This window comes from Pelmatolapia mariae, linkage group LG5, assembly GCF_036321145.2.
Source record: "Pelmatolapia mariae isolate MD_Pm_ZW linkage group LG5, Pm_UMD_F_2, whole genome shotgun sequence".
Lineage (NCBI taxonomy): Eukaryota > Metazoa > Chordata > Actinopteri > Cichliformes > Cichlidae > Pelmatolapia > Pelmatolapia mariae.
Window position 1 is genome coordinate 7,347,269 of NC_086231.1, and position 144,179 is coordinate 7,491,447.

Here is a 144,179-nt window from a genome sequence, read left to right on the forward strand (position 1 = left end):
TTCTAAATTGCAGTATGGTGCCCTAGGACCAGATTTTTAGAAAAATGTACCACTGCTTGTAATGCATCAAGTCCTCCAAAGGTTAATGTTATTTAGTGGAGGCTGCCGCAGCAGGTGGGTTACAATCTGCTGCTGAAGGTGGCCTGCTGCACCTCGACCACTGAATGCTCTCGAAATCCCTGACAAATACTGCCCCCATGTGGCAAAAACACCCCAGCTGTTCCGGGTGAAGGATGAGCCATCTGACTCTCAGCCAGCAAAAAAGCAACCCTAAATGTTTTCATGGATATATGAATGAAGTCCTGTTGTTCTCCAATGTATCTGTTAAACATGATTCCAAAAAACAGAGTCATAAAAACAAAGCGACGGATCAGTTCTTTCACAGAGCCGGGTTAGGTAAAAGTATTAAAGACACTCGCTGCTGTGCTGAGAGCATGTTGTTCTTTTTATCTTGATCAGTTGGTTCAGCTTTGTTAGACAAGAGAATTGAATATAAAATGATAAAATGAAGTGCAGATTATGTAAGACAGGAGGTATGAAGACATACCTCTAGTAGTGCTGAAGTTCTTTTTGTAATTTATTCAAAATGAAAGAAAGAGAAACTTTAGAATTTCAATATGATTTTGGCTGAAATTTGTCTTGAAAGCATTGAAATGGACAAGAATGTCTTACAACAGGAGATCAGCGTGAAATGCCAACCTTTAAATCTGTGAATAAGGTACCCTGAAACACAGGCTTCTAACCCTTTCAGTTCCCAGTTCCTGTACATTTTCTGCATGAATACGTAGTGAAAATGTAACTTAGTGAAGAATAAAAAATCTGCCAATTTTTTTTTATTGCTTTTAAAAGTATAATGCCCAACTTACTTCATCTCCCTGCTAAGTCAGCATTTATATAGGCATCATTTCCCCTTCTGCACTTTTTTTTATCTTTATTTAGCTTTTAGAGTGTTTCAGTTCTGTCTCGGTGGGCGGGGGTGTTTGGGGATTTTGGGGGAATTAGCCTTTTAAATGTCATCTGTTCATATCATATATTTTTATTTATTAGCACTAATAACTTAGATCACCCTTTCTTTATCATTTTCAAAACTTTCTGCTAATTCAGCACATTCCACAAATAGAATAGAATACCCATTATTGTCATTGTACATGTGCAACTAAATTTTGGGTGCTCCACACAGACTTTGCCAGAATAAAATATAAATAGTAGACGGTAGGAATAAATAGCAAACAAGAAAAAAAATATATATACAAAAATATAAGAAAGACACACTAAATAGTTCTCAGAGTGAACAAAAAGTGCTCAGAGGTAGTGCTAAGAAAAATAAAATAAAGGGTTTTGGGTTTTTTTAGGAATCCTGGATCTCCATTACAGACTTCAGCCCCCTGTGACCTTAAAAAAGGGAAGGAGTTAAAGAAAGTGGATGGATGGATATATCTCAGTTATTACCGAGGCTGAGTGAAACCAGAGCGATAGCAGACACATATGGGTAATAACTTTTAGTATTCATGGCTCAATTACAGCACTGACAAATGTTATGTGGGCCAGCTGTTACCCAGAAGGCAGGGTTGTCCTAAGAACTGCTGGTAAAATAGCACTAACACTTGGAAGTATAGTGGCTCAAATTTAATTGGTTTCTGGAATTTTAGACATATTTTGCCCGTGGTTTATACCCTGCGTGTAGCAGGGATAGTTATGTTTACCACAAACAATGCAGTGATTGTATGAACTAATAATCCACATTCTTATTTTGGCAGTAAAGACTTTGTGCTGAAGGAAGAAGCCACACTTGGATAGACATTCCTCTTTCTTCCTCTCTCATTTATTGCTATTGGAGAGGACAGCTGTGTGTGTTCTGCCTGATATCGACACATATGAATGAAATTTGCTGTTTACATGGTTTAAATTAATGATGCCTAACCTGAGCAATAATGGTTAACCATTCATTCAGTTTTAAAAAAGTGAATAAATGGTTTTATAGGTAGCTAAAAGTATGGCAGTTGAAACCACAGGCTAAATGTGCATTTATTTACCGTCTGTGTCTGAAGTGGTTCACATCTGGTACTACTGACAAACTGGTCAAACTGCAAGTTAGCATACAACTGGCTAGCTATAACTGAGACTGAAATGAGACTGACAAAAAAGGGCTAAACCTGCATTTTCTCCAGTGGCCACTTGAGGCTGGTTCCAAAAGTGTTTAAGCCTCCATAGACTCCCATATTAAAATGTCCATCTTTAGAGCATTTTAGTAAGCTTTACAGTCTGTTATAAAAATGCTCTTGGACTCTGGGGATCGTTTCCCTCTCCATGGCAACTCTGCTGGAGGTGCATTAGGGGTGTGGCCACTGGGTATCTGAAAAAGGCAAAAATACAGATATATTTTTAAAAACAAGCATTTTCCCACATTCATTCACGCTAAATTTTGTGCTGAAGTCGACTCGTGAATACAGAGATGTCAAGCACGGTCAAAATATACTGTCTGTCATAAATGTTAGAAGCCTAAAAACAATAAGTTGGTCCAGTTGGGTGATAAAGGTGTACACCTTTGAGGCAGCAAGACGTCATTTTCATTTTCCTTGTCTGAAGTACACATTTTAAAATATCTGAGTTTCTGAAAAACTTCACCCTGGCTGGATCGCACACAGCAGGGTAATAAAAATAATGGGTTAAATAAGTATTCTTCCAGGAATGCTGGGGTGCAGGCAAATGTGTTCTTTACTGATTTCTTTGGAATATGATAATGGCCGTGAATTTAATATAGTCATGTACTTTTTAAGTGTGCTGCCAGTGGGTAACCTGATTTTACAGACTTTGGTCACAAGGTGGCAAAAGTGTGGAAGAAAGCAGTTATTCCACCATGTGCTTCTTGATCTGTTTTATGTTTTTAAGTTGGGCTTGTGGTTGCTTTTGTACCAGGCTGGAGATGCATGAAGGACAGTGATGGTAGTCCTGTGTAAAGTAGTTGCTGTTGGTGTTAATGACCAGTATTTGCTGAGCAGGCTAGAAAATTTTTTGTGGCTTTGGTGCATTTTTTATGTAATTATCTGACAAATATTATGTCTTGCTGTGTGGTTCAAGGTCCAAGAAGTCTGGGCTTTAATTTTGGTCGATGCCATTCTAGTATTTTATTTGTCTGTTACTTAGCACTAAGTAGCAGTTATCTGTGTCAGTGGGTTGCACCCATACAGTCTATTTAACTCAGTTTTATTTATATAGTGTAATATCACAAGAGCAGTCACATTATGGAACCTTATATTGTAAGATAAAGACCCTATGAATGCAGCATGTTAACTTTAGCTGATCCCTTAGCACTCCAACCTTTCACCTAAATAGGTTCACTTCCGGCTCCAAAACCCCCAACGTGAACGATGCCAAGATTCTAGCACTTTGACTTTAAAAAGCCGAATTCAAAATCAGGTTTCTTTATAGTGGCTACTACATCTTTCTTTTATATACAGTTTATGTATGTTGAAAATAGTCTAGAGATAAAATACAAATGAATATATCTGAACATACAGGGTTTACATCTGATAGAGAAATCTAAAGCTGTAAGCCCACTGGCCTAAATATTCCAGAAACTGCAGCACACTGAACCAATGATCATCACATGCTCATGGTGCCGCATACTGACAACTTTATGAAGAAGTTAATGAGTCATAACAAGTAGTGTGACATACAATTTTGTAATCCTAAGATAGCACACACACCAGCACACACCCTTATCAAAACACATTTGAAATATAATTTATTGCACATTTAAAGATCAACATAAAGTGGCACAATACCTATTTCAATCTTGTTACATTGGAACAAAAAAGAAAGAAAGACAAGAGAAGTCCTTACAAAATGCTCACACCTTCTGTTTATGATCATAGTTTGTTTTTAGAACAAAATGGCCATAAAGTTGCAGGAATTTCAGACTGAAACTGCATAGATTTATAAAAAAAAAGAAAAAAAAGAAAAAAAAAAAAAAGACTGAGACACTTATTAAATATAGCACAGAAAATCCAATCCAACCTTGGCATTACTCATACTTATCATGGGCCCACTGACATTGTCCCAATGACTTGCAGGCAGTTCAGAGTGTCAAAACAAATTGGGATTTACCCTTTCTAAAAGAGGAACATACTATTAATATGTTCATGGAAAGATATACATATATATCTCAAACCCAATTCTGAATTGTCTTTTGCAGAAACAGAGGCTTCAAATAGAACATGGCTAAAAATAAAAAAGAAGAAACATTCCTTAAGCCCCATGTACAGTAGCATCTTATTAATATTTTGGGAGCAGGCGTGTCACTGTAAAAACCTCAGCATGGAGGTGCAATGAAAGAAACTATACAAAAACAAATTACATGATAGTCACAGTCATTTGTTTAAGATACTATTTACATCTTTGACCTCATTTATCATGTCAAACCATCACATCACAACCCAACTTCGCTTTTATTGTGGTTTCAGAATATTAGTCATAATCATTAACTGTCACTGGATCATATTTTCATGATATTCATGGATGTGGACTACCATCTCTTTTATTGCTGTATGCCTCCTAGTTTGATAAGCGGCATTGTTGTTTTTGTTGGCAACAACCTCCAACTTTACACTTGCTGTTCTATTGGCTACTTTATGAAACAAATCACTGCAAAATGTGTGACATCCAACATAACCATGCCATTTAGTGGCATACATGGTACAGCTACAGTATGTACAATATGACAGTGAGAACTGGCTGCAGTGGTTGAGATGTAAAAAAAGAAAAAAAGTTTCAGAAGTCTGTATATGATCTCCGGGCCTGACCTGAACATGAAGTAAACAGACACATGTTGATGTACAGTACAGCATAAATACAAACCCAGCCAATTTTCAAGAGAAGAATGGCACAAAAAAAAACAAAACATGCTAACTGGCTTCATAAATCAACTTTTATATTTAAGTCATAAACACAGTTTTATTGGGGTTACCTGATCAGACTTTTACAGTTTCATTAGGGCTGCCTGGTTGCATATTTCATAGGGACACATGTGAGGTAAATGAAAACCTGTCTTGTTGAGCAGTTTGTCTTTACTTGCTAGCATGGAGTTTACTGGGGAGTTTTAATTTCAGAAAAATCATAGTATGTAAAAACAAAACAAAAAAACAACAACAAAACCCAAGGAAGCCCCATTGATAATAAAACAGTATATACATGGATAGCAGTAAAGAAATGTGATTTGTTTGGCACAGGCCTAAAGAGGCTTTTCCCATCCTGACTTGGATATTTACCAGTAGTAGCATCATCAACCTCTTAGTAGTTCACATAAATGATGGAACCTTTTCCCTCACTTATGGTTCAGAGATATTCACTGAAGGTGGCCTTTAGTGCCACAGTGCTTATTTCAATGCAACTTTCCAGTTAAATCAAGTCAATCAAAACAAGCATTCAGACACTATCTGCATCAAAGACATTTTTAATCAAGGTTGGTTCCAGCAGGCTGTTCATTATGCATGTCAAGAAATACAGCTAGAAAAGGACAGGATGATGATTAAAGGATGATTAAACAAGAGAGAGCCCTCAATTGTTAATTTAAGTTACCTAATTTAAGTGTTACAGAACCTGCCTGTTGAGTACATTTACCCTGGCACTACCATTATGGCTATTTTAATAGCCTGCCTATTGAAAGTCACAGAAAAATCCACAAAATAAAGTGTTGTCAGATACCTTTGTCTGCCACAAAAACAAAACCTTAAACCACAGGACAAGTACTATCCAAGTAAACATAAAAATAAAGACGCAAAGTTGAGTTCCAGAGCTGAGTTATTTGGAGACACTTTGAAGAAGCAGCACTTGAGAAAACTGGAGAGAAATGCTGAAAGTCAGACAGAAATAGAGGAAGAGGGGAAGAAATGAGATAAAGGATTTCAAGAGAGAGACTTTCCTTTGGCACCTGAGCCACAGGGGCAGTGCTCTTCTGTGGGCGGAAAAGGTACCAGACGATGGTGTAGAGACGCAACAAAAGAGGGAAAGAGGGAGGTTTCACTAAACAGCTCATGCCTGATTGAAATATCCTCCCTCTTACTCTCTTCGACAGGAGGTTTATTCTTTTCTCCTCTTGCCCTTTCTGTAGATCCTGATTTGATTCCTCCCACATCGGTCGCATCTCTCCAAAACATTTACCCGCAAGTTTAGTCAATTGATTCAATTAGAGCCACAGTCAGTCCAGCAAGAGTTTGCCTTCTACAGCTCAACCTCTTTACTGCAAGAGAACTTAGGTAAACAGTGAGTGCTTGCAGAAAGGAGGTTCTTCAGGTTCTTCTGTAGAAGTTCCGCTATGGCACATGAGGGGACTTCTGTCGGTTTCTATTTCGGTTTTACTTCCACAGATGAATCTCAAGTTCCTCACACTGAGTTTCACAGGCTCAGATCCTTAAACAGGAGCTCCTCTGAGGTCGGTTAGTGCAGATCATTCTGTGCTGAGGCCCTTTCCCTCCTCACCAGGTTCAAGTCGATATACGGTTCTATAGGTTCTCCCCAGGCTGATACTGGGGTTCTGTGGAGGTGAAGTAGTCCTCTAGGAAGCCCTGCAGGTACTCAAATGTAGGCCTCTCTTCTGGATCCTTCCTCCAGCAGGAAAGCATGAGCTCATGCAAGGAGCTTGGGCACTCTGCTGGACAAGGCATCCTGTAGCCACGCTCCACTTGGTCAAGCACTTCTCGGTTAACCATACCTGTCAAGAAAAACTGTAAGTTAGATTTTTGGACAGAAATCCTTTTGTGGTATGGCTCTGATCTAGGACCTTTCCAGCCTGCAAGGGTGGGAAGCTGGTTCAGGCTGGGATGGCAGCACAAACATCCTGATCAGTGAGCAGAGCAGATATCAATAACAACAGCTGATCAAGTCAGATGTAGCAAGAAAAGGAGAAGATTTGCAGATGTGCAGCAATTGTGGGTATGCTAAAACACCTTATATCATGCAACTTATGTGATTTGCCCATTGGATGTGTAGAAAGGTATCAGCTAGTATTGGTCAATTCTGTCTCACAGTGCAAGATGTTTATCAAATATTGAATTATTTTAATCATACAACGCGATTTATTTTTCTTATTTGAATAAGAAACTGAAATTATTATGTGGGTTTATCCTGTCAGGTGGAGCTTTTACCTGGATAGGGAACTCTGCCTTTAGTTGCCAGCTCTGTGAGCAGCACACCAAAGGACCAGACATCTGACTTAATGGTGAAACGACCATACAGAGCTGCCTCCGGTGCTGTCCATTTGATTGGGAACTTGGCTCCTAAGAAAACATTATGAAACTCAGTGTGGCATGTTATAGAATAAAATAAACACTTTAGGACATCTTATCCTTATAAGTCACTTTTTCTTCTGTAACCAAACTTGAACTTCTTCTCCCTCTCTGATTTGAGAGTAAATATTTTTAGTAGGAAGAGGAGACTTACCCTGTCTTGCAGTGTACTCATTGTCTTCAATGAGTCTTGCCAGACCAAAGTCAGCCACCTTGCACACGAGGCTGTCTCCTACCAGGATGTTTGCAGCACGCAGGTCTCTGTGGACATAGTTCATCCTCTCCACGTAGGCCATGCCTGCTGCAATCTGGAAGGAGAGAGGACGAGAAATTTAAATTTCCATGTAGTACACCTTTTAGTATTGAATTCTTGGTGGTTAGATGATGCACTTAAGCACATTGAATCTTTTGTAGTTTTACCTGAGCGGCCATGTCTACCAGCTGAGGCAGACGAAGCAGCTTTCCTGCTTCCCCTTTAAGAAAGTCCAGTAAGCTGCCTGTGAACACAAACCCAATATTATTTAATTTACAAAAACCTAAGCTGATAATATGTCAAGAGGATTATGAAGTTGTCCGAGTATCAAGCAGGTTTGAGAACCATCTCTTGACACAGTCTGCTGTCATGCGCTACCTTGGCTCATATACTCGGTTACAATATAAATGGGCTCCTCAGACACAACGGCGTACAGCTGGACCAGCTTTTCGTGCCGCAGCTTCTTCATGACCTGTGCTTCTTGAAGGAAGGCCTCTGGAGACATGGTACCGGGCTTTAGAGTCTTAATAGCTACTCGTGTTGTACCGTTCCACGTACCTGTCAGAAGCCAGACAAAAAGACATTGCTTCTACAGTAAACTGCTGTCGTAACTCCTCTTAGTCCACCTACTCTCCAAATATAAAAGGTTTCCTAGTTTTAACAAGAAAGAATAAATGATGCTCATGTTGCATCATAAAAGTTTAACCCATCTGCTAAGGTATGTTAGGGATTCTTACCCATCCAGACTTCTCCAAAGCAGCCCTGTCCCAGTTTGACGTCGAGGCGGAGAGACTCTCTGGGGATCTCCCAGGCATCCCTAGCCAGTCCCTGCGTCTGAGGTTTGGTCACTGGACAAACATCTGTTAGAGCGTGGCACAGTCCATCAGAGTGCTCTGAATGAGGAAAGGTTAAGAGTTACCATCAGTGCAGTTGACATTTCCTAACTTTTGGTGACTACATGCACCCGAGTACTTACTGCGATAGTGGAAGACTAGCTGCTGTAGGCTGGTGAACTGGGTGCGTGAAGTGATGTAGAAACCTCCGCTATCCAGTTTCCTGATTTTGTAATGTTTAACATTAGCGCCTTTGGTGTTATCATAATCCAGCACTGACAGGCAATACGCCCCTGTGAGCAAGACAAAAACAGACAGAGACAGGTTAGAACAATAAAACCACATTGCTCCTGGCCTGTCTGGCAGCTGCTCTCTGGAGTTCCCTAGCAGCTGTGCTTTGGCTATTTAAGACCCTGCTGGTTGGATTAATGGCCAAATAACTAAGCCTTTATGTCCTTATCCACTGCCCACCACTACAGAAAGTTTCATTAACCTTGTTTTGTCCAACAGTTTTTCACAAAACTACATTTCACAAGAATAATAATGACAAAATAGCCGATTAGGTAAAAACAAACAAAATGCAAATATCTTAGAAATATCACAGGACTCAAACTTGATGCGATTTAAAAAAGGACTGAACTCACTTAGCAAACCCAAGCTTTACAGTGAGACATGAAAGAAAATGAAAAAATCAATTGTGTTCGATCTGGAGTTTCACTGACTGACCTATTCTCTCATTAGAAAGAAACTCAAGAGCAGGAAAGACAGACTTCCCCAAGTGTATCAAGCAAATGTACCAAATCATTATCACCACTATAGTACTACTCAAGTACCTTCACTTCCAGATTTAAAACTAAACATGTAAAACTGAATTATCCTTTATTCATATTTCTGAAAGCTAAAGAGCCTTCACACTATTTATGAATACAACTACTACAGCATTTAGCCACTTCACACCATTTCTTCTTAGGTATGTGAGATGAGAGAGACAAAAACCTGTCAAGAGCTCAGAGGAAAGGTTTCTTTAACAGGGTCACAATGCGAGTGCTTGTAGCCTGAACCTTGAATGATAGATTAATCTTTTTCAACATGCAAGAGGCATGCTCATGCTCATCCCTGTCTCACTGCGAGCCTCACATTTGATATCTTATACAGAACACACCCAGAGGCCATGGCATCTTCTGCCAACAGCTCCTCCTATTCTCCCAAATCCTCCCCTTTTTTCTACAAGTGTTCACAGTTCTCCCCTCTTCTCAGTGTGTGTGTGTGTATGGTGGGAGAACATAGACCTATAGCCGGGGGAAAATCCAGCACCCTTCTAAGATGACCTAGTTCTGGCAGAGTGATTCACCCCTATCCATTCACAAGCCCAACCCATTCCAATCTTTTCCTTTTCCCCTTACTTCCTCCAAAACAGCCCCCTAAAGAGTCAGTTTACGTCACAGGGACCAGATCTGAGTGCAGACTTTCAGTGAAAGATGCAAAACTCTGCCACAAGCGCAGAGAACAAAGACACAGCGCCGCAGGCCAGTGTGAAAGTTAACAAATGACTTAATTAGCAGGTTCTACCTCTTTCAAATTGAGTCCCTGAAGATCTACTTATTTCAAAGCACATCTGCTACTCTGTGTAAGCCTCCAGGGAGGCAGAAAGTGTCATCGCTTCATTTTTTTTTTCCCCACCTCACACATTTTTAACGTGTGAAAATTAAAAAATCTTGGGTTTTTATTAAACATGTTTTACAGAGACAGTTTTACTAGATAATCATGGAGTGTAAGGAAACAACTGAAAAACTGATCATTTCACAATTTCATTACGCCAACAACTAATTCTTGTTTTAATTATCAACTTATCAGCAGTTTTTGCCACCTCAACTAATTGTTTAGTGTGTGAAATGTTTAAAGGGGGGAAAACATGAGCCCATACATTTATTGTGCTTGCACTGTCCCACACCAAAATGAAAACAGCAAATTAAAGCATTTAAAAAGCTGAAAAAAGAGAGCATCTGCATTTTACTTAAACAATGAAACCACTTTAGCATAAAAATATAGTTTTCAGTGGAAATCTCTTTAATGTCTTTGAATCCCTGCTGTCAAAATGTCAAATCTCATAGTGCATGTATGATATAATTTTTATTTATTCATACTTGGGAGGCCACAGTTTAAAATAATACATTTTAGAAGAATCATGTTGATCCACTTTTTGCATGTCATCAGCCTGAAAAAACAAAAATACACCTGCCAAAGGCCTGTTGGTCAAATAAAGAAATGCCACTTTGTGCAGGTCGAACACTGCTGCTAGATAGTTTTAATGTGAGAAAAAAAGCACTCAGGCTGATTTAATGCATCATTACGCGACTGCAGACAGGCAGAAGAGCTAATTGTTCTTGATAATGGTTCATGATAATGACTGTAGTCTCTGAAGTGATGCAAATGTCTGCTCTCTCACCTTTAGTAGTCTCGCTCTCCCTCACCAAGAAAGTTCCTCGTCTGTTCTGAGGGTTGAGAAGGAGCCTCTCCGAGTCACGTCGAGTGATCTTCCCAAAATACCACCTGCCAAAGTGGGCCACAGAGAGCGAGATCAGTGACGAGCTACTACTGAGCAGCTGGAGCAGGAATGCAGAGCTACGTTTGGATTATATGTATGAACAGTATGTCAGTACTCTTTATTTGTAAACATGGCCTTATCATGCATGGATCATTAAAATGCGTGCAGAGCACAACTACATGCAGGTTCTGCACTGAAAACCAGCTTTAGATGTAAATAAACTGCAGGGTAAATCGCATGAGGAGAACAAAGAGTGGATAATGTACTCTTCTGCTTGGATGGAGTCGGATGGAGCCACATAGTTGCTGGGGATATAACCGCTCTCTCCAGTTGTCAGGGAGCGAGCGAGCCACCAATCCCCTTCTCTGTGAGGGAAAGAGAGAGACAAAGAGATGAAGAGAGAGTGAGAGTCAATCATGAACAAAACTGAACAAGGCAATTAGAGATATTTAAAGTTTATTCAAAATCAGCACCATATTTCATTGATGAGGAACAACTTCTACCTTGTCTTTTGCTCAAAGACCCAAGAATATAAGAGGCTAAAAAATTTGATTTAATGATGTAAACTGAGGGAAACTGCACATGTATTGGGGACCAGTTTGAGCTTTAGTTTTGTAGGAAAGACCGTGCATTCATTTGTCAATGGTTTTGGACTTATGGGATTTGTTGCCAATGAGAAAAAAACTGAACATTACTGGATTTATCCCTGAAATATTCCAGTAACTTTGAAACTGTGCCCTCTGATATGATCCATCCAGTTAAACTCCCACATCATTTGACTGAAAACCATAGTGCCATTTACACTGCAAAAGTGAAACTTAAAAAAACCTCATCCCGCAAAGTTGATAGGATGGAGTTAAGAAAAGAAATTGGTAAGATGGAAAATAAAGGCAGGCAACCTTTTATTCCACGTGTAGTCCCATCTTAGATTCAACTTTAGCTCTATGTAGAAACATGCAATATGTTTTATACAGGAGATATAGAATTAGTCTGTCTCTATTTACCACTTCACGATGAAGCAAATGCAAGGATCGAAGGGACTGTGAAGAAAAGGTTGCATGAGGTTTTTTTTTTTTTTTTTTATTGCATTAAATATTACTGACCTGAAGCTGTACTTTTTCCTAGGAGAAACCATGAAGCATGAGAAAGAAAGAGAGAGGGAGAGATAACAGACACAGCAGACACATCAAAATGCGGCAAGGAGACACAGCAAGGCACGCAGCACGGCACAGACAGATAGCACAGGAGCTGCATAAGCTGTGGGATTACACAGTGGGGCTGATTTAACTTTGATTTTCCATATCAATGTGGGATTTTAATACTATAGGAGAGTATAAAAATATTTTATTTATCTTCCATAAATGTCCACTTTAGGCCTTAGAAATACAGTCTGGCTAAATCCATCTAACTACTAAGCACTGCTTTGTAATACTTCATTATGTATTTATTCTACTTTTCAGCCCAATTATGTAGCGCCAGGCTCTCAATAAATACCAGCAGAGCAGACTTATAGCAGGAAGTTATAGAAAGAGCTCATAGGAAAACAAAACAAAACACTATTGTTCTGATTGTAAACACCTGCAAGAGAATTATGTTCCAGATGTTTAGCTTAGAAACAGCAGCTTGAAAAAACCCGCAAAAATTCCCCCCCCCAAAAAAAAACAAAAAACAAAAACGTAATTTCACTTAAACATCTGTTTTGTTTTGTCCTGTTTCTATCTATCTATATCTTGGTACAAAATGCTCCCTCTGAAGTCTCTTAAAAGATTATGATGATCACGGTTGCCCATGAGGAACAGAATGCATTAGCGCAGAGCTGTTCTGCTCACTTTTAGTAAACAGATGGGATGGATCCACAGTTACCAGCTCTGACTATCACTGCGTGTTCATTCATGTACACATATGTGCGTCACAGATCATGTGTGCACCAAGAAATCTGTTCATTCACATCTCTGTGACTGTGTGGCATCACTACTAGAGTGGGATGACTCTTGATTCTTACGTGTTGTTGACAATCTGCAGCCGGTCCCCTTTCCTAAAGGTCAGATCAGATGCTGTTCGTGACTCATAATCATACAAAGCCACAAATGTAGTGACGCCTCCTGAAAGAGACCACAGAGAAACAGAAACATTCATTTGGGGAACAATACAGACACTGAAATAAAGACATTTAGCACACAAAAGGGTATTTCCACTTAAGATCAATGACACTGGTTTAACAGGGCTGGGAAATTTATTTTATTTTTAGGTACAATTTGGTTTCCCAGGATCTAAAAACAGGGTAAACTTAAAAGCACACCGCTGTTCTGCATTTAATTTAGCAAAGATTCCCTCATTTTGTCTCAAGCCCAAACCCTCTCAGGCTGTCGCCAGTCAGTTTTTCAATTAAATTTGAAGAAGAAGAAGAAAATCATCAGTTAAAAACCAGTGGAATAATAAAAATATTCCCAAAGTTGATATATAATGAATAACGTGTGTGATTTTTAGCACTGTGACCTAGCCCTTGAATTTTCAGCTTTTCAGGGTTGGATGTTAAGTTATTCTACTGCTGCTCTGAAAATGTATCTGAGGCCTAATGAAAAATATTGACATTCAGACAGCATCTGCCTGACTGCCCTTGAAGGACAAAGGTATGATATTAATGGGGTTCTATGTAGCTTTATTTAATGAACCTGAGACCTAAACTGGGGAATTCTTCAGCCGATCATTGATTGGCTCATTAGGTGCACAGCAGTAGGTTGCAACCAGCAGAACTGTTCTTCATATACCAGCAGGCCTTTGCTCTCTGGATGGAGCAACATTAACCCAGCCATCTGGCTGGTTTAGGCACATTACAGTTTAAATATATCCAGTAAATAAAATATGGACAGCGTGACATGTGGCGCTTCAAAGTCGAAAAGAAGTTTTTAAGTCTGGCTCTTAGATAGTGGGGAAAAAAAAAAAGATGCTTTTAAATATTTTTCTGTGTAAATGTGACTCATTATGAATCAGATTTTGCATTTTTTTTCCATCCACTTTGGGACTTTCGTGATCTCAAACTGAAAGCAAGTCCGTAGGCTGACAAAGAGACATCAAAGTTCTCGTCAGACTTATTGAATCCGTTTCACAACCACATTCACACTGGCAGTTAGCTCGTGTTGGCACAAAGACTGGAACCAAGAGAAACAACAAAATCGGCCTTTAAAAGCACTTCTAAAAGCTCACTAATTATACAGGAGGTTACTGTTTGTTCCCACTCAGTTCTTTCATATCAGGGTACGATGTGTTTCTGTTTCCTGCTGCATTTACTTTATTTAAATGTGGGACTACTGCTTCACAGTAGTTTTACTTTTCACTTTCCAGATTCATCTTTCTAATTCTACTCTAATGTTTTATGTTTATACAATCAAAAAAAGGTGACTTTATACATTTCTTATGTGGTCTTTTTAAAATCTTGTCTTTTCATGGCTTGTTGTTAAGAGGCGCTACATGAATAAACTTGTCCACTTTGGCCTAACTAACCCATTATCATAATGTTTTTCCTACCTGACAGAGGTCCTCTATGAGGTGATGTGACAGTTCCCGTGTGGTCCACTCCTCCGAAGAGAGCCAGCTCGGGAGTATTTGTTGGGGCGTGCTGGTGCTGCCCTTGATGCCCCCGCCTGCCTGTTCCGACAGCAGGGCTCCTGTTGGGTGTTTGGGTCTGCTGGGCGGGTCCCAGGTGGTGGAAGTGCCCGCTGTCGGAGCCTGTGCCTATGGTACCATCCAGGCTCATGGAGCGCTGGCCCGGCTCCTTGGGCTTGCTCTTGCCCGCCCCCATGTGCAGACCTGGGACCAGAGCCAATGATGAGTAAGCAGCACTTTAAGGCCCGAAGTGGCTTTGCTACTGCTTCTGTTAATCAATAAAAGTCAAATACATGCCATCACTGTATACTGTACACCATGTACACTGCTATAAACAAAAAACTACCTAATCCCAATTCAGTAAGTGTTTATTTAGTATTTTTTTGCATTTTCAATTTATACCAACATCTCTCCCATCATATCTGCCGGTCCTAGCAGCATAATGTGACTCAGAGGCAGGCATATGAATGAGGATATTCTTATTAATATTTAAATGCAGTTTGACCCACAAGCATCCTAATGCAAGCCACCATGAAAAAAAACCTTAATTATTGATGACATTTAAGTAGACATTTAATACAGTGTTATTTTTAATACAGTGTTCATTTTCTTAATTGTTTACTAAATCTGACCATTTCAGTGTGACTGTACAAATGTACATTTTAAAGATGACGATTAAAAGAAAAATGAAGTTCACTCAGGAAAAGGAAGCGACCCCATTTCAGTTTCTAGCCATTCACTCTCCTAAAAGAAAAACTCCTCTTGCTGCTAGCATCGCATTCATTTTAGCTCTCCCGGTCTGCTGTTGAGTATCCTTGGAGCTGCTCCAGGTTCAGTTAAAACCGTTTAGCATGCAAATACTCCAAGAAGAGGGCACATAAAAACACGCATAGATTCAAGGTCGTTCCTGTCTGATTCAATCTGTTTTGAATCAATAAGCATTTACGTGGAAAACAAAGCTTCAAACAAAGGAGCTGTGGGCCGTACTGAAGCCGTGTGTTAATGCTGCTGAGTTGACAAGGACACAAACAGTTTCATCTCCAACAGGTAATTATACTGCTGCTTTTCCTTCACATCCTCATGTCGAATACATTTATTACAGCCCGATAAATGCAACAAGTCAAGAGTGCACCTTCATCCCGAGTGCAGACAAAGACAAACATGCTCAGACAGTCAAGTGCACCCACAGAAAGTTAGAGTGCCTTGTTCACACATAAAGACCAATCCTCCCCTCCAAGCATAGCGGCGTGACTCACTGCGAGACCGACTATTTCAAGCCAGCTGAAACAGAGACAGTCACACACACATGAAACAGTCTTGTTCCTTTGGAACCGAGACAGAGTGTGTGCGTGTGCGTTTCTGTGCATTAGCAGCTGTTCCTTGGTCTCTGGGAAACTAAGCTCAGTCGCACACTAACACCCAAACACAGTTGTGTCTCACATCCTTTTTCCAGCAACCCGTGTATCCTTATGAATGTTTCCAACACACTTGTGTTAGTCTGACAGACAGGACAGAGAGTGTTATTAACAGGGAAAGAGGAAGGAACCGGCAGCGGCTGTAAAAAGAACGCGTAGGTGGTTGTTGTATACTGCAACGCGGACAGCTGAGGCTTAGTGGGTGTTTTAAGTGTGATGTGTGACTATAACTTAATTACACAGGTACGGGAATCCTCAAAGACATCCAAGGCTCCCACTGTGAAGCTGTGTTGGCGTGTAAGCTACCATGCGTGTGTGAACGTACAAGAGCGATTTCAAACACGAGCGCAGTCGTGCAAGCTTTGCTTCAGCCACTGCCAGGATGTAATTTGGTGCAGTGGAGGGGTTAATGTATCCCATGGTGCAACACTGAGTCATACTGAGACAAGCTCATAGGGCTTCAGACAAAGATGGACAGGGAAGTGGGAATTGTGTTAACAAACCACTCAATTTAAAGAGCTAGTTTAGACATTAGCAATCAACATTATGGCCAGTTGCACTGACCGCCGCTAATGATCAACATCCTCCTCAATGTAAAAAAAAAGAAAGAAAATAAAGGTAAAGATAAGATACATGTAAAGTGGGCCCTTACCACTAATCACAGTCATTGCAGGTAATAGTTGAGTCACTTGTGCAAAAGATCCACAGTACAGTCAGTCAAGGTACAAGAGAAGTGAAGGAATTGAAATCTGTATCAGCAACTGCAGAATTACTTAAAACTGCCTTAAAAGTATAGTTCTTTTAAAAAAAAAAAAATTGATTAAAGCATCCAATTAACTTTACATTTGGTCCTACCTTGGTTAAACATATTTTGGTTGGAAAAAACAAAATAATTCAATAATGAGTCAAAAAAAATCTCAAAATGTCATCCTTTAAAATGTGACACAAATGCAAGTAATCCTTTCTACACACCTCATTCACCCATTAACACTTTTTATTCTATGCCTAAGCATTTTTATAGACACACACGGGGAAACTTTTCATTTTGTCCTCTGTTACTTTGATATGCTACTAGAGGATTGAGCCATCAACTTCCCAACTGGTGAATGACCCGCTCTGCCTCCTTAGACACAGCTGCCCCTAGTCAGACTGCAGTTTTTGTCTACATCTGTGTGACTGGAAATTTATGAAAACTTCATAACATCCATTTTGTTATGTACACCTGTTCATCAACGCAAATATCAGCCAGTCACATGCTAGCAACTCATTATGCATTTAGCCATGTAGGCATGGTCAAGACAACATGTTCAAACTGATCATCAGAATGGAAAATAGCATGGTTGTTTGTGTCACATGGACTGATCTCAGTATTTCAGAAACTGATAATCTACTGAGATTTTCTCATACAGCCATCTCTACGGTTGGTATGGCACAGTATGGTTAATGGTCTGAAAGAGAGAAACTATGCAGTGAGTGGAAATTCTCTGCTGAAAGTGCTTAGTTGATTTCAAATGCCAGTGGATAATGGCCCGGCTGGTTTGAGCTAATTGGTAGGCAACAGTAACTCAAATAATGACTCGTGACAAAGGTATTTGGAAGAACCTCTCTGAATGCACAGGATGTCAAATCTTGAAGCAGATGGGCTATAGCAGCAGAAGACCACACTGCGAGCACCTCCTTTCAGTTAAGAGCAGAAAGCTGAGGCTACAATTCGCACAGGCTCACCAAAATTCCAAAAATGGTCTGATGAGCCTCCGTTTCTGCCGTGACATTCGGCTGGTAGGGTCAGAATTTGTCATCATCTCGAAAGCAGGGCTCCACTCTGCCGTCTATCATAGTACACCTTTGAGACAGGATGTTATCCTGTTTTTCTTGTCCCTCACTCTGATTTTAAATCCAGAGGTGACTGTGCTTTTAAGGTTGTTGCACCCAAAGTGTGGGACAGCCTTCTTCAGTCAATCAGGTCAGCTGATTCTGTAATTTCTTTTAAACAAATGCCGTTAATCTTGCCCCCTTTATTTTTGACAGTTGTTTGCAATTACGTCTGTATATGTTTATGTTGGAATGAATGTCTGACTTAAATATTTGAGCATGTATACTCACCTTCAGTGTGTGACTTCTATTAATACTGTGAAGCACTTTTCAAAGCACAGAGTTACAAAGTGATACTATGATACTAGCGTTGATGAAAGTTGATGGTATATCCACAATAATGTTGATCAATGTCAGGTCTAAAATCTAATTACTGTGACCTTTCAAAACCATTAATGCAGTCTTATTTTTATCATTTTGATGAATCCCAGTTATTGTGGTCTATGGCTGATTCCACAGAGGAAAGACATTTTGATCCAAAGAAAATCAGTAATGCCATATGACATGTACCCATGTGTGTCACACATGCCAAATTTACATTTCACCACTTCAACTTTATTAGTATATGGACCACAGTGAATTTGGAGACTGCACAGATATCTCCCTTGTGGTAAATTCAGCAGGGTAAGCACTTGGCAGAGGAGTTCAATCCAACTCTGATTCGCTCATTCTGGCTTTGATAGTCTCAAATTGATTTGGAAGACGTACTAATCATTAGGATCAATCTCAGACTGATGAGGAGAAGTAATGATTCTCACACACAGGCTTAATGTGAGCTGCAGTGTCCAGCACTTAGTTTAGTACGTCGCAGAGCAGCGCACAAACCACAGCGCCCTCGGAAGCCTCAAAGCCGGCGTGTTTGTGTAAACAACAGAAGTAGCTCTGTAGCAGAGCCTTGTGCCTTTTCCTAATATGGTGTTGCAACGGCCTAATATCAAGTGGTAACATGTGACCACATTAGCATAGGGGTATAAAATGAAAGACTATGGATTGGTGACAAGGGAATTAGACATTGTAGAGTCTTGCAAAAGAAAAGAGTAAGTAAGATCTGGAAAATATGTGAGAGATGAGGTGAAGTTGAGTTGGGAGTTTTAGATGAAGCAGCAGTACAGAGGAATGTGAGAAGCAGACTGCACTACACACCTCGACTGCAACAAGAACAGGCACCTGAGCAGCAGGAGGGCAGGGTGGGAGGAAGGAATAGAGGAGAGAGATCGGGGAGGAAGATGGAGCAGGGGAGCTCCATTTTCATGGTTTTCCAGGACTAGAGATGCACAGACTGAAAGTTTCTTGGACTATTTCCCAACTTGCAGATCAATGGAAAAACAAGGAAATGGCTGATGCTACACTAGCAGATTACTGACCCCAGTGTTAGCTTTATTAGGACGCTGGATACAATTACAGACCATTACATATTGCACTTTGTCTCATGGAAGATAATATCTTGTAGTGGATCAGTTGACGTGACCTACTTCACAGACAGGAGTGTAACAATTATCAAGGTTTACTCTATATACCTCTACTTTTGGACCAAACATTCAGTTCATACCTCAGTTTTTCTCTTTGACAAGATGAACAACAAAAAACAATAAAAAAATAAATAAATACCACAGTCATACCCTCCATTATTCTGATATAATTCAGTCATTATCTGACTGAGCTTTAAGCCTCGCATTAAACTTGCCAGTACAGGAAGATGGAAGTGCAGCATGATATTGTGAACGTTTTTGTCATGAATCTTGGTTTCTGCGGTTAACACTGTCAACAGAAAGAAGATCCTGGGCCTTTCTGTGTGGACTCTGCATGTTCTTCCTGTTTCCATGTGAGTTCTCTATGGAGACATGCATGGAGTTTGATTAACTGATGAATCTAGGTGTGAGTATGAATGGTTTCCGGTCTCTCTGTTAACCCTGCAACAGATTGGTGACCCGTCCGGGGTGTACCTCTCCTTATGCCCCTGGCCCCATCACAACTGGTGTTAATTACATTTTTAGACAAGTTCATGACAGGCTCAGCAGACTGGCACAGAAGTGAAGATGTGCAAACCTGATCTGTGGGTTATCGGTCATGACCGAATCAGAAGAAAAGCGGTCAATCTAGCAAGAAGGCAAAACAGAATCTCTTTCAAACAGAAACTCATGTTGCTTTGCACCAAATAATCATAATAATAATATTAAAAATACTTTTCTTTAATTATTAACTCTTCCAAGTTGGCTTCGAGCATGAATGGATAGTGTCTTCTCAAATTTGCAAACTTTTTAAAGCTGAGGTAAGCAGCTGGGATTTTTGTGGCACTCTTTCAGTATTTTTTTTTTTAAAAAAAGGTTCCACATTTGTTACATAATATGTGGTTTAAATGTCAAGAGATAGACACAGAGTAAAGACATGCTGTAAGGTAAGCTCTGGATTGTTAGGTTTCTCTATATTATATATAGGCCATATATAACCTCTTTAGCTCTCATTGTAAAGTCCACTGAGATACGTGTTGTTCTAAATAGAGACTATATAAATAAAGTTAAACTGAATTAACCGGTTCTTGATTTGCCTTGCATGGAGAGTGATTCTAAGGATTTGATACCCTATGAATCTAAACTTTCTGCTCATCAACAGGGAGCAAAAGCTGTGGAGAAAGCAGAAAAAAAGTAAAGGAATAATAGCCAGCTGCCTAAATGGAATGCAGGATATAAAGTAGACAAGTCCTAACACCTTTCATGCTCTGCAACTGCATCACATCAGGCCAATATTTGTTTCAATTTACATGTGCCCCAATCTGACTTTTTATCATTTTCATATCCGTCTTGAAAGACTACCGAATGATTCTGTGCATACTGAAAGACTTTATGGTGCACCCTGTCCATACTGATTCCAGTGTAAGTGACGAGGTGGTCAAAGTCCACAGTTATACACAATGCCAGTCATACCTGACATTTCCTTGTGTGCACAGCAGGTCAAAGCTGGCCTTTATCAGTAAATATGTTGAGCTCTTCGATAATTTTGTAAGGGATAAACATCTGTTTTCCCCAAAGAATGACTTGGTGGAATCCCAACTTCAACCTCATCCCTTCAGAGCTGACATTTGCTGCAGTCAACTGTGTTGCAGCTTTGCTTCCTCACCGCTGTTGGGGTAGATTGCCATTGACATTGCTGCTGTGGATTAGCTTTTAATGAGAAAACACACCACTTTTGTTTGTCTCCAGGTAGCATCCATCTGTTAAACCTTTAAACTTGTTAATCCTACTGAAATTCTGCATTGTAATTCATTGTCTCACTGACATCTTAATCTACACACACTCAACAAAGCAGACTTCTGTGCTGTTTTTCTGCAATTATTTTCAAGCTGAATCCCTGATTAATGCAGCCTTTACAATCATTGTAGCCCACTTTCCCCCCCGTTTTTTACCGTCCTTTGCCCGCATCTCAACAAGGAACCATTGTTTGAGAAAACAATGACAAAATTTAGTCTGAAAAAGACTGTGGAAGATATCCACTTCACCAGAATAATAATGCAGAAGCTGTAGATGAGCTTCAGGTAATCTTCATGCATTCTTGCACAGAATAAAAACTGCAGACGTTGTCTTTTACATCAACTCAAACTGAAATATTAACATAACCATTAAATCTTTGATCATCCAATGACAATATTCTCTGGTGTACAGCATCTTTACTTTGGTCCCTTTACCTATCCTATCTCTTCAATAGACACAATCAAGTCCCTAAATGTTAAATAGCATAATTAGCCATAATGCAAAGGACCCATCCTAAGAATTTCTGACAAAATGACTGCTTTAAAGCACTACTTACAGTTGAGGAGTGTTTTAGTGCAAACATTCTCATTTTTGTCATTCTTATTTTGCATAGGTTGCCAAAAAAACCAACCAAAAAAACGTTTGGAGTTCCATATTAACCTTCGTAATCCTTCATCTAAGGCTGAGCTCACAAGCTCAACTTTTCTGGTCAGGCACATTAGCACATTTGGCCACAACAAACCTCACTGAGTCACAACAGACGGTAACAGTTGCCACTGTGCTGCAGAGAGGAAAGAGAGCTCCAGCCAATGTTTCAGCTGAATGGGAAAATTACGGTTTGCCCTTGGGAGGGGAGAGGAGGGGAGGCGAGGGGGTGGTGGTGGCGGGGGCGTAGTAATGATGGTTCCTCAAGATTAAAACGAGAGGAAATATGCACATTAGTGTCGCTGTCTTATTCCCATATAGATGTTGCATGATGAACAACGCAGTCCACAGATACATGCGTAACATACAGATCATCTATATATAGCAAGGGTCAGAGAGAGAAAAAGAGAGCGAGCGAGGATAGTTGAAAAGACAATGCAGTCGCATAACTATCGAGCCTTCTCCAATTTTAGTCCTGTAACTCCCCAAATCAGATTTTCTGTTTTTTCCTCCCATTTCTTTTTATGATTAAATCCCACAGACTTTGGAAAGTGAAAGTCTCTGTCTAGCTGTCTCAATTCATCTTCCCTCTTCCTTAGAAGCCAACACACTCAGCAAAGGCGAGGAAAGAAAGCAGTGGAGGAAGATAAGTGGAGAGGAGAGGGGCACTGTGGCACTCAGCTGATAAAACCCACTTCCGCCCATCTTTAACTGGTGGCTCTGGCAGCGAGCGATCCGGACTACAAGGAACAGCTGCTGCAGCCTGATTAATTTTACAGGACATCAGTCATTCAGTCTACAAATTTATATATCTTATTAATGGCGCTGTGTCATTCTAGGTCATTTACACACAGCCTATTTTTATTATTTACAGGATTTTAAAATAAAGTCGGGGTCTGCTTTTTGAATCCGTTCTCTTGAAAAAGTCATGTTACACACATACTGTTTCACAACAGCCTGTCTGATTGTTAACTGGCAGTCAGTTAATCACTTTTAATGAACAACTAAACATTAAAGAAGCTTTCACTTCTGTCATTTATTTCTGGTTTTCTTTGTTATGAGAGTAAATTGAGGTTTTGGACTGTTGACTGGACAAAACAAATGGTATTAAGACGATATCTAGGGTTGTTGCAACTTGTAAAAAAGTAGACCTACATCATTAAAAAAAAATCTTTTTGCAGGCCTATATCAAATATCAATCTTTCACATCCACATGAGGGGATTATGATGCATTTTCACCCACTTCCTGCACTCTTTTTGCTTGCAATGTACTTGTAAGAATTCAACAAGGTATTTAAATGTTCTTCCATGATTTGCTAACATAATGCTTGCATCTTCATCCAGTGATAACATCCAATACTGAGCATTCCCATGATTCAAGGCAAAAACCTGAATCCCCCGCCGTAAGGAAATAAGCTGGAGCTCGTCCAGAGCCCCCAAACCAACTCTAAATAGATTAACCACATAATTAAAACTCTATTTCCACGGGATTAAACGCCAGTTGTTGTGAGCAAAGCTGCTTTCAAAGAAACACGGGGTGGGGTAGTAGCTGCCTACAGGATCAGCAGCTGTCAAAAATGATAATTTCTTTGCTATTAGAAAGAATCGTAAAATGAAATCAAAATCACTGTTCGTGTTTGCCAAACAGATGCCCACAAGGCTCGTAAACAGTGATTTGTGAATGGGAACCGGGACAAAAATAATAATAATGAAAAAGGGACAATGCTCCAGTGAGTGTCGTAGGCTTTGGCTCACATACAGCGCATATGCGGCCTGATGAACCAAAACAGGTGCTGTTACAGCTCCATTTTGAATTTCGATGGATTGTTGGCTTTATTTTCTGTGCGCAGCCGATTTGCTGCGTCTTCCCGAGTGTTCGTGATGATCGCCAAGACAAAAATGAGAGATTTGCACAAACGCTTTGCATTTTGCGGGGCGTAGTAAATCGTCAACAACCTAGCCCTGGCACAGACTGAGTGGCACTGGCCAAATGTGCGAGTGAATGGCCTGTGCAACAATGAAAATACAAGTCAGTGAAGAAGGGGGTAGCTTATCAATCCCTGTGTGAAACATCCGTGAGAGAAAAATGCGCAGCACAAATTGTTTTTAAAAGAAAAAAAAAAAGAAAAGCCGACATTGAATGCCGAAATAAATCTGCATTATCCCACTAAACTGCTACGAGCTCTAATTAACTTACCTTTGAAGCGTCTTGAGATTTAGCCCAAAAATCAGAGACGCGCAGCGACGAACCGTGTTAGATCCGTACGGCTGTCCTCATTAGAAAAATAATGGAATCGGATGGCCAGTTGCTGTGGAAACCCCGGGCCAGCCACGAATCCCATTTAGCGAATTTCGGCAAAATCACAGGAGGAGGAGGAGGAGGTCATGACGGGGACTGCCTTCAGGAGCTGGGGGCACAGCTGCCGAGCGGCTGCGGTGGGCCGGGCAAACCTGTTCAGCTGGGAAGGGTCGGCGGCGCGGTAAATTGGTGCGACGAAGCAGGAGTGGTGTAGTGTGGAAAAGACATGCCTCGTGGGGGGGAAGGCACTGGATAATGCATCACCAACGAAACACGAGAGCGCAAATATGGGGAGGCTGGATTTTACGCAGTAACGTCGGGAGCATTCACCACGTCGCCTTGCGTAACTCGACGCCGGCTGTTAAATTCGCCGAGGCGTTGACACAAAAACACCCCCCCCCCCCTTCCGTTTGGATTTTCCTAATATCTTTTTATTAGTCACGACTGAAAAACATTCTTGTAATAAAGGTAATAAGACACGACGCGCGTGCCCGGTACGTTTACGTCTCTTGTTTGCTGAAAAGCTCCAGTAAGCTTCATTCAGCCGACTGGGAAAATTGGTTGCTAAGCGACACACACTTCCCTAATGGTAAGTTTTTGCTGGTGCAGTGATACCGGAACGCGGTCGGCGTTCAGCGGTGTTTATCATCCATCAGCTGATATCCTCTCCCACACTCCCGCATCAAGTTTCCAGTAGTTGAAGCGGAGAACTGAAACTACTTCAAGGAGACTACTTGGTGTACTTAAAATAAAGCGTACAATCCCAGTACTTTTTTCAATGACACAGTCAACTACCTTGACAAATAAGATATATTCAAGCAGAGGCATTATAATGTAGGCCCATGTCGCTCATAGAACCCTCGGAACTTTGCAATAGCTGATAGTGGAAGTAGAATTCCCAAAAGCTTTTTAATTTCACTGGTAACTCTATACGTGCAATTCTTATGTCCCAGTAACCTTTGAAATGAAAATTAATTTAAAAATAACTGCCCAGATGCACATCAAGATGGCCAAAATTTGTCTGGAATACCTGGATTAAAATCAAGACTTTATACAAGACAGTTCATGTAAAATATGTGCAATACTACCGCTTTAATAAAATGCTAAATGGATCTAAACGAGGTAATAAACATCCCAACCAAATAGCTTTCTGAGGGCATCAATGATTAGCAAAAATCTGATCATTGTTTATCTCTGAATTTTGAATACATTTAAACATACAGTCGTTGTATTAAAAATTTAGAGTGAAAACACAACCTAGTTACTGGTACTTTTGGACAATGTGAGACTTTGGCATATCATCTATGGCATCATGATTTACTACCACAAACCACAGCTTTATAAGGTAAGTGTTTTGTCATACAGAAGGTTGGGTCATGATGTTATTCTCATTTCTCTACATGAAACTGAGGTTTGGCAATTACTATAAAGTGCTAAGGTGGATGGCTGCAGAACACATTTATTTCTGCCTTGTTATTAACACACAATTCAACCAATGATATTCAATTGTTACAAAAGAAAATGTATAACAAACATACCCAATGAAATACGGTGTGTAACTAAATAAACTGTTGGTAAGCACCATGATAATGAGCTGTTTTTGTAATGTGTTGAACAGGATGTAGTTGGTCCTTTTCTTGTGCCTCAAATTCAACACACATCTTTATTTTTTTTTAGTTGTAAATTAGTGCTTATACTTGTAATAACGGAATTCTTATAACGTTGGCAATGACCCAACACACACATTCTCAAGGTAATACACACACGCGCAGACATAAACACAGATATTCATCGCTTCTTTTTGCTCTCTTTCTTTGGTTTCTGTCGAGGCTGAGGTGTTGGTCCTTTAGGTTTCTTTATCTGTTCAGCAGCCTTTACGTCAGTGGACTCGGCTTCCTCCTGCAGAGCAAACACAGAGCACCCTGAACAACCTCCAAAGGAACAGTCTTTTCATTTGTCCTTAGCACTCACTTAAAAATAGAAATATAGTGATAAAAGTCCAGCATTTCACAACCCTAACTTTAATAAAATAATGCAAATATCCACAACAACATACTGCATAGAAGTAAAAGCAATGGACAGTGTACAGTGCAGTGGCCAGTGGTCAGAATAGAGGAGATGGAGGCAGATCACCAGAGTGCTGAACCCTGGAGCAGCTGAAAGAAGGATGTAGCTCACAAGTTAGAGGCTCTTTAGGTCACTTTACATACTGACAGCCAGTTGATTCATGTATAACTAGTAAATGTAATGCTAATGTCATTTTATTCATCATTTTTTCCCCCCCATGTTAAACTTGTCATAAAGAGTGCGTTTAATTTGACTTCTTATCCACATGGGGTAAGTATTATACATTTTCAATGCTGTTTATACAGTTTGCAGTTTTCTATCTCTACATAAAACTATTGCAGTTTAACGGACAGTTGAATGAAATTCCCAGACAAATACTGAACACAGCAGACAAAAGAAACTGACATTTTTCAGCACTTTTTATTTTCTGCCAGCCTAGTTTCTGTGAGTGTAATCTTTCCCATTGTTCTGGTGGGTAGGAACGACAGCAGGCTGCTGTAAAAAAGATGAAATGGCGACATACTGTGGAGAGTAATCAGTGCATCTGATAATGATGCCTGAAAATAGAGTAATTTGACAGTGGATTTAATTGCTCTTGTCTATAAATAATCTCTCCTGACAGTTGTTATTATGGAGATTGTGAAAGTAGCCCCGTCTTCACAGACTTTCTAAAACAAGAGACTCAGCACTACACTTGCTAAGTGGTGCCCAGTTTCTCTGTATTTCTTTTTAGATCAACTTCTAAATGTGACAGGCAAAATATAATAAAAAATAAATGATTTTACTTTCAGTATTCTAATGTTAACATCAGCTGTTTCATAGTATAACTACGTTAATGTGTTTAACTCATTGGAAACCATAATGTAATCAATTAAACTCTTCTGTGACATAACAAAAGACATATGATGTATCTGTGTGGTGTTACAGCACAGTCTCTATATCATATATCACTCTAAAGCAGAGTAAAATAGCCTAAAAAGTGTAAATTAGGTTGATGATTACACATTAATAACTCCTTTAAAATGGGAATAGAATAAGTTAACTGTTATGTAACAAATGTGCATGCAATTGTAGACGTTTCCTAATGTATTTCTAATACACCTACCATTTTTACCCCCTCAAACTCATACTGTCATTCTAAGAAGAAAAAAATAACATCCGTGTGTAACAACCGAGTATAACAGTTGTTGGGTGCTCATGCAAGAGAAGAAAAACATCAGGATGGGCATATGGTGTACAGTGACAATTTGACTTAACTGTCTGCATTGTGCTTCAGTTCTATTGATTTGTACATCCTTCTCTGTTTCACCTGAGCCCAGACTTATTCACATCCTTCCTGTGATGCTCAATGAAACCAACCTTACCCCAAGCTAAACCAAAGGGGAGGAGTATGCAGAGATCAATGGGTTACCGAGCTCTGTTAAACTTAATGTCAGAGTGTTCAGTGTTATGAAGATGGCTCTCTTTTTATCTTGTTATAAACCATTGTGAGTCATGAGAATCTGCATGCATACAGTGTATGAATGTTTTTTTTAAAAATTTGGTCCTAATCTACTGCTTTTACACCGAAGGAACTGCAGCTACTAAAACACAGATTTGGAAAATCAATTCCTTTTGTTGGCTATTTATCACTAAAACTACCTACTCAGTAATATTACTTTCACTTTGGCGACAAACTGAAGTGAATTCATTGTCCCTTTTATTAGGTTGCAGGAGAGTCTTAGCAGTGCGTAGCATTTACATGCACCAAAAGCCTCACAGCTGGATTGTGCAGCTGAAATAAACCGTAGCAACAAAACCACACAGAGCAGTAAAATAAACATAATTGGAGATGACGCATACGCATACATTTATTTTGACCATGGTCAAAATAAATGTATATAAAAGCACCGAGAGTGCTTGATGATCATGATTTCAGAAATGTTGGGCTTTCATGTCAACAGAAAACCACAGTTACCAAAGCCGGTGGATAACTGCTCTAGTGATACTCAGATAACACAAAGAAAGCCTGACTATGCAGAACTTCCTTCATAGTATACCCCTCAGGATGGGCAAGCACACCTCTCTATAAGACCCACCTGTTCGTGGCCCTTGGATGAAGGGAAGATGACAGCCAGGATGCAAATAAGCTGAAAGATAGCACCGAGAAACAACCCATAGCGCAGTATGCTTTCTAGCAGGGTAGGTTCAGGGATCTCTGGAGCGGACAAGTCCAGGTCTGCAGACATGATGACCCTGCTCTGTTACGCTTCCTCCGGTGACCTGCCTGTGAAATCAACGTGAGCAACGGTAGAAAAAAGACATGTAAACCATTAAATGACGACAGGGTGCATTAAAAAAAGAGAGATTATGTGTTGAGATGCTACTCTGCCTCATAGCGGCCACTTTTTAAACAGACTCTCTTAAAAATGTGAATAAAACAGAGACTCTGCTCCACTGTACTCAAACGGACTAAAACATAAACGTATTTCATGCTTACTTTATATATTTACTTTATTGTGGATACGCCTAGGTACCACACACTCACAGCGTTACAATGTAGCGAAGCACTTTGGCAAGACAGTGTTCGAGAGCGGAAAGTGGGGGGGAAAAAAGCTCACCAGTGATGGAAGTACTTGCCTCGTTTTACCGCTACAGGAATGCAAACACCAAAGTCAGCTCTTCTAACGTAAAAAAGCTAAAGTAGTTCACAAAGGGAGAGAAAATAAATCACTTGTCGGAAATGACATCATAAATCCGCCATCTCCTTCCGCTCCGATAGAGGATTGGCTTGAAAACAACACCCTCTAACGTTCGTGGAAAATATTTTTTATTTATTTTATTTTATTTTTCATATTTTTAATCCTTGCGGCGACCAAAACTATCATTTACTGTAGAGCCGGAATTCTCAAGCTGAAACTGGCCCCTCCTAGATTTTATCCACTGTGAACAATAAATAAATTGAAAAGACAAAAAAATTAAAGTTGAATTTAGTGAAATAAATGTCATCATGGTGGCAAACGCTACTTTTTTTCTCCAAGCAGAGTTTCTGTGCTCCACCAGCGATGATGCATGGCTGTTTTAGAGCCACTGCTTTACAGGAAATAAGTTTCCATCCAAAAAACTCGAGAGGTTTCACCCACTAAATATTTTACAGCCTCGCCTCAAAGATGAAGTGTAAAAGTTACTCAAGATAATTACCGCCAATATTTTCTCTCAAGTGTGCTTTTTAGTATTGCTGCATGTAGTATTACTGCATTTCTATGCAGTTTATCCAAGTTCACATGAGCATGAATGAGTCCTTTCACACTTTCGTTTTCCCTCTTTCTATTGCAACGGTTATTAAAACTGATCAGTCTTATTTATGTTGCTGTTATGTCATCAGGTTTCTCCTTATTTACTTCTGTAAAAAGGAGACAGTCAAAATGTAAGTCACGATATTAATATGTGAGTTCAGATGCAAAATGCTTTTAATACCTTTTAATTGCTGCCACCTACATTGCAAAATAGCTTTCCTGTTTACAATCAAATAATGGAATAATTAAACCCGAAATAAATCTAAAACAATATTTTAAACATTTAGCTTGAAATCATCTTTGCAGAGAATGAAACAAAAGGCAGTAAAAGATGTCACTCAAGGAGCCTGGAGAACTTTTCCTGAAGACTAATTAAAGAAATTACAAGAAAGCTGCCTAAGAGAGTTCAGTCTGTGTTGAGGAAAAAAAGTGATCATACCAAATATTGACTTTCTTTCTGATTAGAACTGTGCAACCTCTGTTTTTGCCTTATATACTGTATTTACATTTATGTTTGTATGCTTCAATAAATTCACCTATTTCTCATTTTCCCACAAAAATATATAGAAATGAGGGCTAGCTCAAGGCTTTTGCACAGTGCTGTGTATTTTTTATTACTTAAAAAAAGGGCAAACTTTTATTCTTTAGTTCCTTCTGCTTCCTGTATGTAACAAAATGATTACAGTCAGTAAGTCAACACTCAAGCACCATGATTCATATACAAAGAATTTGTTTAATATAAAACATTTTCTACAAGCTTACAAAGAGTAATTTTACAACTGTATAAACAGAGAGAAGTTAAACAAGTTAAAATAAAAGAGTATAATGAATATATGATCCACTATTGTTACTAAGGCTGAAATATATGATAACAAAATGGAGCTGACCCTTCAAAGTTGTACAGAAATATGGTATATAACGGATCAGTCTCTATCGTTTCGCTTAAATTACAGTTACTGAAGATTTATTGTTCTTGTTCTTGATGTCTACAGATTTTGCTTAAACTTTGAGTGGCTTCAGGGCAGCATGATCACTCTCCATTGTGGCCTCTCATGTCTCTTCTTATGATGTCATTCACTGGAAAACATTGAAAAGAGGGATTAAGAACGTTCATATTTACAGCAAAAATGCAAGTTGAGCTGCTTATTTCTATTATTCTTAAATGCTATTCAGAATGAGTTTTGTTGTTGTTGTTGTTGTTTTTTTGTATTTTTAAAGCCCAGTTGCAAAGATTTAAATTCTTAAAACCTCAAGTTTTGATCTGAAGGTTGAGAAGATTGTGCCTTATTTGTTCCCACCACCAGGTGTTGCCATAGTCAGACTTTTTGGGGCAGTTTATGCTTTTATTAAAGGTCGATAGTAGAGAATAACAGGAAAGGATGGGGAGTTGTGGGAAATACAACAAAAGACCTCAACTAGACTTGAACTTGAAAGGATGCTGTGGGTTGCGGTTTGCACTCTGGAGGCCTCAGCCATCAGTCCTCCCCAAAAATGTTCTAATTTTAAGCATAAATCAGTCTAATCGTGACTTTGCATGTCTGCAGTTATACTTACGTCCACTAGATCTCTCTGTTATGCAACATGGGTTTATCGACACTTATCAATGATTTCAGGATGTTACATCCTTATGTCTGATAGAAACAACATCCAAAAAAAGTCTACATCAGAGACAAGAACAAAGTGCTTTTATTTATTTTTTTAACCATGGATGTAAATGTATCTGCATGTATTTGCCTGTACCATGTACTTCCTGTATCTTCCCTCAACTACGGATGTGTAAACATAAACACTCTTCCACAGCAAAGCAGGTCAGGTTGCTTCAAAGCAGTGCTGCTGCTTGTTTCCCCATTCATTATCTACAAACACAGCAAAAACTCTAAGGAAAGTGCTTTGGGTCATACCAAGTTTCAAGTGAGCCCGTGATACTTTAACAAGCGTGTGTGCTTGCATGAGTGTGTGAAATGAGACAGTGAAAGTAAGACTGAAACAGACAGGAAAGTGGAGAGAAAGGCCCTAAAGAAAACCACAACGCAGGATTTGCAAGCATACAGTTGCAATATGCTTGTATGCACTGCAAATTGGACCACAAACACAAGGCTTCAGTATTTCACCTAACTGTTGCACCTTGTATGCACTTTTTTAATAATGTGTTTATATCACAGTGGTAACACGCGGAGGTGGGGGTGAAAAGCTTATCCTCATGACAAAGGATCATTAAATTTATAAACACAATAACAGCAAACATTTTTGTTCAGTCTCTTCCCAAAGTATGGCGGACTTATCTGTGCGCAAATATGTAAAAAAAACAACAACAAACAAACAAAAAAACTACATATATAAAGATTCAGAAAGGATTAAACCTTGCCAACATTCCTGGGTGAAGTGGGAATTCTCGATGGAAAGGTTAAAAAAAAACTGTCAGGCATAATTCCATGGTGGAAAAATGTCAGGAGGATTTCAAGCATTCAAGCATTCAAACAGTACATAACATTATACTCACCATCCTCCAGATAGGCATAACTGAGGTTCTCTTGTTTGATCATGATTTTCTCTGGAGCTCGTTCCTCATGGTTTCCTCTAGCAGGGGCGATCTGGGCCAGAGGCTGCCCACCTGGGTCCACCCGGCTTCCAACCTTTGCCTGGACTTGACTTTGAATGTATCTCAGAGGTGGCGACTTTCCTAGTGGTAATGCTGTCTGCATGTAACCATGATTCCTTGACATTGAATAAGGGTCAAACGAATCACCAACCTGAGGACCTTCACCCAATTTGGGCACAGGGGTTCTGGCACTGACACACTGGCTGGGAGCAGAGGCTGGATGCGGAGCCATTGGGGAACCACCTAGTAGAGCGCTACTGCAGTTGCTGTAACGCTGATTCCCAGTGTGGTACAGCACTGGGTTGTTGACCAGAGTGCCAGGTCTTGACTGGTAATAGACTGGTTGATCATCCAGTTGATCTGGGGTTAACATGTGGGCTCGGGGGTCTACAGTGGTTAGATGGTAAAGTGCTGAGGAAACATTCAAGGCTTGAAGGTTGTTGTCTTGCTCCAGGGGATGGTACAGTGACTTCATTGACATGCCAGAGAGAGACTGATTATTTGAATAGCCATAAGAATTCAGCTGGTAGTCATCCAGTGGTTCTGCTTTAATGGCTGAAAAATAAAAACAATTATTATTAGATTTTTCAGAGAGTGAGAGAACAATGCAGGTCTGTCACTAGACCAGTATAAACAAACAGCCACAGTCATCTTACTTTGCATGTTAGCACGCTAACATTTGCTGATTAGTACTTACTTTCCTATTTACAGAGTAAACAGAGGGATGATGTAAATGCCAGTAGTTTTTGCAGGTATTGTGTTATTAGACAAGGTGAAACCAAGTTTACTGGAAACTGTTATCTTGAGACTTTAAATACAGTATATTAACTGAAATGTCACAGCAATTCAGCTAGTATAAAATGGGAAGAAGATAGTTACAAAAGGAACATTAATGCCAGCGTATTTAGAAGCTTCTTTCAGTGATTATGTGACCTAAAGAAACAAGTCATTGCATCTCTAGTCATCTTTAGGAGGTCTGGTGATAGTAAACACATGTAGGTTTCATAACCAGTGGCCGGAGTATAAATCAGTGTAGATGGAAATGGCTTTAAATTGTCAGCTGCAATGATGTTACGCTTCTTTCTCTACTCCTTAACAATCTTGCCTCACTTCACCTAAAAGCTATAAATATATATCTCTATATATAAACCAATAAACTAAAAGCCTTTTTTTGAAATTAACCAGAGTGTGTCGGCGCTTTAATGTGAGTATCACATGTAGGCGTTAAAAAGGAAAACGATTTTTCCTTTTGAGAAGAAGTAAGATTTGCCCCCAACCCCTACGCAGTCTCTGTTGTGGCTGCAGTGTCAGCGTGCTGCTATAACTGACTGATTAACTTCTGATTTCTGATAAAACTGCAGAACAGGAGTGTTAAATCAGAAGTTTGTAACTGCATTAATCTACTTTTGGGGTTAAAATTTTAGAACTGTCAGATTTAATCTAACTAACGTTTTGCAATTTCCTGTAACTTTTCTGTTGCTTTTTCTCATCGCTGATGGATGACTTAGCACACATTTGCCTCTTTTAGCAACATCAAAGTCAGTTTATGTTTTTCTTATGGTGTTTTTTTGTCATTATTTGCTAGCATAACTTATGTAGTGCTATAATACAATATATCTCTCCCGCAGAAAGATATCTGACAGATTACTATTATTAATGTTATTTCAACAGCTGTAACAGAAGAATGGGATTAATATAGTATTTTACTTCACATGCAGGGTTACGTTATGCTGACAAAGTAATAATAAGATTTCCAGTGCTGACATTCCCATTCAAATCCAGGCTGGGAAATGTTGACACTTGAATCACCTTCCTATTTCTCAAACATAGGAGGTACGCCTGTTTTCTCCGTAATAACAGAGCTGAGATGACTAAGAGATATACACCTATCATAGGAGTGTAGACGAAGTGCTGAGGCTGACTGCGTTTCTTTTTCCCATTGATGACGCAGAAGTTGACTTTGGCCGGCTGGCAAATGTTCCGGTCTCGATATGGAGGGACTTCAACAAACAGCATGTTCTATTAATAGAATGAGAAAAAAGGTCACGAGTCAGCTGGCACAAATCTCTACCTGTCAGCTCAAAATTAGTACAAGAAATAACGCTTTTATGATATGATGATATGCGATTAGCACATTTATGTACTCAGCAAACTGAAGACACAGGCTTTACATTTTGATTTCTGTTTTGAGCATGTGTAAGCATGTACAGTTACCAGACAAATGACTTGCATCTTACAAAATGTACATCATAGTTTAAGTGTCAGTAAAAGGGAAGTTAACTTGCAGCTTGAGTTTTATCTCTGTCCACAGTGGCCTCCACTTCCCAGATCTGCTGTCCATCTGAAATTAAAAGGAATACAGTTTTGCAGGTTTGAGTCCCATTTTGGAAAATACATGTTATCTGCTTTTTTTTTTTTTTTTTTTTAGCACAGCTTAATTTAGCATAAGGGCTAAACAGCTTGGTCTACTTTGACTGACTGCATCACTAAGACTCTAAAGCTCAGTAAATAGCATTTTATATTCGATTTGCTTAATTCGAAAGAGTTGTGGTTTATGTGCTGGACTATTTTATGGCTTTGGAGGTGGCTGGCAGATATTGCTACCATCTTACTCATCTTACTACAGGCTCACAAGCTGCTGACAGTAGTTTTATTTTTTACCACAAAATTATATGTGGTGGTGAAGTGGCAAAGAATCCCGTAGAAACCAAAGATGTAGCAAAAAAACAAACAATTTCTACAAGTTTAATCAGCTGGAAACACTAATTCAAGGTCTTTAATTTACAGTACAGTAAGCACATTTGTCACAGACAGTGGAAAACAGGGTTCTCTTTTATGTCTGGTTTAGTGTTTCATTCCCATCTAAAGTTTTTACCTGCTGTTTCTGCTTTCTACCCACACAGTGAAAAACACAAAGCCTCTGCTCTGGGTCTGAGTCTTTATCAGTCTGTCTAACCACATCCTGTTGCATAAAACCCCACGCCAAGCAACAAGGAGGCTTTACATGCTTTCAGTTGTACCCATCCTTCTCTCAAACTATGTAACCCTACAATTTTGTGTGGGCAGAACAAGCAGTGACGAGGTGAGAAATTTCCATTTAGAAGTAAATAAAAGTTGCTACTGCAAGCAAAACAGTAAATGTTTAAGTTAATGGTTAATTTTATCAAAGGTAGATGTGGGGGCTGGAGGAAGAAGTGCGTCACTGAACGTTGAGTTATCCTGGGTGATATGCAAATAATCTAAAAATACAAATACTGCACGTGTACATGGACACATGCAAGTGGGATACTGGGAGACCAACACAGGCTCAATTTTAAATCCTCAAAAAAAAAAAAAAAAAAAAAAAAATCTGAAAAAAAGTTTGAAATCACAAGTGAACACGCATGTCAACAATCCTTCTAATTAATTAATTATGTACTGTAGATAAAAGATAGAAATAGCCACAGTGATGCCACACATTAGTTTGTAAACTTTCAGTTTGTTGTTTTGGCCTCACTAACTTTTTATTTTTTTTAACTATAAGGGACTATATTTGAACAAGAGGATACAGTGAAAGTTAGCAGCCAAGGCTAACATGGTTGGCTAACAAGGTGCATCATTAAACCCATTATAACTGTACTAATGTGCATCTTTTTCATTTTGTTTTAGCTCAGAGCTATTAATATTGAATTTATCTAAGTAATAAAGTTAGCAATTAGTAGTTTATGCTTTTTATACTTTTATGCTTTGTAGACAATCCAATTTACTTCTTTGTCTCCTCCATATTTTTTTTCCCTTAATAACACATATAATACTTAAAGTGGGTTACATAAAGCATGCCTCGAAGGCACCACTTGAGGAATTGCAGTTTTTGGCACTTTTGTCTTAGCTTGGGAATAATTCTGCATTTTAAATAAAATTTCCGTGTTATTTGTGTGTTTTTACAGTACTTACAAAGGGTATGGACTACTACCACCAACATTAGGCTTTGTAAACCCAACTTATTGAACTTTTCTTTGAGTGGCTGTGCTGGCACGTTTTAAAGATCAGCGATTAACAACAGAAATATGATGTTTTGATGAGCTTTACTGAGATTGTTTTTTGTTTCTTTCTGAGTCTTTAACCTGTGAAGTACCATAATATCATATATGAGGGCTTCAGCCTCTTAGCCTAAAACTGAAGTTCCTTTGAGCATGGTTGCAAAAACAAGTTAGTCCCTATAGACCTCTTTGTTAAAATATTAAAAATTTACAGGGGAAATAAAATAAAGTCATAAGTACCATACCAATTGTTAGTCACCCATTTAAACATTATGTAACATGTCTCTCTCTTGTAAATGAGACATTGACTATCAATGGGATAACCTGTATAAATAAAGATTAGAAAAAAAATAACAACAAAATAACAAAATTGTTAAGCCTTGATGCTAACTGGCTACGTGTGGTAATTGCTGGCTCAAGCTCCCTTTCAGTAAACACTGTGCAGTGTAGCACAGGGGCCACATCTACCTTTTACAATCTACCAATACAATCTTTGGGTGGCTCTTCTACAGTACCTTTCAAAGAAGACTTTAGAAGATTAATTCCACCAAAGACAGACATTTGTGATTAAAAAACATAATCCTCACCTTGTGTCTTCTCCGAGAATATCACCTTTGAGTCAGATGTAAAATTCTGTCCAGTAAGGACCATTTGTTGACCACCGAGTACAGAGCATTGGTCCAGGTCCTGCCTCTCGACTGCAGGGAGCTCCTGAGCTGAACGCTGAGCTGTGAAGACATGAGCAGCTTTATTGTCATTGTAACACTAAAGCATACTGTATAGTGGGATCAAATCCAAGGCAGTTGCACTATTGACCATTATAGACTGAAGACCATTCACATTAAGGCTAGTACCTTTTTTCTGAGCCGTCAGCAATACATCTACAAGTGGCAGTTATGTGGCAATGTTAAATAATATAAACCAACATGTTTGCCAACATTTGCTAACATCAACCACCAAAAGCTAATGAGAAAGAATGTAAATACAAAAATACAGAGCAGCCGATAAAGCTGCAGGGTCTACAGTGACTCTCATGATCAAGCAGAAAGAAAGAAAACGCTCATATGCAATAAAATACTTCTTACAGCATTCAATAGGATGAGAGGCCACTTGAAGAGACACGAGCTGGCCTGCAGGTTGAGGAATGTGGACGCGAAAGACCAAGCGCACGCGTGTGTTTTTTCGTCCAATATCAGTCTCTCCATTTCTTAGTTCAATGTCAGCATTTCTCAGCTTCAAGATTCCAACGCAGTCAATCCTTTATCATGAAAGAGAAGAAATATGACATAAAATCAGTGCTCAAAATGATATTTCCGTCGTATTTCTTAAAACACGAAACAAAAAAAAACTTGATTTTCTTCACAGTCCACCCAGACTATCTTTTTTCACATTTAACTGATGCAATCTCTGCTATTTCAAATGTTCAGTCAGTAAAAAGCTCTTTTTTTTTAAAGCAGCCAAAGTAGTGATCTCTGGCATTTTCATAGAAAAAGAAACTTCTTTGATTTTGTTTGCTATTTGCTGTTGTGACTCATCATATGTCACGTTCATCAAACCATTTTTGGTTGCTGCTGCAAACACCCAGAGTTTGCTAGGTCTTTCTTGGAAAAACTCTCTGGCACACAGGAAGTGGTGCGTTTTATGTATCAGTTGTCAGCAGCAGCAGCATTTTTGGAGGGAAAAAGATGTAAACCTTGTGGTTGTGATGAGCAGCTATAGCATGTAGTATTTAAAGATTTAGCACAGTGGAAAATCAAAAGAAAACACATGACGACTCAGGTTGCTGTATCTCCACTCTGAGCCTTATAGTGCTAAATCACCTCAGTGGTCTCTCTTGGTTGAAAAACACAAGGTCACATGTGAAGGACTTGTGGTGAAATGTTGACACATACTCTAGGCATTTGTGACGTATGATTGAGAATCCCCTTGGCATTAGTTTTACTCACACAACTCTCATGTAGCTCTTTGGCTCCAGAGGGATCTCCAACACTTTAGTGCCGTTGATCATCCTCTCCATGCTGGGTGTGGTGACGGTCTTCCCGGTGATGCGGTGGACCTGGTAGAAGGCGTGGGGTTTCAGGAGCCTCTCATCGGCTGTTCCAATGAAGACCTGCAGCGCCAGTGCGGATGTGCCTTGGTAGCCACGGAGCTGGTGACAGCAACAAGGGCAGTTAAAATGTATGCTTCGTGCTGAACTAAATCAACTTTGAGATCATAAAAGTCCATGCCTTTTGAGAAAACATTTACACCACACAATAAATCTCTTGTGTCTGTGGGAAAGATTTCACATGCAAACTGGCAAAGCCAGAACACTGCTTTGCATAATCCATTTGTGTAGCATGACTGGGAAAACTGGTAATGGAGGCCCATTTTTTTACTTTCCAGAAACAGTAAATAAAGGACACCATGCACTGACATTTATATGCTCTTTTTGTGGGTTCTTGATTTGTAATTATAACTGTGTTTATTTGAGCAGATTGAATCAATGCATGTCTAAATAATCACACATGCATTGTGGAAGCACTGACATGTTATGGGACTGTTTCTATATTTGCATGAGTATCAGCTTTACACAAAGACGTTTATCAGGAAATATCACCCCAACATTTACAATCTCCCACTCTCTCTCTCTGGTACAACTACCACGCGTTCTTTTCCTCTCCTTTCTTGTATCTACATATGAATCCCCACACCTGAACCTCCGGGTGCCCTCCATTTGGTGTCTTGACAGCTCCTCGACTGCCCTCGGTCTCATAGTGAGCTCTGTGATGCGATCTGGGCTGTTGTTGGATCAGTAGCTCATACTGGTCAGTCTGACTGGGCAATGACCACTCTAAAGATGGAAGTGGAGCCAAGGCGAGACCACTGGAAGAATGAAAGAGTTCAAAAAAGAGAAGTTTAGATTTAAAAAATCAAAATGAACCTTGTACCATAGTACCCGAGCTTATTAAAACTAATGAAAAACGACACATATTTCTTGTAAGTGATAAATTAAGACAAACATAACACCTGAATGCAGATCGTCCACTATGATGGAGTGAATGAGAAGGAGGCCACACAGTTGGGAGCATGTAGAAGGTCTCAGGTTTGATCTCAGCTCCACCCCTACTCATGTTTTCTTGCTCAGCAGCCCAGTCGTAACCCTCGCCATACACACAGTCCTGTATTTTGGCCCTTCCTGGACTGCTATTCAGAATCTCGTCCAGGCCAGAGGTTGCGGTCTGAACTTGAGGGTGAAACTCAGCTTGAGCCTGGTATTGGTGCAAGTAGTAGGACCCCTGCTGATCGTGGGGTGATGGGATGGGGCTAGGACTCCGGGAACGCTGCTTGACAGGAGTGCCCTCCTGACTAGAGTGGGTCTGACCGTAGAAGCGTTTGCCTCGCTGCGGCGAGACAGACCGGGAACGCTGATGGGGGAGTGGTGAAGCAGAACGATTCTGTGGTTGGAGATAGGTCTCATCCGTGATGCTGTTTCGAGGTGAGGCTCCTGGAGAGGAGTGGTTAGAGGACGTATGGATGCCCTGCAGGCTTGAGCAGAGGTCCAAGGGATTCAAGCCCATACCACAGCTGCCTACATTAGATGGCGACACACATGGAGAGGCCAAGGGAGAGTAAGTGTCTGCTCCCCAGCCTGTGGAAGAATTACTGCTGGCAGGGCTAACGCACTCTCTGTAGGATCCCCGGGCTTTAGAGGCAGGACTTGGCTCTAGGGTTTGTGAACTGAGAGAGTCACCAGATGGAGTGATCTCAATCCTGGGGCTGGGAGCAGGGATACCAACTCGTGATGTCAGCCCCATGGTGTCAAACACAGCTCCTGATAAGTTTCCTGCGTTGGTGCTGTGAGAGGAGGTGTCCTGGTTAGAAGTTGGTGGGTTAGAGGTGGAGATGTATGCATCTTGAGGCTGGACCACCAGTAGAGGAGGCTGACTGTCATTGTCAAGGAGACCACCAGTGTCATCTGTCACTGATCAAAGAAGGGACACACTTTAGCACACAGGTCAGAATATCTGATTACTAAACTACTGCTATTACCATGTGGTAACTTAAAGTGGACTTAAAGATAGTCAGTGTTTCAATTATGAAGTAACACACTTTTTTCATCCTTGCATCTATATGATATCCATGCAAGCAGATTAATGATTAATATGGTCACCTCAAGTACATGGCTCTGGCTTCAGCACAGAGCCTAACCGGTTTTCGGTTTTAAACACTTTGTTTGGGACAGCAACTCAGAAAAAGTTGGCATTAAAGGAAGAGACACTAAAACACCTAATTTCAGAGAGAAGATGAAGCAAGGCGCTGCATGAAGGCAGAATATAAAGTAAAACACGATTATTTTGTGAATAATTCTTTTTTCATTTTCCTAATCATGCAAAGCTACTCTAGTTGAGTCCAAAAATAAAGATATGGAGCCTTAAAGTTTTTATTTTATTTTTTTTTACCTAAAACATGCTTGAACAATATTTTCTCTTAATAAAAATCTATAAATTGAGAATATGCCAATGTTGGGGATGCGAGAGCTGGTTTTGCGTTTCCTCTCCCCAGTAAAGCTATTACTATCATACTGAACAAGTGTTGGTTTTAGTCAGGATGCCAAAAATGAAGAGGCTTGCAGATACATATTCCAAAAAAAACCCCATTCATGGTACTATGAGGATCGCTTAATTTTAAGTCTACTTAACTATAATCTGTCGCACTCCTGTTTACTTTCCATTCAAAAATAGAAAAAAGGGTCTTGGTAGCCCTCTTGATCTTAGATTAAAAACAAAAGGATGATGATTATCGATCAGTGTATAATGTCAAAGTCTGGGAGCTAAATTTTCATAATAATAAAACACAACACAGTAGTTACAGACGCATCCTCAGCTGAGAAAACGTGGGCTAGCGGCAATAAGATCATGAAATGCCTTTAAAAAATAAATAAATAGTAAGATACTATCTTTGGAAAAATGCATATGCAATTTATGTATACACACCTTTATCACAGCCAACAGAAAAATCAGGTTGATTATACAGAAAAAGGTCCGAAAAGTCTAACTCCTCCTGGTTTATGTCTTGGCCCAGGCCCTCGGTGAGCCCCAAACCTCCAGAAGTCATCTCCAGCTCGGAATAAACAGGTTTAAATCCCGACGAACGTAACTGTTGTAATAGGTTTTGCTCAAATAAATCGTCACTTTAATTAAGGCGCAGCGTGGATAATTAACGCAACGGACGAAGTTACAGTACTTCACAGATGCGTTCAAAACATTAGAAACTGCGCAAATAAAGCATCTAACTGAGCGAGGTGAAAAAAACGAGCGGTGTCAGACGCTTCCTGTCACTGCTGATGATGACAAGCAGGCAGGAGGTGCAGACCTGTGTTTGTGTGTGTGTGTGTGGGTGTGTGTGTGACTGAGAGTGTGAGTGTGCGCAACTTCCAAAACACAGGCCTCATCTCTTCCTGTCTAAGTTAGGTAGGCTGATTTTTTTCTAAGATATAAAATCTATAACGTCTGCTGATATCAAATGATAAAAGTCGGATTCTTTTTTACACATTTTTCTTTTCTTAAATGCACCTTTTATTCCTTCGTATTCGACCTAGTTATCTTTTTTTCGGAGACAAAAGATTTTATTCAACTGGGCACCATAACATTTACGACTGACACACCTCTTTTAACTCTACCTGTTTTTGTTCTTATGTGTAGCTACTATCAAATATGTGTAATATGAAATCACATATCGATATTTTTTGTTGGAGAAATCTGTGAAAATTAGACGATTCTCCATGTCCTAGCCCCAATAAAATCGTACTTACAATCTCTGGTCAGTAGGTGGCCGTATTGCACAATTACCGCCAACACCCATTTTTTTTAAATTACTGTTCAAGTTAACTCAACTTAACTTTGAGACGTTCGTAAATATATTGCTTGCTCCACTCTGACATAAACTTACTGTAGTTGTGGTTTTGACAGCTCTACTTCCTGTTATAAAGCAGGTGAACATTTAGCAACCACATTTCACACCTTACTCGATATAAGGTTTCTCTCATTCATTAAGCTCATTTCTAGCTCGTAAATTCTAGTCTTACACTCCCCTAAAGTACTTTATCATTCACATATAAATAAAAATCAGAACAATCCTTCTTTATCTTATTTTGACCCTCAGTTCATCCACGTGCCCTTCTTTCCTTTATTAAGCTTCCCAAGCAGAGGCTTTGAGCAGCAGGTGGGTGGGGCTGTTTTTTCTTTTTTCACAGCCAGAGCCGTGTGCCGGAGACGACCATATAAGGAACCCCTCCTTCCTCCTCCTCCTCCTCCATGACATCATACAGAGCCAAGGGCGTTAAAAAAATCAATATGAAAGGAAGAATTTACAGCAGTCCTGTTTCATAGCGAATAGTTGCTCATATGCCCATCTTAATATATATATATCTATATCTATATCTATATATATCTATATCTATATATATATAGATATAGATATATATATAGATATATATAGATATCATTACGTTTTATGTGTATTGGCTTCCACATCCGGGCTCTATAGCTCAGTGGTTAGAGCACTGGTCTTGTAAACCAGGGGTCGTGAGTTCGATCCTCACTAGGGCCTACACTTGTGAAATTTATGTTTCTTGGACGAACAATTGTCCTTCATCGCGTTCTCTATTGCGTAATCTAGGTCGCTGTGAAAAGTAATGTTAAGACCAGTTATGTGAACTGTTTACACAAGTAGTTAAAATGTGTCCTTTAAACCAATCTCAGAAAGAAACATAACCTCTTGGGAATTTTTAATGCTACACTCGGTCACAGAAATATTGTATTTTTCTTTACATGCAGAGATTTATAGAAAGAATTGTCATGAAAATTACATAAAGAAAGTAAGATTTTGTTTTTTTAAGGTATTCTACTTTCATCAGTTCTCCTGAGTACTGAGACTGTTCCTAATTGCTGGTGAGCAGAGTAACCATTTCATTTTTACATATCGAAATCACCTGAGGTCACATATAAGTTCTATACGCACATGGCACTCGTGAAAATAATTAATCAAAAAGTGAAGCGATGTGTATGGATTTTTTTTAATGTAAGAAACTCCTCCTGTAATCAGCCTTCTCAGTCCAGAAAGCGTCCTCACAGGAGATCTCTAGTCCCAGCAATCGGTGGAATATGAACTCAGATCCTTATTCTTGAGTAAAAAGTATTTACAAAAAGTAGCGTAAGTGTGTATGTATGAGATCACGAGCCAAAACGAGGGATCACGAGAGATGATTAATAATGGATTGGGTTTTTTTCCCGTGTGCATATGTGTGAAATATTAAGTAGTTTTACACATTTTGTACTTTAAGTAGTTATTTAAAATGAAACCACCTGGGAGTTCTACAAGGGAAGCTCGTCATCAGTCTTTGCTGAAGCTGCTCAAGACTCATAAAGTGACAAAAGACCTGACCAGATGGAGGTTTTTATTGAGGAGCTGCCAAACCAAAAACTATTTTCATTTTTAAGAGTGCTTTGTACTTTGTTTTATGTCAAACATTGACCTGAAAACTAAGCAGATCTGTCTGCACTGAGTACAACACAGGATATGTAAGTCCAGGATCTTTATTTTATTTTATTATTTTATTTTATTAAACTGAAGATCTTGCGGTGTAATACTGAAAATCTGATGTTACTTCAGGGCTTTGTTTATTGATTGATTGTTGATTAAGCGTTGTTTTTTTTTATTGATCCCTGCATAAGCAAGCTCATTCTGTCTTTGTTTAACCCATCTGAAATACTTAAAAACAGTGGGGGGAAAAACAGGGACTAAAACAGTGCTTAAATCACTTCACTTGATCTTTTATTATAATTATTAAGTTCAGTTATAATTTCATAATTTACTTTCATAACACTAGAAATCCCACAGAAACATCAGACTGTGGGATTGTGTAACATGTTTTTCACATTGTGCATTTGAGGAATCCATCATTTTAATGGCAGGGGCGGAGCAAAAGGGTGAAAAACAATACGTTTCGTTAGTTTTGAAAGATGCACTCCCCCTCATGTACCTCATAGTGGTTTGGTCCATTGCCTACTATTACCTAACTTTTACTTTACAAACTGTAAACAAAGGATATGTGAGACACTGCTATGTACTTGTGCCACTCAGTAAAAGCTAACATATTTACTGTCACAAACACACTTTTTTATTAGCTTCTTGACCTTGATGTTAAATCTTGTGCTTCAGTGCAGATGCTATATTATTGTCTCTTAATGCATGTTTATGGAGTTATAAAACCACCATAACTCACTAAATTTTTAACCAGCTGAAAGTGATTTCATGTTCACAGCTGTGAATTACTGCTTTGCCTAAAAAGTGAATCTTTGCAAGGTGGGAGAAACAAAAAACATGTAAAGTCCACACAGAAAGGTGTGTTTAAAGATATATTTATTTGATACATTTGTTTTCATGAATAAAATAACTCTCTTCAAAAAACGATGTACAATCTTGCAATATTATAATTGTGCTTATATATACAATGAAACATAAAACATAACCCATATATCAATATATATATATATATATATGTTGATATTGATATATATATATATACACATACGCATACACAATAAAAAGCATAACAAAATACTTGGACTACATTCTACATGTCTGAGATCGAAGATTTGAGGACAGCTGCCTTGGTACAATATTCACTGTGTACATAACAACTGGTACTTTGGTCAGTCATTAACAGTCATAGTTTTGAATTTTGAGGTATTTGTGGTAAGATTAGAGTTATAATAATTGTTGTTTTGTATTTTATTTACAGAGCAGCAATGCAGGGAGTCACTGGACCATTGGGACAAGCAACAAAGTTATCACCTTTCTGTCGCTCAGTCCGGAAGAGCTGAATGTAGAGCCTGGAAGGGAAGAAAAGATCAGTTAGGGCTCTTCTGAACTTGATGGAAATGGAAATAAAAAATATAATTTGGCACATTCATAGTTACAGTTGTCTAACTTAGATGTAAAGTATGATATCATGTCTACATCTCTGAATCTCAACATGTGTGTTTCCGTTTGTTCTGGCTGCAACTCACTGCCTGCAAGTGAGGCATTTAGGGGACATCTGGAAATTGTAGCTTCCCAGAATAACATAGATTACGCTGTGTCCAAACAGGCTCTGCATGAGACTGTTAAAATAAAGCTACAAACAGTAGCCAGCCAGAGTAATTTAGGGAATGTTTGTGCCACTTCCATCTTGACTAATTCCTAAGCAGTCTAGAAATTTAAAACTGTTCTTACTTCATCTCCTGATGAAGGCGACAGGCAATTCTCTATTGGGAACCAAAAGCCCTGAATGGATGACGTCAAGCGGCTCATTATCTGTTGCCACAATCTCATAGTCTCTGACCAGCTGAAAGAAAGACAAGCAAAAATCAACAACTGTTCAAAGAATGGCATTTGTTGAGGACCAGCTTGAGCTAACCACTTAGGTTTTAGTCACTGATCGTACCCAGCACATGGCCAGTTGCAGCTGCAGCTCTGCCAGCCGTCTGCCGATGCACATCCTCTTTCCAATACCGAAAGGAACGTGGGCAAAGGGGTTGATGGTGTTGTTCTCCCGCAGCCAGCGCTCAGGTTTGAACTGCTTGCCATCATCAAAGTACTCTTCGTTGGAGCCCAGTGCATGGCTGTTAATCATCAACACTGTCTGTGAATGGAGGAAAAAGTATAAGTTTTTGGTTTTGTCACTATTTTACAGATGAACGAAGCAGTATAGTAGATAATGAGACTAAAGCCTGAGAACATGAACAGATTTTCTTTCTAAAAAACCTCATTTAGACATCAGTCAAATGCAAATTTTCACAAGAATGTAATCTGCTTATGTCAGGTGTATGACGACTACTGTCTAAGCCACTTACTCCTTTGGGAATAGCATAATCCCCCAACACAGTGTCTTTGTCCAGGGTTCTGCTGGTGAATGGAACTGATGGTGATAACCTGTAGGAATTAGACAAAAAATACATGTGAGATTATGACACAGTGACCATACTCATACTACAGTATGTATAAGCTGTTTAACAGGAGATAAACGTATTCCGGCATTGTTCACAGGGTAAAATAAGGTGAGATATAATCTCCAGTTGGGGGGCTTGTACAGTACATTCCATGGGTGATGTGGTTATGTTGGTGGACTTAAATGAAATGTTAGACAACTTGTGACTTCAAAAGGAGACAGAAGGAGACCCTACAAGGGCTAGGAAACAACTTAAATGTGACCACATGGTAGACTTTAAGCTGGTTGTTGCTGGTCATGCCACCACATCTCACGGAGCTTGTTTTTGAGGCAGTCATGCGTGTGAGTTTTCATTCTTAATCTCTCTGTAGTATGAGCCAAAATTATGCCATTAAGTCTGATTTATGACCGATGACTGCTTAGGAAAAACAAAACAAAACTGATTGTTTAACTGGTGTCTAATTCATTCATTTAATAGGAAATGGAGATAGTATTTGTTTTGTTTGTGTGACTCTTGCACCAAACTCCTATTAAAGAAAAAGTTTTTTCTATAACTATATTTAAATTTAACCAATCTATAGTTAAACTGGTGTATCGTTTGGATTTCTAAATGTATTTAATTGTATTAACAGAGTATGGTTGGCACTTTTCAGAGAGGAAGATTAGATACTACACCGCTGCTCATAATATAACCATCAGTGTTAATGTACCTCATAGACTCTTTGAGGCAGGCCTTGAGGTAGGGCATATTCTTGATGTGCTCTCCACTTGGATCCTGGTCGGGAGGCACGATCTCTCTGATCTCCTGCAGCAGCTTCCTCTGGGCACTGGGGTTTCGTGACAGGTTGAAAATAACCCACAACATGCTATTGGCGGTCTGAGAAACGTAAACAGCAAGAAAGAGAGGGAGGAGAGAGAGAGAGAGACAGAGATTGAAACAAGGAGGTAGCGAGGAGACATCTCTAAGGGAGGTAGCCACGCTAAGTGCATTCATCAGAGGGTTCCTGAAAGGAGCTATGGAATGTTTTGGGTTCCTCAAAGGCTCCTCAGTTACATCTACTACATTAATTTTCCACTTTTGAAGGACTGAAACTGCAGCACCTGTTTGTTTTAGAGTTTACAAGGTTTTTTTTCCTCTAACCACTTGAAGGAAAGTAGGTGAAAGGTTGAAATTAAAAAAGTGAACTCATGCTTGTTCTCTTAAAGTGCAGCTTCCAGTTTTTTGTTTAGTAAAATGTGACTAAACAAAAAGCTGCAATAGACAGAAATGGCTTTAAAGCTCCGCAGCATTGTGTTTCTTTGCCTTCTGCATCTAACAGCCATTAAAAATAGGTAGAAGTGGCCAGCTTGATCAACAAATCGCTAATCTGTGTGACTGTTAAAGCCAGTCAAAGGACTTCAGCAGCACTTTTGCCACCATGTGGTGAGAACTAAGCTGAGCCGAATGTAAAAGTGTGATGTAAAAGAAAAATTCTGGCGACTACAGATTCACTGAAGAGGTTGATAGAAGACTACATCAATTTACATAATAAAAAAGGATTGTTACAAATAAAATTGTTGTGTCTGGGTGACACCACCAGGGGGCCGGATTGTTAAAAAGAATACCAGGACTAAACTGGGCGGACATTAAGTAGCGCCACTGTGTGGCCAGTTATAAAACTACAGTTACGCTACCAGTTCTTAGTTGCTTGAAAGGTAGATTCTACCGGCTAATGTCAGCTGTCAGAAACGCTTTCAGAAGTCAGAATTTTCAGAATTTTCTTTTTCAATCAAATTTATTAGAAATAATGTGTTAATTATTGAGTTTTAGACATGTCGGGATGTATTTATGTTTGTTGGACAGAATGTTAGTGTTGGTTTTCATACTAAGCTAAGTGGCTGTAATGACCAGACAAATAGGAGAGCGATGTCCATGATTTTAACTATCTCAATGAGAATTAAATGTATATGTTTGTAGAGTAAAATGTTACTCACTGTCTCAACTCCTCCAATCTGCAGCTCGGTGATAGCCGCGTACAGCTCCTTTTTTGAAAGGCTGCTCTGGTGTAAGATGTCACCGATCAAATCATCAGGAGCTCTGGTTGCGTTCCTCTTCAGCTTCTTGTCAATGTAGACTTTGGCTGAGGGAACAAAAACAGTCACGATGTAAATATGCTCATTTTAAAGTCAAATCTCATGTGTTTTGTTTGCACTTGAAAAGTTGTTTTTTGGTTGTTACTTTATTTTTTCTGTCATGTTCTCAGCTGCGTTCAGACAAAATAGTAAAAAAAAAGATTGTTTGCTCTTGGAGCTCTGTTGGCTTTTGTGCTGGTTTGAAATCTCACATATTAAAGGCTAACTGTCAGGCCTCTTTAATTGTAACTCTAGACATAAGGAATACATGTGAAGTACATACAAAGTTATTTATACGTAAAAGAAAGAATAACTTTTTTGTTTTTGTTTTCGGGCTATTCTTTGTTACTGTTTTCTGAAAGTGTGTCAGTTGTTTTTTATCCTTTCATAACCTGCTATCCATAATCTAACTTGTCTGACTGAAAGACATATTAAAGACAAGATATTCTGGTGCTGTACTGAAAACTGAACATATAAAAACACCAACTTTTGGTACAATAAGTGGTTATGTGTGAATATTTGTAAGAGGTTGAAGCAGCATAATCTTCTTTATCACTGTATGCCACTACCTTCTGCTACTACAAATATTTGGCATATTTCTCCCTCATGGGTCATGCAGTTTACTACAACACTGAGTACCAGAGCGCCAAGTACACAAAACACTGGCACACAGTTCAGATCTCTCCGCCACCCACCCACCCTCGTCTGTACTTTCCTATTGATGTTCTTACTGGAACTGAGCTCAGACAAGTGCAAACATTACAGATGAGTGGAGACAAACAGTACCCTATGACAGTAATTACTGCAGGCGGGGGAATCTTAATTTTTTAATTTTGTGGCAAGGCATAAACTCGCACCTGTGCTGAAAATGCGGTCCCATGCTGCGGTGTGGTCCTGCCATGTTTTGGTGTTGAGGCTCTTGTGGAGCTCTACTGGTGTAACCATCATCATGCCAAAGGTGCTCATCATCTACAGAGAAACAGAGCGACAAGAGAAGACAGAGTCAGAGAGAAAAGGATTGGGAGTCTGATGTAATCCATTGTCACTCGTGCTGAAAGTCTCTGATTCAATTGTTTTCAAAGCTTTTTCTTTACTATTGCCCCCATTACCCTGAGACCTTTGTAAGCATCTTTTTATTATCTGTTAACGGTATTGGTTTGCCCCAGTAAATCCCAGTGAGAGTGTTAGTCACTGAACTGCTGCATCACTTGGTGAACCTGATGAACTGTGAAGTTTCCACAGGCTCACAGAGAGAGCCAGCTTCAGTCCTACAACTGTCCCCTCTTACAAGTCACAGTGCTCCTATACTCACTGTTTTCACAGCTGTGATGAAGTTCATGGCTTCCTCGTTGACCTTCTCTTGCAGAAGACCAAATCTCTTCCCATAAAGGACGAGACAAATGGCTGCGAGGTGAAAAATAGCAAAAAGTGAGATTCAGAATACCAGATTTTTACTTTGTACAGGTCTGCAATGTCTCAAAATCCTTTTAGTTTATGATTTTTTTTTAAACATTACAGGTGACAGAAAACATCATAGCAGAATTTAGGTTGAAATATTGCTTCTATAAATAACCTGGTTGACAGCCAAAGATATAATTAGAGTTTCTTCGGTTTTATAATGATTCATTTTGAAGCCTACATTCACTTCATTTATCAGAGATTCCGCGCTTTTTTTTGCCTTAACCGACCTTAAATGTATTATCTGTAAATTATCTGGTTTTAAAACCATTTAAAGGTAACACCTGATTCTTTAAAGAGTTTCAATTTCCACCTTTTCTGTATTAGACGGTTAATCGAGAAAATGATCGGCAGTTCAATCTATGCTGTAATAAAAATCCCAGTTGTAGCTTTAACGAGTAATCGAATCAAAAATAGTGAACTTACTCTCAAACGACCATTTATTCAATTCGAAGTACAAGTCTTCAATCTTGCCGTTGTTGCTGATGTTTCCAATTCTGCCAACGAAGTCCACCAACACCTGTTTTTACAAGCAGAAAGTGTCAGTCATCGATAACTCTAAGAAGTAAAAGCATATATTCTTTATGTAACAGAGTCTTACCTCGTTTATTTTGCCATCGAGCTTCACCACTTCTGTCGGTTTCATGAGTTTCTGCTGAAATGCGCTCCTCACTCTCTGCCAGTCCTTTCCTTCCCTGCAAAACAAAAGTAAGTGCGTTTTAATTTAAAACATTTGTGCTTCTACTTACGCCTCAGTCTGCCTCCTGGTGGGTTATTGCCATTTTAGGCACCAATAAAGGAGAAATCGAAAGACCACTTACAGAATTAGGAGTCCGTACGCCTCGTCTCTCAGGTCTCTGTATGCTTTCCAGGGTTTGATTTCCAGCCTCTGAGGATAATTTCCCTCCTTCCTATAAAGCGCCTCCAGCAAGCAAGGTGCGCCAATGTGCACAGACTCGAAAGACCCCAGCTTCATCCGGAATATCTTTCCGAACTTCTTATGATAATCAACCTAAAAAAAAAAAGAAAAAGAGAAAGATTCAAGTAGTTATAAAATGTCATGGAAAATAAAATTAAAAGTGATTATATCTGTTTTGGTCACTTTTTAATAGATTAAAAAACACTTGGAATGTTTATGGTTATATGATGATATATGATAATACTGTACCAATGCCTCATGTTGCCTCGTCAAACCGCCTTTTCTCAGGAGTTCAAACAGACTGCCGACCAGGGGCCAGTTGGTCGGTCCCGGGATCTCGTCCAAACTGTGCGCTCTGAATGCAGCATGAGGACACGGTGCAGCCTCCGCAGCATCCTTCCCCTCCAGCACGCACACTGAGGATGTTGGCTTGAAGTGCTGCAGCCCGACAGACTTCTTCTTCAGCAGCTCAACTATCTGAGGAACTTTTTGGATTTGCGCCCTCATCCTCAACTTTGTATTTATTTATTTTTTACTCAGTTAGTACTCCGATGTTTAACAGCAGCTCTTTTTTCATTACCTAGAGGTTGTTCTAGTTTCTTGGAAAAGTGTTACTCCATACCGCATTATATATACCCTGAGAGTGTTTATTCCTGCCGTGCACGGAACCAATCAGGGGCTGGTCCTGCATGGTGTGGCCGTCGAGCCCGCCATTCATTTATGGATCCAAGTTGAGAGGATCGTATGACCCCAGATAGACCGAGGAAGTGCCCTGACCCCCCCCCCCCCCCCCCCGCTTTATAAATAAACACACAAGCCACTGCGGAGGTGACGCGGTTCGCTTGAACCTGTTTCACAGCGACCCGTGATTGGAAGAACCGAAACTCTGGCAAAGCAAATACTACTGCCACACTTCTGTACCGGGCAAATATTTGACCGATTGCAGCTTGTGTGTTTGCTTTGTTGGTGTTTTGGAGTGTGTGTTCTTTGTGGAGAGGTAAAGAGGTGGTGGGGGTAAGTGGGCATTTAAAGTGCTTTTTTTGGACCGTTTATTGTACTAATTATATGGGGTAGTTTATACAGTCCAATTAACAGGAGCGCTGAATTGGAGTCGTTATTGCAGGAAATGTAAAAGTCCCTGCATCCATGGTCGCCCGCTGACAAATAACATTTAATTCGTACATTTCCAGATCGTTCTGTAGCCTCTGATGATCAAAATCAAAGTCAGACTTTTCACAGTCTGCTTTTTTTTCACCACCAACAAGAAGCTCACCAGACACAGGCATGAAAAAAGTGATTTTTCTTGTTTGATACATTTCTTAGTTTGAAAAATGAAACGAGTTGATGGCGAAATCATCCCCCCCCAACACACACACACACACACACACACACACACACACACACACACACACACACGAATCCTTATGTCGTTTATAATTGCGAGGACCCCAATCTTAATACCCCCCCCCAACTGAATGCCCAAACCCGATATATACCTGCCTCCAACCTGGCTCCCCAACAGCATTTCGCAGTTCTCAAATGAGGACCGTCCTCACTTGGGCTAAAGCTAATTGGTCCTCACAAAGATAGACATACATGTAGCGCACACACTCAAGTACAGACGCACACGCCGCCCACTCAGAGCTGGCATGACTTAAATAACATGTACTGGGGCCCCGTGTTGCTGCCCTTTAAAAGTGCTCATTCACAGACTCTCGGGTGGCATCAGAGCAACCTTGAACTCTTAACTGATGTTTGCCAGTTATTGGGTGAGCGAGCAAAAGTCGTCTCATGTGTAGCAGCCACATATTAATCACCCCACACACTCCCCCCCCCCCCAAAACGAGAAAAACACCACCCACGCACCTACAAATGCACACGGTGACCACTCATGCTGTTTGATATGTGGTATCACATGATATCAGGCAGCTTTAGTACTGTATTTGTGCTACTTTATTATTAAAAAAAAATTTTAACTTAAAAACTTAACTTAAAAAACAACACACAGCCTTCTTGAAAACCGCATTATTTCTCTTATATATACGTATATATATCGTCAGTCTGAAAACAAAGACAGATGATCTGCATCTTGGCCAGCTGTTTCTCAGTGTTTCAAGTCTTTATGCAAAGCTAAGCCAACAGTCTGCTTGCTGGGTTTTTTATTTTTAACATACTGACATGAGAATGGCACCAATCACCTCATCTGTTTCTCAGAATTTTAAAAAAATGCGTGTTGTGCAAACCATCAAGTTATTCTTGCGAAAGAGGACTCTAGTGATTTTGTTAAGTGTAGATTAATAACATCTGTTTTTAAGCCTTCTTTTCTTGGTAAACATCTGTATCTCTCAAACTCTATGTGCTCAACCTGAAGCACGTTGTAAAAATAATGGGACCTAACCATTTCTAAAATCCCAAAGCGTCTCAATAAAGTGTTTTTGTTGCATGAGTGGCAGTGCTTCTCATTATGCATAGTCACATTTGTAATGAATAAAATCAAGTATTTATAGTACATTTTTACTCCTGATCTTAAAAAACATCAGCTTAAAAGAAGTACATTGTTTGAAAATGGATTTATTTTCATTACTGGGCAGCTTAAATGAGGGGTGTCAAACCCCTTTTAGGTTATGGAGCATATGGCCTGATTTAATATGAAGTAGGCTTGATCAACAGAAGCGTGCAATAATTCATAAATAAAAAAAACTAATGATTTCCGAATTCCTCTTTCAAATTTCAAACTCTTTGCAGGCGCAGTCCATTTACAAATCATATAGTGAGCATCCTGAGACAAATAAATGCAATAAGTGTGTCATTACACATACAGAAGTTACAGATCACAAATAGTATTTAAAACCAACTTTCTGGAGCTAGAAACTTTTCATTTATTTTTACTACCATATGGTAATAGTGGCCACTGCAAAGGGATTAATATGCATGCAAAACAATAAAAGAAAATTTGGACAAATAATGACTCACACTTTGCAAAATTATCCAGTGGACTGCTCTAGAAGTTGTGGCTGGCCTGTTATGGCCCAGTTACTGCATGTTAGACACATGCATTAAAATGATACCTTTACTTGGAAAAATCAAAGTAGCATAATTATGGTACTGAAATGACTGTTTTGTCCAAAGATGTATTTATTTAAATTTCTTTTCAAATGTCTCTGTTCCCAGCCTCTTCAGTGTGAAGCTCAGGTCATGCCCTGAAACAGACAAATCTCTGGTTTCCATACACTATAAAGAGTTGATTAGGTTAATGTGATCGCTAGTTGCAGCATAACACTCTTAAAAATTCAGTGCAATTAATTGGAGTACTGAAAATTTCTAATACTTAAATATTTATTTAGATCCAATGTAAAATTAATATTGTATAAAAAGTGCATGACAGATTTAGACATAGTCTAAAAAAATTACATTTCTATTATTTCAAAAAGCAGTTGGCTGTTGTGCAAGGTGTCACTTCAGGACTTCAGCCTGACAGTGTGCTGGTTTGCGCTGCCACATTAAACACTGGCAGTGTCACAGATAGTTGGCACTGCGCGTAGTGCAAGTCATAAAGAAAACATGTTTTCTTGTGATGTCCTGTGTAGGCAAACAGAACTACGCAACACCCTCCCCTATGACCTTGAGCAGAATACGCAGCTGAAGGTTTTATTGCAATAAATGTGTACTGGAGGTGGTGCGTTTGTGCCAGGCATTTATCGGGGAGTCATTACTAAATGTATTTATAAAGCAGTATATTAACTGAGACACAAGGACAAACTGGGTTTATGGGTTCATTTATGGGGTATTATGGATTATTTTGCACAAACGCATAGAAACACACAAACCGTCTGCATTTCTGTGTTAGTTATTTGTTAAGAATATCAATTTGCTGGACAAATAAAAGAAAACAAAATAAGTAATGAATAAACACACTAAGTTACATTTTCATTTTAGTTTCAGTCAAGCGTACTGTTGTTGTTGTTTGTGCTTGCAAGATGCTTAAAACTGAAGCCTCGAGAATTGACTGAATACTTCCCACTGACCAGTCATTCCTCATCTTTAAGACATCCCTTTGATTGAAGTGCAGGTCAATACTCTTTGTTCTTCACAGTCAGGTCAGTGGAGGGTTTGTAGTAGTGACGACAGCAGGCGAGAGATAATTGATGAACCAAGATAGGGACCGGTCGACCCTCTCAAGTAGCCCCGAACTCCCCAGAGCGCGGATCAAACAAACCTAATGACCTAAAGACGCTCATGCCCAAATTGAGCGACAGGTCAGGGAGTTCACTGATTATGTTTGAAGTGGAGGCTGCTCTATACACAGGTACATACAAAAGTAAGTCATGTGTGCACACAAAGATGTACATTCATATGTGAAGCCACAGAAATTCATTTAGGTTCTCCACACAACCACCATATTCTTTAAAAAATGTAGAGGCCTACAGAGGAGGACGTTACTGGAGATTGACTGTGGAGATGGAAAAGCCTCATGCAGTCACATCAGCCTGACCCAGAAAGTGAGGTGCCCTCTTCCCCAGAACCTATATATTACCATTTGGATAATCCAACAAGCACCCCTCCACCACTTAAGTCAACTGGTTATTGTGCCCTTTCTTTACATTTTTCTTCCTGGCACCCCATTATGTGTGGCCATGATTCAGCATTAAAATTCATGATTACTGGGAAACCTGTAGATCTGTTACATCAACAAACTTTTGTTTTGTTTTAAGTTATCACAGTGGACTATAGATTTCTGGCATTTACAGGAAACTAGGTCATTGCTATTGATAGAGTATGTGGGAAAAGCACTGGAGCTATAAGGAAGGAGATCTCCATGAACCTACTGACCTCCTCCTATACACCGAGGCTGCTGTTGGCTCCTGGATGCATTCAGGTCTGTGGAGGGGAGGGCTTTCTTGAAGCTGAAGAAATAGTAAGGGTTGGCATAACGGGGAAGTCACAAGGCTTGTTTCTGAAATGTGAAATGTAGGGGTGACTGAGGTGAACCGCTATGAGAGATACAGAGGTCACTGAGGGCGTATGGTTGACAAAGTTGAACTATGTGAGCAAAATGTCCTTTAAAACTCATGTTAACAGTGAAATAGGGTCTGAAACATGAATTATTATGTATATACAGTAAGTATTGATTCTACTTATTCTACTAATTATAAACAGTAATGATGATATGGTAACGGTACATGTTGTTTTTTCACCACAGTTACAAATTGGGATTTTTCATACAAACCCATATTAATGTTCACAATATAAAAGATAATTAAAGATAATATAACCTGATTTAAAATCCAGCACATTTGCTTTATCTTTAATGCTATTAACTTGGATATGTAGTTTTCTGTTTTGCTTACAATTTAATTCATTTATTTATGGTACTGTTATTAACTGCAGTCCCTGGAGGATGTCACAAAATAAGCATAGATTTGCAGTGGATAAGAGGATGGTATCGAATGGATTTTTAGATACTTTGGAAGCTTTCAGAGAAATGATAAGAGAACATTCACAAAATAAGTCAATGTATGTAAAAACAGTCACATTGGGAATGTTAATTATATTACATTAAGTAGTCTAAGGGGCTGGAGCCCCCAGGGGAAAAGGCAGTATACACCCTGGACAGGCTACCAGTCTATAGCAAGGGTAACACAGAGAGACAACTATTTATGCTCACGTTCACACCTATGCCCAATTTAGAAACACCAGTTAAACTAACATGCCTGTACCTGGAGTACAGCACCTGGAGAGAACCCATGCAGTCCCAGAGAGAGCATGCAAGCATGCATCATATAAGATACACCAATAGAGCATATTTTAATTCTCGTAGACAAAACAATCCTGTGGAGTTTTAAAAATGGGAAAAAAACAGTTTTGCCAGGATATAGTACTAACTCTGCAAAATAAAGGTGGCATTAGTTATAAACTGATACAAGTAAGGCTGATCTGTAAGTCTGAGCGATAAACTCTGCAGTGATCCAATAGTCTACAGTTTGTACAGCGACCTTGAGAGCTTAACACACTGTAACTTATGATAATATGTGCAAATAGACAAAAAAGAACACACACACCCATTTTTGAATGTGCTCTCTAAAAGCTGCTCATCTGTCATTAAAGTGACGTGCTGTGATGTGTTTATTTGTTTTTCAGCTTGTCATTTGATGAGTAAACGGGTCATGAACTCACTGAGAGGATCTTTACCTGTCATTCTGTTGTGATGGTTACAGTACAGATACACCTTGAAAAAACAAAGAATATCTGACCACTGGTGAAAGGCAGTCCAGAAACAATGACTTACTGTACAACTTTATGGGATGACCTACTTTGTGCACACACAGAAACAATAGGTTAACAAGTCTGACTGTAGCATTTAAAGGCCACTTAGCGAAGGAGTGCATTAAGTGCAGTAGTATTTGACTGGGTCAGCGGTTACTACGACATACTTGTGTGATGTTTTTGGATTGATGATGTTTTCTGCGGGGATTGTTGACAGCATGAACCCATCAATCCTCTACACTGATATATTTCACTTTGAACCGCAACAAAAGATTTATTGTTTTCACAAATGTGCTCCACATGCAATGAAATGTTGGTCACCCAAAATGAACATTACACTGTCATTTTTTGATTTTCCCTATAATTTCCATGTGAAATTAGTATGTTGAATGATTATTTTAAATCATTTAAAATAATTAGTATTTTAAATTCTCATTTAATTGGACTTCATTCAGTAAGGTACTGAAGTTCAGTTGAAGTTTTGAGTGAGCTGTCACCATTTTTGAACGCTTTGACCTTTTTGCTGACCTGAGTATCAGAGGTAAATTTGTGAAAGTTTTGACCCCCCTGACAGATATACTGTATCCTCAATGCCCCCATTAACTCAGTGCTCTGTCTCCGTTATCTTATCATTATAAACAGAAGCTCTGAGTAAATGTCATCATGCACTGATGTCCTGTCAGCCCGCGTGCCGATGGGCATTCAAAGGAGCCCATGCATGGCAGAAAACAGTTGCACAACAAAATTTATGCAAGGTTTAGTGTCCAGTGGGCAAATACTTTTCTACGTGGCTCATTTAACCTTCATAGCACTTAGGAACTAAAGAAACCATCCTTCAGCGGCCCCATATTGCCACTGAGCAAGAAAATTAATCTACCGTATAATAGCCCCTCAAACTATTTATGCAGCTGACTAGAAAACTTAGCCTTAGGTTTTCTTATTGCTACACAAAGGTATATTCATGTAATAATCTTTGGCCTTTCTAATAGAATTTTTGTCGAAAATTATAATGACTGTGAAAACATGCAGTTGTATAGCAGGTAGATGGATTACCATGCTCAGAATTAATGCTGTATCTCAACTCATGCTTTTGTAATAATCATTCTTGCTTTGAGTGCAGGTGCAACAAGTACGGCTACGAAGAGCACTTCAGATGTTAGGTTGATTGGCAGTTCTCAATTTGCCATGTACAGTTATGGTAAAATGAGCAATCTTAAGGTTTTACATATCAGAACATAATAAAAAAAATATTCAGTTATTAGCAGGTCTTAAAATTTAGGCAAATACTGAACAACCTCAACAACAAGACATGATATACTATGTCATTATTACTGAACAAAAACTAAGCCAAATGCAGAAGCAATGTGTGAAAGATCATGTACAACCATTATTCAACAGCTTGCAAAATGACTGTTATCATTTTCTTTATGACTTTATCAGTGTCTTACACTATATTGGAGGAATTTTGGCCCACTCTGCTTTACACTGTTGTTTTAGTTACCATACCATACCCTAATTTATTTATACAGCATTTTAAAAACAATACACGGCCGACCAAAATGCTGTACAGCAGAAATATTTTTTATTGTTATTGATGGTTTTGAAACACCTAATCCCTTATGAGCCACTAAATCAGCTGATGCGGGTCAGGAACCTCAAGTAAAGCTCCCATTAAACATCAGAATTAGGAAATGTTTTAATTTCAGTGATTCCTCATTATTTCTGAGACTGTACTGGGATTTTTCACCCACTGCAGTCTATAGAAATTACTACAACAGAGTAATAACGCCACAATACAGAAAACAAAATATTGTTGATCATTTTAAGTCGAAAATTTCCAGATTAAAGTCAAAAATGTATTTTGAGAAAAAAAAATATCCAAAGCAGCAACCATGGCAGTTTGTTGTGAAATAAAAACTGTAATCTCCACTTTTTTCTCCAAATACAATTTTGGTGTTTTTTTGTTTTTCTTAATATTGCCCTAATACACTCTTGTAGATTACTCACTCAAGGCAGTGCCAAAAAGCACCCAAAAGAAGCAGGAGTATGGATAGAAAGCCCTGTTGATGAAAGAGGTCAAAAGGGAACAGAAACCCCAGTTGTCGCCAACAGTGATGCTGTTGTCTAGTCTTGAGGTACATGGGTTACAAACGTAGAAGACGTTGTGCCAAGAAGACAAATTCCACCTGCATCTGCACTGGATCAGCACTCACCAGAACTAGAAAGATGTAAACTAGAAAACTAGAAAAAGAAATATTTCCTTGTCTGATGAGGCTCGATTTCAGGAAAAAGGTGGTCTACAATGAACAGAATTAATTCCTGTGTCAAACCTGCCTTGTGTCAGTAGTCCAGGCTAGCGTTGGCAGTATGATGGTGTTAGGAGGGATCTCTGACACACTTTGGCCTCTTTGTGGAGTTTTGTTTTCCATCATGTCATGAAAGGGCACAGTTTAGCATGTTCTTATGATTTCCTCTAGTGTGATAAATGCAATGTCCTGGATTTAGAATTACTAGGTGTTCTGAACCTAATCTGTGGGATGTGGAAATTCTGAGATTTGGGAGCATTTGCATGCAGTTGACAAGTCCACTAAAATTATAACATGTTATCTTTTCTACTTGCTCTGAAAGGAATCCTGGGTGTGAGCTATTATGTGAGGACAAAACATTTATGATTGGAGATCACTGGAAATATATATGAAGGACTTTGGTACACAAAGTAGTATACAGCCCAGAATAATTCCTTACCTGCTCATAAACAGTATGTGCCATACCGTTAGACCAAAGGTTTAAAGGAACTGTGGTACTAAAGGCAATATAGTAATAAGTTCTAAGGATAATATGATATATTCCCTGAAGTATACCATATTACCACTAGACCTATGAGTTGAAGGTAATATGCTATTATACTAAATATTAATAATATACTATATATGTTAGGACTATATACAGTATATTAGTGACATAAACTGAGAGACACCTAGCTAATCTCAACTACATTCTTTTCATTGTATACTACTGCCTTGTTAACTGTCAGATCCAAAATAAAGGAAAAAAGGCACATAAATGACGGCATCAACAGTCAGCACTGAAACTTTCCACCAAAAATCTAAAAGAACTAGACCGTTTTGATGCTAAAACTTTAAAACACTGCCAATGATAAGAGCAATACACCATTACACCTCCGGAGTGGACGACAGTGCTGTTTACAATAGAATGATGGACAGTTCTGCTCTTTTTTTTTTTTTTTTTTTTTCTTTTACTTTTAAAATTCTGTTCAGTTCTGCTCTTATTTAACATCTGTTACATCAATAAGCAGAACACTTGGCTGCAGAGAAGTACAATTACGCACACTTCCAGGAAAAGTTGTAACTCCACTTTTTCATGACATGTGGCATGTGTTATTGTTCATTCATAAAGATACGTTTAGGAAACAGAGTACAGAGAGAGATGTGAACACGCCCCACATCGCACAGGGTGAAAAACATTCCTCTGCGTACGGCAACAATATTAGGTTTCACTGGGAGAAAAACTACATGGTTCAATGATGTAGTAAACAGATGAGAGGAACTCGGAAATGGGGATTTAAACCATCAAAACAAGCATGTTGAGGCAGTGCAGTAGCTTAAAGTCCCACTTTCTGAAAAATCTGTTTGTGCTTTTTGTACTTGGAAGGTTTTCAGATGTGGGAAAACAAGTCATTACAGCCACTTTTGCTCCCACAAAAGGAGGTTGTGCAAGACAATGTTTTGATCGGCCTTTGTGAAGTCTACTTATTAGGGCAAAGAGAAGGAGAAAAGAACAAAAACAACAATGCAATAATACTTGTGGAGGTGTGTGTAACATCTCATGAGATGTTTGTGTGTGTGTGCACGCGCGTGTGTGTGCATGCTCAGACCACCAAGTAAGCAACTTTTAATGTTTTTGCTGAGGTTCATACCAGTGTCACAAACAACTCCTTATAAGAATATATTAAGGATTTTTTTGTTATACAACTCTAGCCCTCTTTTGCAGGGTATCTGTGTTTAGCAAATCTTTAAGTTTTCCCACAGATTTTTTTATGCAAAATGTACCACAAATAAGACTAGAGCCTGTATTGGTAGTCAATGAATTTCTAGCTGTTTTTTGAGACAGCATATGTCAATCCCAGTGCTACTTACATGCAGTGTGACAGCAAAGTTCCTCTCCCTGCACTTGCTCAGCAAAAAACTACAAATGCTATGATTAACAATTTCTTTCTTGGATAAATGATTCAACAATCTGAATCTGTCTCATTATTATAATTTCATTGAATTTCTTTATTTTCACGGCATCAGGCTTTCTCACCCACGTTAGCAAATGGCTAAACACCTACCTACTAGTCAGACTTTCCACGACAGACAGACAGACAGGCAGGCAGGCAGGCAGGCAGGCAGGGATCAGTGGATTAGTGAATTGACGTCTCTTTCACTAGTCGCATACAGCTTGATGTCGTCCATGTATTTTGCTGACATAGACAGGACAGGACAAGAAAATATGAACACACTGACTTTCTTAATGATGGGCATACTAGTCTAATAGTATCACTAGTGTCTTATTTACTCTAAGTTTTATTGAACTACTCAACCCTGTAAACTACAATGACATTAATACTGAAAAGCTTCATATGTTATAGCAATTGCCAATTGTTTGGAAATGTGTTTTGTGGACTGGAGCTGGTAGATCTGTGCAGAGGCTGTCTATGACTCGTTTTCTAAAGTTCAGTGTATGACTGTGTAGTCCGTGTCACATGCTACACACAAGTTCACACATTCATGCTTTGACATGTGTGCCGGTTATGTGTGCGTGACTGCAAATGGGATTCAGTACCATTCCCAGGCTTTTTCCTAATCTTGTTATTTTCCATGTGCCTGTTTTTCTATCACCTTCACTCACGTTTACAAAGTCTGATGTGGTTTCAACCAGCTCATCACTCATGCTGGTTGTTACAACATCTGTCTAGCTTTGGTGCCAGGGTGCACGCCGTGCCGACGCTTTGTGTTGATGTCTTGGAGAAAACGAAGCCCTGAAGTCATGCAGCCTGATCAAAAGAGGGTTTTAAAATGCTGTTTAGTACACTTGGGCAGGGCTAGACTGGTTGTTTTGCAAAGCACTGCGGTATATTAACCTCTGTTTTTTACTTATGTGTGCGTATGTGTGTGTGGGTGGCTGGGTGTACAAGGTAAGGAGGGCACGGAGACTCTGCTCTGTTATGAGCTTTGCAACTGAGGTGAGATATTCATTGGAACGAAGCCAGCATGTTGAGTTCAGAGGGGTCCTTGTGTACCCTGCTCTGAACTCTTGCAACCTCAGTGCATGTGTGTGTGTGCGTGTGTGTATGCGTGTGTGAGGGGTGATAGGGGTGGCGGTGGTTGTAGGTAAATGAGTGAATGAGCTAGAAAACATGCACCGGTCGACCTCTTCTGTGCCAGCAGGGTGGAAAGTGATGCCCCCCACCCCCACCCACACACACACACACACACACTTTGCCCATGGCCACCATGGACAAAGTGTGTGTCACGGTGATAACATGCAGTACCTTCACTTTGAAACACCTTTACCCCCAATAAACACTCCATGGAAGTGCATATATGTCTCATTTATTGCATTTCCTGTGGATGTGATAGAAGTGTACATGCTCAGTGTGACAGCACATTTGTAGGGTATGCAAGTGAAACTGTATTTATATGGCACATATTTTTTCACATGGAAGCACAAAGATACCACAGAAATTGCAGCTGTAACGCCATAAAGATAATGTACAGCTCAATAGACAGAGATAAATAAGTGAAATAATAAAACAAAACAACAAAAGGCTACAGTAGTTTAAAAAAAGTAAAACTCAATAGCTGAATCCATAAAGGAATTAATTAAAACTCAAACAGCTGTATTCTGGATAAGCTGAAGGTGATTTAGACACTTTTTCAAGATTCTGCTGAGTTACAAATGTGAAGCCTACAAGAAATAAAAGCATGGTCAAGTTTTTCAGCATCCTCTGGGAACAGAACGCTCATTACATTTGCAATATTTCTTAAATGATAAAAACAATCAGCAGTAACAAATACACGGTTTCAACTATGACGTTGATATGACCATGCAAAGTTAAATAGCATCTTTGATGGCAGACTCTTAGCTTTAGATCCAGTGATCCAGAGTTTCATGATTTAATGATTTCATGCATTTATTTATTTATGAATGTCATTACACCAGGATGCAGCAGCCACATTAGAAAGTGTCTTAATCTAAATTAAAATACCATTGATACCCCAGGTACTAGACAAAACATGTGAGGAATGCAAAAAGCAACACATTAAACTTAAGCTAGGATAAGTCACCTAGATCATAAAACAAGTACTCCTATTAACTTGAATAAATGTTATAAAATGATTTTTTTTTTCAAAACTCACTGGAGAAGTCTGAGGAGTCAAAACTTGGCAAAAGTGTTTTCAAAAAAATGTGATAGGGCCTCCCCAGTCAAAAAGGTTCGTAACTTGTTCCCTTAGATTTTAGTGATTCATTGTCAGATTTAGGAACAGCGGAAGTTCACAGAAAGACCGGTGGATTAAAGAAGTCCCTCTAAAGAGGTCTATAAAAAGGGATTTGTTTTAGTGTTGTATAAATCATACAGAATAATGGCTTCATGTGTCGCTGCAATCACATCACACCTGCATTCAGAACATAAACCACTAAAGATTTCTCAGCTTGAGCTCCCAGATGAGTTTTGCATTACAGGGCATTCATATATCACTATCAAACTTGGAAACATTGCAAAAGTTGTCAAAATATTTTCAGCTCAGAGTTCATTAAGTCATTTGGTCCTTGAGAATTTGCACAGGCTTTTTTTTTCGTCTGCACATTGTGTTCTTGGATAAAGTGGATAAATACTGCTGCTTGGGAGGTTTTCCGTGTGGTCTCACAACAGAACATTTCGGGTTTTTTAGAGTCAAACATTGAATCCCTGATGGGAAGAAACATTTTATTTACTGAAAATTCAGGATATTCCCTAAGGCCTTTTTATTTCTTTTGAAATGTGTTTTTATTTTCTGTATATACAAGGTTTAGTAAAACTTGCAAGTGACCACTATCTATGGATGTTTATGCAACACATGCAGTACCAAACAAACAGCTTAAGCAATGTAGTTTATTTATAGTCCAACCTATACAGTAAAAGTAATTCTAGCTTTATTGGATGGATTGATAAGACACTTAATGTTTTCTTCCTTTAAAACATTAAGAATTTAAAATTCTTCGAAGTCAAAGAGGATAATACAGTCTTTGCTCTCATGTAGTGCCTAAAATGTAGGATGAATGCAGCAAATGCAAGCTTGTTATGATAAACTGAGGTAAGGAACATGGTTAACAAGGTAATGTTTTCTCTTTTTCTTGTTTTTCTGTCACACTGACGTATGGATGACATATGTGCGGTGTGTGTGGTGTTTGCGTTTGGACAGACTCGGATGATTGTCAGGGGCCAGTGGGGCCAGAGAGGGACTGACCTCGCTGCAGATGTTATTACACATCAGTGAGGCCGGCCATCTGATCGTTAACCCTCAGTGCATAATCAAACCAATTTGTGTGTGTGCATGTGTTTGTACCCGCTTTCCAGCTCTTTCCTAAATCTGTTTTTGCTACTGTATTTTATTTAACACTATCGATTTCTCCATGAGCCAACTCCTCAAGGTCTCAAATGGCAGGACTCTGATCTGCACTCTGCTGCAGTAAACTTGTGCCCTTTTTTCGTAATTTTGGACTTTCAAAACTGCAGAGACTGTGTTTCAAAATAGGTCCTCTCATCTATCATCTCTGTTTTCAAGTGTTTTAAAATCAGAAAGAAAAAGAAAACCATTTAGGGCAGTTTAACTTCTGGTAAAAGTCTATTGCAAAACTTGTGAGGTGTAGTTACTCTTAATAATGCATCAGTGACAGTTTATTAGGTGGTAAATATTATTTCACCGAAGCGGAAGTCATTTTCTCCAAAAGAACATTGTAAAACTTTAATTGCCTCTGCTCAGCTATAAGTTAAGCCTCTGTGGGGCCTGATTTAACTGCTGTCATTTATGTTAGGTTTTAGTGAGTATCACCAGCACCAAACAAAGCTGGTATAAGAGTTAAAAGTTTATTTTGTTTTTCCATCCAGAATAAGAAGAAATAGAAACCAGTAGTTCAAAATGAAAGAATCAGTGTCTTTTCATTGTGTTGCATGGTTATTTATCAGTAGAGTCCAGTTGACATGAGCTGTAGGTTGTTTTAAAGGGAGAATTCACACAAAGATCTAAATATTTCTCTGACCTGTAGAGCCTGTTATTACTTTGGCGTGAGTTACTCAGGTGTGGAGACATCCTCCTTCTCTTTAACATTTTCAACTAAATGGCACCTGCCAAGTATCAAAAGTATTTTTTTTGCTCCAAGCACCATAAGTTTGATTTGTGAACAATTCAATTTGATTAATTTAAATTACATTTTATTTATATGGCACAAAATGATAGCAACAGTTCCATCAATGCGCTGAACAGTCTCTTTAAAAGATAATAAAAAGTGTTCAGAAAGATACAAATGGTTTAAGCACCCAATGATACATCATATAGCCACATAGACAGATTAGATAATGTAAAACAACTACTCGTATCTCGCTAACAAATAGGCACGTTTCAGAGGTGGGAATTAATGAAATAGCTTGTTACCATATTTAAGGAATATTTTAGATATCTATACTTTGTTTGAGTATTTATTTTTATGACAACTTTTACTTCCCACTGTTTGACAGAAATATCTGTACTTTGTACTCCTTATATTTTGAAAGCAGGCTCATTATTCAAACATTAAACCAATTAGAGTCTAAATGAAGGGAACAATAACACATAATAGACAATCCTGTTCATATATCTATCACCGGGGCTTACATACAAAGAGATGAAAGAGGAAAAAATATATAATGGAGGGGTCATGGTTCTTTAGCATTTAGCTGGTGCTACTGAAGAGGAGGGAGCACAAAGAGAGTAATATTTTTAAGCGTAATTTCAAATGCAAAGTTTCTGTCAGCTCAATAAATATCAGCAAACACAAACTGTTTGTGTGCAGTTTGGTGCACAGTGTGTCTGCTAAAGATCCAGCAGTTGTATTTCCCAGGAAGAGAAAAGAATTTGAGATAACTCACTCAGAGATAGGGAATGATGTAGGAAAGACAGAACAGGAGAGGGAAAAGAGAGATTATATTTGACAGACTACTCAGTGACATTTGATCTACAGGAAATTTAAAGCTTACACGTAATGCCCTCATTTTTAAAATCAGATATTGGATTGTGTATGATGTGAAGGTGTGTTTTTTTCATCTAGTATAAAAAATGTATAAACAGTAGTTCTGTCAGTGTAGACAAAGGAAATTATCCAAGTGTGAAAGATCTGCTTACATCTTGTAGTTGTGCAGTTCCACAAACACAGAGCAGTACTAGCAGCATAGGTCAGCTCATCTCATTTTTTATTTTTACGTACAGTATGCTAACTTTATTTTAAACATATACATATAATGTATATGCACTGAGCAGATACACTTTGTTTGAACCAGGTTTTACCCTTTTTGCCCTCCGAACTGCCTTAATTCTATGTGGCATATATTCAACAACATTCCTCAGAAATTTTGTCCATATTGACATGTTAGCATCACAAGGTTGCTGCATATTTGTGAACTACACATCCATGATGTGCCATCAGAAAATAGGTACACTGTGTACATATTTGTCAGCAACAACACTCAGGTAGGCTATGGCATTTAAATGATGCTCAGCTGATACTAAAGGGTCCAGAATGTGCCAAGAAACACACACCATTACACCATCAACATCCTGATTAGTTGATGATGGATGGATCCATGCTTTCATGTGGTTTATGCTAAATTCTGACTCTACCATCTGCTACGAGGCAACACTGCTAACCGCTGCACCACCATGCTACCCAGCCATTTGAACAATTAAAATGAAATCATTTGTTTGCAAAGAAGAACTTGCCTACTCCCTGTAGAAGTCAAAATTGTTCTCTCTGTTTTTACAATAAATAAACAAAAAAACCCTAAAGAAAACATTAACAGTCAAACGTTTGATAATTTCTGTTATTTCAGTTATGACTTATGATGAAATATTTCACTTTCCACTTTGAAATGTGCAATAACCTCTTGGTTCATTACAATGGGCCAATTGTTTTGTTTATTTTTGTTTATTTAAAAATAAACTAAACAAACAGACATAAATGTTACAATTCACCTTCTCCTCAAATTCCTCAAACAGTTAACATTTTTTAAAAATATTTTTGCAGAGTCATCATCCCAAAATAAAAGTTCTTACTTTATTATTAAGATTATTTTCTGGCTCATGTTGACATAAATATATTGGCATTCATAACAATTACCAATAATGCCTGTTGGTACTTTTCATATTACTTTAGGCGTTAAATGCTCCTCATCGTTAGCTGGGTGAAACTTGTTAAACTGACACTTTTTTAAAGTCTGATATCTTTCAATGCCTTATCAAGCTCAGGGGATCGCGAGGTCAGAAAAACAGTTTGTTGATGAACACACAAAAGGTAAACTTGCAGACGGGACGTTTGTGTGCATGGCCAGCAGGCAGCATGTTTATTTGTTTGACCTGAGCCGTGTTCTCTATTAACGGCCTGCAAAGGAAGTCAGGGCCCTGCGGTCTGCGGCCTCCCGGGGAGCACAGAGGAGACGTCCATCTGTTTACCATTAAAGGGTTGATCTGTCAACATGACCTGATCAAATAACTATTACACATTTTGGCAGCTGTGTGCTTATGGGTATACAAGTGTGTGTGTGTGTGTGTGTGTGTGTGTGTGTGTGTGTGTGTGTGTGTGTGTGTGTGTGTGTGTGTGTGTGTGTGTCCTGCTATGTGTACCTGTGCATTTGTCCTCCCCTCTTGTGCAATTACAGTGTTTTTGCCAGGACAACTAGTAGGTTGATGTGAAATCACCCATTTTAAGTGTTTCGCTGTTGTGTAAGATAATGCAACAGTGGTAGGAGATTCATACATGTGAGTCTTTGTTTACTGAGAAAGGCAGGGTGTAATTACAAATTGCTTGCTTATGAGGTTTTGGTGTCTACCTTAAAGAAGACTTAACAGACAGCAATAATAATGTTAATATGTTGGTGTTTTAAAGCTCGAATGCTGTCAAGGAATAACTTTTAGGCTATACTATTGTTATTATAGAGTCTATGGATACCACTGAGTTCATAAAACATGGGCATACTTTATTGATCAGAATAATGAAGCTAATGCAGAAATACCTTTGATCTGCTTTATGTCGGAAGGCCAACAAATTGTGTAGCTGTGGTTGCAAAAAGACTTCCAGTAAGCTAGAAGCCTGTGGGAAAAGGACTTTTTGTCTTAACCTCTGTAAACAACCGTTCTTTTTTGGAATCAAGATAGAAACAGTGGAAATGCGCACACATGTCAAGGCTTCAAAACCAGAGCAATCAATGGGTGGAGTCAGGGTAGTTTTGTCCATCTTATATACTGTCTATGATGGAGACACAGTTATGGGAATTCCACCAGAAAAGTCATTTTAATGGACCATTGGCCTAAAAGAAGCTCTTTCCTTATAGCCTTCAGTGTTTTTCATGGCATTGGCAGGTTAAAGGACCAAACACACCTCAAACAAGACTTCAGCTTTGTCTTCAGGAGTCTTTGTAGGTGTCAGTTTGTCTTCAGGAGTGCCCAAAGCTTTATTCTAGTGTGTTATCGTGTTAACTTTGCTATGAGGCACAGCTGAGGCTGAAATGCAATGCTGGTGTCATTTATTTTGCAGGTATTTGCTTATTATACTTTAGGGCAGCTACTAACTACTACAAAAATTATCTTATAATAAAGATAATTTACTTGAGAAACAATTGTTAGTGATTCTAACAAATAATATAATATTAACAAAACAGACTTTGAAGCTTTGTTAACCCAGCTATCCACCCCAGCCTCCTCTCTGCACTGAAACCCTTTCTGTTTTGTTTAGTAGCTGATCTGAAATAAACCACAGATAAAATGGGGTTAGTCACTTGTTTTGAATGTTATCATCCCATTGAATGCCTGTTATCAGTTGTTATCACTCCCATTGATACAGCACCAGAGGTCCTCATTAACCTCTTAGTTGGCTGGCTGGTCTATTATCACTCCATTGGTAGTGGCATGAATCACATTTATAGTGTGTAAGTGTTTGCTGAAAATATTCCATATTTAAAAGTGGTGGGGTTGGTGGTTGCATAATGTAAATCATGTGGTTGACTATCACTTTAATGACAATGTTTCGTGTAACTGATGGGACTTTATTTAGATCTGTTTTAGTGAAAACTCAAAAGATATATTGAGATAAGCCTGTGGGTATGAATTAGGAAAAGATAATGGTCAGACTGGATCTATTATCATTGCATATGTTTACACGCATCCACAGCAGGTGGTCTGTGTAATCTAGATACTTTCTGATTATCAGTTATTACCTTTCTTCCTACTAATAGGTGCAATCTACAGTTTCCACGTTCCTAAGAGTAAGTGCAGTTTCTGCAGTCTGATTTATAATTATAGAATTGCTGACAACTGACAACAGCAATTCAATGGGCTGATAACATTCAAAGTCACTGGGTTTGTCAGGTAAATTATAAACTTAAGTTGTTTTACCTCACTGTAATTACTGATGCTGCCATTCTCTCAGGAAGCAATGTTTTTAGATTTAATTAATGCAATCTTTTTATGTTTGATTAAGTAGTTCATCTAAAACCCAAAAAGTTGATAATGATGCTAGAAGAAAAACTAAAAAAAGAAATCACCAAAGTGAAATGAGTTTTACTCTCAGGTTAAAGATCAGAATGTGTATTTTTGGTAGATTTAAAAGGTCGTCAGTTTAAATATTAATAAATGTTAATAGCCAAAATGACACTGTTTTATTTAAGAATTTTATAGGGTAGTACATGCCATTGGTAGTGTTATTATTTGGCCTGTTTGTGCTGTTTGCAAACTTATATACTCGGTGGTTGCTTAGCAACATGATGGCTTCATAATATACTGTTCATAATTCAACTTTTGGCAGTATGATTGAAACGTTATCATTGTAAAATTTAAATTACACACATGCTTTCCCATGCTTTCATAAGGTACTGTATGCAGTGTTAATTTTTGATTCAGTTTAACTAATTCTTTTCACTAAGACGTCATTTAGTTTTAGTCATAAGTTAAGCATGTAATTTTTTTTGTTTTAGTCTTGTTTAGTTGACTTATTATAACTAGATTATAGTAGATTAACTCTAAAGGTGATTCAGTGTAAAAGTTTGACGTGTTTTTATTGGTGAGAGTTAAGGCACATCTACTGATTGGAAAGTTGGAGTTTCGCTTGGAGAGTAGAAAAGTTCTATATAAGAATCAGTCTGTATACAAAGCAACTTTGTTTTCCTTGATATTAAATGTGAAACATGTTTATATGTTTACTTTTTTTGGCTCCCAAGTGTTGAGATTATGTCACGTTTTTCCTGAGAAACTGAGAGCATGGGAGCTAACCCTTTACAATATATTCCTGAAGGTACTTCCAGGTGTAAAAAATCAGACTGCTTCTGCAAACATTTGTGAATGCGTTGATCTCAGGAGCTCAGTGAATTCCAGCATGGAAACATGATGGGATGCCATCTCTGCAAGTCCAGTCGTAAAGTTTCCTTGCTACTAAATATTCCACAGTCCACTGTTAGTGGTATTATAACAAAGTGGAAGCAACTGGGAATGACAGCAACACAGTCGCGAAGTGATAGGCCACATAAAACCACAAAGTGGGGTGGTAGGATGATGAGGAATATATGGTGCAGGTGTCACCAGTTTTCTGCAGAATCAGTCACTACAGACCTCCAAACTTCATGTAGCCTATTAGAAAATATTATAAACATTTCTAAAAAAGTGACATTTACTAAACCCTTCACAAATACCTCTAAGGCAAAGATAGAAGGTTACAGTGATCCCCAAACTCTTTGCCTTCTTGGGGCATTGAGTTTGGGAAGGTCTCAGTGACTGGACATGAGCAAAGTTCATTATTATTGATCCAGATTCCATGCAGCAAGGCCACTGAGACACAGAAAATGTACTTTTCTTCCTAGAGTCTGTAAACAAAAAAATAAAGTAGATTAAAAAAAATCTATAAGTAATTACGCATCCCTTTACAAAACATTCAGCTTCTGTTCATTACAGTTATCGTTAGTATGATTTCAGATTCAGTTTTAATTACAACAGTAGTTATACACATTAAAAAATTTGGTCTCAGTTCTCAATCCATTATCCACATCTCCAGTAAAGAAAAGCTATTAAAGCTATTCTATTTTTAATCTATAAAACAGCATTAAACATAGTATTAAAAAAAAATAAAACAGTTAATCAAAGTTAGGTCCATGATTTGTAGAAAAAAAAAAGAGTATAAGTAGCTTTGCCAATGTACACAACTACAGAGGATTTTAAAATCAAACAATCAATATGACCAAAGCACAGATTTTCAGCTTTAATTCAGGGGGTTTAACAAAAAGAATTCAATAACTTTTTAGGAATTGTAGCCATCTTTACACCAAGTTCCCTATCTTTAGGGGAATAGGATAAACCAACTAATAATTTTAATTCAGATTGTGTTTACTCTCTTGAAATGCTCAGCTTAAGCAAGTAAACACACTCTGAGCAGAGCCACCTTTAGCTGCTGCTGTTTCGTTGGGGTTTTCTCTGTACATAGCTGAAGTCATCTTCCCTTCGACCCTGACCAGTCTCCCAGTTCCTGCCTCTGAATTCATTTATAATTGAATTTAACTGAATTCAATTCAATTTAATTCAGTTTTATTTATTTACATAGCACATAATCACAACAACAGTTGCCTCAAGGTGCTTTAATTGTAAGGTAAAGACCCTAGAGGAAATATAGAGAAGACTCCAACAATCAGGTGACCCCCTTTGAGAAAGCACTTGGAGACAGTGGCAAGGAGAAGCTCTCTTTTAACAGGAAGAAACTTAAAGCAGAACCAGGCTAATGTTTCTGATTTTTCCCAACCTTATGATTTATTAGAATAAAAAGTAACAGAAATAAGTTAAATAAAACCATGAACAAATACATTCCCAGGCCATGCACTTGCTTGTTTTCACGTAGCCTTAATGTAAAATTCTGTCCACATTAATTTAGTACTGATATAATATTATATCATATATGATATCATATATGATATAATACACCTGGAAAATATAATATTTTATGTTCTCCAGTTATATGATGTAATAATTTATGGCAAAAATGGGCAAATCTTAACAGACATGGTGTTTATGCCTCCACTGATGTGAGTTTTACTGCTGCACTATTCATTTTAGTGTCATTTAACAGTTTACCACATGGTACGTTCAGGTGGTAAACTGTAAGGTCAGATACTAACTTGAGAAGAAGTTGTCTTTGACAACTAACATACATGTAATTGTGCATGTTGAATCACCTCATCATACAATGCAGTTATATATTCTGTATGTTCACTGTCATGCAGGGCCTTTAACCCTTGATATATTCATCAGCTGACACAGATTCAACATTGCCATCTTGTTTGGAATTTTCACAAGTGGTGAACTCAAAGCCTTTGGAGGACAAATAGAACACACAAAATACCTGCCAAGTGTTATAACACAGGCAGGAGTAACCTTACCTCTGGTTTCTCAATCACCTTCTTTGCTTTGGAGAGCAGCCAGATGTCATTCACCCGAAATGGGTGTAGAGATGAACTCAAAACAAGTGTCACATGTTGAATTTGTGGGTACACAGATGAGAAGAAGGGGTTTTGGAAGATTTCTGGCTTGAGGTTCACTCAAAGAAAGTGACATTTAAATGAAAGTCACTAATAAAGTTGATGATTTCAGTTTTTCATATCGTCTCTGAACGTGGAGGTAGAAAGAAAGATGTTTCGAGAGTTTTCCTGTTTTTCAGAGCTTAAGCATATTCTGCATATTCACACATTCCTGAAAAGTTAATTAAAAAAGTTCATAATTTGCTTGATGACAGTCAAACCAATGAGGTCATCTTTATTTCTCTTTATAAGGAATCTTTGTTATGTTCCTTGAGTCGTTCCTGAACAGCAAGTGTTGATGTCGCTTTATTCTGCTGTGAGGAGGCTGAAACTGTGTGACTTGCCATGGGAGGAGAGTTCTTGATGTGCAGCAATGTGTAGGAGGGGGCTACACGGTAAAGTAACACTCAAGAGATCCCAGCAGAGCATTGCATTATAATGACTTTAAATTATAGGTTTTATTCATGTCACCTGTTAATACTGTGGCAGAACTGTGTTTATAGAAACGTTAGATCTTTTTTTTTTTTTTTTGGAACTGAGTATAGCCATTTAGTGTACAGACATGAGAAAAGTTCTTGAAATGTTTAACTTTTTAAAGCTCTAGCTTCAAAGTCTAACTTTGCCCTTTAATATCTACGGTGAACTAAGCAACAATTAGAGTAATAAAAACATCTTTAGATGTTTCTTATCGATTATATAAAAAGAATGGATTAAGATCATGTTCTCCCCTTTTTTCAGTCTTTGAGCTAATCTACGCTAACAAGCAGGATCTCTATAACCTATCATCTTTTTTATTTGACTCTCTGCCATCAAACATACAAGCACAGGCCTTTATAAATACAAACCAATACTTTTTAGTAAGATGCAACTGAAATATATGAACGCAAAGTTTAGTTTATTCAAATAATTAATAATGTAAGAAAATATGTTTAGTATGAACTGAGTGTATACGAGTCAACTAAATGTTATTTGACCAGATTCCATTAAATGTAATCTTTTATCTTGTACTCATGTGATAAAATTGTGTGGAAAATTTACATGTAATCATATTCAAGGTCAGCATTTTGGGCATAAATATTTTTTGAGTGTGGTGCGTCTGTACAGGCTCTATCAGTTCTTAACCCTCTCAGGCTCAAATTAAGTTTTTGTTGCTAATGCACAACCAAGTCCTGCAGTGGTACTTCTGAGTAAAAAAAAAAACCTCATAAAATATGTATGTGGGGTAATCAGGTTGTTAGTTTTTAACTGTTGCAAATTGGCAACGCCTGCCTGGAGAGGGTTAAGTTTCACATATCACAGCATAACCATCATCAAAAAATGATCTGGTCTTCATCAGGTTCTAAAATTATTTAAATGCAATCTCTGATTAACAATAGCACATGTTAATCAGAGATTAATAGCCAATGACTATTGGCTATTAATCTCTGCCAGGGCCCCCAATGTCTGTCATTATGTATTTGCTGAGGTTTGGATTTTGACCAGACCATTGCAACACCTCAATTCTTTCCCTTTTAAGCCTTTAGATTTACAGGTGTGCTTGGAATCATTGCCTGTTGCATAACTCAGTTTTAGCCAAACTTTACCAGACAGACAGATGATCCTAGATTTCTCTGGTATGCAGACGAGTTCATAGTCACCTCAATAACTGAAACTGGCTAAAAAAAAAAACACACGCCCAAATGGTCACTTCTCCGCCACCGTGCTTAACAGTTGTAGGAGGTGTTTGTAATATGCTATGTTTGTTATTTCCCAGACATGCTGCTGTACATTCTAACTCTGTACATTAAAAAACAACCATATCAACTTTGGTTTGTTTGTCTAAAGGACATTTTTCCAGGAGTCTTGTCTTTGCAAACCTAAGCCATGCTACCATGTTCTTTGATAGGAGAGGTTTTCGCCTTTAAAAACAAGGCATACATGTTCAGTCTTTTACAGATTTTACTTCCACAAACTTTAATATTTAACATGCTAACCAATGCCTGTCTAGTGGCTATTGCAATTTTTTTTTTTTCATTTCATTAGACGATTGTACAGTCTGACTGTGGGGGGAATTTAATGGAATATGACGTCCACTCCTGGCATGACTCACAATTGTCTGGAATGTTTGCACTTGTGAAAAATCTTTCTAACTGTAGAATAGCAGACTTCAAAAATGTAAAAATGTTTATGTGCATTCTTAGATTGATTAACAATTACTTCTCCAAAGTCATTGATTTATTTGCTCCTTATCATCATGTTAAGACAGACTTGAATGCTGCAAACCAACAAACTGCCAAAATTTCTGCTTTTATAGAGGTTTTCACACCTGCTTATCATTAGTTAATCAACTGCATTTACTAGAAGCACCTGGCTGCTTCTTAATTCCTGTGGAAGCAGTAAGGGGTTATTTCTTCATTTTTATTTCTGTCTCATTTTCCCACACTGCTTCAGCAGTTTGGCTTAGTTTTTGTAAAATAAATATTAACACATTGTTATTTATTATATGCTGTTCATCTGAGGTTGTATTTAACTCATTTTCAATTTAAGAAACCAGAAAGAAAAAGAAATTTCCCAAACTCTCACGTGAAAACAAAACAGAAAAAAAACTAAATGAAACTGTGTTCATTTAGCGTCACCGAAAAGAAAAAGGAAAAAAAGATTTACAGGCCCTATAAAGGGAAATAAAACAATATTAAGTCCTCATCTGGAACTACAGATTAGAACATTTATCACAACCTGACTGGAGTTTTTTCCACATAAATGAGGCTATATAAAGCAGCAGAGCTATGTTGCTTCAGTAGAGCCAGCAGGGGTCTGTTTTGCTCAGTGAGTTGTTGACTGGTCTTCTGCTGGTTGAATGTACCAGCACAAAAACACCCGTGGGCGTGCAGGCCTTTATGTGCTTTTTCTTTTTTTCTTTTTTTTCTAGAAACCCATGGGGCACTTAAAGGTAGGTCATGTTTTCTTCTCCTTAAAAACGCACAGAAACAGGACTGGAACCTTTCTCCAAAGGTTAGAGAACAGTGGAAAAATTAATTTGTTGTTGTTTCTTTGTTTTCAGTGGGGGGAGGGGGTCAAATAAAAGAAGAGAAAACATCCCTTTGCCAGTAAAACTCTTTCATACAAATTGACCAGAAAATGTTTTTGAAATACAGGAACAAATTCTCGAGATAGTTGTTTTGGATAGTTATTATTGATGCTTGAACATTAAACATGTAACATGTAACATGTATTTAAAAAAGAAATTATGCTAAGTTTCAACTGATTGCAACTAATTACATATTTTCTTCATAAAATCTTTATGCGAAAGAAACAACTATAATTGCTGAATTAATTTAGTAGAGGATCCGTATATACCTGAGAAACATTATACAAAATAGAATAAATTAAAATAGCTAAGTAAACCTGTGTTTCACTGTGGGTTGTTTAAGCAAACTTATTATTTCTCTGTTTTGTTTTGTTTTTTCAATGTATAGCACAAGCACAAATACCATTATTTGGAAAAGTAACATTAAAAGGTGTTATTTTCCATTGATAACATTAGGTAGATTCTTTGTGACTGAATTAAAGACAGTTCAAAGTAAACTTAACTGATTGATTGATTGATTAGTGCATGAAAGTCACTGAAAACAACTTATGTGGCATTTACATTTACTCATGTATTGCACTTTGAGATGATTTCAGTTTCTTTTGCATCAAATCTAGGGAAATGTTCTCCTTTTAACTCCATTACATTCATCTGACACATGAGCTTATTAACTACTTTGTGATTCTAAAAATTTGTACAAAAACTATTTGTACTATTTGTAACCAATGATACTACAATTTAAAGACTAACCTACCAATGTTATGTATGCAAAAAGTGATATACACATTTTAATTAGTCTCTACACAGATTCCATTATAATAAGATACACAATTCTAATGTAGACATCTCAGCAAAGGAATGTAAACTTTTAGTACTCTAATCATATTTCAGTGATATGCCTTATAATACATTTAGTTAAAAATAAAAATTCAGTTGAGGACATCTTTGTAATTATAGATATAATATGGCTATATTTATATTTTCATGGCATAGAGGTGCACGTCATTTTAGGCTGTGAGATGACTAATTTTGATAGATATGTTATACATAAGAAACAAGGTATGGAGTTTAAATAATCTATCAGAAAGCATCTATCAGTGAAAAGATGTTACTGGTTGCATTTTGGCAAATGCAGGATCTGGTATACACATAAAAGGCCATTATATTAGGTACACCTTACTAGTAGCAGGTTGCATCACTTTTACCTTCAGAACTGCCTTAATTGTTCATTACACAGATTCAAAAAGGTGCTGGAGAGATTTCTCTGAGAATTTGATATTTACATTACATTACCTGACATTGCTTGACAATATCACACATCTGCTGCAGATTTATCAGCTGCACATCCATGATGTGACTCTCCTTTTCCACCACATCCCAGCGATGCTCTATTATATTGAGATCTGGTGATTATGGGGACATTTCAGCACAGTGAGGTCATTGTCATGTTCAAGAAACCAGTTTGAGGTGATCTGAGCTTTTTGACGTGGTGCATTACCCTTCTTGAAGCAGCCATCAAAAGATGGGTATGCTGTGGTCATACACAGGTAGGTTGTGACTTTCTGCTCAAAGTAGCATGGCCATTTTCTTGACATCTGGCATCAGCTAAACAATTTCACCTAAGTTTCTGAAACAGACCTGCTCTAACCATGCCATGTTCAAAGTCACTTCAATCACCTTTCTTCCCCATTCTGAAGCTCAGTTTGAACGTCACCATGACAACATGCCTAATTGCATTGAGTTATTGCCATGTTATTGCCTGATTATTGGCTGACTGTATTTAGCTTAACCAGAGTTGGGTATGTTACTCAAGAAAAGTAATGTATTACACATTACTCATTAGTTTTCTTAAAATTAATGCAGTACGTTATTAATTACTCACCAGAATAAGTAATTTTTTACACTATTTGTTACATTACTTTCTTGTTACTCTGTAAAATGTCCTGAATTGCACTGTAACATAATTACAAGCTAATAATATAAATCTTAGGCTACAGTCTCACATATCAAGACAAATCCTTATTCTTTTTTTTGCGGGGTTGCCGTTATGGCCTGTTAAGGGCTTTGTTGGCTCTTAGGTGATGGTTTCCTCGTGGCTGCGTGCAGCCGGGCTAGGGGAGGGTCTGTGCTGACGGACGTGGGTTACTGACCTGGTAGCCTGGCTGCCCCTGGGTGGGTCCAGGGCGGGCGGGGTTCTGGGGGTGCTCTGTCTCCGGGCTGGGGCCCTGGCTGGGCCTTGGGGGCTCGGGTCCTGGTTGGTGTGTCGCCGGGGTTGTGGGCGGGTGGGTGTATGGGGTCTCAGCCCTGGCACGGGGTGCCGCCAGTGCATCGAGCCACCTGAGGGGCTCTTCAACTGGTGGGGGAGGCTGTTACATCTTGCAAGAGGTCTCCTATCTCCAGGAACTCACTCTGCAGGTGGGGGAGATATAGGAGAGGTGGAGGAAGAACTCAGCCTGGGTGTCTATTGTCTTGTGTAGTCTGGAAGATGAGTCTGGACGGGGTGGGTGCAGTTTTCTCTGTGGTGGGGTCGGGTGGGCTGTCCCGGGCTATGTGGGGCCGGGCGGCGCTGCTGAACTGGGCCCTGGTCCGCGGCTGCTGAGTGACCCCTCATCTGGGGCTCTCCTCAGCTCTTTCCGGGAGAGTGGCACGGTTGCCCCTCCGTTGGGCTTCCTTGATCTCTTGTGCTCTGAGGGCCTCTGGATGTCTGGAGCCTGGATCTCCTTCATACCTGCTTCATGCCCTGGAGGACGGGGCTATGGCTCCCCACACCCTCTAGCAAATCATTACATTAAGGAACCTTTTAAATACAAGCACGCTCATGCTCACAGGTGTACACACGGGTGTACACAGACACAAACTACACCCTTTTTGGCTCCTACCTCAAAGCACGCTGTCGATCCTATGTGCTGCACAATAATATTCAATATTTAGTATTTACTGTCATATTCACATAGAACATTGCGATGATGTTGTTTATTACATTGCTCTCTTTTTTTTTTGCTTGTTTTCTCTTTTTTCTTTCTCAACACGTGATCCAGGTGATTGATATATGTATTTTTTGTCTGTTTTGTTGGGTTTTTTGGGTTTTTTTGCCCTTTATCACCGTTCCTCTTCCCTGCTGTTTTTCTTTCCCTCTTTCTTTCTCCCTTTTCTTTCCCCCAGTCAAGTCTGTCCTGTGTTTAGCAAGTGAAAATAAAATAAAATAAACAATAAAAGCAAAGGTGAATCAAATAGACCAATACGGCAAGGCATCTTTCTTTGCCATTAGACAATAATTCTGATGGCAAAAGAACCAAACGGGACAGGTGAAAAAAAAAAAAAAGACAAATCCTTATTCTAATGAGGATATACATATGTTTCTTCTTTTAGTGTTTACATATGAACACAAAGCCAACAACAAAAAGAAAAGACAAAAAACTAGCTCAACATACTTCAAAGCGATCACCAGGGCTGGACTGGTAATCTGACATACCGGGCATTTTTCAGGCCAGTGAACTTTTGGGCTGATGGACTGGCAGTACAAGCACTGACAGAAGCCTATTCGTTCATTTTCATTACTGACGCTGAATTGTCCAATCAAATCTCTTAATGTGAACAGCTCCTCCCCTTCCTTCGCTGTGGGCTAAGGCTTGTAGAAAAGGTTTAGTATGGAAGAAGGGGCGTGAAGGTGGAGCTGGAAAGCTGAGAAAAAACAATAAAAAGATACTAAAAATAAATGCAGGAAATTAACAAATTTTCTGAATTGTACATAAACCACATTTTCTGTGTCAAATTAACCAACATGAAAACTGTTGGGGCTGCTGCACCGTGCTGCACCGTGAACAGCAGTATCATCAACAACTAGGCCTGACAGTCGCAGGAGGCTGGTGCTGCTTGCAACAGCTGTGGAGAAAAGCAGCAGGAGGGACCACAGTCCCAACAGCAGTGTGAGGAAGACAGGAAGACAGTGAAATTAACATGGTAAGAAAATAGATGGAGGGACATAGCTAGAGAGAAATTCAAGGATTCATTAAAGTGAATGGATACTTTGACCATGAGCCACTGCTAACAGCTAAAGTGTAGCTTTCAATTATCGTCACATGGTGCAGTTCAACTAAGAACTAACCCAACAACATCTCAGATATACATAATGTAACTTCCTTTTTTTTTGAGCCATCATGGTGCACTGCCTGGGCGAAAAATGCACTGGCAATCACCATGGTGATTCTACTTTAGTGACATGAACAGTGAATGCAAAGAGCTAAAGTTCTGTTTGCTGTATAATGTGGTTGTTACTGTACTGGATGCAGTTTCCGCTTTACCATCGCTCTCTTGTCTCCATATCCCCACTCCTCAAAAGCTGTATCTCTGATTACAATGTAAATGGCCTGTATTTATATAGCGCTTTACTAGTCCCTAAGGACCCCAAAGCGCTTTACATATCCAGTCATCCACCCATTCACGCACACATTCACACACTGGTGATGGCAAGCTACATTGTAGCCACAGCCACCCTGGGGCGCACTGACAGAGGCGAGGCTGCCGGACACTGGCGCCACCGGGCCCTCTGACCACCACCAGTAGGCAACGGGTGAAGTGTCTTGCCCAAGGACACAACGACCGAGACTGTCCAAGCCGGGGCTCGAACCAGCAACCTTCCGATTACAAGGCGAACTCCCAACTCTTGAGCCACGATCGCCCTGGAAGAAAAAAATAATAATATTGCTTTTTGTTTCCATCTGCCTGGTACAGATAACTGAAGAACCATTTAAACACAAGTAACAGCATAATTGTAACTTTAATGCAATTACTGAATTTAGAACAGTAATGCATTACATTGCTGCTTTAAACTGGGCTTAACGAGCATTTAAACACATGTACCTAATAAACTGGGTGTATAAAAGGTGTAAAAGAATTTGGTTTATATTAAAGACCAAGTATTTGGAAAGTGCAAGTATTATATTGTCAAACACAAGGTAAACAAGATAACTTCCAGAAGAGAACAAACTACAGTCTCCAAAGTAACAATCTACTTCAATCATCACCTTTGAGTATCTCAAACAAACAGGTTAAGCTGTGTAATTATTAAAAAAAATCACACACACACATACACACATATATGTATATGTGTGTATATATATATATATATATATATATATATACATATATATAATGTATAATTTTGTATTTATTTTTGGTATGGTTATCTCCACAATATATCAGACTGCCTAAATGTGATATTGATTCGCTCTCATCTTATGTTGAAATGACTTTCTGTAACCAACAATGTCACAACAGAGGGAAACAAATATTTTTTCAGACAAAGTGGCACCAGAGTAAATCAAAGCAATTCTTTAGATATTTTGTGCTGTTAACAGGTTTACGTGACTTTTCGTACATTTATCTTCTGACAGAGACCAAATACTGGACAAACAAGTCCTTTGAAGAGCGGTAAAATACTGACCCAAGATGGGTGCTGTCAAATATGATCAAACAGGAGTCACATGCATGCTACTGTACACATGCAACGTACCTCACATACTTAGAAATGTCCACTCCCTTTGTTGTTTCCAGTATTTATTGATGTGGGATATATGCACAAGCAACCTACAGATCATCATGTGTTTAGCTTTGACCACTCAACCAGCTCTTACTTCTCATTTTACATGCAAAATTAGTCTCTGTTTGAATTGCAATAGTTACATTTAATATATCTAATAAATACACGTTGTGTATAATTGTTCTGTTACTTTTTTAATGTCATTTTAATTCTGGAGTTTAGTAAGTTAGTTTATAGACAAAAAATAAAGCAACATTAATTACCTAACCACTCTTAGAGTTACACCCATCTGGAAGGATCAAAGATAGGTACACGAGTGAGTAAAACTACAGACTGAGATGCTCGTTTTCGGCACTCGTTTTGTTGTTTACAGTTTAATCCATAGCCAAGAAACAAGAGGCCATTTTGCTTCTTGCCTTACAAATTTCAATTTAAAGCACCTTGCTGCTAACATAGTTATCTGCATATACCAATTTGTCTACAGGTAAGGTTGTGACTTACAGTTTAGCATAGGTTTTGCACATAAAAATACTTTTCAATTGATATAGTAATTGGTAGTAATAGTTTCCAATTTCTAAATGCTACAGGAGATACAACCAGTCTTTTTTTTTTTTTCCATTTGACTCTGGCAAGGATGACATGCCATCTCCAGGACCTCAGTGTTTTAACACTGTGGTGGAGTGTGGTTTGTGGCTCAGCTGCAAGGGATGGATCGAGCAGTGGGTTCGGGGGACGGTACCTGCACAGCTGAGGTCCATCACACAAACCACGCCTTCCCTATTTCAGTAGCTGCTAGGGCCCAGAAGAGGTGTCTGAGGTTTGGAGAGGACAGCACTGAGCGGGAGCGCGCTGGAAATCGTACAGCCTAAAATAAACTGCTATGTCTTATGGTCCTTGTGTCACAAACACATTTAACAGGTCTCACTCAGGTTCATCCCCTCAGTTGGCAGCAGAGCAGTAAATTAAATTTAATCCAGGCACCCCTGGTTCATTTTTTATCTTCATACCTGTGTGTAATCAGATGTGAAAAAAAATATTGACAGCAGTGACCATGTTCATGTGGCAGCTAATTTGTGGCAGAAGTGAAGACAGTAAAGTTACCATAAGGTCACAAAGAAAGTATGATTGAAATGAACCTGAATTTTCTTTAAATGAAATAATATTTTATTCCGTATAAGATGGTCTGTTACATAACAATCATCTTTTGTGTGACACATATATCAAAGGCTTTTTTTATCCTTACCTTTTATATCTGGAGCCTGTTTTCTGTGACTGATGTAGATCATGCAGAAAAGTGGCATATTAACCCCTCATCATTCAGGTGTTCAGTAACCTGAGACATATGGCGTGCCCTCAGAAATGAAACACAAAACGACTAGAAGAATACTATACTCACAAATATTGGTCTGTCCAGCACAGTTCCTACAGTTTCCTGCCAATACTGATCAGTGTTGATTTACATAATTTGTTCAGTTCTTAGAAAATCTATTAACCTGAAATCCACCTAAAACCGGATTTTACTGTACCGTGCCCAGGATACTCTATTTAGGATTCAAATATTTGGCACCCCCTAATGGTAAACTAGAAAAATAGGCACACAACTCAAAAGTGTGTTTACACGAACAACAAAGTATCTCCTGAGCATAGAAAAATGCATATTTTGCTTCACTTAGAGGGGAATTAGTTTTCAGTACAGCATGGGAAAACACAAAAAAGGGAACAATGGGAGGAGTCCTTGTGGTCTTTTGCTAACTGCAGGAGATACTAAGTTTTTCCTTTCTGGTCTGAAAAATGACAAATCAAACCACATAGAATTTTTAAAATGTTGGAAGTTTTAATGAACAACATCTACAGCAGTCAGTGAGTTTCAAACTATTACCATTACCCATGAACTGCCGTGCACTAGGTCATCTGTTATTGTTTCATATTCTGCATCATAGTCTATCACAACATATTCTAGACGTAAAACTTGAGTTCACAAAGCATATTAGAAAATGTACTGTATTTACTTCCCAGCACTGTTGTTGGTGCACACATATTTTAAACTCCTAATACTTTCTGGTATAAAAGGAAGTAAATACAGTACAATATCCGAAAATACTGATTTTCATCAAAAGAGCTTCAGTGTTACTTAGATCAATAGTGTCCTCTGCTGTTCACATTCACATCTACAGTACAGGCTGGGGCACAACATACTGAATTTAGATTTGTGATTTAATTTTCAACATTTTCAGTCTTAATAATCATGTCTTCATTTCATAAGCAAATATCTCAGTTATTCTGATTACATCAAGGAAAAAAGGTGTAAAACAATGGAATAGTTTAATGAGAATTTTAAGTCCACTCTGATGCATATAAATTCTCTACATTTACCTTTTAAAAGTTAATGTTTTTATTATTAATATTATTAAGACATACAACATTTTTACATACTTTGTATCATGTGCTTACAATATGTTGTGTGTACTGTATCTCAGTTATGACATTTTAAAACGTTCCTCCAAATCTTGGCAATTAGTAGAAAAACATTTAGACATCATACATCAGACCTTCCTTCTCACATAACGAGGATGACAAATGAACACAGAGATTGTGAAACTTTTTTTTTCCTTTCTTTTTTAAATGAATACAGCTGAAAGTGGTCAGTACAACTGATTACATTAAATTATTCTAATCATCACTGAAAAGTACACAATGTAAGGATTAACTGTTAGTGAATCTTGGTTCACAGGACTGGAGCTGCTAATTGGGCTTATGTTGTTAACAGACAATTTTTTTAGGGCTTAAGGTGTAGTCAGAGAATATGTAAAGTACTCTATAAAGAGGAAACCAGAAGGTTTTAGTAACAACATCTTGCTCCTTACTTTCAGATCTGTTCATAGTGTTTAGTCCTAAAGTATATAACAGATTTGGCATTTTTTTTTCCTAAGTTACACCTGAACCAGAGGGTTTTGATTACAGTCAAGTTTAACCATTGCCAAATATTAAACCACTGTTAAAGAGGAGCAAAGCATGAAAACAACAGTGAGTGTTAATTTTGATTTACAAGTATTTTTCCATCCTTATAATCGTGACCCTGGCCAGTGAAATGATCCAATGAGCTGCCTGTGCTTTGATATGAGACTGGACACGGTTAAACCCCACTTTGCTGTACAGAACCACGGCTGCCATTTGGGTGGAGCTAGTCTCCAACACCACCTTGGAGAAGCCCCGTTCTTTACAGAAGTCAACCGCGGTCTGAGTCAACCTAAAGCCGAGGCCCGTCCGTCTATACTGTGGGGAAATGATCATTCTGAACATTTCCCCATACTTTTCTGTCCCACTGTGTTTAGCTACCACAGCCACCATACCAACAACCTGGACTCTCGCTCCAACTCTGGCCTCAGTCACCCAGAAACAGTCATCAGGTCTGCTGAGGAAATTCCCAGGGATGTCCTGCATGTCGGTGCGAAGTCTCACCCTGACGAAGCTGGCATATACTTCATGACAGCAGTAGTAGATGAGACCTACCCAAGCTGCTGGGAACAGTACAGCCCCAAACACAGAGCCAAGGAGATAACCAACAACACACAGAGTTGGGGTGATGGTGAGGTAAAGGGGACTGGTCATGGCGTTATAGAAACATGGACGAATATGCTCCAAGATGCCAATACTGAAGAGGGTGAGCACTGTGTCCTTGTCTGCAGGACGGTACCGACGGATCACCAGCTGCATGATGAAAGTAACTACAAGGAAAATCATAAAACAGTGAGAAATGATGTTGTTATTTGCACTAAATTACTAAGCATGACCCTTAAGGAAAATTATTTTTATTTTTTTTACTTAGTTTCCTTTTTTGTAATTTAATTTGATTTTATTAATTTTTTTTTTATGTGTAGTACTGTTTATGGTTGTGTTTAATACAACATTTAGCTGCCGCGGGGCGATCTGCGCTAACTCGCTGACGGAGATTTGCCGCGTTAATGCAGTTATGGCATTAACGTCATTTTGACGAGATCAACACTGACAGCACTATTTAATGTCTTTCTGGGTTAAATAGCTCTCGATTAGGTTTTTGTGCTTGGCATGACTTTCAGATTCAGTTATTTAGGTTACAAACTTAACACTGAATAAATGTATTGTAAAAACAACACTCAGCAGCCACTTTATTACAGGTGATACAACTGCTTGTTGACATACATTTTTAGCCAATCTCACGGCAGTGACTCAAAACTATTTGGCAAGTAAACATGCTCACAATATGCTGCTGATATTCAAACCAAGCATCAGAATGGGGAAGAAAGGTAATGTGAGTGACTTTGAACATGGCAAGATTGTTGGTGCAGAAACTACTGATCGACAGGGTCTTCCTATACAGCCATCTCCAAGGTTTACACAGGATGGTCTGAAAAAGAGAAAAGATCTAAGGAGCGCCAGTTCTCTGGATGAAAATGCTTTGTTGATGGGAAAAGGCAGAGGAAAATGGCCAGACAGCTTTCAGCAGATAGGATAGAAACAGTAATTCAAATAACCACTTGTTACAACGAAGTTATATAGACGAGCATTTTTAAACATACTCAGCTATAAACAGAAAGCTGAGACTAAAGCGTCAGCAAAATTGGACAACACAATACTAGAAGAATGTGTTTTCTTGCCACACTTTGGGTCCTTAGCACTGGCTGAGCATCTTTTAAATGTCACAGCCTACCTGAGTATCATTGCTGACTCTTCACTAGCTGGGCCCACGTCCTCATTTTAGGTTTGACAGCGTTTTAGTAGGTAAAGGTGAATGCTTGGACATTAATTGAGGTGCGGTTTGGGGAAGGCCTCAAAGAGGACTGGTGATGGCTCCCGGGCCTGGCAGATCCCCGTGTACTAAATAGGAGTGAATAAGTTAAAGAATTGAGAACAAGGAGGGAGGGAGGGAGGGTGGGGCACGTGAACGAGAATGAACAGTTTGCAGAACTGGGGGGAACCTATATAGATGACAACCGGAAGGAGCGTGTTTGGAGGCGTGGTCCCGCTCCTGAAATTCCGATACATAATCTCCAATACTTGGGTAGTATTTATCACCACAGTGTACCAGTGCATCCTTTGATGGCAGCTTTCATCAGGATAAAGCACAATGTCATAAAACTCAAATCATCTCAAAGTGGTTAACAGTGAGTTCACTGTACTGAAATTGCCTCCACACTCACCAGGTCTCAATCCAACAGAGCACCTTTGGGATGTGGAAAGTTACATCCTAGATGTGCAGCTGACAAATCTGCATCAGAACTCTGTGATGCCATCATGTCAACGTGGACCAAAATCTCTTGAGAATATTTCCCACTCCTCCTTGAATCTATGCCATGATGAATTAAGGCAGTTCTGAATGCAAATGCCAAACTGACCAAGTATTAGCAAGATGTACCTAATAAAGTGGCTGGTGAATGTAATCTGCAGATTGGTTCATAGTGAAGATGAGCAGTAGTTTCAGTTTTCAACTAAATAGCTGAAAGTCTGGTGTACCTGCTCAAAAAATGTTCCTTTTTCCTTTTAACAAGACAACAATGTAACAATCTGATATATCTCTATCTTTGCCTTCATTTAAAATACGTCTCCACCACAGAACGTACTCGTTATTTTACAGTCTTTGCACGTTTAAATGCACGCGGCACGCCATAAGGACGAGCTAACGTGATGGTTTAATGGTATGTCATTACGTCATGGATATAATGGTATCAAATGTATCTAAATGCCAGAAAACTCGTTACGCAGTGTCTGTACACACGATCACACTCACGTTACACCAAACTCAACTCATTCAGCAACAGCACAGGTCTGTTCGTGCACCACCAACAGCTCTCTAACAGACCTTATCCAACTTAATAAAAAACAACACAAGAAACGATTATATGAGTTGCTGTGTAACAAATTTGTCTACTAGCCATATTACAATCGCACAATTACCTCTGCCTTACGTTAGTGAACTTGCACAGGTTGATCCTTCACGGAGAAGAGCACACACGAAACAATGAAGAAGCGCAACAACACCGTGAATCAGCTCAACTTCTAGACTGGTTAATAAAACACAAAAGCAGCACAAAGGCTTGACTCTCAAAGCCCATATAATACTTCGGAGGATGATTTGGTTCAAAGTACAGCTGTAAAAGTGTTAAACATCGTCTACTGTTACACAAAAATGTTACACAAAGTCAACCATGCAGAAAGTTTTCCTAATCCACGCCATTATCCTGCAGAAATCACAACCTTCCAACGATGGACGTAACCAAACGGTAACCCGCGGGGCCGAAAAACGAAGGCAACGCGGAAGTGTCAAAAATCGCAAAAGCGGAATTTATGGTTCAGCGGGAGTAACGCGTTTGCAGTCTGTTTAGGGGCTGGCCAGTCTATCTGCAGAGAGCATGTGGACGCTGGCGACTGTGTGAACAACTCGCAATCAATATTTCTGTGAGCTACCATCAACAAACTGAGATACAGCTCATGGCTTTCATCTCAGTAAGGCCTAATTTATACTTATGAAGTGAGCTGCATAGTCCACTGTTAACAATATTATATATTAAAAGATAATCTGCTAAAAAGGGATTTGCACTTATGCCATTACTTGTGTAACAAAGATTCTTCTGTTATCTGTGGGAAGAATAAAACATCAAAGAAACATGCCTTTGTCTTCATACTCAAAAGCAATGCAATCAGCTGATTTCAGTACAGCTTTTGAGAGAAGTCAGACTCATGGGCCCCATGTCTACCTGTTCATGTTTTGACAGTAGTATCATGTGGAGATCGCTTTAGAGTCTCTTCGGGCTGGTTTTCATATTTGCTTTGTGTTGTCGACTTTGTGTTCATAAACACTACAAGAGGGATTGTATATGTGTCCTCATTTGAATAGGGATTTGTGTTGGTGTGTGGGACTGTAACCTTAGGTTTATAATGTTATCTGGTAATTATGTGACAGTGTATTTCAGGCCATTGTATGGAGTAATAGGAAAGTAATGTAAAAAATAGTGTACCGAACTACTTTCTTTGGCAGGTGATTAATTTAAGAAAAGTAATACATGTCTAATACATTACCTGTACGGTCTACAGACATTGTACACTACTTTTCATGATTAACAACCCCAAAAGTGGTTATGCTGTGCAAAAGTTTTTAAGGTAGGTGAGGAAAGAATTCTGTAAACAAAGAATGCTTTCAAAAATGGAAGTGTTAATCATTTATTTTCATCAATCAACAAAATGCAGTGAATGAACAAAAGAGAAATCTAAATCAAATCAATATTTGGTGTGACCACCTTTTGCCTTTAAAACAGCATCAGTTCTTCTGGGCACACTTGTACACAGGAACTCAGCTGATAGGTTGCACAAAACATTTTGGAGAACTAACCACAGATCTTCTGTGGATGTATCCTTCCTCACATCCTTTTGTCTCTTCATGTAATCCCAGACACACTCAATGTTGTTGTGATCAGGGCTCTGTGGGGGCCATACCATCACTTCCAGTACTTCTTGTTCTTCTTTACACTGAAGATAGTTCTTAATGACTTTGGCTTTATGTTTGGGGTCGTCGTCCTGCTGAAGAATACATTTGGGGCCAATAAACAATCATCAAACAAGCATTCTTTGTTAACAGCATTTTTTTCACACCTGCCTAAAACTTTTGCAGAGTGTATGTATATATCTATATATATATGTATATATATATATATATACATATATATATATATATATCTATATACATATAGATATAGATATATAGATATATTCCCACCTGGGGCGTCTGTATCCAGTAAGGGTCCTAAGGCTAGACCCCCATGCTAAGCGAGCCTACTGCAGACATGAGCGAGACCCTGGCCAGTGAAATGATCCAATGAGCTGCCTGTGCTTTGATATGAGACAGGGCATGGTTAAACTCCACTTTGCTATACAGAACACTGAGCTACTAGTTGTTTTGCCGTCAATGTGAATGTTGGGTATCGAAGATTCCGTAGGTCTCCCTCTTGACTCTCTTTTATCTTTTAAAAGAGGGTCGCCCTTTTACCCTCTGTTCCGATTACACTGTAGAATAACAATCATCTTTTCTGTGACACATATGTCCAGATGGTTTTTGTCTTTGCCTTTTTTATCTGGAGCCTGTTTTCAGTCACCGATGCAGGTCATCCAATCATTCTCCACATGGTCATCATTCAGGTGTTCATACGGCAAATGAAACACAAACAACTAGAATACTATATACATAAAAATGGTCTTTCCAGCACAGTTCCTACCATTTTCAATCAATAATGTAAATCAATACTATGTTGATATACCTAATATTTTCACTTCTTACAAAAAGTATTAACCTGAAATCCACGTAAAAAGGATTTTATTGTACCATGCCCAGGCTACACTGTTTAGGATTCAAATATTTGGCACCCCCTATTGGTGAACTAGAAAAATAGGCACACAACATAAAAGTGTGTTTACATAAACAGCAAAATATACATTTTTCTGAGCATAGAAAAATGTATATTTTGCTTCACTTAGAGGGGTATTAGTTTTTAGTGCGGCATGCTAAAAAACAAAAAAGGATACAGTGGCTGGAGTCCTAATGTGCTAATCCTAATCTTCTGAACAGATATGATATTTCTAAAATACTCCACCACAGAACTCCTGAGCTTCTCTTGCCACCTCACTCCTGGCTGTTCGGCTGTCATTAAATCCCTTGGCCTTCTCCATTGTCCCGATTATGCACATCCAAGCTCTTGCTGCAAGGCTGTCTACCTGGAACATCCCTCTGTACTGTCTGGCAGGCGTTCCAGTAGACAACAATGAGACCACCACAAACATAAAGGAAGCACTCTTAGCAACTTACGAGAACTGGGTTGCATCAACAGCACCTTCCCCTCCACATCTGTCTCAACATTAGCTGCCAACAGTGCATTTTTCATGCTGCTGAATGCACGCTATTCAACAATAAAACAATTGCTATCCATGATATTGTTACTGAAAGGAAGATCGACTTCCTTTGCCTAACAGAGACATGGCAAAATCAGCAGGACTTTATGCCACTCAATCAAGCCACTCCCCCAGGATTTGTGAACATTCAGAAACCTCACTCCAAGGGTTGTGATGGTGGGTTAGCTGTCATATACCGAGCCGATATCCTGGTCAAAATACTCCCAGTACCTAATGTCACCTCTTTTGAGTGTCTTAGGGGGTGTCCAAATTAATAGGCTGCATCCTCCTAAAGACCGCGGGCCTTTGCGGTCTACATGGGCCGGGTCCTGCGACGGCCGAGTAGGCCGGAAGTGAACGGCTGTGAAACTGGATGGTCTAGCCTTCAGTTTTGCGTCACCAGCTGTCTCGGTGGAATTTTAATAAACTAAGCCATCTGCTCCTTGCTATCTAAAATATAACAGGACACTGGCATAAATTCTCGATCATCTCAAACTTCTGTTTACTTTGTTTTCCGTTTGACGTTTATTCAGCTGTAATCTCAGCCAAACCAATTTACTCAGGAACAAATAAAACACTGAAAAAGGCTAAACAATAACATTTTTAAGTTATCTAAGTGACTTATATATCATTTTAAACCTGAGTAGCGAAAGACCACGGGGGGTTTGAAAACAATGTGTTGGGAGTCTGCTGTTCTCTGCAGATCTAGTGAGCCTTGAACCCCCGGCTAGCTATCGATCTGATGGGTTACAGATGTCTCCAAAAACGTAACAGCACTATTGAAAATATGTGATGTCTTGATAAACCAAGCAGATATTTGAAGTTTACACAGATACATTCTCGCCTGAAAATATCTTAAGTTTATTTTGTAACCCAGAAAGAGTAATAAGAGTAATATTAAAATTAAGTAGCTGCCGCCATTGTTGGAAACTGGAATTGGCTGGGCCGTGCTATGAATTCTGGGATTTGGTGGGCCGTGAAGCATAGACGCGACCCATCCTTCAAATCTTGGGGAAAGGAGGACGCATTTGATGGCCGCATTTGGAGTCTACGAAGTTGGACAGCCTTCGACACGTCGCTGTGACGTAATCAGCCTACAAATGCAGCCTCAGGAGGATACAACCTATGAATTTTGACACCCCCTTGCTGTCACCCTGCCTGGGTCAACACAGTTCCAGGTTGTCCTCATCTACCGGCCCCTAAAGTCTGTACTGTCTTCCTGTCAGAGTTGTGTGAGCTTCTCAGCTCAATTTGCTCCTTGTCTCCAGCCACACTCCTATTTGGTGACTTTAATATTCATGGTGACTCTAGTAGGTCTTCGTTCACCAGCGGTTTCTTGTCACTGCTGGACTGTCTCAGTTTCACACTCTGGGTCTGGTTTCTCCAATAGCATTACTCATTCCAATCTGAAGTCCCTTGACCTTGCTGTTTCTGACCATCTTGCTGTCTGCTTTTTTGTTCCTTCCTAGGCTGTGCACTAAACGTACCATTACATGCAGGAACATCAAGGCTGTCAGTACATTGCCCCTGAACAATCTAATAGAAAGCCACTTAGTCACAGACCCACCCAACACCATGGTTGACTTGCTTGTTGACCATTATAATGCAGCCATATCTAGCAGCAGCAACTCTCTTGCCCCCCTCAAAACTCAGTCTCTTTTACCCTGCCCCACGGTGTGCCACACATCTCAGTGACCTAAAAGCCACTGGCCAGCGACTTGAGAGGCTCTACAAATGATTTGGTCTCACTGTCCACCTTGAGGCTTATAAAGACCATGTGAGGTCTTATATAGCAGCTGTCTCTCAGTTCAAGACTCATTATTGCTCTTCCTCATTCACCAACAGCAAAATCATCCCAGACTGCTATTCTTCACCATCAACCAGTTACTTCACCCCTTGATCCACCTCACTCCTCAGGTGCTACTGACTTCTGCCATAAGTTTTTGGACTTCTTCCAAGACAAGTTTAACTCCATCCATCAGCAGCTTCTGGCTCCTGTGCATCAGTTTCGAGGATGTCATTCGTCCTGTAGCACATCTACCTCCATGCTCTTTCTCCGTTTTCTCCTCTGTGAATTCCTCTCAGGTCACCAAGTGGATCTTTCAGTCCAAAGCCTCCACATACACCCTGGACCCCATGCAAACAACATTGGTCAGGCCATGACTACCTGCTCTGTGCCCCCTTACAGTTGATGGTTCAAAGCTGGCTCAGTGACTCCTATCCTCAAGAAGCCAGGTCTGGGCCCTGATAACTTTAACAATTACCGCCAAATTTCCAACCTTCCTCTTGTAAAAAGCAGTGGCCACCCAACTCCATCAACCTATATCATAACATGAGCTCTATGAACCCAACACACCACAGCACTAAGACTGCTCTTATTAAAATAACTAATGACCTTCTTATCGTAGCTGACTCTGGCCACATCAGCATCCTCCCCCTCCTGGACCTCTCTGCAGCCTTCGACACCCTTTCTCTCTCCCGCCTAACCAACTGTCTTGGTCTCACTGGTACCATATTCTCCTGGTTTCAGTCATACCTCTCCAACAGAACACAGTTTGTCACCACTGGAGACTCCCGCTCCACCTCTGCTCCAGTTAACCAAGGTGTGCCCCAAGTTTCTGTGCATGGACCCCTTCTCTTCACCATCTATATGCTCCTCCTTGGTCAGATCATCTGTCGCCTTGGTCTCTGCTTCCATTCCAATGCTGATAATACACAGCTTTATCTCTGTACCAAACCCTCTATCCTTCTCTTCCCACAATCACTTGTCAACTGTCTGCATGAAATAAAAATATGGATGTCAACTAACATACCAAAGCTCAACATTAATAAAACAGAGGTCTTGGTTGTGGCCCCCAAAGCCCTACTACAGAAGATTGGCTATATACAGTGGCAAAAGTATTCGGCCCCCTTGAACTTTTCCACATTTTGTCACATTACAGCCACAAACATGAATCAGTTTTATTGGAATTCCACGTGAAAGACCAATACAAAGTGGTGTACACGTGAGAAGTGGAACAAAAATCATACATGATTCCAAACATTTTTTACAAATAAATAACTGCAAAGTGGGGTGTGCGTAATTATTCAGCCCCCTGAGTCAATACTTTGTAGAACCACCTTTTGCTGCAATTCCAGCTGCCAGTCTTTTAGGGTATGTCTCTACCAGCTTTGCACATCTAGAGACTGAAATCCTTGCCCATTCTTCTTTGCAAAACAGCTCCAGCTCAGTCAGATTAGATGGACAGCGTTTGTGAACAGCAGTTTTCAGATCTTGCCACAGATTCTCAATTGGATTTAGATCTGGACTTTGACTGGGCCATTCTAACACATGGATATGTTTTGTTTTAAACCATTCCATTGTTGCCCTGGCTTTATGTTTAGGGTCGTTGTCCTGCTGGAAGGTGAACCTCCGCCCCAGTCTCAAGTCTTTGGCAGACTCCAAGAGGTTTTCTTCCAAGATTGCCCTGTATTTGGCTCCATCCATCTTCCCATCAACTCTGACCAGCTTCCCTGTCCCTGCTGAAGAGAAGCAACCCCAGAGCATGATGCTGCCACCACCATATTTGACAGTGGGGATGGTGTGTTCAGAGTGATGTGCAGTGTTAGTTTTTCACCACACATAGCGTTTTGCATTTTGGCCAAAAAGTTCCATTTTGGTCTCATCTGACCAGAGCACCTTCTTCCACATGTTTGCTGTGTCCCCCACATGGCTTGTGGCAAACTGCAAACGGGACTTCTTATGGTTTTTCTTGCCACTCTTCTATAAAGGCCAACTTTGTGCAGTGCACGCTTCCATTTCTGAATGATCGCTTGAACAGTGCTCCGTAGGATGTTCAAGGCTTGGGAAATCTTTTTGTAGCCTAAGCCTGCTTTAAATTTCTCAATAACTTTATGCCTGACCTGTCTGGTGTGTTCTTTGGACTTCATGGTGTTGTTGCTCCCAGACAACCTTCTCTTAGACAACCTCTGAGGGCGTCACAGAGCAGCTGTATTTGTACTGACATTAGATTACACACAGGTGCACTCTATTTAGTCATTAGCACTCATCAGGCAATGTCTATGGGCAACTGACTGCACTCAGACCAAAGGGGGCTGAATAATTACGCACACCCCACTTTGCAGTTATTTATTTGTAAAAAATGTTTGGAATCATGTATGATTTTCGTTCCACTTCTCACGTGTACACCACTTTGTATTGGTCTTTCACGTGGAATTCCAATAAAATTGATTCATGCTTGTGGCTGTAATGTGACAAAATGTGAGAAAGTTCAAGGGGCCAAATACTTTTGCAAGCCACTGTACACATTGACATAGACGGCTTCCTTATTTAACCTTCCTCTGAGGTTTGCAATCTGGGTGTCAATTTAGACTCCACTCTTTCATTCTGTGCTTATGTCAAATCTGTCACCTAAACAGCTTTTTTCCACCTAATGAACATCTCTTGAATTCGGCCATCACTCACTGACTCTATAGCAGAGACTCATCCATGCATTTGTCACCACCAAGCTGGACTACTGAAATGCAGTCCTGTTTGGGATTTCCACTAAAGCCCTGGATAGCCTCCAGTATGTCCAGAAGGCTTTTAACAGTCTGGAAGGCTTCTAACAGGCACTAAGCTCTGGGAACATATCACCCACACCCTCATTAATCTCCACTGGCTTCCGGTCAAGTCACACATTACTTACGAGATTCTTCTTCTCACTTACAAATCCCTCAATGTCCTGGCACCTCAATATGTCTCTGACCTCCTGGAACCATACACACAGTCTCGGATGCTACGGTCCTCATCCATGGGACTTCTCAAACCTCATCTCTTCAACAAAACCTTCAACCTCTAGCTTTTTAGCTAAGCATCCTTGGGTTTTTTGAAAGGCGCTATACAAATCAAAGTTATTATTAATGGACTTTCACAGGAGATACTATTATTTTCCTTTCTATTGTGACGAATGACAAATCAAATCACATTTTAAAATGTTGTAAGTTTTAATGCACAACATCTACAGCAGTCAGTGAGTTTCAAACAATTGCGATTACCCATGAACTGCCGAGCACTAGCTCATTTGTTATTGTTTCATATGCTGCATCATAGCCAATCACAACATATTCTAGATGTAAAACTTGAGTTTAAACGGCATATTAGCAAATGTACTGTATTTACTTTCCAGCACTGTTGCTGGTGCAGATACATTTTAAACATCTAATACTTCCTTGTAGAAAAGGAAGTGAATGCTGTATAATATCAGAAATAAATTACTTCATCAAAGAAGCTTCAGTGTTACTCAGGTCAGTAGCGCCCTCTGCTGTTCACATCCATATCCACAGTATAGATTTGGGTACAACATACTGAATTTAGATTTGTGATTTCATTTTCAAGATTATCAGTCTTAAAAATCAAATCTTCATTTCATAAGCAAATTAAAATCCTTGTTATTAAGATTTTTACATACTTTGTATCATGTGCTTACAATATGTTGTGTGTACTGTATCTCAGTTTTGACATTTTAAAATGTTTCTCCAAGTATTGGTAATTAGTAGAAAAACATTAAGACACTATACATCAGACCTTATCTCTCGCATAATAAGAATTATGAATTTTCAAACACTATTTGTTACAACTACTAACGCCTGCGGGCGTATACGGAGATTTTGAAACTTTTTTTTTCACTTTCTTTATTTTTAAAAAAAATTAATTAATTAAAACAGTTAAAAGTGGTCAGTACAACTGATTATGTGAAATCATTACTGAGAAGTACACAATGTAAGGATTAACTGTTAGCGAATCATGGTGTAGTAGGAGGAAACCAGAAAGTTTTTAGTAACAACATCTTGTTCCTTACATTCATATCTGTTCATAGTGCTTAGTCCTAAAGTGTACATCAAATTTGGCATTTTTTCACACCTAAACCAGAGGGTTTTGGTTACAGTCAGGTTTAACCATTGCCAAATATTAAACCACTGTTAAAGAGGAGCCAAGCATGAAAACAATACATTGCTGATGAGTGTTATTTTACGTTTACAAGTATTTTTCCATCCTTATAATCGTGACCCTGGCTAGTGAAAAGACCCAAAAAACAATTTGTGATTTGACATTAGACTGGACACGGTTAAACCCCACTTTGCTGTACAGGGCCACGGCTGCCAATTGGGTGGAGCTAGTCTCCAACACCACCTTGGAGAAGCCCCGTTCTTTACAGAAGCCAACCGCAGTCTGAGTCAACCTTAAGCCGAGGCCCATCCGTCTATACTGTGGGGAAATGATCATTCTGAACATTTCCCCATACTTTTCTGTCCCACTGTGTTTAGCTACCACAGCCACCATACCAACAACCTGGGCTCTCGCTCCAACCTCGGCCTCAGCCACCCAGAAACAGTCATCAGGTCTGCTGAGGAAGTTCCCAGGGATGTCCTGCATGTCGGTGCGAAGTTTATACCTGACGTAGCTGGCATATACTTCATGACAGCAGTAGTAGATGAGACCTACCCAAGCTGCTGGGAACAGAATAGCCCCAAACACAGAGCCAAGGAGATAACCAACAACACACAGAGTCGGGGTGATGGTGAGGTAAAGGCGACTGGTCATGACGTTATAGAAACATGGACGAATATGCTCCAAGGTGCCAGTACTGAAGAGGGTGAGCACTGTGTCCTTGTCTGCAGGACGGTACCGACGGATCACCAGCTGCATGACGAAAGTAACTACAAGGAAAATCATAAAACAGTGAGAAATGCTGTTGTTATTTACACTAAATTACTAAGCATGACCCTTAAGGAAAATTATTTTTATTTTTTTTACTTTGTTTCCTTTCTTATAATTTAATTTGATTTTATTAAGTCTGTTTATTTGTAACACTGTTTATGGTTGTCTTTAATACAACATTTAGCTACCATAACAAAGGAATTTCCGGATCCTATTACCCTCAAGATAATACAAATTATCTTGAGGCAATTGTTGCTGGTTAAAAAACAAAAAAGTGACTATAGTGACTATATGAGTTGCTGTGTAATGAATTTGTCTACTAGCCAGATTACAATCGCACAATTACCTCTGCTTACATTAATGAACTTACACAGGTTGATCCTTCATGGGGAAGAGCACACACGAAACAATGAAGAAGCGCAACAACACCGTGAATCAGCTCAACTTCTATACTGGTTAATAAAACACAGCTTGACTCTGAAAGCACTTATAATACTTAGATGAGGTGATTAGGTTCAAAGTCCAGCTGTAAAAGCAAGCAGCAGCAGCCAAAGCGGATATATTACATCATATCTTAAGGACCTTGTAGTACCATATCACCCTATTAGAGCACTTCGCTCTCGCACTGCAGGCTTACTTGTTGTTCCTAGGGTATTTAAAAGTAGAATGGGAGGCAGAGCCTTCAGTTTTCAGGCCCCTCTTCTGTGGAATCAGCTTCCAGTTTGGATTCGGGAGACAGACACTATCTCTACTTTTAAGATTAGGCTTAAAACTTTCCTTTTTGTTAAAGCATATAGTTAGGGCTGGACCAGGTGACCCTGAATCCTCCCTTAGTTATGCTGCAATAGACTTAGGCTGCTGGGTGATTCCCATGATGCATTGAGTTTTTCCTTTCCAGTCACCTTTCTCACTCACTATGTGTTAATAGACCTCTCTGCATTGAATCATATCTGTTATTAATCTCGGTCTCTCTTCCACAGCATGTCTTTCATCCTGTTTTCCTTCTCTCACCCCAACCAGTCGCAGCAGATGGCCCCGCCCCTCCCTGAGCCTGGTTCTGCCGGAGGTTTCTTCCTGTTAAAACGGAGTTTTTCCTTCCCATTGTCGCCAAAGTGCTTGCTCATAGGGGGTCATATGATTGCAGGGTTTTTCTCTGTATCTGCTGTATAATATAAAGCGCCTTGAGGCCACTGCTGTTGTGATTTGGCGCTATATAAATAAAATTGAATTGAATTGAATTGAATATAAAGCAGGTAACAAAAACAGAGACTCGCAGGCTCCATTTCTACCTGTTCATGTTTCTACAGTAGAATCATGCGGAGATTGCTTTAAAGTCTCTTTGGTTTGGTTTTTATATTTGCTTTTTGTTCATATGTAAACTAATAGAGGGCTATAGAGGGTGTTGGTGTGTAGGACTGTAGTCTGAGTTGAAAACTGATGAGTTTTGGGAGAAAGCATGACATCAGTTTTTTGGGGGGGCAAAGTTTGGAAGAGTTTTATATATTGTATAACTCGCTTTTGAAAAGGGGCACATAGCAGGCTGAATAACAACAACTCACATTCGTCAATAATCTAATATGGAAACGCATCATACTATAAATAAAAAGAAACATTCTTTTTTCTCCGCATTGTAAAGTTATCATGTCGTGACAGTAGGATTGGTCAGTTTCAATATTATTACGGGGCCAACATTATTACGTGTATGATGATGCTTGAAATACACCACACAGAGATATGAGGAACAACAGCAGGGTTGGCTCCATGGCTTTTCTCTGTTTCTAATATAAACAGTATCAGTGTCTCATCTTTGGCTTCCTGCTGCACATCTTAGCATCCTTCCATTAATACAATCAAACAAGCAGAAGTAATGTCTGAACTACAGTACTTCTTGAATTAACAACCGAGGGATTTCCTTATTCTGGGTAAATATATTATGTTAGTGATAAAAACAAACTTATAAGAAAACTAATGCTATGAAACCAAAATCACGGTGAGGTTATGACCTACACTGCAGTCAGACACTAGGGGGCAATAGAGAGGGGTTTTTGTTTTGGTTTGTTTTTGCTGTCATTGCTGTCGTGGGGCAAACGTGGGGCAAATCTGTTGGTATGGGACACATTGCTCATAGGATTTTAGCAAGTGGAGGAAATATTTATTTAAATCAACCTTCCAAGGTTCCTTGTTAAATAAACCCAGTGACCATAAAAAGGTGAAGTTCAGTAGCTATAAAAATGTTATTTCAGTTTATGGTTTGTGTAGTCATCCTTTAGGTTACAGACTGACTGGGAGGTTACATCTTAACTATTTTTGGCTGTTTTAACATGAATGTTTTCTTCTTTTTGAACTTTGCTTTTTGACTGTTATTTGTCAAGCTGACTGATCTTCCGCGTACAACCACTAAATTGAATTACTTAAATTTGTTGGATACTTTGATTTTATGCTGTCTCAGGTCCACTTTTTGTTCAACACTGATAAAATCCAAATTAAATTAATAATTTGTTCAGATTTTATTTATTATAAGGAACTGTATTTTCAGAACTGAATTTTTCAGGTTACAGCCTTTACTGCTTTATTTGAATTTTGGTTTAACATAGAAAAGACTTTAAGGGGAAAACACTATAAATAGAATTGCTTTTAAAAAATAATATTACACATTTTTACATTTCATTTCTGTTTTACAATAGACTTGTATTCTATGTATTTTTTTTTTAACAAGTTTACCTTATTCAAAATTTAATGCCACTCAGTGGTCTGTCACCATGAAAGTATTTTGTCTTTGCATGAGACTGTTAGTTATTTCTGGACCGGTTTATTTAGGTTTATTTCCTGAGCGTGTTATTTCGTTATGCTTCTGAGTTTGCTTAGTTCTCTGGTCCGTGTTTAGTTTAGGCAGTTCTTATTTTGTCCACGTCTCTCTCTCTCTCTCTCTCTCTCTCTCTCTCTCTCTCTCTCTCTCTCTCTCTCTCTCGGTGTTAGTGATTTCCTGTTTAATTGTAACAATCACTTGTCCTGTGCATTGTGTTCATTTTTGTGTCCCCTGTCTCGTTAGTCAGACTCAGGTGTGGCTCCTCTGGCTGTCTAGCTAAGTTCTTATTAAGGTATTATGACAGCATAGTTTAAAAATAATCTTATTTTAATGTCACAAATGTTCTTCAATAAGCTGTTTGTTGTCGTGCACTGATATTAACACTCATAGCATGGCTGAAGGCTGCTTCTCCTGTCACTTCTTTATCCCAAGACGTTTATTCTGTTCATCTGGATGTAGCGTTTTCAGTGGGAGAAACGTTTTATCACTCATCCAAGTCACTTCTTTAATCTCAGCTGACTGCAGGTTTCCCCAACCTTATAAAGAGTACATTTGCACAATGACTAAATCTACCCCACTGAATGAACAATGGGTTGTGAGGTCAGTTCCTTGATGATTAATATGCAAATTGTCATGACGACTGATCAACAACCACTGATCAAGACCATTGATCAATGGCCATGAGTACAATTCAGAGAGTTGGGAAATGGCTGCAATCACAGCATTGTAAGATGGCGCCCTTAGGCCCCTTCCGCAATTCAGAGATGGCCTTTCCCGTTTCACGTAAATGGCCTCCTTGACTCCTCGCTCAAACCAGCGTTCCTTACTGTCCAGGATGTGTACATCCTTATCATTGAAAGAGTGTCCACCAGGCCTGTTGAAGTAAATAGAGTGCGAAGTCCTGGCCCGACTAGTCAGGTCTTCTGTGTTGTGCCAGCTGCTTTACCAGAGTTTGCCCAATGTATAAATCATGACAATCCTCCTGGCACTCAACATCGTGCACTATATTACTCTGTTTGTGTCAGTGGACCCGATCCTTGGGGTGGATCAATTTTTGCCCCACGGTGTTTAGAAAAAATGTGTCTCAACTGTTCCAATACTTCTGACACATAAGGAATCAGGCAGCAGTTGTCCTTCTCTCCTAGATCGGCTGGAGCTTTCTTTAGGCGCCTTCCCAGCTTAGACAAATGTCCAGCTGTGATAACCACATTTACTCAGTATTGATGAGAATTCCGGCTCTTTGTAGAGAACCGACTCTTTTGGCTCGGCTCACTAAAAAGAGCCAGATCTTTCAGCTCCCAAGCAGCTCTTCAGGTTGTTTTGTTGCTTTAATTAATTTATTATCCACAACAATATAAAATTATGCACAAAATGAATTACTAATGTAAAAAAAAAGTGTTTCTTATTTATATATGTGTATTATAGAAATATTCTTTCATTTATTCACTTTTTTTTTTATTTTATTTTTTTTATTCACGGCAGCACAGTGGCATGGTGGTTAGCGCTGCTGCCTTACAGCAAGAAGGTCCTGAGTTTAGTCAACCGTCAGGCCAGGGTCTTTCTCCCTGTGTTTGCGTGGGTTTTCCCTGGGTACTCTGGCTTCCTCCCACAGTCCAAAGACATGCAATTACTGGGTGTAGATATGTCAGAACCGGTGCCATCATGGCACCGGATACCGGTACCCATCCCTATTCAGGAGGCCCGACCCGCTTGTTTTCGATGGTAATGTTGCTGAAAATTGGCGCATTTTTGAGCAAGAGTATGACATTTTTATAGCGGCGGCACACTCTGACAAGCCAGCGCACACACAAGCCTACATATTGCTCAACTTAGCAGGTCCCAAAGCTATAGAACGGGAGCGGTCTTTTGTTTACGCGCCAGAAGTGAGAGAGCCCGGCGATGGAGGACGAGTCCTTATTCCTGCAGAATCGAAGGAGGATCCTGAGTGCTTCAAAAGGAAATTCAGAGAAATGTACAGCCCACAAACCAACGTCACGATGGAAAGACACAAGTTCAACACGCGGAATCAGAGGACTGGTGAGACTGTTGAATCCTATGTAAGTGATTTACGGATTAAAGCAAAAAGCTGCAGATTTGGTGATCTGAGTGAAGAACTAATAAGAGACAGACTAGTTTGTGGCATCAACAATGACAGTTTAAGGAAAGTGCTACTGCGTGACAGTGATTTAACGCTAGCAAAAGCCATATCTGTCTGCCAGATTCACAAAATGACTGAAGAGCATAATAAAACACTTGCTTTTCCTCAACAATCTGCGACAAATATTGATGTGCTCCAGCCCAAATTTACAAGAAAGCACAGAGGAGATAAAATGAAAATACAAGGAGACAGGTCCGAAACACAGCATATTACTAACTGTACTAACTGTGGGGGCGCGCATGCTGCAAAAAAGAATAAATGTCCGGCTTTTGGGCAGCAGTGTCATGCATGCAAAAAGTGGAATCATTTTAAGAAACGGTGCAGAGCCATTCAGCCTACCCACAATGTAGCAAGACACAGAAAGTCAGTTCATCATGTGGAACCAGACCAAGCTGATGGCAGCGGAGATGACACATTCTACGTTGATGGAATAAACCTGCAATATGCAATCCATGCGACTGATGTGATGTGTATGTGGAACACAAAGAGGAAGTTTTTGTCACCGTGCAGATTAATGGGATTCCTGTTGAGATGAAAGTGGACACAGGTGCTAAATGTAATGTGCTTCCCAAGAAAATGGTTAACATTATAAGAGCAGATAAACAAATGAAAGCGCACCCCAAGTCCGTTAACTTAGTAGCATTTGGAGGCAGCAAGATTCAAAACTCAGGTGTAATTAAGTTGCAGTGTTTTCTGCATGGACAGTCACATGTGCTATCATTCTTTGTTATTTATGAAGATGTTCAGCCAATACTGGGACTATGTGCGTGCAGAGAAATGGGACTTGTATCATTCAACAATGACATCCACCAATTGAGCACGTCTGCAGATGACCTGTCACAACAGCTTATCACAGAATACAGCGACTTATTTTCTGATGAGCTTGGAAGGTTGCCAGTCACCTATCGCATGACACTGAACCCAGATGTGAAACCAGTTGTTCGCCCAGCACATCGCATCCATTTGGCCATGAAAGACAGAGTCAAGGCAGAGCTGGACAGGATGGAGAAATTATGCGTCATTACTCCCGTCTCAGAGCCGACAGACTGGGTGTCTTCTATGTTAGCCACCAACAAGAAAGGCAAAGATGAAATCAGGATATGCATAAATCCTCGAGATTTAAACACAGCTCTGAAAAGACCACACCATCCCATGCGCACAGTAGAAGAAGTGGCTGCATTAATGTCAAATGCTACTGTGTTCTCTGTTTTGGATGCTAAGAACTCCTTTTGGCAGGTGTCATTGGATCAGAAATCATCCATGCTGACCACCTCACAAGGTTCCTCAGAATGCCTTTTGGTCTCAACGCCGCCAGCGAGGTGTTTCAGCGAGCCATGGAGCAGATATTCGCTGGGTATCTATGTGCCATCATTGTTGATAATATACTCATTGGCGGAAGAACCATAAAGGAACATGATGACAACCTGAGAAAAGTCCTTGATCGTGCCAGAGAAGTAAACCTGTGACTAAACCCACTAAAGTGCAAATTCCGGCTGAATCAGGTCAGTTATGTCGGACACATTTTCACAAGCGAGGGACTTAAAGCAGACCCTTCCAAAACAGCCGCAATCAAAGAGATGCCAGTTCCAACAGATGTCCAAGCCCTGCAGAGGTTCCTGGGGATGGTCAATTATCTTGGAAAATTCATTCCAAACTTCAGCCGTCTGACAGCCCCTCTGCGACAGCTCTCACACTAGGACAGCAAGTGGATGTGGGACACACAGCATCAGACTGCGTTCGAAGCACTTAAAGTGTCAGGGTCTGTGTAGGCAGACCGTGGGGAGATGGGGAAATAGGACCCAAACGCCGGACTCTACAGTGCAGCAGTGTTTATTTACAAGGTGGTGAAGTAAACAACAGTAAATCCCCAGTTTCCCAGACTCCTGTGTAGTGTCTTCTTCCCAAAAGTCTCCGTGTAGTGCTCTCTGCCCCAGTGTCCCTGCACTCCTCGTGCTCACTGCTCCTTCTCGTCCCACACTCCTCCTGAGGGGACAACAATAGAGACAGCCATTACACACTTATTCCAGCAGGCATACACTCACACTTGACTGTGCTTGAAGACTGACGTGTAGTCAAACGCAATAATCCAGCGTCGGTGGAAGCTCCATCGCTCATCTAAATAGCTTCCCCGACGAGCCCAGATGAGGAGCAGGTGTGCGGCAAGGACCTCGGGTGTGGCCAGCCCTCAAGTCAGGCCACGCCCCCAGGGCTGAAGGTGCCTGTAACTTGGCCACAGAAGAAAGGCAACACACACACACATACCTGCCTACAAACAGATGCGCACAGGGGCAGTGCAGAGAACACACCAAATAATAATAGTAATGACAAAAATAATAACAATAATAATAATGATAATACTAATAACAAAAATAGTCATAGTCCCCACTGCCCACGGACCCCGAGTCCCCAGAGCCGGATCCGTGACATAAAGAGCACATGTCTAATCCACCTGTTCTGTCATATTATGATGTCAGCAAACCTGTGACACTAACATGCGATGCATCACAGTATGGTCTTGGTGCAGCTTGCTTACAGGAAGGGCAACCTGTAGCATATGCTTCACGTACTCTGACAGACACTGAAACCAGATATGCTCAGATAGAAAAAGAGCTACTGGCTGTTGTACAAAGTTTCATGACTACATTTATGGCAAGCCTGTGGTCGTAGAAACAGACCATCAGCCACTGGTCACCATACAAAAGAAACCGCATCAACCAGATTACAGAGGATGTTGTTAAGGCTCCAAAAATACAACATCACTCTCACATATAAATGTGGAAAACAAATGTATCTGGCTGACACGCTGTCTCGTGCTCCCAACAGATCCACTTTCCAGCAGTCTGAAGAAGAGGACAACTTTGATGTCATGACGGTGAGCTGCATCTCTTCTTCACGCCTGGAGAAACTTGAAGGACACACAGCTGAGGATGAGACACTGCAAGCGCTCAGCTCGTTCATCAAACATGGTTGGCCACAACGACTCCACAACCTTCCCACGGCAGTTCATCCATATTTTCCTTTCAGGGATGAGCTGACTGTGGATGATGGCATCATTCTTAAAGGTTCCAAAGCCGTGATCCCAAAATTACTGCAAGGAGACTACATCACCATCATGCACAGAGGACATCCCGGCGTAGAAGCTACCAAGCGGAGAGCACCGGGGATCGTCTTCTGGCCGTTCATGTCAAGAGATATTGAACAGTCACTTCCTGCTCGGTGTGTAACAGCACTAAACCTCATCAACAAAAAGAGCCCCTTCATCTGCATGAAGTTCCAGATCTTCCTTGGTCAACTGTGGCTACAGATATCTTTGAGTGGCACTGTCAGCACTATTTAGTAGTAGTCGTCTAATACTCAGGCTGGTTTGAGATTGACCTGCTAAAGGATTTGACATCAGCAACAGTCATCAAGAAGCTGAAAAGATACTTCTCAGTTCATGGTGCTCCACACACTCTGATCTCAGACAATGGAAGGCAGTTTACGAGCCAGCGTTTCAAAGACTTCGCTTCACAGTGGGACTTTCAACATGTCACCAGCAGAGATGGGCGGTAACAAGTTACTTGTAACGCGTTACTGTTACTCGTAACGCGTTACTGTAATCAGATTACTTTTTCAGGTAGCGAGTAAAGTAAGGGATTACTATTGCAAAAACGGTAATTAGATTACCGTTGCTTTCCCGTAGGAACGCTGCATTACTGCGTTGCTAAAACCGTGATTTTTCTGCGAGAATGTCTCATGACAGTGACGTAAGCGTTCGTGACAACAGCTGTGTGCAGATCAACAATGGATAATATATCGAGTGCGGGAGAGAGTATGAGCGTGCAACGTTTAAAGCGTGGAAGTACTGACCTTACTTTGAGTTTGATTCCATAAAAAGTGACAAAAACATTAGCGTCCGTTGTGCGTGGGTAGAAAACTTCTTTTTACAGCGAAATAAACCCCTAAACTTCCAAGCAAGCAGCGAGTGCGCTACGACGTAATGTGAAATTCACAGAGAAACTCGCGGATTCTTCAACTGACCGCTGCGGCTCACCTGCACCAGGGCAAACCTCCGCCTATACAGGTGAAAATAGAGCAACAGGACTGCTAGTCTTTGATTTTATTTATTTTCTGCTGTGTTTTACTTGCATCTATTTGAAAGAGTGAGTGTAAACACAAAAAAATATTTTATTTTATGTGCTGGAATGTGCAGAAAATAGGTTTAAATGTTAAACACATTTCTTCCAGTCAGAGAACGTTGCATATAATTAAATTTTTGCTTGATGCATAAAGTTAAAAGGTTAGAACTAATAAAACAAGTTTTAAAAAGAGACTTTTCCATTTGATTACATTTTGTATGATGGATTATGCAGAAAAAGTAGAATTGGGCTGAAAGATCTATTGCTTTATCACCTATTCAGGTTGTAAATCGTGTTTTTAAAAGTAACTAAGTAACTAAGTAATTAATTACCTTTGAAAATAAGTAATTGGTAAAGTAACTGGATTTTTTGGGGGGAAAGTAATCAGTAATTAGTTACTGATTACTTTTTTCAAGTAACTTGACCAACATTGGTCACCAGCAGTCCAGAGTATCCTCAATCCAATGGGCTTGCTGAGAGAGCAGTGCACAGTGCTAAACAGCTGATGGAGAAATCTCACAGAGATGGCACTGATGTATTTCTCAACCTGCTGAATCTCAGCAATGTTCCATGTGATGTGAACCTGGGTTACCCTGCAGAACGACTTCTATCCAGACAGACTCGAACTACGCTCCCAATCACAACCAAACTGCTCGAACCACAACACCGTGAATCTGAGAGAGTGAAGGCCCAACTACTCAACAAGAGACTGACTCAGAAGGTCTGTTATGACAGATCCAGCCAACCACTTCCACCTCTTGAAGAAGGACAAGTAGTGAGGTTACAGACCCCACAGGGTTATGACCGCACAGGTGTGATGAAGGAACTTTGTAAAGAACCTAGATCCTACCTGGTACAGTCAGATGGGAACACTTACAGGAGAAATCGCAGACACATAGTGCCTGTATCTGAGCCTGTTACTGTTCAGAAAGACACTGATCATCATCATTATGATGGACTGCAGGTTGTGGGTGAAAACAATGATGTAGAACAGTTTAAAGACAGCACTCATGTTGAGAGCTCTTCTGATGTTTTGCATTCTCCAAAACCTTCCAAGAGTGATGGTGTTTATAGGACATGCTTTGGTCGTGTATGCAAACCAAATCCAAGATATAGGGATTAATTGGGTACTAGTTAAAACACAGAAGTTGTTCAGGTTTGATATTTGATCCAACAGTAACTGATGTCCAGGTTTCAAGTTAAATTCTGTTTGAGGTAATTTTCAGTAGTAATCATATTTCACTTTATACAGCAAAAGGATATTTTGTCATGTTTATTTCTTCCATCTGGTTGCAAATTTAAATGTTCCTAAGGATCAGCGTATGTCACCTTTAATGGTGTGATTATTATTATTTAGCATGCATTAAACTTTATATCCAACTAGGGATGTACTAAAGAAGGGGGATGTAGATAACCTTCTGTTAGTTCGGTATTTTGTCCTAATCCGCTTGCCGTACCTCCGTGTAGGTCTATATATGTTTTGAGTGGTATATGCAGCATTCGGTTATTGAATCCAAGTTTGTTGCTGCTCTGCTGGTTAATAAAACCACGTCAACTGAATCTGCTGCTTCATCATTATCATACTGGTGAACATACAACACTGGGGTTAGATTAACTGAAAACACTAAATTGCCCATGGGAGTGAATGTGAGTGCGATTGGTTGTCTATGTGTTAGCCCTGCGACAGACTGGCGACCTGTCCAGGGTGTACCCTGCCTCTCACCCTAAGACAGCTGGGATAGGCTCCAGCGCTCCCCGCGACTCTGAAAGGAGAAGTGGATGGATGGATTTATTTATTCATTCCACATAAAATGTAAAAAATAAATTATAAAACACAAAAAACAACTATTTACAATTCAACTTTTAACTATTTCAACTTTCAACTTTTTCCTTTTAAACAAATTTAAAGTGAAAAAACACAAAACACTGCAAACCAAACTGAAATGATTCTAGATTTTGCTTCTTTTCTTGGTGTCACTCATTTTCTTGACTATACCTTTCTAACGGGTCAATGTTGACTCTTGTTGTTGCCCCTGGCTCTCTTTCTCTCTCCCCCTTCGCTGTTCATGTGCTACTGCTGCTGTGAGTGTAACTACCACCCCTTCCCCCTCTGCTCAGCGCAAACACAAGGCACAAACACATATTGACCAATCACATGCAGCGTGAAGTAAAAAAAAAGGGAGAGAGAGAGGGGGAGAGAAAGAAAAAAAAACACACGGCTCCCAATAAGGAGTCGGCTTCTGTCATTCACTTTTTTAGGTCGCAACCGACCCATCACTAATAGCAGGGCCTTTGTGATATGATGTTCTTCTGCTTCTCTGGGTTCTGTTTCTGTGGGGATGGTGTTTATTCTATGTTTTAGTGTCCTGAAGACACCCAGTTTGTCCTCCAGTAGATGATGAGAGTCAAACTTGATACTGATCCATATGCAGAAGTTTACGGTACAGCTTCCAAATGTCTACCATTACTGATGGAAATCTCACAGTCTAAGAAAGCTACCCTGCCACTTTTCATGTCCTCCCTGGTAAATTTGATGTGTTGGCTTACCAAGTTAATGTGATCCATGAATTGTGGTACGTCCAGAGATTTGATTTTAACCCAGTTGTCATCCACATACCTGAACAAATGACTTGCTGGTGTTCCAGGGTAGCATAACAAAGCCCTGTTTTCCATTTCTTCCATGTACAAATTGGCCACAATGGGCGAAACTGGGGAACCCACGGCACACCCATGTTTCTGCCTGTAGTACTGACTCTTGTATGTGAAATACAGTGGGATGCAAAAGTTTGGGCAACCTTGTTAATAGTCATTATTTTCCTGTATAAATCGTTGGTTGTTACAATAAAAAATGCACCTGCCTGATTTTGTTTAAACAATTATTGCACACTTTCTGTAAATCCAATCAACTTCATTGCACTTCTCAAATATCCCTGACTGTGTGTCCTATATGATATATTTAACTGACATAAATTTGGTCACCACAAAAAAAGAAATGAAATCAATATTTAGTAGATCAGCCTTTTACAGAAAAATACAGCCTCTAAACGCTTCCTGTAGGTTCCAGTGAGAGTCTGGATTGTGGTTGAAGGTATTTTGGACCATTCCTCTTTACAAAATATCTCTAGTTCATTCAGGTTTGATGGTTTCCGAGCATGGACAGCTCTCATTAACTCACACCACAGGTTTTCAATAATATTCAGGTCTGGGGACTGAGATGGCCATTCCAGAACGTTGTACTTGTTCCTCTGCATGAATGCCTTAGTGGATTTTGAGCAGTGTTTCGGGTCGTTGTCTTATTGAAAGATCCAGCCCCGGTGCAGCTTTAGCTTTGTCACTGATTCCTGGACATTGGACTCCAGAATCTGCTGATACTGAGTGGAATCCATGTGTCCCTCAACTTTGACAAGATTCCCAGTCCCTGCAATGGCCACACAGCCCCACAGCATGATGGAACCACCACCATATTTTACTGTAGGTAGCAGGTGTTTTTCTTGGAATGCTGTGTTCTTTTTCCTCCATGCATAACGCCCCTTGTTATGCCCAAATAACTCAATTTTAGTCTCTTCAGTCCACAGCACCTTATTCCAGAATGAAGCTGGCTTGTCCAAATGTGCTTTAGCATACCTCAAGCGGCTCTGTTTGTGCTGTGGGCGGAGAAAAGGCTTCCTCTGCATCACTCTCACATACAGCATCTCCTTGTATAAAGTGCGCCGAATGGTTGAACGATGCACAGTGACTCCATCTGCTGCAAGATGATGTTGTAGGTCTTTGGTGCTGGTCTGTGGGTTGACTCTGACTGTTCTCACCATTCGTCGCTTCCATCTATCCAAGATTTTTCTTGGTCTTCCACTTCGAGCCTTAACTTGAACTGAGCCTGTGGTCTTCCATTTTCTCAATATGTTCCTAACTGTGGAAACAGACAGCTTAAATCTCTGAGACAGCTTTCTGTATCCTTCCCCTAAACCATGATGGTGAACAATCTTTGTCTTCAGGTCATTTGAGAGTTGTTTTGAGACCCCCATGTTGCTACTCTTCAGAGAAAATTAAAAGAGGAGGGAAACTTACAATTGACCCCCTTAAATACTCTTTCTCATTATTGGATTCACCTGTGTATGTAGGTCAGGGGTCACTGAGCTTACCAAGCCAAATTGATTCCAATAATTAGTTTTAAAGGTTTTGGAATCAATAAAATGACAACAGTGCCCAAATTTATGCACCTGCCTGATTTTGTTTAAACAATTATTGCACCCTTTCTGTAAATCCAATAAACTTCATTTCACTTCTCAAATATCACTGTGTGTGTCTCCTATATGATAAATTTAACTGACATTTTTTATTGTAACAACCAACGATTTATACAGGAAAATAATGACTATTAACAAGGTTGCCCAAACTTCTGCATCCCACTGTAGGTGGAATTAAGACACAGTTCCAAAAGCAAACACAACCGGTCGGTGCTGTGGTTCTGTTACTGAAGTTGGGCTCATCCTGTAATCTCTTACGGACTACCTCCAATGCTTCAGTGACTAGAACACAAGTGAAGAGTCATTGTAACATTGTACGAAACCATTGTTTCATCTGCCCCCATAATAACATCTCTCACCTTCTCAACAAAATCCAAGGTCTTCTGGACGTGGTGTTCAGAGCTGCCTACCAACGGGTTGAGGATCAAAGCCAGAAACTTTGAGATGTTATAGGTGACAGAGTTGATAATACAGACAATTGGTCTTAAAGGTACACCCTGTTTATGTATCTTTGTAGATTCCCCTGGGTATAGCCTATGGTATGAGGTCCAGTCAATAGCATTGTCTTGTTCTAACTGCTTCAGGCAATCTATCACCCTCTTCCTGTAACCACTTCCTAGGTTTTGTTTCAGGGGGTCATAAGTATTTTTGTCACTGAGCAGTGACACAATTTTTCTCATGATGGTCTTTCTGGTTTAGCAAAACCATGCACAAACTCTTGCCTGCTGGAAGGATGATAATGTTCTTGTGATTGCTAAGTGATGTGAGTGCCTTCCTCCCCTCCATGTTGATGTTGGATGCTGGGGGCTTTACATTGGTGAAACAGGCCGAAGCTTTCGTCTGTAGTTGCTCTGCTTCCACGTCTGCAGTTTTGCTGTTACGAATTGCTTCTGTTTCTGTAGCTGTGTTCCACTAGTGGGATTTGTCTCGGCGTCACAGCAAAGTTCAACTGTTTTGCAAGAATTTTTTCATATTTTTTTCTCTGCTTGCTGATTGAGTAAGTTGTCTGTCAGACAAGTTATTGATGATTAACTTTGTTAGCCATTACAAATGCTGATACAAAAATGGCAATACACACACACACACCCACACACACACGTGTGTGTGGGTGTGTGTGTGGCTGGCTGGGTGGGTGAAAGCTGAGTTAATTGCAAAGCAGTTTATTGAGCTTTTACAAAAGAGCACTGAGTTAGCAACCAAAGAAGCTGAAGCAACACTAAAACAACAGTGTAGCACCCCAGGGTGTGTCAAGCCTTAAGTGCATAAAGTGCATGCATCAATAGCAGACAAACACAGATCAGAGACAGAGACATACAAAAACAGAGAAAGGGGAGAGAAAGCTCGTTTAGGCTAAGTTATATAGAGCAAGGACCCACTGGCCTCTCCTTTCTTTGCTATGTGACAGTAGTATCCAGCATAGTGCAACCTTTTCAGTCCATTCAGCATCTCAACTACACAATACCTCCCATCAGGACTGGGTGTGTCCAGTATATTCTGCAAGTTTCCCAGTGTAATCTGCATGCAGAATGTAAGACAAGCTCCCTTCAAAGCCAGTCTACTGTGCTGGTGCCAACATGAAGTCACAGCTTCCCCAGGCACAGGTTGACAGTAGTTTTCCGCACAGGTTACATGAACTTCAAATCTTATTGTTTGAAATTGTGTATAGTGTATTAGATACGCATCAATCATACAAGGTTGGATTGTCATAATAAATGTGGTTAACTGAGCATATTTCACTCATCTGTCTATAACTTATAGTTATTCCTATCATGATGCATCCTTGTCTAGACTACATGAATGCTGCAGACACTTATGCCAGCGTGTAGAAGAGCCGAACCAGTTGCGTAAAGTGGCCTTCATGTGTGTAAATACTTTATATGAAAGTAATTGACTCCTAAGTGTCTTAAATGGTACTCGAGAAATATAGGCTGTGGTAACCCCCAGCTAGCCACACAACTTCAGTTTCCTTTAGTAATGTCACTGCGTTATTTCTCTTTTCTTTACAGTCACTGTGTTTGCTCTTTCTCATTGAGAATTGTAATGTGTTTTTGACTCCATGTGCAGCAAATCAGGGTATAGAGCTCAATCATGTTGATGCTTTAAAATTGTGTTGTTTTAGAATAACTTAATAAAAAACCTATTTGGGCTGAAGTGAAGGTATTTAGGTAACAATTAGACAGGCTAAACAGACTACGGTAAATATACAGAGTACAAAGTACAAAGTGCAAAAAAAGTGCTTATATCTGCAGGTAAGGGTAATCTCCTAGCCAAGATCATTACTTTAAAAAAAAAGAAAACGCTTTTGACTTTCGACCTGGATTGTGAACATGCAATATTCCTCCAGTTTCCTAAAGCACACAACCTTTAAAAGCAGGCATGATATGCATAAATATGAAAAACGTCAGCATAACTGACCCCCCCAACACACACACACACTCACTGTATTTTGCAGCTGTGAATGTATTCATTTAACACATTCTGAATATGGATTTGATATATCAGTGTTCTGTTATGTGCTTCTGCAAACCTAACTGTTTTTGATGCACCATGTTTGACGAATAAACATCACAGCTTGGTCAAATAACATCAGGGTTAACATGTGGTTATCTGGTCTGTAGCTACCCAGACAGGGGCGGGTAGATGAAGCAGAAAAATAACTGGTTGGTGATATTATTTTAAGGCAGAGCTGATACCAACAAGGGGCTTTAGAGAACACATCATATCTGTGAGGATGAAGACTTTGAGTGCTGCTCTTGTTTTGCTGAGTCTCATCTCAGTGGGCCAGCCTGCATCGCTGGCCTGTGAGAAGCTGTTAAAGCCGGTCGACCAACGTCCAGATGTAAGTGCCTTTCCACATTTGTTTTGTTTCAACTGTTAAAACTTGCAATTTTTTTCTGAGATGTGATGGAGGGAAAATATTCTGAATGGGGTTTTTTGTGAATTTCCAAAATAAATAATGAATCGATCAATTAAAAAAAATCTTTTATTTCAGCTGCCTGGGAGGTGGTACTTTATAGCTGTGTCCACAGAGTTTTGCCTGACTTCAACATTAGTCAGTGCTTTATTTTCCCCAAGCGCCGTAGTGGATGTAATTTCCAAGGGCACACCAAACCTCTATGGTGATACTACTTATTTGAAAGCGTAAGTAATGTGTTATTTTTTGTTTTTTAGTTAAATTAATAGCATTTAACATGCTAACATTGTTCAGCTGTTCTTTCAGGTGTTAAATCTGTAATGATGAATGTTGCAGGAATGGAGTTTGTATCAATGGAACCACAACATTTCTCTATGCAAACAGCAGCATATTTGAAGTCGACAGTGAAAGTAAGAGGTTTTTCTTTTAAATATACTCTGACTACAAGCTGTAGTTCAAATACAATTTAATATATTACTACCATTTAAATACTTTAAATGACTTTAATGATTCCAACAGATGCCACAGTTGATCAACCAGACGTGCTGCTGCAAACTGGCTGTCCTGACTGCCTCGTCTCTAAAGAGGATAAAAGTCATCTTTTGCTCTTCAGTAAGGTGGCAGGGCTGGGGGCTTTTAGACCATTCATAATTTGTAATTTCCTGTTGTAGTTAACCAAAAAGCAAAATGCACGCTGTGAGAAATACAAGGTTCAATACAAGCCATCATATTATCACAAGCCTTTTATCTCAGATGTGTCACTGCTTCACCAGGTAGACGAACAGCTGTTTCTGCTGCTGAGCTGATGGAGTTTGAGACACAGGCAGAGTGTCTGGGATGGTCTAAACCCCAACTCTTCAACACTGATCATGGTGAGACTTTTACAGCAACCAAAAAAAAAGGAACAGATAGCACAGATGAAAATGATCCTCTTTCCTCTTTCAAAAATGTGTTTTTCTGTCTTTTGGGTACCATGATGATTTTATGATGGTGTAGCACACTCTGTGTTACTCTTGAGTATGCATATATAAATCAGTTTAAGTTTTAACATTTTATTGTCATTTCCTTTCCTACATTCCATATACAGACTATGAAAAGTGTGCGCAATTTGACGAAGATATGGATGAGGATAAATTAAGCCAAGTGCTTCAGAGTTTCTTTCAGAAGACGCTTGAAAGGATGAAAACCACATATCACTTGTTAACCAAATGCATGGCAGAGAGTTTTATTTCATATCTCCCCTCTTTGTTTTAAGAACTAAATGTCTAAATGAACTAAATGAACTTTATTTTCATATCTAAAATATGACTTTTAATCTCTATATGAATGCCTTTTTTAATCACTGAATTGAGCTTTTTCTTCATTTAGAAGTGCAAGTTTAAAAAGAAAAGTTTGCACGTCCATGTGTGTTTAAAATTTCTTTGCAATTTATTTTACAAGTCTGTGAGGCCATAGCCATGCTAGCAGTTCTATGAGGCTCCATATAGACATCAGTGTTTCGAACCATGTAAGACAATTAACAAACAACAAAATATCAATGATAGGATAATAGTGCAAACCAGGTATTATGTTTACCATGATAATTTGTTGTGTAACTGTAAAAAATCGATCACAGACTGCCGTGTAACCCATTTTGGACCCACATTTGATGCATTTTTTTTAACTAAAATATGTTCTAAATTTCTTTTCTTAGTTTTGTCTTATTTAACTTTCATTTAGCCAGAAAATGGTGTTTTTAGCCCTTAAAAGACTGCTTGGGTCCAGCATTTGACCAGAAATGATGGCTTAATAACTGTTGATGTAAAATCAAAAGCAAAAAGATAAAAACAGATAATACTGTTTTTATATTTTCCACAAATTCTTAAAAGTAAGTTGCCTTTCTTTGCTTTTACATTTCAATAAATATCTCCTAAATCCTTATGAGCTATATGGATTGTCATTTGGAACAACACCAAGAATTTTGGTTTATTATGTTTATGTTTGTTGTGATTTTTGCAGAGCTGCAAAGGTTTAGGAAAGTAACTTTGAGGTTTGAATAGAAAATGTGCATAAATTGTGCTGTGCATTTATGAGAAACCCATGAATCCATTCTCTTCCACTCTTCAAATTCAGGGTCATGGGGGGCTGGAGGTTATCTCTGATTTAAAAAAATATTTTTATAGTTATTTTTGTTTGTGAAATAATGGCATCACGGTCACATTTGCTATGGCCATCTGCACTATTCTTTTCTTTTCTTGTTACAAAAGATGACCCAGTTTTCCTGCAGAGAAGCAAACTTCATAATGAAGAGGAATTTTAAGTGCATTATAATTCCTCTTATAACAAATTTACAAACAGTTTGTGTTTTCAGACACAATGCTCCAGCTTTTTTGAACAATTTAAAAAACCTAATGTGAACACTGAAATGGGAGTGTGGCATGGACTTTAATGTTGCTTATTCTACCATAATCAGGATAAATCACATAAATGTTCAACACACAATGACTTTAAACCTTTCTATCTGCTTTAATGAGGACATTCTTAAATATATATCTCTGTATCACATGCAGCATATGATAAACTATTTGGTTGCACTGATAACTGGCTTGGACAAACTAAAAATGTGCTTGCCATAATACGATAGTTTTAAAGTGGAACTCGGAGACCGCTCATGAATGCAGTTGTCAGTTGAATGTCTCACTTCCTCTTAGGCTTTAATCTACATTGGTAATACAAAATTAAGCGCACGTACAGTTGTTTCCTGTGCTGCATAGTTCCAGATGTGAGTAAGGATTTCCTTAAATCTTCAATACAAAGATAAAATCTTAAAGACAATATAGTCGAAAAAAGCATGAAAACCAACAAAGCAGTAAATACAAAATTTACATATTGTATAAAAAAAAATTAGATGAAGCACAGATATTTTAAAAGACGATAAAACAAAACAATCAGATATCACAAAAAGTACTTTGTTTTATAGTAATACTTGAATAATGTACACAACAAATCAATGAAAAAAATATACTAATCTTCATACTTTGTCAAAGATATAATCAGAAAAAAAGACAACAAAAAATCAGCCTTATAATTAGAACAAAAAAGCAAGAAAACACAGAAATCTGCCTTCAGTCATTGGACACAATGTGACTGCTGGATCGTTTGTCTGTCATTTGGCTTGTCTGAGATTCTTGATTTTCAGCAACACGTGAAACACACTGTCTCCAGATCTTCAGATATGCTCTCTTAATTTTTTGTATTTTGAATGCATACACAACTGGATTGACAGCTGAGTTAGCATGAGACAGAATAATCCCAATATATAAAACTATGGGTGGTATATTTGTCACCTCACCAAAATAAACAATGCAGTTCATTATGTGAAGCGGCAGCCAGCACAGGGCAAACAGGGCCAAGACCAGAGCTAGAGATCCTGCCAGCTTTTTCTCTTTTCTTAGGTAGTTCTGAGACAGTTTGTGAATACCACTGCCTGGTTTCTCTCGAAGGTGTCCTTTGATAATACAGAAAACATAGGTATACAACGTGGCCATTACCAACAGAGGTATCAGATTCAGGGAAAAAAAACTGAAATAAACCAGGTATGACATGGGAATTACAGCTATAAACTGGCAGACAATTGTAGAATTGGCTGAATTAGACAAGGTTTGATGGTTGTACCACCCAAGCATGGGAGTAAAGCTGAGAGGGATTGCAACAATCCAACATGCTGCCACCACAAGACAGGAGTGTCCCTGTGTCACAATCCTTTTGTACCTATTAAAAAATGAAATCAATAAAATAGTCTCACAAAAAAGAATTCAAAATAGCATAAAATGAATTTTAAAAAAATTGTTAAAGTACAAGCAATAAAACTGGTCGATGTGATAAAATGATATACCATATAAACCACAAAGTCCAGAATTACTACTTCCTACTACTAAATTACTATGTCTACTATTCAACTATGAGTCATTTTAGTTTGTAAGTTTTTTTAAAAAATGTGTCTTATTAATCCATACTCTTACCTGAGAGGGACATACACCCGGAGGAAACGGTCAAGCGAAATAGCCAACAGAGACAGAACTGAAACGAGGGTGAACAGGATGACCACGCAGCTGATGAAGAGACACATATTAAATGAAGTCTTCACCCGTCCATCCACCACTACAGCCAATGGTATGGCCACACATCCAACCAGAAAATCTGCCGTAGCCAGCGATGCAATAAGGCAGAATGTTGGCTGTTGGATGCTTTTAGTGGTCCAAAGTGCCAAAATGACCAGCATGTTACCCAGACAGCAACTAACTGCAATGAGCACTTCGACCAAGGTGTAAATCATTTCTCCCAAATTCATTGTGCTTTCTATCTGGCTGATGATTGTCAGTTGATGGTGCAGTATATTTGAGTGTGAGTCTGAGCTTCAATGTGGTATGTAAATATATATAACATTTGAGGAAGTCCTTCGTCTCTTAGCAGCAATTTTTTTAAAATAACACATGCAAATAGATATGCATGTAAGAGGATGATATGCAAAAAAAAAAAAAAAAGAAAAAAAAACCACCGGTGCAATTATGAGTAACTAAAAAACAATCTATCAAGTCGAAGCTACACAAGCCACAAAACCCACATCCTGAAACAACATACCATACACCTAGGTGATATCTCACAAATGGGGTGGACGTTTTAGGTGTTTGCTCTCGGTGTTGTGTTTTTGCAAATCAGATGGTATACTGCTAATGCTAACAGACTGTTATTGTGCAATATATTTCCTCTGCCTCAGCTTAGATTCTGTTGTTAAATACTGTATCAGTGAAAGTGACATTGACTTTGAAAAAAAAAAAAACCCCGACAAATAGCATAGATTGTGTACACCACCCGTTAAAGTTTTACAATAAATTTATGTAATCTTATGGCATCCCATTTCTAAGAGCAAAATTTTCACATCTTAAAACAAATCTCTCTTTTTAATGTTAAGGGCCTCTAGCATGACACTTGGTGTGTCTTAGTTAGCTATTTTTTTCCACACTAACAGACGGTATAAGCCAGTTGTTTAAAAAATGTTTCAGGCAATTTAAACCACAAACAAACTTTTTATAATGACTCTTTGGAACTTAAATGTGTAAACACTGCATTTACAAGAATATTTTAATTCATTATTCAAAATTACAACATTTTGCACATTATTATTACTATTAGTAGTATTAGTAGCATATATTCTTGTGTTTTCTTCTTGAGGACACGAATGGTGTAAATAAACAACATTTTGAACTGTTACACAGTTATGCCTATGCAATATGTTTTACAGCCTCATAGATTGGATATGTAGATACTCTGCATATCAAGACATTTAACAAGGAAGTCACAGATAACAGCCACAGTGCATGACCCCAAACCTAGCATATGCAACTGAATGTGTTTAAAGTTCATAGGGAACTCTGAAGTAGGTAAAGGAAGTGTTGGGCAATGATGATCAGTAGTAGTTTTGCAGATATGCAGAATGTGTGGGTAGAGGGTTAACCTCACTTTCCCCAGCAAATCGCAATGATACACACAATCATGTGAAAAGGAATGTTTGCATAGGACTCTATGAAGTCCCATGAAAAACCACATACAGCTTTACTGTTTCCAGCAGCCAGGCACTGCTAATCAGATGCACTTGATTGAAATATCATCAGCAACCACATCTATTGCTCATCTGGTATATTCAGATGTGGTTTGACACACACACAAACACACACAAAGAAAAAAACAGCACTACAGGCCTCAGTTAGCATGTCAAATCTTAAAGTTCATGACAGCACAATTGAAAAAAGGCTGAACATGCCATTCTTGTTTGTAAGAGTTGCCAGAAGAAAAACTCTTCTCTCTAAAAAGAACATAGAAGCACAGTTTAGGATTGAAGAGTGTCATCTGAACAAACCATCAGAAAAGACTTTTAACCCTTTAACGCCTGGTGTATCACATTTGATACATACAGTTTTTTGCCAGTTTTTGGGACTTTAACATCATCAGTGGGAATTTTTCCCCCTGAAAAACCTAAATAAATTGCACAATACATTTTTAATCAATTAAAAAAATCAGATAAGCAAATATGATACAAATTAAATATCATATATGGAGATTGGAATGTGATTTACTTTTTAAACAATTACAAAAAATTAAACAAAAGAAAGTTAAATAAACACAATTTTCAAAAAGAAAATAGAGTTTTCTACCAATTATTTAATGATTGGTTAAAAGCTTTAAAAGGTTAAAACAATGTGGCAACAAGTGGAGATCTCTGGCTATGATGCAGGGATGCAGGGTTTTAAGAAAACCATTGGTGGCATATCAGCACGAACATCTCATACCAACTATTACGCTAAGTGGTGGTAAGTTTGTGATTATGGTTTAAGAAAGCGTGCGCATAAACGGATCCCCACAAGCCTCAACATTGTAAAATGATGTGAGAGACTGAAAAAGTCATATGAAAAACCATAGCTTATGTTATTGCTGCTAAAGGTGGTTCTATATACCGTTGACTCAGGAAGTGAACTTTTTTCACAGGACTACACAGAGTGGTTCCACTAAATGTGGTGGCCTAGAATGCAAAGCACAGCCACACTGTTTCTGAAAGGAGACAAAGGCCTCTCTATTTGTTTTTCAGCTCTGTTAATGTGTGAAAATATGCTAACAGCATTAAAGCACAAACAGAGCAGCTGCTTTACATTTTGAAATCGAGGGTTACTTTTAGTATATGCATTAGTAAGATACAGGAGTGCGTGAATGTAAGTTGGGAAAGCTCTTAGCCGTTAGCATGCGTCCGTACTAACTGCCCAGAGAATTCTTGCATGTTATCGCAATAACAGCGCATGTCCCCCCCTCAGACAACGTGGATTTAGCCTGTGACTCTCTCCACTCTGTGGTCAGCAGACTGCAATCACAATCTCCGAGAGCCCTTTTTTTAATATCGGGGGACTATAATCACGCATCACTGGACTCCACACTGCCGACCTTCACCCAGTATGTCACATGCCCCGCCAGAGACAATAAAACACTGGACTTACTGTATGCCAACACAAAAGAGGCATACAGTTTATCACCTGTCCCTCCCTCAGGAAGGGGAGGGACAACATCGTGGGTGCCGCAGTCTGCCACTGAAGGTGCTATCAGAGTCTCCTGCATGGGGTGGGAGATGTTGTCCAACAGGGATGATAGCTTAGCCACTATTCTCCTGTCACTCACTACCTCCACTGGGTCCAGAGCGCATCCTAGGGAGAATTCTGCAGAGTAGATAGTAAAGAGGAACGGAGTCAGAACCGTTCCTTGTGGGGCCCCCGTACTGCAGACGACTCTATCCGACACACAGCCCTGAGTTCTCACATACTGTGGTCGGTTGGTGAGGTAAAACCATCTCGGGCCACAAAGATCAGAACTCTCTGCCTGGGGGGGATGTGAGGTGGGCAAATTAACTGAATCATTTCTTTAACAGGTTTGATTCATCCAGGATGCAGTCTTCAACATCGACTGCAGACTCACCCACCCAAACTGCTGCTGTTCCACCTCTGACACCTCATCCACTTCACACCTCCTCCCCTCACCCCGCTCACTACTCCCCACCCCAACCACAGCATCCTGTACACAACCAACACACGGCCCCAGCCTGTCTCTCTCAACCATCCAGGTGAGGAGGGAACTGAGGACGATTGGAGCCAGGAAGGCAGCGGGTCCAGATGGCATCAGCTCAAGGGTTGTCAAGTCCTGCGCAGATCAACTGTGTGGGGTGATGGAGTACATGGTCAGAGGGCCCGGTGACGCCAGTGTCCGGCAGCCTCGCCTCTGTCAGTGCGCCCCAGGGCAGCTGTGGCTACAATGTAGCTTGCCATCACCAGTGTGTGAATGTGTGTATGAATGGGTGAATGACTGAATGTAGTGTAAAGCGCTTTGGGGTCCTTAGGGTCTAAGTAAAGCGCTATACAAATGCAGGCCATTTACATCTTCAATGTGAGCCTGAGGCTGGGAAGACTTCCACAGCTCTGGAAAACTTCTTGTGTGGTACTAGTGCCAAAGACTCCACGTTCCAAGGACCTCAACAGCAACGGGGTAGTGGCTCTGACATCCCACCTTATGAAGACCCAGGAGCGCCTGGTCCTGGCTCAGCTTCGGCACCTGGTGAGCTCCTCACTGGACCCACTTCAGTTTGCCTACCAGCCTGGCACCGGAATGGATGATGCTGTCATTCACCTCCTACACCGTTCCCTTTCTCACCTGGAGACCTCTGGGAGCAGTGTGAGAATCATGTTCTTTGATTTCTCCAGTGCCTTTAACACCATTCTTTCCACAGTCCTGAAGAATAAGCCGGAGAACTCAGGAATGGACCATCACCTCACAGCATGGATATTGGACTACCTCACCGGCCAAGCACAGTATGTGAGAACTCAGGGCTGCGTGTCGGTCAGGGTCGTCTGCAGTACGGAGGCCCCACAGGGAACGGTGTGGGAGAAGTCTGCAGTGCAGATGGTGAAGAGGAACTGAGCCAGAACCGTTCCCTGTGGGGCCCCCGTACTGCAGGCGACCCTGTCCGCAACACAGCCCTGACCTCTCACATACTGTGGTCAGTCGGTGAGGTAGAACCATCTCGGTCCACAAAGATCAGAACTCTCTGCCTGGGGGGGATGTGAGGTGGGCAAATTAACTGAATCATTTCTTTAACAGGTTTGATTCATCCAGGATGCAGTCTTCAACATCGACTGCAGACTCACCCACCCCCACTGCTGCTGTTCCACCTCTGACACCTCATTCACTTCACACCTCCTCCCCTCACCCTGCTCACTACTCCCCACCCCAACCACAGCATCCTGTACACAACCAACACACGGCTCCAGCCTGTCTCTCTCAACCATCCAGGTGAGGAGGGAACTGAGGACGATTGGAGCCAGGAAGGCAGCGGGTCCAGATGGCATCAGCTCAAGGGTTGTCAAGTCCTGCGCAGATCAACTGTGTGGGGTGATGGAGTACATCTTCAACGTGAGCCTGAGGCTGGGAAGACTTCCACAGCTCTGGAAAACTTCTTGTGTGGTACTAGTGCCAAAGACTCCACGTTCCAAGGACCTCAACAGCAACAGGGCGGTGGCTCTGATCCCTGATGAAGACCCAGGAGCGCCTGGGCTTGGCTCAGCTTCGGCGCCTGGTGAACTCCTCATTGGACCCACTTACCGGAATGGATGATGCTGTCATTCACCTCCTACACCGTTCCCTTTCTCACCTGGAGACCACTGGGAGCAGTGTGAGAATCATGTTCTTTGATTTCTCCAGTGCCTTTAACACCATTCTTTCCACAGTCTTGAAGAATAAGCTGGAGAACTCAGGAATGGACCATCACCTCACAGCATGGATATTGGACTACCTCACCGGCCAAGCACAGTATGTGAGAACTCAGGGCTGTGTGTCGGTCAGGGTCGTCTGCAGTACGGAGGCCCCACAGGGAACGGTGTGGGAGAAGTCTGCAGTGCAGATGGTGAAGAGGAACTGAGCCAGAACCATTCCCTGGATTAATTGCATTAAAAATTTTAATTGCGTTATTCGTGATGATGGCATTAATGCGTTAACGTTGAGAGGCCTAGTTTGTTGGTTTGCTTTTATTTAGTTTTATCAGCAAGCTGGTTATTAGATGCCGCTCCAGCCAGCCAGACAATCGCTTGCCGTCCTGCCCCTCTCCTCCCTGTGCAGCAAGCAGCAGGTGCATCTCGTAAATGGAGGGTGCCCTTACTCCTCGCAAATGGGTGATAGAAAACCATTCGGTGCCTTTGCAATCGCCAAAATGCACTGGCATGACGTCCGGGCAGCATGGGTGTGAGCAACTTTTTTTTGCCGATGCCATGATGCCGCCCCCACCACAATGCCGCAATGATGCCGCAATGGCTCATGTCGCCAATATCAAAAACCGCCACTTGGTACCATAGCTCAGGCTACTTGTTACTCTGTGAATATTTATCTGCATGTTTGCAAACTTGGCTAATACTTACCTGTTTGTTTTCTCCTTCCTCTAAGGAAACCCATGTATTACAACCTGTCTGACGCACTCTTACCAAATCTGCTTAGTATACTGGAAATGTGTCCTGGAGAAAGTGAGGAGAAACTCAAAATAGAATTGATACATAGACTCTGACCTGAATCTGATCCCTGTTAATAAATGAAAAAGAAAAAATCCAGATACACAGAGAGTGTGTATCTGACCAAAGTATCTGTGTTGCTTATGATATTTATTCCCTTTTCTTCCGTAAGATCGTTTATTAAAATCTTTAAACCTTTTGATTGTGTTCCACAATTATGTCCTTTTTTTTTTTGGCGAATGCCAACAGATTACTGCCTTGCCTTGGTCTTCCGCTGAAAATTCATTTCTGCCTGCACCCTGATGTTTTTTTTCTAACTTTTTGAATTTTGAGTAAATTTTGCAAGAGTAAGCATGCCAACAGTTGCCAAACACAGACAGGATATTGTGTTGCTAATCATAGACCTATAAACTGCTTTTAAAATGTTAACAAAATTCATATTACTGCAAATGCAGTCAGCAGTTTGCACTGACAGGTAAAAATGTAGCATGTGCAATCTCTGTCACCAATTAAACTGCATCTTATGAAATGTCATTTTTTTCTCCACAATAATTTTTTCTTGGAATCTATCAGAACTTGTTACCCTAAATGTATACGCAGTATACATAGTAAAGTATGATATCTACATGGTTTTATCATATTTCAAGTGTCACCATACTGAAAATACTGCTAAATCTTATCAGTATGTACTTTTGATCCAGGACACGGTATTAGGTTTTATCAAGATTTTTAAGGTTTAACCTTGAACTTATCTGTCCACACACTGACTTGTTTATCAGTTTGTGACCTAGATGATGATTGGTAAATGTACTGCTGGAAATGATGGCATTTGAGGTCATTCACTTTATTTCCTCTTAAATAGGGGTGGGTGACTGTGGCAGAAAACTATCTGGTCAGTATAAACCCAAAAAAGGCTAAGAATCAGCAGAAGTGATCTCATACTGAGCCAAGATGAAAGCTTTTTGCGTCGCTGTTCTTGTGCTGAATTTCATCTCTGTGTGCCAGCCTGCATCAGTGGCCTGTGAGAGGTATCTAAAAACAGCAGATACTGATCAATATGTAAGTCTTTTTTAAACCTTTATGGCTAACATTATAGTTGTAAAACTGATTCACTAAAGTAAAATGAAACTGAACCTATATAAAATATATTTATGAAACATGTTGATTTCATGAATAGTGTTAAATGTTTCTTATTATTGCTAAACATTTGAAAAGCAGCAAACAAAAACAAACAAAAGGAATGAACAAACAAACAATGTCTTCATTTCAGCTGACTGGGAAATGGTACGTTATAGCCATGTCCTCAAACAGCTGCTGGGCTACTGCATTCACTGTCCTACCTTTCAGTACCTATGTGGACATTACGGCAATGGAAGAAGCAAACATCTATGAAGCCACCTTTTCAGTGAAAATGTAACTAATTTTCATACTTATAACTGCTGTTTATACTGTATGTTTGCCAGTGTTTGTGCTTCATATTTCATTATGTCATTTAAAGTTGTTTCTTTCATTATTTAACTCTTTTGACTTAAAAAAAAAAAAACTAATTAAATCAGGTTTGGGCAGTGTAAAAATTTAACTTCAAAACTTCACTACGGGAACAGCACCATATCTGAGATTGACAGCAAAGGTGAGAGTTTTGGTGAAAACATTTCCGTCACTGGAGTTTAATTATGAATCTTTTGTGTCTCCTTCTTTCAGTCACTATTAAACCTTTTAACTGCAGATTAATTATTTGTTCAAACTTAGTAACATTCACAAAATAATCAATCAGATCATAAAAGGACTAAATGAGAAAATTCAGATCTAAAAATCATATACGTGTTTAATTTTTGAGCTTTCAGCTTTTTTGAGCTTTTGTCTTTTTGACTTTCTCCACATTCTATTATTGTGTAAGTTATAATCTTCACTTGTGATAGTAATTATGATACTATAATTCTGATGTTAAAATATAATATATCAATTTAATAGAAAATGTTAAATGTATTTTAATAACTCTGCTTTTTACAACAGGTGCCAAAAATGAAAACGTAATTGTACTTCTTCAAAGGAGGTGCCATGATTGTATGGTTATAAAGTTGGATGGCTACGCTGACATTCTTGTGCTTTTAAGTAAGGAACCCGACAGATGTGATAAGAAAAGATGTCAAATACTTATAATAATGGTGAAATTTGCTGAAATAGACAGTCTGACATATTGCTGATGCACTCAGGAAGAATAACTAAGATGTTTCATGGGGACTAACATCCTTGTCTTGTCCTTATTCATCATTTTCCAGTGTAGGGAGTGATAAAAAAAAGTTTCTAGAGCGAGATGTGCAATAAAGTAAAATGAAGATATAAAGCTTGCAGTACTGTATTAAGTCATAACACCAGCAGAGTAAGATGAAGTTGGATCTCATTCACCAATGTCTAAATAGAATGTGGATGCAAGATTACCCAAAAATACTGATGATGATGATGCAATTTATGTACATGAGAAGTTCACAAATAATAGCCACTGATAGAAATGACGGTGTATGTTAAGAGGACACAGTGATAACCGTACGAATTAGGCATAATTAGTATAAAATAAAATAAGCATACAGGCACCATTTGTTTATTAAAAGCAAACACATGATGCTGACTGAGATATACGTGGGAAAAATGAAATTAGCACTAACTACAGTTGTGAAGTGTAGTAGTCTGGCAGGCATAAATAACCAAAGTGACCATCTGATGGGACAAGAGGAAAAGTTACGGGATCATAATCATTATAATTTGTCCTCGAGAAAACTGGTTGAAGTTTCATGTTAAGTTTATTATGTTCAGATAATTCAGTTCGGACCAAAGACCATCAAACTGTGAAAGCCAGTTTGATGGTCACCAGCCTGAGTGATGACAGAAAATATTTCCAATACAGATGTTTTTACAGCACTTTCTTACCTGCCTTATCTAGCAGGATTTTATATAACAGCTTATGACATTTAATCAATATAGTATTAGTTGTTATGAAGGGTTAAGCTTAAACGTATAACTTAAACTATCATATGGTTTACATCTTAACTGTGGCATGTTTTAAACAGGTAAGCGACCATCCATCACTGCTGATGAGATGGAGGCATTTGAGATACAAGCAGATTGTCGTTACTTGTACAAACCACAGGTCCTTGGTTCTGATCATGGTAAGATGTGAAAAAAAATGATGAAGGCTAACATGTACTGTGAGAGTGATTCGTGTCATTTTATTCTCTGCAGTTCCTTAACATTATAATGTAAGCAGTATAACACAATGTGCACAATGTGCAATACAATTGCACATTCTACAGCTTCTAATTGTTTTTTTTTTCTTTATACAGACTACGAGAACTGCACAGTTGACGATGGCAAGACTGAATATGCTTCTTCAGAAATTCCCCATATGCGACAAGCAGTGCTAAACATGTTCTCACAGATCTTCACATGTGTACAAGACAGAGTTTTGTATTACCCTCGTGCTGCCTTCCAGTGGGTGCAGTCAACATGGAGTAATTTGTGGTGAACGTAGAGAGACACGCTATAATAAATATATGCTTATTTCAATCATGTACACTTGAAACTGTGCTGTCTTTAGTTTAAAGATTTGAAGAGAGTGTCGAATGAATAATAAATACTACAGTTCACTGATGACCAATATTTGAATATTAATTCAAAATATCTTGATAATGCAGTTGTATCTGTCCTTCACCTCTCAACTACTATTCATCCAACTTGTTGAGGTCCAGAGTAAGGGCAGGGTCTATTTTAAGGATGCTCTAAAGAGCTGTGATCCAATTTTTTCTGTCGCATTTCTGTTGCTATTAAACATTTATGAAATTCACTGTGGTATCAACTGTGATCTTCTGAAGACTCATTTCCTCCAACAATCACTGTTTGGACGGAATTTTCCAGGGGTCCTATCTGGATGAATGGACAGTCATTTGAGGAATGCATATTTAGACATTGTTGTGATGAGACCACATACTTCAATATCAACAGAACAGCAGACTGTAAATGTCAGAGGGTTTAAATACGGTGATTTTGGTTTTCTATTCCCTACAGAAGTTCTAAGCAACGTATCCTTGACTTTAATTCATTGATCCAAATGTGTAATAACTACACTTGTAAAAACGTGTGAAAATTCTAGTCAGTAATAGCTTAAAAAATTAAGTGAAAATGAACAATTGAGCTACGTTAATAAGAGACACGAAAGAATTTTAAAATGCAATATGTCTCCTGCTGTTTTTCTCAAGCCCAGTGTGAAATTTGAAATATAATGTGTAACATTACTTACACATAAACATCACAGTAAATAATAAATCATGGGCCAGTAAATGCAGCTTATACATTCAATTCAATTCAGTTGTATTTATATAGCACCAAATCACAACAACAATTGTCTCTAGGCCCTTCATATTGTAAGGTAGACCCTACAATAATACAAAGAAAACACAGAAAACCCCGACAATCATATGACCCCCTATGAGCAATCACTTTTGGTGACTGTGGGAAGGAAATCTCCCTTTTAACAGGAGGAAACCTACAGCCATCTACTGTTACCGGTTGTGGTGAGAAGAGGAAGACACCCCCCCCCCCAAACGCCTCCAATGCTTGCTCCCTCCCGATGCAGACGGCGGGTCAACTGGACCAGCGCAGAGCATGCTGCAGGACCGGATGCCGCTGTCTGCACCACTCACTCTCACCCCATACCCACTCCTGTTGCTTGTCATGTGTTTCTATGGTGTTAAGGTGTGAAGATTCATGTGCTTTTTGTGTTGAGGAGTTTTTGTTTTCTGTTCTCATACTGATCCACTACCAGGAGCTCAGCCTGAGTAGAGTTCTCTTTTTTTCTCCTCCACTCCCCTATTGTGTCTTACATTTCATTGTTTTTCTTCAAAGCTACCCGTTCTGACCTGTCTCCCCACTGTGTTATTTGTGTAATGTATGTATGATCGGAAGGGGTCCAATTTTGCTGCATCAACTGCAAGTGACAAATAAAGGCTCATTCGTCATTATTATCATCAAATCCTGGCCAAAAATGACTCAAAGGTTCCTCACAGTGTTACTGGATGCCAAGGTAATGCCATCCAGAGTACTTTTAATAATTATAGCATGCTCTAATTGCTGTAATATAATATTATGATCAAAAGTATCGAACACTGCACTGAGGTCTAGCAGAACAAGCACAGAGATGAGTGCGCTGTCAGAGACCATAACTAGATCATTTGTAACCTTCACTAAAGCTGTTTCTGTGCTGTGATGAGCTCTGAAACCTGTCTGCCTGTGGTTCATAGCCGATAGATAGAAATAGGTTGATCATATTTAAACTGAAGCATTAATTAATAGTAGTACTTCTTTAAGCTGTATTGTAGGAATAGGGTCAAAAAGACATGCTGATGGTTCGGAGGAAGTAATTACTGAATTCACTCAGAAAGTAAATAAATATCAATGGTAATGAAAATAGCTGTTACGTCTGTGTGATGGTTACAGGAATTGTATTCGTATAGAAGTTTGTGAAGTCATTACTAGTTAACATTAAAAGAGTGGTTGGCTCATCAGAGCTCCAACTTTTTGTCAACCTGGCTACAGATCTGAAGAGAAACCTAGGGTTGTTCTTATTTTCTCAAATCAATAATGAATTGTAAGATGCTCTACCTTTATGGAGGGCTTTTTTTTATAAAGCAACAAAATATTTTCCAGGCTAATTAAAGATGTTCTAAATTAGTGAGATGCCATTCCCTCTCCAGGTCAACTCAAGTACTTCTGATTTGAGCTTTTCTTTTTCACAGGAGCTAAAGTATCCCGAGTCAGACATTTAGAAGAATTTAAATTATTAACAAGATAAGCAACCTCTGTGGGAGTAGATTTCAGGTAGCTGCACTGCTCTATGTTGGCACTAGGCATTAAAGAAGATAACAGTGGCTGCATTATGTCCTTAAACTTAATTAATGCACTTTCAGAAAGATATCTACTGTGATGAAATCTATTCTGGAGACAAAGCCCTCTCCAATTTTTTCAGCTTTGTTATTGTGTGAAAATTAAAGCATTAAAGCACATACAGATCAGCTACTTTATAAAAGGTTACTTTAAGTAAATGCATTAGTAAGATACAGGAGTGCATGAATGTAAGTTGCCAAAGTCTTCCCTGCCCCTCCAGGTGTTGTTTTGTTTTTTCTTTCTCTCTCCTCTACTGTGTGGGTGTGCAACAAGCTAAATGATCTCTTTCATTGGTGTGCATGGTCACAGAAGACTCACAGAGGCATACCTGTTTTCCATCTTCAATTTATGCAACATTTAAGCTGAGTTTTCACGATCAGTTGTAGCCAGATTGTTATCCACTGGTGTGGTATCATAGCTCAGGCCACTTCTTACTCTGTGAATATTTACCTGGGCATTTGAAGCCTTAGTCTTGTACTTACCTGTTCATCTCTGTTTCCCTCTCAACCTGCTGGAGTACTGTGCATTATGACATGCCTGAACCACTTTTTTTTAATAATAATAATAATGCATTGCATTTATATAGCACTTTTCCAGACCCTCAAAACACTTTACAATTCCACTATTCATTCACTCTCACATTCACACACTGGTGGAGGGAAGCTACAGTTGTAGCCACAGCTGCCCTGGGGCAGACTGACAGAAGCGAGGCTGCCATATCGTGCCATCGGCCCCTCTGGCCATCACCAGTAGGCGGTAGGTGAAGTGTCTTGCCCAAGGACACCACGACCGAGACTGCCCGAGCCGGGGCTTGAACCGGCAACCTTCCAATTACAAGATGAACTGCCAACTCTTGAGCCACGATCGCCCTGGAATCTATCAGAACTTATCACCCTAAACGTATACGTGGTAAAGTATGAAATTTACATTGTTTCATTCTATTTCAAGTGTCGACATACTGAAGAGTTATCAGTATGTACTTTTTATTCAGGACATGGTGTCAGGTTTGATCAACAACATTTTAAGGGTTCAACCCTGAACTTATTTGTGCACACACTGGCTCTTGTGAAACAGCAAAATATACAAGAAGCATTGAAGCCCTCTGACTCCATTCCCCAGTTTTTGACCTAGATTACTTGGTAAACATCATGTTAACTGGAAATGGTGGAATCTGGGGTCATCAACTTTATTTGAATCCTCTTAAAAGGGGATGTGTGAATGTGGCCGAAAACTAACTGGTCAGTCAAATTCAGTATAACGAGTCAGCAGAAGTGATCTCATACTGAGCCAAGATGAAAACTTTTTGTGCTGCTGTTCTCGTGCTGAATTTCATCTCTGTGTGCCAGTCTGCATCAGTGGCCTGTAAAAGCTACCTAAAGAAAGCAAAGAATGATCAAAATGTAAGTCTCTTTTAAACCTTTATAGCTAATATTACATTGTTTTAAAGGTGATGTATTAGACTAAAATGAAACTGAACCTATGTAATGGATTTGTGCAAATTTTTTATTTCATGAATAGAGTTAAATTTGTCTGATTAGTGCAAAACATTTGCAAAGCAAAAAGAACTGAAGAAACGAGTGAACAAACAAAACAAAAACGCTGTCATTACAGTTGACTGGGAAATGGTACGCTATAGCCATGTCTTCAAACAGCTGCTGGAATATCGCTCCCCCACTTCTAAGTAGTGATATGCACATTACAGCAGTGGAAAAAGCAAACATCTTCGAGGCCACCATTACAATGAAAATGTAACTAATCTTCTTGTTTATAATTGCTGTTTACATGTTTTCTAGTGTTTGTGCTGCATATTTCATTATGCTTTTAAAGTTTTTTTCTTGCATTAATTAAATCTTTTAACTTAAAAACAAATGAAATCAGGTATGGACGGTGTGAAAATCAAACTACACAATTTCACTATGGAACAGCACCATATCTGAGGTTAACAGCACAGGTAAGAGTTTTGGTGAAAACATTTATGTCAATTGAGTTTAATTATGAATTTCTTTGTGTCTCCTTCTTCCAGCCACTATCAAACCTTTTAACTGCAGATTAATTAATTGTTGTTTGTTTGTTTGTTCTCTCTCCAAACATAAAAAGGACCAAAAGAGAAAATTCAGATATAAAAATCATATACATGTATAAATTTTAAGCTTTCAAAGAATTTGTAGCATACTAGTTTTGTTGTCTTTTGTCTTCTTTGGCTTTTTCCACATTCTTTTACAATGTAAATGATAGCCTTCATTTGTGATTGTAATTATGATACTTTAATTATGATGTTATGGATTTAATTTCAAATATTAAATGTATTGTAATATCTCTTACTTTTACAACAGATGGCGAAGATGATGACATATTTGTGTTTCTTCAAGAGACGTGCCGTGATTGCATCATTTTAAAGTTGGATGGCTACACTGTCAGTCTTGTGCTTTTAAGTAAGGAACCAGACAGATGTGATAAGAAAAGATGTCAAATACTTCACTAAAATAGACAATCTGGTATGATGCTGATACACTCAGGAAGAATAACTAAGACGTTTCATGGGGACTAACATCCTTGTCTAGTCCTTATTCATCATTTTCCAGTGTAGGAAGTGATACAAAATATTTCTAGAGCAAGATGTGCAACGAAGTAAAGTGAAGATATAAAGCTTGCAGTACTGTATTAAGTCATAACAACAGCAGAGTAAGATGAAATTGGATCTCATTCACTAATGTCTACATAAAATGTAGACATTAGTGAATTAGTGAAAATACTGATGATGATATAATTTATATACATGAAAAGTTCACAAATAGGAGCAACTGATAGAAATGGTGTATAGTGACACAGTGATAACCATACTAATTATTCAGGATATAAGCATACAGACAGCATTTGTTTATTAAAAGCAAACACCGGATGCTGACTGAGATATACGTGAGAAAAATGAAACTAGCACTAACTACAGTTTGAAGTGTAGTAGTCTGGCAGGCATAACCAAATTGATGATCTGATGGGACAAGAGGAAAAGTTACGGGATCATAATCATTATTATTTGTCCTCGAGAAAACTGGTTGAAGTTTCATGTTAAGTTTATTATGTTCAGATAATCCTGTTTGGACCAAAGACCATCAAACTGTGAAAGTCAGTTTGATGGTCACCAGCCTGAGTGATGACAGAAAATATTTCCAATACAGATGTTTTTACAGCACTTTCTTATCTGCTTTATCTAGCAGGCTTTTATATAACAGCTTATGGCATTTAATCAATATAGTATTAGTTGTTATGAAGGGTTAAGCTTAAACGTATAACTTAGTCCATCATATGGTTTCCATCTTAAATGTGGCATGTTTTAAACAGGTAGGAGAACGTCCATCACTGCTGATGAGATGGAGGCATTTGAGAAACAGGCAAAGTGTCATAGCTTGTACAAACCACAGGTCTTTGGTTCCGATCATGGTAAGATGTGAAAAAAATGATGCAGCCTTTATGGCTTTATGGCTAACACGTACTGTCGAGGGATTCATATCATTTTATTCTCTGCAGTTCCTTAACATTATAATGTAAGCAGTATAACACAATGTGATGCACAATGTGCACTACAATTGCACATTCTACAGTTTCTAAATGGTTTATTTTTTCCCCTCATACAGACTACGAGAACTGTCCAACCTTTGAAGATGAGAAGCCTAAACTTACTAATTCAGAAATTCTCCACATACATCAAGCATGGCAAAACATATTCTCACAGGTCTTCACATGTGTACAAGACAGAGTTTTGTATTACCCTCGTGCTGCCTTCCAGTGGGTGCAGACAACATGGAGTAATTTGTGGTGAATGTAGAGAGACACGCTAAATAAATATATGCTTATTTCAATCATGTGTACTTGAAACTGTGCTGTCTTTAGTTTAAAGATTTGAAGAGAGTGTAGAACGAATAATAAATATTACAGTTTACTGATGACCACATACTTCAATATCAACAGAACAGCAGACTGTCAGAGGGTTTAAATAAGGTTATTTTTGTCTGCTATTCCCTACATAAGTACTAGGCAACGTATCCTTGACTTTAATTCATGGATCCAAAGGTGTAATAACTACACTTGTAAAAACTTGTGAAAGTTCTAGTCAGTAATAGCTTAAAACATAAAGTGAAAATGAACAATTGAGCTATATGAATAAGAGACACAAGAGAATTTAAAAATGCAATATGTCTCCTGCTTTTTTCAAAGGCCAAAGGGAAATTTTAAATATTATGTGTAACTTTAATTACACACAAACTATGGAGGACCACAAATATGGAGGACCACAAGAGCCACCATAATTTGGTAGCAAAAAAGAAAAAAAGAAAAAGGAAGAGGATGTAAAAAGTAAAAAAAAACAAAACTTTTTTACGTTTTACAAAACCAAAAACTAAAAAAACAAATATCTCCAGTTGCAGCCACGTTTACATTTTCCTGTTAATACACCTAAAACAATTATAAACTGACGGTCACAAAACCGTTGCTTCACGTCCTGCTTACTTGCCTAACCTTTCATCACCACACGGTGGCGCGATACACACCAGTTTTATGATATCCACCAACACTTTACAACAGGGGTGCCCAATCCCAGTCCTCGAGAGCTACCGTCCTGCAGCTTTTAGATAGATCCTTGTTCCGACACACCTGAATCAAATGAATGGCTTGTTATCAGGCATTTGCCAAACTTGATGGCATGCTGAAGAGGCAATCAAACCATTTGATTCAGCTGTGTTGGAGTAGGGATGCATCTAAAAGCTGCAGGACAGTAGCTCTCGAGGACTGGGATTGGGCACCCCTGCTTTACAACAACGCAATAGATTAACAAAGCAGGACGAATTTATGGCGGCTAATACATTAGATTACAACCTAAAATAATCAGTTTGGGGGGGGGAGACGGAGGAAGGACACAAATTAAAGATCAAAAGAGAAAAATACTTAAATATGGCCCAATTTGAGGGCAGGCTTTGAGATCGGTTAAGGAGAAACCAGCTTATGGCCGTAGACCATAAGCAGAAAATGAATGGGATGACTGTCTTGTTCCTTGGATTCTTGGTTTCTGAAACTAAAGTAGATCTGACGTGAATTGTACTTCCGTGTCAGATCTACGTCGTAACTTACGCTATAACAAAACCCCCATTAAAATCCTGCCGCAGCTTTCTATGTAACCTGATGTGCACCTCTTGAGAAATTTAACTACAAGTCCGGTCAGTGCACTACAACGACTTGAATGGCGTGAAGTTTGTGGTGTAGGGACCAAAGTAGTTTCACGTTACTGCCATAAATAGGTTAGGATGTAGATTTCCAGCAGAAGTCAAGCTTTACAAACCAAGGACACAGCATGCTATAATATAGTATTAGCATGCATTTATCATACCATTGATATAGATCACAGTGTGTTTCATTTATCTTTTATGATCCTAAACACAAATTTTCAAGTACTTATCAATGTCCATGTTCACAAAATATTTGCTTTTTGCTTTTAAAAGTCAGGAAAGTTTACATTTTCAGCAGAGAAGACAGTTCATATCATACATGTGACAGATTTCATACCTTCGTAATAACTTTTTAGGCTGGGGTTAGGCAATATAACTAGTTGGTTATGTTCAGAAAAAGATTAGGGTTTGTCTTAAAATACAGCAGCTGACAATTTTTTTAAGTGATATTTTCTTTTAAGACACTTAAAACACTTTCTTATAAAATAGTTTCAGATTCAAGCTGACTATCATGAAAACAATGTGACTGGGTACACTAACCACGACACAATTTTGCCCTAAAACTTGCCCTGTGTGATAATCCAATTTATTCTAGAGGGGACCATAACTCACAAAAGAAAATATAACACAAATGTTAAATTAAACTTAAAGCTACTGAGAACACAGCCTCGTTTAGAAAATGGTCATATATGAAGTTACTGTTTGTTTGAGGAAATAAGTCTTCAGAAGTTAGGGTGCAGTATATGCTGCCTGAACTCTAAGCACTCTCCAGGAATAGTTCTCCAGACTTCTTGAAAGGCATTCAGAGCTGTTCTTTGGAAGCTCTCCTTTCTGCATTGCCTTTTGTTCCATTTTCCGTCGTGATGATCCTACACTGTTTTATTAATGTTTAGGGTCAGGGGAGGCTAAATCAGTTCAATTCAATTCAATACAGAGTGCCATGAGGCAGCTGTTTTTGTGATTTGGTTGAATTGGACTGAACGGAAATTGTATGTTGATTGTCTTTTGTTCCATTCTGTGTCAAGATCATCCTCCAGGTCTGGTCTGTGGGAAGACTAATAGTTTTCAGTTTTGCAGATCTTATCAATGCTTTTACAGCATTGACAGTGTGTTTGGGATGATGCTTCCTGGTGCAAAATAAGCGAGAAGTCAAAATTACGCCTTCTTTATCATGTGTTTTCAATAACAGCAAGACTAATGCCTTTATCACACATTGCTCAAAATATCTCTCTCTCATTAAGTTATGTTATAGCAAACCGATGCAAATGATCCGACTTCCTAGTAGTGCTGGAAATGTATTTTTGATGTATCTTTTCTAATTTCCTTTTTATTAATGTGCTATGATGATTATTGAGGGAAAATCCCCACAACTTTACAGCACATTACCACAGCTGGTTCAGAGACTGATTTGGGTTGCCCAGCAACGGCCAATTTAGAGCCATAAAGAGCTGCGTTGATCTCAGTGTTATATATAGGAAAAATTATAATAAAATGAGGAGAAGTAAAAATACCAGCTCATTAAAAAATCGTAATCACCGTGTCTCGTGCATTCCTATATTTATTTACGTTTGCTGTTTTTATTAAAAGAAATATTCGGCTTTAGGACCCAGGTGCGCAGCAGCAGCAGACACCGGTTGATGAGACTGTCCGCTTGGTATTACACATCTAATGAACCAACAAAGAGCGGCTGCTCGTCCAGCACTGAGTAGTAGGAGGTAAACTCCATAGACTGTAACTGTGGACTACTGTAATCAGACAGGTGAGGGCATTTTGACCGTCTTTATCCGTCCGCGTCACCCCGCACCGTGACAAGAAGACCCGACTGTTGTCTCACCGGCGACAACCATGAGCCAGAGGTTCACCGTCTCCAAGAGCGACGGCGACCGGCGCCCCTCCGACATGCAGGGAGAGGTGAACCAGCTGTTTGAGGGAGACGAGCCCCCGACCATCAGCAGCAGCGCGGAGGGACAGGCTGCTGCTGCAGCTGGTACTGAAACGGTGCTGGTGCTGAAAGGTAAGGAGATCCTCCAGCCGGCTTCATTCATCCTGTTTGTTAGCTGTACGCTATATGCTAGCAACCCTGATGCTTGACTGCTGCTCGGTGACACCACATTGTCTGTGTGTGACTTGAATTCCTAATAACCCCTCGGGGCACCGTCTGGTCAGTAACAGAGGCGCGTACAGCAAATCCTGCAATTGTCCTTTTTCTTCAGCAATTGTGATGTTACAGGTGCATGCATTGTTCAAAATATTGGAAGATGCATGCCGTGTGAGACAAAAAACAAAGCATTTGGGGACTTAATTATCATATGGCCTGCTAAATTTTGTATGTCTCAGGCATGTTCCTTCCTCTCCCACAGCATTTAACTGCACTGCAAGTAATCTAGTACCTTCTCAGTTCAGGAGGTAGGGTATGTGCTGGTGCATTTTATAGTATTTATCTCTAGATCTATATATTTTTTTATTTGTTAGGGTTTACAGTATGTGAGCAGAAAAGGCTACTTGCACCCTGCCTTGAAAGGGAGTATCAATGTCAAGTAATATACAGTTTCTGTGGTAAGGCTTAAATTCAATGGACTAATAATTGTTCTTTCCTTTTTTTATTGAGTTGTTCCCAAGGTTAGGGATAATTTAGTTGGTAAAACCCAGGACATTATAATTAATAAAGAGCATTAAACCTTCTCTTTTACCATTTTCACTTCCTAGAATAGTTTTTTTCCAGTTCCATCAATGCAGCCCAGAGTAGTCCTGCTTCCAGCTCTGTCTCCTTGTAATCTGTGCCAAAGTGGTTAAGTTCTGTCACCAGTTTGCCCATATGAAAGAATCAAGGTCCCCTCAGTCCTTGTGTGAATCAAACACAGCAATGCGGAACAAATGGAAATCCCCATTTGTCCAGGAATGGAGGCCTTTACCATTACCAATGATTAGAATGACAAAAAGTACAATGATTCACGTCCAGTCAAGTGCAAATGCAGATTTATCTGCAAATGGATCAATACATTTCATACTCTGTAAGGCTGCTGCATTAATGACATTTCATATTAATTGGCCAGGCTCCCCAGACTCCCTTTAAATGGCTTTATTGGAGCTCTAGATTAGCTTCCACTTTATTCAAAGAACTGTAGCCTTAGTTTGGCATTCAGCCTGATTCTTTTTGAAGAGCTGCAAGCAGCAGTGTGGAAATACCATTTAGAATAAAGAGTTAATTATTAAATATCTTTTGTCATAGTACATTATAATTCAGGTTTTTGTTTTTTTTAATTTATGTCTGTACTCTCAGTTCTGGCACTTGTTGGTTAACTATATCACTACCTGAGTAACTACCTTTTTTAGTTCATATATTAGCTTTGATCCTGGACATCTTTACATCACTTCTGGTGTGCTAAGGTTCAGTAGCATTCACATGTTTATACAGTGAAACCAGCTGCCTCCTTAATTGGGAATAAATGGTTTTCACTACCAGTCCAGTTTTTCCCATTATTGCTACAAGTGGCTCAGAACTGGCCACTTACTCCTGTGTGTGTGCCCCAGTATGTGACAGTCATTTCACTTGACAGACAGACTGGTCAGTAGGAATGTATCTCACAGTCTACTTCCTTTAGAGACAAGGATCACTTTATTTAAGGACTCTCCCTAATGATACACCTTGCTCAGACTGGTATCTCTGCATCCATTTTGCTGGTTGCCATGGTGATGCAGTACATTTTCACTAGAGTTGGCTTAGAAATGGTCTCACAGTAAAATGTTTTCTGTCTTATCAGGTACCGTTATGAAATCAATCTGTTCATGTTTGTTCTCCTGGGAAAACAACTGTTGTAACATTGCTGAACCTGTGAGTAGGGCTGGGCTCTACAATATATTAATATTTAAGCTGTATTAATATATTTTTAAACTAGTGTTTGTAACGATTCTCTAAAGCCATGGTTCAGTTTGTGCCTTAATTTTCAGGCCACAGTTTGGGTTGTAGCATGTTCTTTGTTTCCAAAAATCTTCATTTCTATTAACTTTCAGAGTCAAAACAGCAAGAAAGATTGCTGCTGACTAGGGCTGGGCCATATCATACTGTTCACGGTAATACCGGTATAATGTTGGGCAACGATAAGAAAATGAAATATCGCGATAGAATATGGGTAAAACGCGCATGTGCAGTGCCTTTGTTTTCATACGCACATGGCGGAAAAAGCATGGCGGTGACGGAGAATGAGAAGGGCGAAAGCGGATCGTTGAATGAAACAGATGAACCAGAACTGGTTTGTAAAAATGCTGCAACTTCAGTGGTGTGGAACTGGTTTAGCTTTCGTCCGTCAGATAAACAACAAAGCACTATTTTTGGTAGAGCGTGCTAGCGGGCCGTCGTTATTACCGTGTTTTTTGGAAAATACGGCACACTTAAAATCAATCCTTTGATTTTTCTGAAAATCGACAGTGCCCCTTATAATCCTGTGTGCCTTATGTATGAATTCTGGTTGTGTTTACTGACCTCGAAACAATTTTATGTGGTACACGGCGCTCGAAAATCTGTCAAATGTTTTAGTACGACTTTGCTAAGCTACGAACCTGCACCGCTTGATGGATTGTCGGAGCATTACGGATATCGTAGGCAGGAGCCTCGCGGATTGATACATACTGTGCTTCAACATAATATTACCGTATTGTGTGTGTGTATAACCTCTTTTTAAGTTTTGTGGATATTATACATGGTTATGCTGAGGATATGTCGGCCAATTTCCACTGGAAATGCCTTTTCGTTAAAATGTCAGCAAGGAATTTGTATTTGCACGGTAAAATTTTTATATGACTTTAATGCAGATAAAAAACATCTGCTTGTTTAAGTGAAAATACATTGATGGGTTTTTTTGCACTAATAAAGTTGTGGAGTTATAAAGTATTTTGTCTAGTGTCAATTATATCATCAGTTATATCGTTATCGCAAATTTTCAAATGTATATCATGATAAATATTTTTGGTCATATCGCCCTGCTCTACTGCTGACACCTCTCACTCTGGTGATATACTGGTAGCAGGCTGTGGGTCATCAGGGCCAATACCTCACATTGCAAGAGCAGTTTCTTTCTGTCAGCAGTTCGACTACTTAGCAAAGCCTAGTACTCCCACTCTGTCTCCTTATAATTAATGTGCTACATTAGCACACGTACTTACTCACGTACGCTATAAAAACATTGCACGTTGGACTCATTGCACTGAGTCGAGTGCTTTGCACATGATGTTCACACTTAGATTTCACACGTCCCCCTTCTCTGTAAGTACTTTATATTTTCTTTTTTTGTGTTATTGTATTGTATGGCTCTAAGACTCCTTGTTTGTGTAAGTAGTTGGCAACAAATGAGATTTTGATTCTGATTACACTATTCTGACGTATTTCCAGTTCAGTTTTGATGTGAATTTTCTTTCAACATTATTGAATCTACAAGAGTAGTACATTTTAACCTGATACTAACCACCTCCTGCACATGTCTAATTAACATACTAAATACCATCTTTAATTTCTAATCCTGGCATGTTGAGATCTCTCTTTGTGATATTTTTGTCATTGTTGGTTTTTAAGGTCCATTGTGTGACCTCTTAGCATTGTACTCTCTGGAACAATGCTTTCTTGGGCAGATGTTTGCATGTTTTTTGGGACCTTGCTTAAAATTAAAGGGCTCAGTATCTTTACATTGAGCATTCTGAAGCTTTGAAGTGATCTCGTAGAGAAAATCAGGCCAGCTTAGTGTTTTAAATATACTTTTAATGGGAGAACACTCCCTTTAGTAGAGTTTCAATTTCTTTCTTTCTGCCTCCATAATTTTATTTTTGGACTCTATTAAAGTACTATTATGTTACACAGTTCAAAATAATATTTATCTTATGTTTGGCTTGGTGCAGCCCCTAAGGTCATACTCTGCCTGGAACAACTTTGAAAAGTTTCCTCTAAATAATTAAAATAGTTAAAAAAATTATTTTGTTTTACTTTTGATTTCTTTCTTTCTTTGTATCTTATTGATGAATAGGCTAACTGTTGACGCTATTGTGCATCCCATATTGACCATGTGAGTTTGTATCACATTTGCTGGCGCTGGAAGATCATGACAGTTTGTCTGTGAGTGTAAGGGATAGTTTAGCTGAAACAGAGGGAGTACATATAATTATTTCAAGGGATATGCAAAAACGAATTAAATGGGTTTTGCATAGACCTGCAGGTTTGAATCTGTCAATGTAATTATGCCTTTGTTGGCATTTTCTTGCTATGTTATAGTTCTACCATCTACTACAACTTCTTTGGACTTACTGTTATTTTTAACTGGTGACCAAAGCAGTATCTGAATTCTTCCCCCTTGGCCTACACTCATGATCCTGTTTCTGTTGATCCAGAGGGAGATTTGAGCTCGGTCGTCTCAGCCAGTCAGTTTGGCTGCAGAAGGAAGGACAGTTTGCATCTGGCTGCCAAGTGCCCTCTCTATCCTTGACCTTGCCGCCCTGTGAAGAGATATATCTTCGTTAAAGCTGTTTGGTTCAGTGGAATGGGCTGCAGATAGGTTCATGATATGGTGGTGTTTTCACAGTAGATGGTAAAGCAAAGTGACCTTGAAGCTCAGAGTGTGGCCAAGCAGAAAGTCCACATTTATTGATAAGATTTTTGAAATCACACTTGCACATAATATAATCTGCAGTATTGCTTGCAGTTCAGAAAAAAATGGCTTCTTGAGCTACCTGTAATGCCTGATAGTAGACATAATTAGCATTTAAATTACAAATCATACAAATTAAAAGCAATTTTATTATCCTATTCCAATATACCTGACTGCAAAATCAACTTTCTTTTATTATTTTCTTAATAAAAGAAATCAGTGAACTTTTTGAAATTTTTCCCAAGCTGCACCAAGTTACAGGATCTTCTCTCACTGAAACATCCAAAAATAAAGTGCTCTGCTACTGGAAAGAGGTACAAATAATTAACTGAAAATGAGTTGCTGTACACCCAGCTTTACCTGATTTATTTTACCAAACAAAAAGCAGGTTCAATATATTTATATGCTAGAAAACAATGTAAGGTGCTTGAATCATTTTCCAATATGATTATAAATTCAGCAGATAACAGGACGTCACCCATTTTCTTTTTTCAGTTGTTAATCATAACTGCTTTGATCTTTTGGCTCTTCCCAGCAAAGGACCAAATTATAAGCCAGTCTCATGTCTTTAGTGTTGTGGTGCATAAGGCTGACTTGGCAGGGGTTTAATGTGTGTCATGGTGTTCTGTTTCTCTCTAAGCAAATGCAGTCCAGAAGTAATGACACACTATGAGAGCATGATCAACACAGCAGGCAAACAATCTGCTGGCTCTGAGCTGTGCTAACTTGAACTTTAGTCTTTGTTAGCTTCTTTAAAACGTCCATGTTCAGTTGTTTGAAGGTAAATGTGATCAGATGGTTATCAGATCATAGTGTAACACAGGTAGATTTTTTTTTTTTTTGCACTAGCTGGCATGACATGACCTAAAACCTCCAATGGAAATAACCGGTATCACATATGACTTCCACCACACACAATGTATCATATGTTGATGATGATAAAGATAAAATGGTTATACATAAAAAAAATATAACCATAAACTGCAGCACTGTTGCAGATAAGATGAGAAAATCATTATGCTTGTAATTTAGTGCAGAGAGTGAAGTACAGGGGACAATCAAAATAAAACAAGAAGTAGCACACACTGAGACTCAGACTAAGACATGTGAACGTGAGACTGGGAGTGGGACTAAACAGACATGGAGACATGAGAGACAAAGGCAAGAAACACAGAAGATTACAGGAACAGGAAGGGAGTAACACAGGGACCGGACTACGGACATACTAACTTGACAAGACAGGGAACACAGACTGCCACGGAAACAGAGAGACCATACATAAACTGGGACACGACTGGAGAGACTGGAGGTAAACAAATATGGGGACACTGATGACAGGACACAGAGATGAGACAGAGACACACTGGACATGAAGGGAAACAAACAGAAGTAAACCAGAAATCAAAACTATAAATAACAAGCTCTAAAGGCACTAGAAAATAAATATTCAGGAACCAACTAACAAGAACCAAAACTGAAAATACTCTATCAGTGACCCAGGACAATGACAAGTTTAGCTTGTGAGTGTATGCACATTGTTTGCCTGCGCTGCTGTGTCTTGGACCAGCTTCTAATTTTTCACACCAGTAGGCTACTGGTTAGGGCCAGTGACACTGGAAATTACCCGATTCTGGTCACTGGTTGGTCAATCAATGCATCTGTAATTTAAATGTAAATTAGATCATTATGAAAGTTGCTTTCATAATTAAACTGGCCAAACACTGGCTCACTGAAGATAACTAATACAAGATAGATATCTTCAGTGAGCCTATTAAACTGGTCAAACATTAAATAGAAGATAACTAATACAATAACTGTAAATATCACATGTCACTTTTCTATAAATTTGATTTAACCTTCACTTAATAAGGTGGTATATGACAGTCCTGGTGGATTTGGAAATCCCTGTTGTGATTGGCTTAGATTTGCAGAAATGATCTGCAAAAATTAACTGTTGTCATTTTAATAACAAGTCACAATATGAGCAGTTTTTAAATTTTATTATTTGTCTTCCGATAGCACTGCGTAGTGGAGGTTTGACAGCTCTCAGAAAGATTTGACATATTCAGCCTTGTTGTTGTGGCTTCTTGTTACTCAGTTAATCCCTGCAATGTTTCAAACTTATCTGTGTCGAAAGACACTGGCAACTTTCTCTTGTGTTGACTACAGCTTCACTTGTACTGTTTGAAATGCTCTGTTCCTGTTATTTGGTCTGACGTCAGGTAGTGTACAGAAGGGTAATCAAAACTTGTTTTGCTTATAAAACAGCTGCTTGTGGTTGGAAACAGGGTTGATGAGATTTATGAGAGTGAAGCTGTGGACCGTAAATACAAAACAAGTGGCTGAAAGACAGTAAGTGAGTGCTCATTATCTGTGGCGTTCTTACACCTTGCACATTACATAAACACAATCATTTGATTCATATTTAATCTGAAAATATTGAATACAGGAGCCTGGAGATCGCAGTTAAAGCATAAATCCTTCTGCAAAATCAACGTAACTGCCTTGATGAAACAACATAAAAAAATATTCCCTTCCCCCTAGGGGGTGTGTGCCATTTTGACCTCGGGACTTCCAGGACATACTCCGCACAGAAGCTCCTGTGTACTATACATACCTGGTTATGGCGTTCTATGTATGACTGTGCGTGTATTTATATGTCTGTATATATGTATAGAGAGATACTATGAGTTCACGTAGTTATTCTGGATCGTCTCTTTATAAACCACAATCACTCATTGATGCACTCCTCAGCCTTCACCACTGAGGTTTTCAGTCGAAACTGTTTGTGTGTTTATGTGCTCATCATCACGTTTTATTAATGTATTAACTAATGTAGCAGAAACACAGACATATGACGTTTATAACCGTAACTCAGTTTATCCTCGGTGTTTTGGTTCATGAGGCTGATTTGGCTGAGATTTAATCTGTATTGCGGTGTTCTGTTTCCCTCCAGGCAAATGCTGTCCAGAAGCAGTGACACAGTATAAGAGCACTGTGAACACAGCAGACAAATTCACAGAACAAAACCCAATAACCCCATGGCACAAACGGTGGTATTTTTCTTCTCCCTGATTTGATAGCCCATCACTGCACAAACCACTAGGGATCTTGCAGGTTAAAGGCTATTTATTGTTCAATCCCACCACTGAACTTTTGAATGCACTGTCATCGTATAATGTCTGGAAAAGTATGTATTATATGTATTTACATGGCATTATTACCTAGACTAGACTTAGACATTGATGACAAAGCGCATGGCTGGCAGTATTCTATATTTGTTATTGATAACAATGCCAAGGCCAGCACAGGCCAAGTCTTTTGGTTTTGAAAAGAAGTCAAACTATAAAGAAA

At 39.3% G+C, this 144,179-nt stretch overlaps 8 protein-coding genes and 1 non-coding gene across 14 annotated transcripts in view; 2 read left to right on the top strand and 7 right to left on the bottom strand.

Annotated features, from left to right (window-relative positions):
- Positions 1-3,728: 3,728 nt before the first annotated feature.
- LOC134627428 (proto-oncogene tyrosine-protein kinase Src-like) lies at positions 3,729-24,274 on the bottom strand. 3 transcript variants are annotated; one of them, XM_063473484.1, is made up of 13 exons: positions 23,892-24,274; positions 14,440-14,721; positions 12,917-13,016; positions 12,018-12,035; positions 11,181-11,279; positions 10,816-10,919; positions 8,513-8,662; positions 8,274-8,429; positions 7,915-8,094; positions 7,704-7,780; positions 7,438-7,591; positions 7,143-7,274; positions 3,729-6,709 (listed from the first exon to the last, which is right to left on the bottom strand). In XM_063473484.1, the coding sequence occupies exons 2-13, from the start codon at positions 14,711-14,713 to the stop codon at positions 6,501-6,503; spliced, it is 1,653 nt and encodes a 550-aa protein (XP_063329554.1). In that variant the 5' UTR covers positions 14,714-14,721; positions 23,892-24,274; the 3' UTR covers positions 3,729-6,500. The 3 variants fall into 3 exon arrangements, with proteins under 3 accessions (XP_063329554.1, XP_063329555.1, XP_063329556.1); XM_063473485.1 differs by having other exon boundaries at positions 14,440-14,785; XM_063473486.1 differs by lacking the exon at positions 12,018-12,035.
- Positions 24,275-25,074: 800 nt separating this feature from the next.
- manbal (mannosidase beta like) lies at positions 25,075-28,802 on the bottom strand. Of its 2 annotated transcripts, none has more exons than XM_063473488.1 (3): positions 28,676-28,802; positions 28,139-28,322; positions 25,075-25,892 (listed from the first exon to the last, which is right to left on the bottom strand). In XM_063473488.1, exons 2-3 carry the CDS (start codon positions 28,286-28,288, stop codon positions 25,782-25,784), a joined length of 261 nt encoding a protein of 86 aa, XP_063329558.1. In that variant the 5' UTR covers positions 28,289-28,322; positions 28,676-28,802; the 3' UTR covers positions 25,075-25,781. The 2 variants fall into 2 exon arrangements, with proteins under 2 accessions (XP_063329558.1, XP_063329559.1); XM_063473489.1 differs by having other exon boundaries at positions 28,139-28,326; positions 28,661-28,800.
- Positions 28,803-30,197: 1,395 nt separating this feature from the next.
- LOC134626932 (nuclear factor of activated T-cells, cytoplasmic 2) lies at positions 30,198-41,147 on the bottom strand. The gene is made up of 10 exons (XM_063472833.1): positions 40,930-41,147; positions 38,963-39,917; positions 38,647-38,818; positions 37,900-38,102; positions 37,039-37,211; positions 36,541-36,681; positions 34,220-34,275; positions 33,821-33,953; positions 31,836-32,489; positions 30,198-30,412 (listed from the first exon to the last, which is right to left on the bottom strand). Exons 1-10 carry the CDS (start codon positions 41,048-41,050, stop codon positions 30,366-30,368), a joined length of 2,655 nt encoding a protein of 884 aa, XP_063328903.1. The 5' UTR covers positions 41,051-41,147; the 3' UTR covers positions 30,198-30,365.
- A 1,324-nt stretch (positions 41,148-42,471) lies between these two features.
- On the top strand, positions 42,472-42,544 carry trnat-ugu (transfer RNA threonine (anticodon UGU)). The gene has a single exon. It is a non-coding gene; the product is annotated as a tRNA-Thr (tRNA).
- A 2,009-nt stretch (positions 42,545-44,553) lies between these two features.
- On the bottom strand, positions 44,554-50,922 carry LOC134626933 (1,25-dihydroxyvitamin D(3) 24-hydroxylase, mitochondrial). Its single transcript, XM_063472835.1, has 12 exons — positions 50,665-50,922; positions 50,318-50,508; positions 50,098-50,191; positions 49,923-50,016; positions 49,351-49,442; positions 48,896-49,007; positions 47,901-48,046; positions 46,637-46,803; positions 45,832-45,910; positions 45,423-45,620; positions 45,212-45,323; positions 44,554-44,829 (listed from the first exon to the last, which is right to left on the bottom strand). Exons 1-11 carry the CDS (start codon positions 50,920-50,922, stop codon positions 45,213-45,215), a joined length of 1,542 nt encoding a protein of 513 aa, XP_063328905.1. The 3' UTR covers positions 44,554-44,829; position 45,212.
- Positions 50,923-83,472: 32,550 nt separating this feature from the next.
- LOC134626934 (N-acetyltransferase 8-like) lies at positions 83,473-87,281 on the bottom strand. 2 transcript variants are annotated; one of them, XM_063472837.1, is made up of 2 exons: positions 87,069-87,281; positions 83,473-84,851 (listed from the first exon to the last, which is right to left on the bottom strand). In XM_063472837.1, exon 2 carries the CDS (start codon positions 84,838-84,840, stop codon positions 84,169-84,171), a length of 672 nt encoding a protein of 223 aa, XP_063328907.1. In that variant the 5' UTR covers positions 84,841-84,851; positions 87,069-87,281; the 3' UTR covers positions 83,473-84,168. The 2 variants fall into 2 exon arrangements, with proteins under 2 accessions (XP_063328907.1, XP_063328906.1); XM_063472836.1 differs by having other exon boundaries at positions 87,058-87,281.
- Positions 87,282-96,055: 8,774 nt separating this feature from the next.
- On the bottom strand, positions 96,056-96,727 carry LOC134626960 (N-acetyltransferase 8-like). The gene has a single exon (XM_063472864.2). The coding sequence runs from the start codon at positions 96,725-96,727 to the stop codon at positions 96,056-96,058; it is 672 nt and encodes a 223-aa protein (XP_063328934.1).
- Positions 96,728-116,083: 19,356 nt separating this feature from the next.
- LOC134626935 (adenosine receptor A3-like) lies at positions 116,084-117,320 on the bottom strand. The gene is made up of 2 exons (XM_063472838.1): positions 116,981-117,320; positions 116,084-116,729 (listed from the first exon to the last, which is right to left on the bottom strand). Exons 1-2 carry the CDS (start codon positions 117,307-117,309, stop codon positions 116,084-116,086), a joined length of 975 nt encoding a protein of 324 aa, XP_063328908.1. The 5' UTR covers positions 117,310-117,320.
- An 18,595-nt stretch (positions 117,321-135,915) lies between these two features.
- slc12a5a (solute carrier family 12 member 5a) overlaps positions 135,916-144,179 on the top strand; it is a 175,575-nt gene continuing 167,311 nt past the window's right edge. The window contains exon 1 of one of the 2 annotated variants that reach the window (XM_063473492.1): positions 135,916-136,210. In XM_063473492.1, coding sequence (XP_063329562.1) covers positions 136,042-136,210 — 169 coding nt within the window. In that variant the 5' untranslated portion in view covers positions 135,916-136,041. The remainder of the gene's footprint in view (positions 136,211-144,179) is intronic. The other variant, XM_063473491.1, reaches the window with a different exon arrangement.

Bases quoted from the DNA above. Each gene is read 5' to 3' on its own strand.
- LOC134627428 (XM_063473484.1), bottom strand. From the start codon at position 14,713: ATGGGGGCGGGCAAGAGCAAGCCCAAGGAGCCGGGCCAGCGCTCCATG. The intron at 10,920-11,180 runs GTACATTATCCA...CCACTTTGGCAG, and splicing joins GACTCCATCCAAGCAGAAGA to GTGGTATTTTGGGAAGATCA. The intron at 7,781-7,914 runs GTAGCGCATGAC...TTGTGTTCACAG, and splicing joins AACCGAGTATATGAGCCAAG to GCAGCTTACTGGACTTTCTT.
- manbal (XM_063473488.1), bottom strand. From the start codon at position 28,288: ATGTCTGCAGACCTGGACTTGTCCGCTCCAGAGATCCCTGAACCTACC. The intron at 25,893-28,138 runs GTGGGTCTTATA...TTTGCTCTGCAG, and splicing joins CATCCAAGGGCCACGAACAG to GAGGAAGCCGAGTCCACTGA.
- LOC134626932 (XM_063472833.1), bottom strand. From the start codon at position 41,050: ATGACTTCTGGAGGTTTGGGGCTCACCGAGGGCCTGGGCCAAGACATA. The intron at 38,819-38,962 runs GTGTTATGTTTG...TCATTCTTCCAG, and splicing joins AGTGGACGATCTGCATTCAG to TGGTCTCGCCTTGGCTCCAC. The intron at 36,682-37,038 runs GTAAGAAGTATT...ATGTCTTCACAG, and splicing joins CTCTCATCCTATTGAATGCT to CTCAGCGTTCAGCTCAGGAG.
- LOC134626933 (XM_063472835.1), bottom strand. From the start codon at position 50,922: ATGAGGGCGCAAATCCAAAAAGTTCCTCAGATAGTTGAGCTGCTGAAG. The intron at 50,192-50,317 runs GTAAGTGGTCTT...TTTGTTTTGCAG, and splicing joins GCGTACGGACTCCTAATTCT to GGAAGGAAAGGACTGGCAGA. The intron at 45,621-45,831 runs GTAAGTGGCTTA...CTCCATTCACAG, and splicing joins ATTATGCTATTCCCAAAGGA to ACAGTGTTGATGATTAACAG.
- LOC134626934 (XM_063472837.1), bottom strand. From the start codon at position 84,840: ATGCAGCTGGTGATCCGTCGGTACCGTCCTGCAGACAAGGACACAGTG.
- LOC134626960 (XM_063472864.2), bottom strand. From the start codon at position 96,727: ATGCAGCTGGTGATCCGTCGGTACCGTCCTGCAGACAAGGACACAGTG.
- LOC134626935 (XM_063472838.1), bottom strand. From the start codon at position 117,309: ATGAATTTGGGAGAAATGATTTACACCTTGGTCGAAGTGCTCATTGCA. The intron at 116,730-116,980 runs GTAAGAGTATGG...ATTTTTTAATAG, and splicing joins CGGGTGTATGTCCCTCTCAG to GTACAAAAGGATTGTGACAC.